This window comes from Lepidochelys olivacea (genome assembly GCF_965140295.1).
Source record: "Lepidochelys olivacea isolate rLepOli2 genome assembly, chromosome: 12".
Taxonomy (NCBI): domain Eukaryota; kingdom Metazoa; phylum Chordata; order Testudines; family Cheloniidae; genus Lepidochelys; species Lepidochelys olivacea.
In genome coordinates, this window is record NC_140422.1 from 22,636,279 (window position 1) to 22,745,900 (window position 109,622).

Here is a 109,622-nt window from a genome sequence, read left to right on the forward strand (position 1 = left end):
CAGGACTTCAGGTCTTGTGCAGGATAGGAATGTGAGTGACTCTAGCTCCGCTGAAGGAAAATCAAAACTTTTTCTCCCTTTCCCTCTCTCCTCCTTCACAGCTAGTCATAATAAGCTACTGAATTGCCCCTCCTGCTGTAATAATTACAAAGAAATAGAACAAACAAACAAAAAATTCTCTACTAATTGCTTTCCCATCCACTGCAGGAATTTTTAGTTCAAAGCACCAAAAAGCAAACAATTTGATACCCTGTATAACTGATTTTTGTTATATTATTACCTCCTGAATTTCTATAGAAATATTAATCTTTAAAAACTTGTAGCTCTTTCAGTCCCTGAAGAGCTGCCTGTTTGATAATCGGTATCTCAGATGGAATAATATCTAGTGCCAAATGTGTTCCACATTTGGCCCATGATAACTCCCAAATTAGGACATCTACACCAGCACTTTAAAGTGTTGCAACTTTCTCACTCAGGAGTTTGAAAAAATACCCCCCTCAGCGCTTCAAGTTTCAGTGCAGCATTGTAAGTGGCAGTGTAGACAGTGCTCTTGCCAAATTAGAGATCTCGATCAATCATGCATCATCACTTATGTTTTGTGTAGCACTGATTACACCACCACCAGGTGGAATGTGTCCATAATAGCCACTTTGAATTGGTATAAGTGCTACCTTATACCAGCTCAGGTGCGGGCTGGTATATTTATCAGCTTTCCATGCCTTATTAGATTTGGAGGGTAAGAAGCAGCTAGTAGCTGAGGGGCTGTTAGGAGCATAGCTACCAGCTGAGTTCTTCCTACCCTCCACTGGGTGCTGAGATATAGTATCCCCAACAGTCCAAAGATGGATGTGGAGTTCCTTGGCCAGAGCGGGCATAATGGGGTGTGTGTGTGTGTATATGAGGTGAATCATGCCCTATGGGAAGCCTGGCTGCCGGGAGAGTATATCAGGGAAGGGGTGTAAATGGCACTGGTAGCAGATATTGCAGTGTCAGCCAGTGATCCACATGTGGAAGTGAGGCTTGGGGAGAGCATTTCTAAAGTGGTATGGGAATCTAAAGGGGGGGGGGGGGCGATGCTGAAGGAGCCATAGCCTGGTGGGGACAGAGAGGTGACTCAGCCATCAAAATAAGGAAGTTTATTAGTTGAGCAGTTCTGAGGATGGAGACTGATTGCGACTTTGAGGCTTTACTCTAGTGGTTCTCAAACTTTTGTACTGGTGACCCCTTTCACATAGCAAGCCTCTGAGTGTGACCCCTCCTTATAAATTAAAAACACTTTTTATTTATTTAACACCATTATAAATACTGGAAACAAAGCAGGGTTTGGGGTGGAAGCTGACAGCTCATGACCACTGTTCCCTCTAAGCTGTGCGCATGTGTGCGCACAAACAGATCCTAAACCCCACGCACATGGCGAAACACTGTGAGCACAAAAATTTGCAGAAGCACAACAATTTGTACAGAAGAAATTTTTTGTGCACACAGCCTGTCAAAATTTAGAGGGAACATTGCTCATGACCCCCCATGTAAGAACCTTGTGACCCCCTGAGGGGTCCTGACCTCCAGCTTGAGAACCCCTCCTTTACTTCTATAAATTATAGGGGTAACTTCAACCACATGGGGTCTCCCTATGAATCCACCAAAGCCCTTCTGCAAGTGGGTGCAAGGTGCATTTCAGTCAGCTCAGGGACACTACAGACAACGATTTCTCTAGTGTCGGCATACCAAATTCGCTGGATATAGCCAGTCACAGACTGGCTGTATATTGGCCAGAAAAACGGATGCACGTAGCCAGCTGGCGGAGTGTAACCTGCACCCCTGTGGCGCTGAGAGGGCAGGCTCCGCCGGTACGGCGCAGCCACGATGCACCAGGCCCTGGGTGGAATCTATCAACACAACCAGCTCGTCGGGGCCTACGCGACGCCAGTGGCTGGGCGAGGAGCAGAGCCGGGCTGCTCTACCGAGGCTCGGGGAGAGTTTGAAGGGGAGGCAGCATGCCGGGCAGAAGGGGGAGGGCTAGGCCCGGTAACGCGCCCCTGGGCACTGCGGCGCCCATGGCCGTGACGACGCTCCGAGGGGTGAGATTCCCCCGGAGGTGGAGTCCCCGGCCGGCAGCCTGAGGTGGGGGATGTGGGAAGCTGGCCCCACCCGCTCACCCCTTACATTTCGCTCCGCCAGGTCCTGCTAGCACCTCCCCTCAGCGCCCGTTCCCCGCGCAATTCCCTCATCCCACCGGCTCTCGGCCGGCAGCCTGACAGGGCTCTCGGCAATGGATTGGCGGGGTCTCGGACCGGGGCGCATGCGCACTGTGTAGTAAGCGGCCCCGCCGGTCACCCCGCGCTGTTCCGCCACCCCCAGCCATGGCGGACGAGGAGCTGGAGGCGCTCCGCAAGCAGCGGCTGACTGAGCTGCAGGCTAAGCATGGGGTAAGGGGCTGGCACCGCTCGTGGACACCGACTATGAACTAGTTCCCCCTCCGCCTTGACAGCCCCCACCGCTACCTCCTCAGCTTCCCCCCATCCGGTCCAGACAGCCCCATTCAGCCTCCCTCCCCGGGGACCCGACAGCCCCCACCGCTCTCTCCTCAGCCTGCCTACACCCCACAGTCCTGGCAACTCCTCTCAGCCCACCGCTCCTCAGGGCCCTGACAGTCTCCCTGCTCGGGCCCAAAAGCTCCCCCGACACCTCTCTCCGGTCCCCTCCGCTAGCCCCGACAGCCCCCCCTTCACTGGGGCCCATGCACCGCTCAGCCTGCCCAGGGCCCGGACTAGGGTGACTTGCTGCCCCCTATTTGAAAGGAGGTCCCTTGACCATTTTAAACATTAAATTGAATGTTATGATAATTGCATGGTGTACACGAGGGAAGTAGAAAAGTACACTTGGGAGAAAAACACTAGATAGGCTAAGGGAAATGGTGTTTCCCTAAAATGACCTTTAAAATAAAGCGACCATTATTGTCATCTGACAAAGGTGGTCCCCTTAGCCCACCCATACACCCTGGGCCCAGACCACTCCCTCCACACCTTATCTGCCTCCCCAGGGACCAGACAGCTTCTCCAGACACCTGATGCCCAGTCCTTGTAACCCAGATGGCCTTTTTGCCAGCCTCCTCCTCTCCTTCAGGGCCCATGCGGCTCTCTGCCCTACCCCTCATCACTTCCAACAAACACCAGCAGCCCCCATTCCCCTATTCAGGCTCCAAGGACCTCGTCTGGGTAGTTTCCCCACCCTATTTCAACTCCTGTTCCCTTGGTCCTCCACCCAGTACCCAAGCAGTATCTGTCTCTTCTTTCACAACCACTAGACATGTTGCACGGTTCCCTTGGTTTTCTGAAAGGCCAGTCAGTGTTTTTCAGAACTGACGTATTGAATGAATTAAAAGAGTAAACAGAAGCAAACCTGCATTGCTAGAAGGGTTTTAAGAAACTGTGGAGTTATAGAATAACTTGTATATCATTGTCTTTGTGAAATACTTGGCAGGGGAATATAAATACCAAATTGGGTAATGGGATGGCCAAAGGAACTATTCATGTACAGTGTAACTAATGGAAATCTGCTTTGTACTTTAATCACATGTCTGATATGAAGTGTTTAGGGGTGGGACTCTTCTTCCCCTTCCATTAATCTGTGTTTAATAACTTCCTTTTAAGAAATTAATAGGCTGGGAAAAGAACTTGAAGAGATGTAACCTGTGAAATCACTTTCTTTGAATAAAACATTCTGTTAAAATAGAACAGGGCTATTCTATTGTGTACATAATTTTATTTTGAAAAATTGCAAACAAAATTGTTAAGTAGGAGAGAAGATAGACTTTTACAAATTGTTTAGAAAGCAACACTTTCAAAAGCCTTTCTAGACTGGTTACCACTGTTGCTGCTGCTTGTAGTTTGTTCATAGGTTGGGAGTTTTGAAGATTTCAACTTTAATTGCAAGCCTAATTTAGGGAGTTTGATGTCTGTAGCTATGATCTACGGCAGGCTGTTGGAAAGCTCACCCTTCTGCCTTCAAAGATCACAAAGCTGCCCCAAACCTGCAACTGCCTTTATCTGGGCGAATCCAGTTGCAGGATTAGGGTACAAGTTTGCTCCACCAGGACAAACAACCATGGATCACTCATCTGTTGGAGCAGGCACTTTACATTCTCAATGTCTAAACTATGGTAATTGTATTGTTGCAGGCTTGTCGGTCCCAGGATATTAGAATGACAAGGTGAGAGAGGTAATATTTTTTTTATTGGACCAACTTCTGTTGGTGAGAGAGACAAGTTTTTGAGCGACACAGAGCTCTTTCTCAGGTCTGGAAAAGGTACTCGGAGTACCACAGGTCTGGGAAAGAGTTCTGTTTAGCTCAAAATACTTGTATCTCTCACCAACAGAATTTGGTCCAGTAAAAGATATTCCCTCGCCCACCTTGCCTCTCTTAACCATGGTCAGGCAGATAATTTCGCTTTAGCCGGCTTATTTTAAATTCCAGTGAAATACTAAGATCTGACATCCTGCATGGAGTGTTTTCTAAAGGGATTGCTAAAGTTTTTATAAAAAGAAAAGGAGTACTTGTGGCACCTTAGAGACTAACCAATTTATTTGAGCATAAGCTTGGTCTGTGTGTATAAAAACATCTTCTGTATTTTCCACAGTATGCATCCAGTGAAGTGAACTGTAGCTCACGAAAGCTTATGCTCAAATAAATTGGTTAGTCTCTGAGGTGCCACAAGTACTCCTTTTCTTTTTGCAAATACAGACTAACACGGCTGTTACTCTGAAACCTAAAGTTTTTATGTAATTCTTGTCTTACAGGACCCTTCTGGTGATCCAACGCAACAAGAAACCAAACAGAGGTATGAATGTGAGCTGTTGATTTTAGGTAGCATATTCATAGTCAAATGGTTTTGAATTTCTATCAGTTCATGTTTTTAAACATTAATTGCAGTTCCTTGAAACACTAAACTGGGTTATTTTGTTACAGAACAGCCAGTAAATCAACTGCTAATAAGTCAAGGGGTTTTATCTTTGGCTCTTCACTTATGCAAAATTTGGGAGTTTTGCCACAGATGCTTGGAATTGGGCCCTGTCAAGGTTCCTCCCCCACTCTGAACTCTAGGGTACAGATGTGGGGACCTGCATGAAAACCCTCCTAAGCTTATCTTTACCAGCTTAGGTCAAAACTTCCCCAAGGTACAAAATATTACCCCCGTTATCCTTGGAATGGCCGCTACCACCACCAAACTAATACTGGTTACTGGGGAAGAGCTGTTTGGACGCGTCCTTCCCCCCAAAATACTTCCCAAAACCTTACACCCCACTTCCTGGACAAGGTTTGGTAAAAAGCCTCACCAATTTGCCTAGGTGACTACAGACCCAGACCCTTGGATCTTAAGAACAATGAACAATCCTCCCAACACTTGCACTCTCCCTTTCCTGGGAAATGTTGGATAAAAAGCCTCACCAATTTGCATAGGTGACCACAGACCCAAACCCTTGGATCTGAGAACAATGAAAAAACATTCAGTGTTTTACAAGAAGACTTTTAATAAAAAATAGAAGTAAATAGAAATAAAGAAATCCCCCCTGTAAAATCAGGATGGTAGATATCTTACAGGGTAATTAGATTCAAAAACATAGAGAACCCCTCTAGGCAAAACCTTAAGTTACAAAAAAGATACACAGACAGAAATAGTTATTCTATTCAGCACAATTCTTTTCTCAGCCATTTAAAGAAATCATAATCTAACACATACCTAGCTAGATTACTTACTAAAAGTTCTAAGACTCCATTCCTGTTCTGTCCCCAGCCAAGACGACTACAGACAGACACACAAACCCTTTGTTTCTCTCCCTCCTCCCAGCTTTTGAAAGTATCTTGTCTCCTCATTGGTCATTTTGGTCAGGTGCCAGCGAGGTTACCTTTAGCTTCTTAACCCTTTACAGGTGAGAGGAGCTTTCCCCTGGCCAGGAGGGATTTCAAAGGGGTTTACCCTTCCCTTTATATTTATGACACGCCCCCCAAATCTCAGCTAGGGTGAAACACTGGCTGGGATTTCTTCCTGGAGCTCTAGGAAAACAGAGTTAATAAGACACATGCATCTCTAAATATACTACCAAGTACATAAAGACTAACAATATTTTCCACATCTCAAGGACGATTTTAACCAGTTGATTCTGGGAAACTTTCACGGGAGAGTGCATCAGCCACTTTGTTAGAAGCTCCTGAGATGTGTTGGATGTCGAAATCAAAATCTTGGAGAGCTAAACTCCACCGAAGAAGTTTTCTGTTAGTTTCTTTGACGGTGTGAAGCCACTTTAGTGCAGCATGGTCGGTTTGCAGGTGGAAACGCCGTCCCCAAACATATGGGCGTAGCTTTTCCAGAGCGTAGACAATGGCATAACATTCTTTTTCAGTGACTGACCAGTTGCTTTCCCTCTCAGACAGTTTTTTGCTGAGAAACACTACAGGGTGGAATTCTTGATCAGGTCCTTTCTGCATTAAAACTGCTCCCACACCACGCTCGGATGCATCTGTGGTTACTAGGAACGGTTTGTCAAAGTCTGGGGCCCTTAGTACAGGGTCAGACATGAGTGTCGCTTTAAGCTTGTTAAAGGCCTTCTGACACTTTCCGGTCCACTGAACAGCATTTGGCTGTTTCTTTTTGGTTAGGTCTGTCAGTGGGGCAGCGATTTGGCTGTAGTGCGGTACAAATCGTCTGTAATAACCGGCCAAGCCTAAGAAGGATTGAACCTGTTTCTTTGACTTTGGGACAGGCCACTTTTGGATAGCATCCACTTTGGCCTGTAGGGGGCTGATAGTTCCTTGACCCACCTGGTGTCCAAGGTAAGTCACTCTGTTTAGGCCTATTTGACACTTCTTAGCCTTAACAGTTAGTCCTGCCTCCCTTATGCGCTCAAGGACTTTTTGTAGATGTTCCAGGTGGTCTGCCCAGGAATCCGAAAATATGGCCACATCGTCAAGGTAGGCGACTGCATATTCTCCTAATCCCGCTAGGAGCCCATCTACAAGTCTTTGGAAAGTGGCGGGTGCATTTCGCAGCCCGAAAGGGAGTACATTAAATTCATACAGCCCGAGATGTGTGATGAAGGCTGACCTTTCCTTGGCAGCTTCATCTAGCGGTACCTGCCAGTACCCCTTGGTTAAGTCCAAGGTAGAGATGAACTGGGCCCTTCCCAGTTTCTCTAATAGTTCATCTGTGCGTGGCATGGGATAGTTGTCTGGGCGAGTTACAGCATTTAGCTTACGGTAGTCCACGCAAAAACGTATTTCCCCATCTGGTTTGGGAACTAGAACCACTGGAGATGCCCATGCACTTTCAGAGGGGCGGATTACACCCATCTGTAACATATCCTGGATCTCCCGTTCTATAGCAGTTTTAGCTTGAGGAGACACCCGGTAAGGTTGGACCCTAATTGGGTGAGCATTACCTGTGTCAATGGAGTGGTATGCCCGTTCAGTCAGTCCTGGGGTGGCTGAGAACGTTGGCGCGTAGCTAGTGCACAGCTCCTGGATCTGCTGTCGCTGCATACGCCCAAGGGTCATGGAGAGGTTCACCTCTTCCACACCACCAGCACATTTCCCTTCGTAGTAGACACCTTCAGGCCACTCAGCGTCGTCTCCTCCCTGGGCTGTAAACTGACAAACCTTTAATTCTCTGGAATAAAAGGGCTTTAGAGAATTAATATGATACACCTTAGGCTTTCGGTTGGAGGTGGGGAATGCTATGAGATAATTAACAGCTCCCAGGCGCTCCTGGACCACGAATGGCCCTTCCCACGATGCTTCCATTTTATGGGCCTGGAGCGCCTTTAAGACCATGACCTGGTCTCCTACTTTGAAGGAACGCTCTCTGGCATGTTTATCATACCAGGCTTTTTGCTCTTTTTGAGCATCCTGTAAGTTTTCTCTAGCAAGGGCTAAAGAGGTTCGGAGGGTGTTTTGTAGGTTGGTTACAAAGTCCAGAATGTTAGTTCCTGGAGAAGGTGTAAATCCCTCCCATTGCTGCTTCACCAACTGCAATGGCCCCTTAACCTCACGGCCATATACAAGTTCAAATGGGGAAAACCCTAAACTGGGATGTGGTACAGCTCTGTAGGCAAAGAGCAACTGCTGCAATACTAGGTCCCAATCATTGGAGTGCTCATTTACGAATTTACGTATCATGGCCCCCAAAGTTCCATTAAACTTCTCCACCATGCCATTTGTTTGATGATGGTAAGGAGTGGCAACCAAGTGATTTACCCCATGAGCTTCCCAAAGGTTTTTCATAGTTCCTGCCAGGAAATTAGTCCCTGCATCTGTGAGGATGTCGGAGGGCCAACCTACCCTGGCAAAAATGTCTGCTAGTGCCTGGCACACACTTTTAGCCCTGGTGTTGCTTAGAGCTACTGCTTCCGGCCATCGGGTGGCAAAATCCATGAAAGTCAGTATGTACTGCTTTCCTCTGGGTGTCTTTTTCGGAAAAGGACCCAGAATATCCACAGCTACTCGCTGAAATGGAACTTCAATGATGGGGAGTGGCTGGAGAGGAGCTTTGACCTGGTCTTGGGGTTTTCCCACTCTTTGGCACACCTCACAAGACTGGACATAGGTAGAAACATCCTTGCCCATTCCCTCCCAGTGGAATGACCCCCCCAAACGGTCTTTGGTCCTGTTCACCCCAGCATGGCCACTAGGGTGATCATGGGCTAAGCTCAAGAGCTTGGCCCGGTATTTAGTTGGAACTACCAACTGTCTCTGAGGATGCCAGTCTTCCTGGTGTCCCCCAGAAAGAGTTTCCTTGTATAAAAGTCCTCTTTCTACAACAAACCTGGATCGATTAGAAGAGCTGAGAGGCGGTGGGTTGCTCCGTGCCGCCGTCCAAGCTCTCTGGAGGCTTTCATCTGCTTCTTGTTCGGTCTGGAACTGTTCCCTTGATGCTGGAGACATCAGTTCCTCATGGGATTGTGGACCTAGGCTTGGTCCCTCTGGAAGCGATATAGGGGATGGAGCTGTTTCTGTTGACTGTGAACCGCTCTCCGCTGGTGTACTATGTTGGGATTCAGGCTCCGGCTGAGCCTCTTGTGTAGGGTTATCGGCTGCTGCCAGTTCAGGTTCGGTGGGGCCCTCTGGTGTTGAGGTTGCAAGTACTGGATTCAGTGCTGACACGGGGTCTGGTGTTGGTTGTTTGGCTGGTTCCGGTTCTGGGACTGGTTCCGTCTGGGTCTCTGGGACTGGATCCACTACTGCTGTTGCAGACATTGGCCTGGGGTCCAGGTCCATCACCTCTGACTGGGTCCTGATAGAAGTTTCCGGAACAGAGCTAGGCCTCACGGCTTGTTTAGCCTGGTTGCGGGTGACCATTCCCACCCTCTTGGCCTGCTTCACATGATTGGCCAAGTCTTCCCCCAACAGCATGGGGATGGGATAATCATCATAGACTGCAAAAGTCCACATTCCTGACCAGCCCTTGTACTGGACAGGCAACTTGGCTGTAGGCAAATTGAAAGAGTTGGACTTGAAGGGTTGAATCGTCACTTGGATCTCTGGGTTGATTAAATTGGGGTCCACTAAGGAAGCATGGATAGCTGACACTTGTGCTCCGGTGTCCCTCCACGCGGTGACCTTCTTCCCACCCACACTCACAGTTTCCCTCCGCTCCAAGGGTATCTGGGAGGTATCTGGGCCTGTGGACCTCTGGTGTGATTCCGGTGCAATGAACTGTAATCTGTTGGGGTTCTTGGGGCAGTTGGCCTTTACATGCCCCAGCTCGTTACACTTAAAACATCGTCCAGCTGACGGGTCACTGGGGCGAGGAGGGTTGCTGGAGAATGGGGTGGTGGGACGATAAGGGGTCTGGAGGGTTCTTTGGGAGGTAGGTGGGGCTTTGGGCGGCCCCCGGTAATAGGGTGTGGTCTGGGGTGGTCCCTTCTGGTCTCCGCTCCAACTGCGACCAGTTTTCTTCTTCTCTGCCACCTCCACCCATCTGGCTCCAATCTCTCCTGCCTCAATTACAGTTTTGGGTTTCCCATCTAGGATGTATCTTTCTATTTCCTCAGGAACACCCTCTAAGAATTGTTCCATTTGCATTAGGAAGGGCAAATTTACTGGAGATTCAACACTTGCTCCTGATATCCAGGCATCCCAATGTTTTACAATGTGGTAGGCATGTTGGGTAAATGACATGTCTGGTTTCCACCTTAGGGCTCGGAACCTCCGACGAGACTGCTCAGGTGTTATCCCCATTCTGACTCTCGCCTTGGATTTAAACAGTTCATACTTGTTCATGTGTTCTTTAGGCATTTCAGCTGCCACCTCAGCTAAGGGTCCACTGAGCTGCGGCCTCAGCTCTACCATGTATTGGTCAGTAGAGATGTTGTACCCAAGGCAGGCCCTTTCGAAGTTTTCTAGGAAGGCCTCAGTATCATCACCTGCCTTGTAGGTGGGGAACTTTCTGGGATGGGAAGTGGTACCTGGAGAAGGATTGCTAGGGTTTGTTGGTATATTCTGCTGGGCCTTTATCCTCTCCATCTCCTCCACATGCTTCCTCTCTTTTTCCTTCTCCTCCTCCTTCAGCCGCATGAGTTCTATCTGTCTTTCATGTTCCCTTTGTTTTTCCTCAGCCTGAAATTTGGCTAATTCCAGCTGTAGTCGAGCTGAGGATTTGGCCATTCTAACCTCTCTGTTTTTAACTAACTTTACACCCGAGGTTTAGAAATAAACAAACAAAACTTGGCTGTAAAATTTTGCTGTGCTGGAATAGAATACCTATTCTCTGATAGTGATTGTCAGCCTACAGAAAAAGACAATTCCCTTGTCTCTGCTCTGGGCCCAAATTAAAGCAAAAAACCTCCAACTACTCGGAAAACTGCTTACCCAGCCCAAAGAAAAAAATTTCTTTTCAAACCTGTGCTCCTTGTAAAACAAAAAAAAAAATCAAAATCCTAAAAAAAAAACCCTGCCACTTTTGTCTCCAGGCAAATGGGTAGAGCACACACCCCCTATTTACTTTTAGGAAGAAAAGAAAAAAAAAACCTCTGGGTTGGAAGACTGTGAATTTCCCTGCAGGAGTTAAGTACCCTGCCTCCAGGCAAGAAAACCTGCAATTCACAAGATAATCCCCTTTTGTCTCTGCTTGGCCACAAAGCAGAGAGAAACCAAGCTGCTTTCAGTTTCAAAGCTGCCTTCTGGACTTCCTAAAAATTCCTTTTTAAAATCTGTATTTCTAGTTCAAAAAATCTCAACTGGATCTCAAAATGATTTCAGGTTAATCCCACCACTGTGCCACCATGTCAAGGTTCCTCCCCCACTCTGAACTCTAGGGTACAGATGTGGGGACCTGCATGAAAACCCTCCTAAGCTTATCTTTACCAGCTTAGGTCAAAACTTCCCCAAGGTACAAAATATTACCCCCGTTATCCTTGGAATGGCCGCTACCACCACCAAACTAATACTGGTTACTGGGGAAGAGCTGTTTGGACGCGTCCTTCCCCCCAAAATACTTCCCAAAACCTTACACCCCACTTCCTGGACAAGGTTTGGTAAAAAGCCTCACCAATTTGCCTAGGTGACTACAGACCCAGACCCTTGGATCTTAAGAACAATGAACAATCCTCCCAACACTTGCACTCCCCCTTTCCTGGGAAATGTTGGATAAAAAGCCTCACCAATTTGCATAGGTGACCACAGACCCAAACCCTTGGATCTGAGAACAATGAAAAAACATTCAGTGTTTTACAAGAAGACTTTTAATAAAAAATAGAAGTAAATAGAAATAAAGAAATCCCCCCTGTAAAATCAGGATGGTAGATATCTTACAGGGTAATTAGATTCAAAAACATAGAGAACCCCTCTAGGCAAAACCTTAAGTTACAAAAAAGATACACAGACAGAAATAGTTATTCTATTCAGCACAATTCTTTTCTCAGCCATTTAAAGAAATCATAATCTAACACATACCTAGCTAGATTACTTACTAAAAGTTCTAAGACTCCATTCCTGTTCTGTCCCCGGCCAAGACGACTACAGACAGACACACAAACCCTTTGTTTCTCTCCCTCCTCCCAGCTTTTGAAAGTATCTTGTCTCCTCATTGGTCATTTTGGTCAGGTGCCAGCGAGGTTACCTTTAGCTTCTTAACCCTTTACAGGTGAGAGGAGCTTTCCCCTGGCCAGGAGGGATTTCAAAGGGGTTTACCCTTCCCTTTATATTTATGACAGGCCCTAAATTATTTAGAACCTGTGCCTGTTAGTGGGAACTGGATCAAATCTTTAGTTTGATTTTGTCAGGCGTTGTGGCTTTTTGGGGTTTTTTGTTTTGTTTTTACAATCTCTAAAAACATTCTTTTCCTACACCTCAGATAAACATTAAATTTTCTTCATTTTTGTGTTAATCTGTCATACGTAGCATCTGTACCTTCTTGAATGATATGACGTTTAGTCCTTAAAAATAATTTGTTTTTTGTTTTGATAATACAAAGTATTCAGCAGACTTGGTCATCTTGCAAGATGCTATGTCTGATGCTTGAAACCATAGTTCTATTGTGTAACTGAATTTTCATTACAGGGAGGCAGAGATGAGAAATAGCATTTTAGCTCAAGTGCTCGATCAAGCAGCTCGTGCCAGATGTAAGCATCCATGTATTTTGCCATTAAATAAAAATTCTCATTTTTACTGTATTATGTCCCCCTAAATCAAGGCCTTAAATAGAATGCATAGGAGATAAATGCATTCTTTTATTTCATCTCTGATGATGGAAAAATAATAAGACTAATGCTGTGGATTTTCAAATCACTAATATTTTTTAAAAACTGATCATGAATACACACATGCTGAAAAGCAAATCCTCAGATGTGGTGGTTTATTCTAGTGGGAGCAGGAATTAGTGAATTTGTGCTTGTGAAAGGTGCCAAATTGATAGCCTGCTTAGTCTGAATTTCTCTGTTTATGGGGAGAGCATGTGAAAAGCATAGCAAGCAGAAGTGCCAACATCCCTATGTATCAGTGTATCTTAACCTTTATTTAGAGGGGCTCAGCTCTAGTAATGAGAGAATAAATCAGGGTCTCTGCCAAGACTGCATGCAAGGATGAGAGTTGTCATGAGGAGTTTTTGTGATACGGATGTTTGTTCATTAGTAAATTAAGGGTATATCTACAATACAAACCTAAGTCGACCTATGTTAGCTTAATTTACAGCCACCGCAGTAATTACTGTGGTGGTGCATGTCCACACTACCCTCCATGGGTTGGTGGTGCGTCCTCACCAGGAGTACTTCCACCAACCTAAGAGGGGGAGTGCAGAGAACTGAGAGCCCGGTATCTCAGCTTTGCTGGCAGCTCCCTGCCAGGAGCCTGGCTGCCCAACAGGCTCCTGGCAGGCTGCCCTCTCCCCCTTCTCCACTGGGGACAAGGCTGCCCGGATTCCAGCAGGTACCACTGGGGCTTCTCACCCTGGCTTCCATCTGGGAGCCGGGGAGCAGGTGGGCTATAGCTGCCTGACTTTCTTGCCATGAAATTGACAAGACAGCTGATGTAAGGGATGCAGTGTCTACACAAATACTGTCGCCCTAACTACACCAACATAAGCCTTACACCTCTCATGGAGGTGGACTTGTTATGTTGGTGTAGTAGGGCATTTACATTGGTGGGAGGAAGGCTGTAGAGTGTACACTGACAGAATTAGGTCAACATAAGCTGCTTTATGTTGACCTGTGTACTGTAGACTACCAACTTATTTGTATGCCAAAGATCATCTATATAAAGTGGTAACAAATTGGTCACAACTGATTTAATTTAGATTTGAACCAGTACCTAGGAGTGAAAGGCATTTTCGTCCATTGCCAATTTCCCATAACAAGATTTTAATTTGTATGTATTAAAAATGGAGGTGGTGCTTGGTAGAGGAATGTGGCCTTGTTATTGATCTGCAGCATTAAATTTAGTAGCAGGATGAAACACTGGTAAGTATGTAGGGTTGCCTTCTTGTAAATAGTAAGAGATTTGAACCCCTAACAAATTTTTAGAAGGAGCATAGTTGGAGAGTCTTGCAGTTTTGTATAAATTAAAACTATTCCCTTCAATTCATGGTTCTTTCATACCCTAGCATGAATTTAGGACTAAATTGTACAGTACCTTATTCACTTCTGTTGTATTGTAGTTGGAAGTAAAATACAAAAATGAACAGTGCCTATTTTTGTTGCAGTAAGCAATTTAGCACTTGTGAAGCCAGAAAAGGCAAAAGCTGTAGAAAATTACCTTATACAGATGGCAAGATTTGGACAGCTAGGTGGGAAGGTAAGTTAAATTTTTTATGTTACTCTAGCTCTTGTTTGTCTGGTCACTTTCAAACCAAGTGTTCCCAATGAAACAAATTGAGAAATTTAACACTGAAGTGTATAAAATTTTGTATTACATGTGACGGTGTGAGCTACAGCATGTATCTGAGTGATTCTCAAATCCTTAAACTGTGTGTGTGTATGTACATTTGTATGCAAACACTGTCCATACTTATTTAAAAACATTTATGATTTAGCTGTCTTTAACTGAAGTGCTTTTCTGGGGTGGAGAAGTGCAGTTTAATGCCCAGGAAGACAGTCAGCCTTGCAATTTAAAGCATTTGTTCTCCTTTGTGACATTGCCTCCACAGAGGCCACTGACTCAGCTGGGAATTCCAGAGTTGCAGGTACTGACAGCTAACCCACATTATACCAGCTTCCACAAAGACAGGGGCTACCTTAAGCTTCACCTCAAATGTGATAAAACTGTATTGTATTTTCATCTTAATCAATTTTGCTACCTGGGTGGCTTCCCAAAGTATCATAAGCATCCTGGGGAAGGGAAGTTTCTATACCCTGAATGTTAAGAGCTATTGGCTGTAAGTCTAAGTGAATAAGATCATGTAACTAGTCATTGAGAACTAGTGGACATTCTAGTGTCTCACCATCAGGGTTCACTCGTTTTGTTGGATGGTAGCCCCGTGAATCTACAGTGTGTTATCCAAAACATTTAGGGTTGGTACTTAGAATTCAATTCACAAATTACTGTTCTTTCAATAGTGCAGCAAGACCAAATGCTGATTTTTAGGAGGGCAGTGCTTCTCAGCCTGACTTCTGAGGGAAGCCTCTCCCCACTCCAGAAAGCAGCTTTAATTAAGGCTTCTGGAGGTAGATGGGAACTAAGGGACTACTAGAGGACACAGGACTTTTACACTCCCTGTAAATGAAACACAGGGCTTGAGGAAATTGCACTTAATCTATAACTGTCCAGGACCATGACTCCTGCAGCAGGGCTTTTTGAGGCAATAAAATCTGAAAACAAGTTACTGTGGATAAGTAGTCCTTAAAAATATCTGTCATTGGTACAGAAATGCTGCAAATTTCTGTGAGCCATATTGTAACTTGTTACAGGAATATCTTCTAGAGGCAGTAATATCGCATTGGTAATAGGGCTGTCAAGCGATTAAAAAAATTAATCATGATTTATTGCATGATTAACAACACTGTAAAACAATAATAGAATACCATTTATTTAAATATTTTTGGATGTTTTCTACATTTTCAAATATATTGATTTCGATTACAACACAGAATACAAAGTGTACAGTGCTCATTTTATATTTTTGATTACAAATATTTGCACTGTAAAAAACAAAAAAATAGTATTTTTCAATTCACCTAATACAAGTGCTGTAGTGCAATCTCTTTATCATGAAAGTTGAACTTACAAATGTAGAATTATATACAAATAAACTGCATTTAAAAATAATGTAAAATTTTATAGCCTACAAGTCCACTCAGTCCCACTTCTTGTTCAGCTAATCGCTCAGACAAACAAGTTTGTTTACATTTGCAGAAGATAATGCTGCCCGCTTCTTGTTTACAATGTCACCTGAAAGTGAGAACTGGCATTCACTAGGCATTGTTGTAGCCAACATCGCAAGATATTTACATGCTAGATGCGCTAAAGATTCATACGTCCCTTTACGCTTCAGTCACCGTTCCAGAGGACATGCGTCTATGCTGATGACAGGTTCTGCTTGGTAATTATCCAAACCAGTGCAGACTGATGCATGTTCTTTTTCATCATCTGCCTCAGATGCCACCAGGAGAAGGTGGTTTGGGTTCTGTAGTTTCCGCATCGGTGTGTTGCTCTTTTAAGACTTCTGAAAGCATGCTCCACACCTCATCCCTCACAGATTTTGGAAGGCACTTCAGATTTTTAAACCTTGGGTTGAAATTTAGAAATTTCACATTGGTACCTTCTTTGCATTTTGTCAGATTTGCAGTGAAAGTGTCACAACCCAATGGCCCCCTTCTCTCAGGGAGTCCCCTGGGGAGGCAGATCAACACTGTATATTGCTAACACTGTTGCAAGCATGGCAAAGCATTTTGGGGAGGGTCAAAGGTGTGCGAGTGGGGAGTGGAAGTTTTCTTTACAGGGTGTGAGAGGCCGAGAAGAAGAGAGCAGAGAACGAGTTAATTCAACACTTCAGCTAGCTCAATTCAAAGATAAGACACTGGCCCCATCCAGCCCAAGGTCGCAGCTCACAGCTGACGTTTGGCTGCGAGCTGAGAAAGATGGGGGCTTGAAAGTTGACGGGGCAGCTGTGAGAGAGAAAATCCAACTGCACAGACATGCACCTGCAAGACAGCAAGGCCAGCAAAGAAGAAAACAAAGCCCAGAGCTGCAGTCTGAAAACACAGACGAGGCAACAAGAGGGGGAGCTGAGCCAGGTGTCCCTGAAGCCGGGGTGTTTTGGGAAAGGGAAGGAGACCACAGAAAGCCGGTTTGGATTGACCCAAAGAGCACCAGGAACAGAGGTCGTGGAATGGAATACCCCCAAAGGAGCCCAGGACTTAAACCCCTCCTGAGAGCTGGAGTAATTTGGAGATTTGCAGCGGACTTTGGATGACCTGGGTCCAGGACAAGAACTCTGTCCACCCACCCCACCCCCCTTCTTCTTACGTTACACCCAGCCCTGGCCAGCTTCAGGTAGTACGTGTGTGAGTATGAATGTGGGTTAGGGCTTGGGGCACTAACGCTTTCTTTCTTCCTTCCTCTTTGTGACGTGGGGAGCACCCATCACTCTCTGCTGTTATTTTATCATTTTATCAATAAAACTTAGACATTTGGTGTGTTAGGTCATCTCCTCCCTTAAAGATCCTGCGGCCTCAGCCTGATCAACTGACGCTTCAGGAAGATTTGTAACAGAAATCTGTCACAAAAGTGTTCTTAAAACAAACAACATGTGCTGGGTCATCATCCAAGACTGCTATAACATGAAATATATGTCAGAAGGCTGGTAAAACAGAGCAGGAGACATATAATTCTCCCTTAAGGAGTTCAGTCAGTAATTTAATTAATTATTTTTTTACCTTGGAAGCATGTCCTCTGGAACAGTGCCGAAGCATGAAGAAGCATATGAATCTTTAGCGCATCTGGCATGTAAATATCTTGCAATGCCAGCTACAACAGTGCCATTTGAACGCCTGTTCTCACTTTCAGGTGACGTTGTAATTAAGAAGTGGGCAGCATTATCGCCCATAAATGTAAACAAACTTGTTTGTCTTAGCAATTGGCTGAACAAGAAGTAGGACTGAGTGGACTTGTTAGGCTTTAAAGTTTTACATTGTTATGTTTTTGAGTGCAGTTATGTAACAAAAAGAATCTACATTTATAAGTTCCACTTTCATGATAAAGAGATTGCACTACAGTACTTGTTTTAGGTGAATTGAAAAATACTATTTTGTTTATCACTTTTACAATGCAAATATTCGTAATAAAAATATAAAGTGAGCACTTTACACTTTGTATTCTGTGTTGTAATTGAAATCAATATATTTGAAAATGTAGAAAAACATCCCAAAATATTTAATACATTTCAGTTGTATTCTATTGTTTAACAGTGTGACTAAAACTGCGATTAATCTCAATTAGTTTTTTTAATCATTAATTTTTGAGTTAATTGTGTGTGTTAGCTGTGATTAATTGACAGCCCTAATTGGTAATCAGTCTCTTTAGCATGTGAGCCACATGCTAAACAGTATGTTACAGTCTCAATAGTCAATTGAACACCTCTGCAAGCACACAAATGGGGAAGGGGAAGCAAGAGAACAACTGTACTAGATTCAATTATTTGAGTCTAAGCCACTTCTCCAAATAGTTTGTGGCTTTTATTCTGCCTTTCTAGGTATCAGAACAAGGGTTGATAGAAATACTTGAAAAAGTGAGCCAGCAAACAGAAAAGAAAACAACAGTAAAGGTAAGGTTTTTTCCAAAGGCAGCGTAAACTTGATTCAAACCTCTTATCAGACAATGCAGAAAAATAAAAGGCTAGGGCCAACAATAGTTGCTGCACATATTCAATGCTATGGATACACTATTTGTATGTTTAAGCTATATAACTGCTTAAAATATATTTAGATTCTTAATTTTACATTTTTGTTAGAAAATAGTGTGTGCATTTATTTACTAGATCATTTTTACTCATGATTTGTCAGGTTACATTTGGATGAAAACTGGAATTCAATCAGTTGCACAAAAAAACATTTTCAGATTTTTTTTGTTAAATAAAACTACCTTAAATGCACAGACTAAATAAGTTTATTAAAACATGTTTTGCATTTAAAAGTGATTCTTTAAACAAAGGAAGTATCTGTAGTTTATAGCTGGCCAGCATGCCTTCAAGATTTTAGAACTGGTAGATCTTCTCATACCTCATTTTTATTCATAAATTGGAAAAGGAAAACTATCTTTCCTCCACTTTCGTCTCCTGGTTGGTTTCTCAACTTTGCATTAGCTAGTCATTGGATTGAGTTAGTGGAATAAACTGAAAGAAAATATTCTCTCTGCACCTGCAGAAGAGGCTACTGCTTTTAAAAGCAGATTCTGGATTTCAAACTGTGGTTCCACGTGCTTAGCCAGTGACCAGTTCAGATGATTGACTTCTTTAAATCTTTGGCAGCAAACATGTACTGCTTGAATTATTTTTGTAATGATTAATAGGTAAGTTTAGCCCTTAATGTAGGTTAATTTCAAATTTAATTTTACTAGAGTATTAAATTAAGTCTAATTTTGATTTATATCATAGAATTTTTTTTAATCACCCAGAATAGTACTAAAGTAACCAACAGAGTACTCAACTATGGAAGTAGCTTTTGACCACAGAAGGTGGACAGTATTTTAGTGCTAGCTATTTTTCCTATTGTCTTTGCCCTTGGTGATGCTCACTGTGAATCTGCATTACTTCTGCAGAAATAAGAGGTTCTGGAAAGTTGACAGGCTATTTAAACACTTAGATAAAGATTCCTTCTTCTAAATGTGTAGGGAGGCCAAAACTCAGCAGAACCATAATAATTCTGTAAGATCGTATTTCTGAAGCCTGAATTCCCTGTATTGGGGACTGTAGCCCTGTACCTTGGAGCTGAGTTTCAGGTGGAAGGTTTGTGGGCTTGGTTTGTAGGGCCATAGGTCCACTGGTCACAAATGTTTTTACAGGGAGCAATGAGCTGTAGTGGCTACAATTCTATAAGTTATTCACTGCCCTTTCTTCATCTTGCCATGCTGGGGAGGGAAGGATTCTAGATTCCATCCACACAGCACCCATGTGGACTACTAACTTGGATGAGCATTGAGAACTTTGCCCTTAGTGATTAACTTGAGTCTTCAATCTTTGAAGCTGGAAGGAGTTGCTGTAAACTGAATTTACTGTGTTTGTTTCTAGTTCAACAGAAGAAAAGTACTGGATTCTGATGAAGAGGATGATGATGATTAAATGCTACTGTAAGATTGCTTCACGGCCTGGAAAAAGGCAAAGAAAACATATGGTATAGGCAAATTGAAAGTTCTGACAAAACATTTATATGTATTTGCTTTCTGCATTCTTTTTTTGATAAAGGTCAATAAAGAACTCATGTTCTGTAAAACAAAATTTGAGAAGGGTTTTTATAGCTTAACTTTTTGTAGTAGTAGAGGCTTGCGTGGTATGAATTTTCTCACCACTTTCTTAGCATGAACTTTCCTTTGTCCCACTCAGCCTGTAAGCTATGCTATCAGCACCTGCCACTCCATAAATTATTGCTACCATAAGAGAGGTCTTGGGAGGGCAGTAAAAGTGTCTTACGTTGCAAACAGCGGTGGGAACTGCAAGAATGTCAACTCTCTCAATGTCACAACAGTTGATATCCTCTAGTTATCCAATACCTCACTGGTTCTCAAACTGGTGGAACCTTTTGTTGGAGTCTGCAGAATAGAACAGCTGATGAACCAGTTGGTGAGAAGAGGTGGTTCTTTGAGAGGACATCTTACCATGTAGTCTGCTGGATTAAATTGTACATAGCATGTAGTTTGATTGAACCAGTTCCTTCTGGAAACTGTCAAGTTGTCTCTCACTGGTGAGATGTCTCTGCAGAATGAGGTTAAAAAGTTGAGTAGAGTGGATATTCAGTTGTGGTTAAAACTTAATTGGATAACTAATGTAATAAACTCTATTCAGGTAGTTGGTAACACATGTTCTTCATTCTCCCATTTATTAAATGGTTGGAGTTTATTTTTGTCAAAAAAGGAAAGGCAACTGCTCTAAATTCCATGTGACTTGCATGCATAAAGTAAAACAGACCCTGTGTTGTCATCTTATTTGAATATAGTTTGAAAATTTGTGGTACAAATACTGTTACATCTTGTGTGATAAGATGGAAGTGAAAAGGGGAGAGAGATTTCACTACCAGAGAAGAACTGTTTTCTGCTGTCATTTAAGAGCAACAGTGTACACCATTCCAGCTGTAATGGTTTGGAACTGATTAAAATTTTGTTTAAAAAAGTATGAGCAGTACTGACTGTTTTTTCCATCTGTGTGAATATTGTAAAAACTTTGATTAGTACAGCTAGTGTTTGTCAATTTTGTATTTTTAACTTGCAGTCTACATTACCAACTTCCTTATTTAAAATGGCACTTAATTGTAGGCTATAGTTCTTAGCTTCCACAAAGGTGATACCTCTATGCAACTCTTCATGTTAATAATAACCCAAACATTTAATTTTAGTGCAGTGAGAAGTTAATAGAAAAGCCTGTTTTGTTAAAAAAAAATTTTGACTCCTTTCAGAGAGTAAACTGGCTTTTGCAGTAACGATGTTATTTTTGCGGATGATACTAAACTGGGAGGAGTGGTAGATACGCTGGAGGGGAGGGATAGGATACAGAAGGACCTAGACAAATTGGAGGATTGGGCCAAAAGAAATCTGATGAGGTTCAATAAGGATAAGTGCAGGGTCCTGCACTTAGGATGGAAGAATCCAATGCACCGCTACAGACTAGGGACCGAATGGCTAGGCAGCAGTTCTGCGGAAAAGGACCTAGGGGTGACAGTGGACGAGAAGCTGGATATGAGTCAGCAGTGTGCCCTTGTTGCCAAGAAGGCCAATGGCATTTTGGGATGTATAAGTAGGGGCATAGCGAGCAGATCGAGGGACGTGATCATTCCCCTCTGTTCGACATTGGTGAGGCCTCATCTGGAGTACTGTGTCCAGTTTTGGGCCCCACACTACAAGAAGGATGTGGATAAATTGGAGAGAGTCCAGCGAAGGGCAACAAAAATGATTAGGGGTCTGGAACACATGACTTATGAGGAGAGGCTGAGGGAGCTGGGATTGTTTAGCCTGCAGAAGAGAAGAATGAGGGGGGATTTGATAGCTGCTTTCAACTACCTGAAAGGGGGTTCCAAAGAGGATGGCTCTAGACTGTTCTCAATGGTAGCAGATGACAGAACGAGGAGTAATGGTCTCAAGTTGCAGTGGGGGAGGTTTAGATTGGATATTAGGAAAAACTTTTTCATTAAGAGGGTGATGAAACACTGGAATGCGTTACCTAGGGAGGTGGTAGAATCTCCTTCCTTAGAGGTTTTTAAGGTCAGGCTTGACAAAGCCCTGGCTGGGATGATTTAACTGGGAATTGGTCCTGCTTCGAGCGGGGGGTTGGACTAGATGACCTTCAGGGGTCCCTTCCAACCCTGATATTCTATGATTCTATGATGTCTACTTTTTCATTGTAAATAAGTCAAAGACGTGAAAACCCAGTACAATTTGAATCTCATATGATATCAGGGCTTTAGTCTGCAGTTGTGGGGTATACTGGTAAACTGTTAAAAGTGTTCTTTAAGTCTGCTCCCCATCTTTCTCAACATTAACCATCTCATTATTAAGGAAGGATCTTCCTTTTAGATAGGTTTAAGATGCTACTGAATTTACTTAAATTTAGTTTAAGCCATTTCCTTGCATCTCAGAAGAGTGATACTGCTTAGTATGGTGAGACCTTGTTAGATGTTTGGCTACATGTGTGTTTTCTCTGTGTGCTGTCCCAGCTCTGCGCAGACAGTTGGCACAGCAGATCTCGATCGCACTGCCCAATAACCACAGATCCGTTCGTAGCGAAGGAACTCACTCAGGTTTATTGTCACTGAAGCACGGTCCTAATGTCCTGCCTCAAAGGTTACGGGTACGCTAACAAATATATGGCTGTTGCAATGGACTAGCTCAGTTAATGGCAGGACTTTCCATTATCCCCATAGCCAGCCAAAGACACTCCCTCAGACTTCATTTTATACATCAATACAAACAAGTTACATATTGCTCCTCTAATGTGATTTGTTACTGCCCCCTGACATGGGTTGTTACCATCCATTACCTTGTACATGTTGATTTGATCAAAACATCTCTATCCATCATCCTGACCTTATCTTTAGGAGGGCTCAGTGTGCTCCTGTTAACTTTGCAGGGAGGTGTTTGTATCATACTTGGTATGAGGTGTTCTGGTACCATCCTTCTGGAATGTTTGCATGTGTGTTCTTGTGCCTAGCACTGCTTTAGGAATATTTATTTCTGCAATATCAGTCCTGTTCTTGCCAGATTCTGTGAGCAGGCCCTGCCTTTTGCTCACAACTTAACTTTGCTTCATAGCAGCAAATATTTGAATCATTTTGGGACTGAAGCAGTCATATTTCTCATATTGGGTTATAAATTAAGAGTGAGAGGTATCTGTTTCACACTTATCAAAGAGGAGAGTTATTATAGTGCAGACCTGTTCATTTCAGCTGAAAAAATAGGTGGGTTTTATATATAAAAAAAAAAAACCAGTGCCCTAAATGTCCTAGAACCTGCTTACTTGAAGAACTGCCCCTTCTCTGTGCCATGTGTGATCATAGTAACAGCAATGACCATCTTCAATATGAAGGAACTGCTGAGGTGATGACTTTAGAATTCACACATGCTGTTTCAGAGCAAGAGGAACTTGATCACATGCAGACCATACTGCAAATACATTGTTTTGAAGAGGTATTTGGGGAAGAGCTGTGGTGGGGAAGTCTTGGTTTGCTCGGTGTGATTTGCTGTATGTATTGCACTATATTAATGGATGGATGACCTAGAATTTAGCATAGGTGTCGTCTTGGTATTTAAAAAACTACACCCCAACCAATCAGTGGTTAGGCAGTTCTAGTCAAACATCAAAAACTTTGCTCAATGTGCCACGTCATTTTAGTGCCTCCCTGTTTTGATAACTGAAGCACTCTAGCAGTTTTGAACCATCCATCCATGTTACCCATGCTCAGGACTACTTACTATTGGAAGTATCGGAGATACTTTCACTTCTACAGGGGAGAGTTAAGATTACTGAAACTTTTGAGAAGGGAGGCAATCACAATAATAACCCAACAGACAAGGCTGAAAATGAAAAGTTAGACAGTGATTGGGAAATAGCTCAGACTCAGGCCAAATAAAAAAAAATTAATGCTGAAGCTTATTACAAATACTATTATGGGAGCTGTTTTATTAGTTGCATAGAAATAGATTTGAAGTATGAAGTATTTTGCAGTAAGTATTGTACCGTTTTGAAATTTTTGTTAGGAATTGCATCTAGTTTGCTACTAGCAAAATTTAAAAAGTTGTAACTAGTTAATTTCAGATCCACTTACATTTATCTTTAGTTTTTCCCCAAAAGGAGTAAAAGAGCAGTATTAGAGGTGTATTTTCCAAAGGAGAGGTTACAGAATAAACAACATGACAAATCTTGTTGCCAAGGCTAGTCCACATAATAGATTTATAATAAATACCTAATGAAATATACTTGGACTGTTTGAATATGCTGCATTATAAAATACCCATATTTTAATCTTAAATTTACAAATGATACCTTGCAGCATCTTCCAGCTAAACATGTCCAGGCACTCTATAGAAAATAAATTTGGCCACGAAACAACCCTATGTAAAATTAACCCAATTTTACAAAGAGTAACAATAAAGAATTTGCCATAGGTCACATTTAAAGTCTGTTTTGAGGACGAAAAGCACAATCCATGTCTCCTGCTGTAATTTAAGCATAAGATCATCCTTTTTCTCAAGTTGTTTATAACTAGAATGTATCGTATGGGGAAGAGAGGGAAGGACATACATAGAAGTCATCTAGAAAGAGGAAATATCCTGTTTAAATCCAACTGCTTCTGTAACTTTTTCCCTTTTATATGCAGGCCTTTATATTAGGTTAAAGAATAAAGCTCAAGGGGGGAAAAGCATGTTCATTTGTTCAGTGTGGGGAAGGGGAAGCCATCCAAACTTAATGTAACTATTCCAAAAGATCAATTAAACTATCCTTAGGCTTAAAGTAAAATAGTCAAACATTAAGCTACAACAACAAAAGTGAGACGAAAGTGCTAAAGGGGGTCAGTTTTTAAATGAGTAGTCAAAATTAAGAACAGTTTCAAGAATCATTACTTTTACTATTTTTCTTTTCCAACATTTGGCACAACTCCAAGGCAAGTTAGAATATTAAATGAACTCAAATTATTTAGAAAAATATACATGCAACCTTCAGCTGAGTGTTTTTTCAGTGGTGTGCACAGGCTGCACCTTGTACCTCTCTCATTAAAAATCTATTTGAAAACAATCACATGGGAAGTCCTCCAATTTCCCAGTGCCCTAAGCATGTTATCAATACCACTATACAAAATCAAAATGGTCTATATTACTATTTTATAAAAGAAACAATGTTAATTGGATGTGACCAGTGTAAACCAAAACTATCAAGAACCTGAATTGTGCTATTGAAGTCTTTTTCTGATTAATTCACACTTTAAAAAAAAATTTAAACTGAAAACATGTTAAGAAACAAGTTCCACATCTAAGCTTCCATCTAGTTATTTATGAGCATCCTTTAAAATGATCACCTTTAAAAATAGGATAACATGCAGCCAGTTTCTGCAAACTCTTACTTTTCCTACCAGATCACTTACCTAGTAGCTGTAGACTTCTGCCCATGTGCAGAGGTGTGAATGTGTGTGGTTTTGTCTGATTTGTTCCGGGGGAAAAGCCAACTGTGTGTGTGTTAAGCATGCTCGTTTCTGCACAGAAATGAATATTTTAATTGGGATCTGAACATTCTTCAGTCCAAAGCTGTTCTGTGTCGAGAGCATTTTACTTTATTCCATCCCCAGTATACATGATCCTACAGAGTCTATGCAGGTAAATGTCCCACTGAAATCAGTGGGCACTTTGTCTGAATAGGGACAGCAGGATACTGCCGTTCATCTCATTTAAAGGTCTTTACATCATGTTGTAGATTTTAAGGATTGTTTGCATAGCTAGTTGCAACATAGAAATTACACTAATTTCTAAAATGGTATTAAATAAACACTATACAGTGGTTCATGGCATTATAATAAAAATAGAGAATTTTGAATTCCTTCTGGCAATAAATATAATGTAACCAATTTAGGGACAAAAACTGAAAAGAAAAAATTAAATGCCTTTTAAAAAACAGGAGTGGGTAGCTAGAAAGTACCATATAGCCTTTTTCTCCTCTACTGTATAAGTAATTTCTTAATAAGTGCTTTGATAGTGGAATGGGAAACAGTCACTTCTTTCTGTCTAAATACTTGGACATTTCAATATGTCTCAGTTTCCTGAAATCAGTCACAAATTGGCTGGGGAGGGGGTCTCCACAATAGTCTTCAAAAGTGCAAGCCATACGGGAACATTCTGCCTCTGCTAAAGATTCATCTTTAGGATCTATTTTTGAAAGCACAGTTTCTAAGTTTCATTTAATTCTTTAATGCCCAGCAGGAGGATCTTGAAACTGGCACCACCTGCTTCTTTAGTTTTTGGCAGCAAATTTACACTTTCTTGTTAGTGTTTTGATAGCAAGTCACCAGAACAGTCTTTTGACAGTGAAATACTTGGATCTCTTGTGTTGGATAAATCACTGTCATCACTGACGTTCTCTGCTGAAAGTGCCACACTAACTGTATGTCTTCGGTGCATTAGTTTACTTCTAAGAGGAGCATCTATCACATCATCCTGTTTCACAGATTCACCACTGCTTTCTGCATCAATAATCTTAACTTTGCTCTGGTCCAACATCTGGTCAATAGGTTTTAACTTGGTCTTATCAAAGCTCTTAATAGCTAACTGTGGGAAGAAAGAAATGGTACATGTTAAAGGCACTGTATATTTCTCTGGCTATAAAAAGTCAAAAGACTACATTTTAAATATAAGCCTACAAATTCATTCCAAGGTCTACTTTTATTATACAGTATTATCAAAAAGTACTTAGGGCATATAGTCAAGGATTAAAAGTGCTTTACGAAGAAGCATAATCATTCTCCCCATTTTACATATGGAGAAACAAGTACAAAGATGTTAAGTAATTTGTCTAGGCTATACAAAGTCACCAGTAGAGCTGGGAATAAAACTCAAGCGGTCTCATTTTCAGTGCTCTGTCCACAGCACCTTTCTAAATCAAGGACTCAAGGACCTAAGCAACCACCATTTCTACCCTCCAAGACAATTGAGATCACCCAAATTGTCACTGGTCTCAGTTGAGACTTCAGGGTGTAACAGGGTCCTTGTCTGCCACAGTGTCTCTCTAGCTCTCCTCAAGGCCTCGCCCTTTTATTCACTGCATCTTTAACTATTTTAATTTCCCCTTTTCACACCTACTCCTTCCCATCTTGATTATTTTTTGCTTGGCAAAGGGGTGGTTCTCCCGGAACACTGGATACTTTACAGAAGTTAAAGTAACTAAAAATAAAATCCAGGTATATTAATGATAGATGTCTATAAATAAGAATAACTAAAAATAATCCTTATTACCAAAAGCTTTTCCTGAAACAAGATCTTCCAAAAATTTCAAAATGGGCATCTCCAAAATACAAACTACTGTAACAATTCAGAACTCAAAGCTTTAGTAAAATCAGTGCTTAACAGCCACACATGGCAGAAGTGATGTATTTCATTTTTACACATCAACTTTTTGGAAACCACCATCTTGGTATGACCTACTGCCTAATCCACAACCAAAAATCTGAAATCCCACTGTTAACTAAACCGTTGATGTATTATGGTTAGTATTGGTTAGAAGTAATAACGTATTGAGCATCTTCATTTGAAGATCTTGAAGTGCTTTACAAAGCCTCATAACTTTATGAAGCAGAAAAGCATTCTTCCATTTTACAGGTGGGGAATCAGAGGCAGCCTGATTAAGTGACTTGGCCAAAGTCACAAAAGAAATCTGGTAGAGCTGGGCATGGAATTCAGGAGTTCCAACACCCAGTTTGCTGCCTTAATTACTTGCAAAGAATCCCTCCCTAACAATGGGCACATTAGCTTATAATGTAAGAGCCATCTTGAATCTCAACACCAAGGTCTCCACCTCAATGGTCCCTTCTAGGATTCTTGCTCATCCTACTTAAAAAAACCCAATAATATCAACTTAATCTCCGCTTGACTACAGCTCTTTTCTCATATGCTCTGGCTCTCTAAGGTTTGATACATATATCCCAGATTGCTCTGGCCAGGACACAGACAACACACAGATGGAGCCTGCAATGAGTGACTAAACAGAAGAGATGTAAGGATTGACATGAGGACTCCGTAAGTGTAGAAGCAAATAAAACTGCTATACAAAGAACTCAAGCAAACATTTTCTCCTACCTGATGCAATAATTCGTCATCAAAATTAGGGACACTTTTATCTCTTGTTATTGTTCTCCGTAAATATTTTGATCTAAAAATATATTTTGAAAGGATTAGAACTAACTACAAAGCAAAATGCCTTTAGTTTCAGTCTTTCTGCAACATAATCTTGTGGATTCATCAGCCACAAGATGGCAACATTTCAATAACATACAAAGATCTGGTACCTGAATTGTGTGTTCATATTAAAAACAAAAACAGAAAAAAATCTACGAGTATTTTCTGTGGATAAACAACTATTGAGCATAGAATATAGTTTGGATTTTACTACAGACCACCTAACCAGGAAGACGAGGATGAAGATTTTTTTAAACAGCTAACAAAATCATCCAAAGCACAGAACTTGGTGCTGATGGGGGACTTCAATTACCCAAACATCTGGTGGGAAAATAACACAGCACGGCACAGATTAGAAACAATTTTTTATTTCAGAAGGTGCAGACAGCTACTAGGGGAGAGGCTGTTCTAGATTCGATTTTGACAAATAGGGAGGAATTGGTTGAGAATTTGAAAGTGGAAGGCAGCATGGGTGAAAGTGGTCATGAAATGATGGAGTTTATGATTCTAAGAAATGGTAGGAGAGAACAGCAAAATAAGGACAATGGAGTTCAAGAAGGCAGACTTCAGCAAACTCAGTGAGTTGGTAGGTAAGATCCCATGGGAAGCAAGTCTAAGGGGAAAAACAATAGAAGACAGTTGGCAGTTTTTCAAAGAGACTTTATTAAGGGCACAAGAGCCAACTATCCCACTGTATAGGAAAGATAGGAGGGATGGCAAGAGACCACCATGGCTTAACCAGGAGATCCTCAAAGATCTAAAAATCAAAAAAGAGTCCAACAAAAAGTGGAAACTAGGTCAAATTACAAAGGATGATATAAACAAACAAAACAAGTATATAGTACAAAATTAGAAAGGCCAAGGCACAAAATGAGATCAAACTAGCTAGAGACATAAAGGGTAATAAAAAAACATTCTACAAATACATTAGAAGCAAGAGGAAGACTCAGCGTAGGCCCATTACTCAATGACGGGGGAAATGACAGAGGTGCTTAATGACTTCTTTGTTTCAGATTTCATCAAGAAGGCTGGTGGTGACTGGAAGTATAATGTAGTGAATGCCAGTGAAAATGAGGTAGGATCAGAAGAGGCTAAAATAGAGGAAGAAGAAGTTTAAAATTATTTGGACAAATTAGACAAATTAGATGTCTTCAAGTCAGCAGGGCCTGATGAAATACATCCCAGAATACTCAAGGAGCTGACAGAGGAAATATCTGAGCCATTAGCGATTAATTTTGAAAAGTCATAGAAGATGGGAGAGATTCCAGAAGACTGGAAAAGGGCAAATATAGTGCCAATCTTTAAAAAGGGAAATAAGGACAACCCAGGGAATTACAGACCAGTCAGCTTAACTTCTGTACGCAGAAAGATAATGGAGCAAATTATTAAGCAATCAGTTTGCAAATACCTAGAAGACAATAAGTCAGCATCAATTCGTCAAAAACAAATCACATCAAACCAACCTGATAGCTTTCTTTGACAGGGTAACAAGCTTTGTGGATGGGGGGCGGGAAGTGGTAGATGGGGTATAGCTTGACTTTGGTAAAACTTTTGTTACTATCTCACATGACCTTCTCATAAACAAACTAGGGAAATGCAACCTAGATGAAGCTACTATAAGGTGGGTGCAAAACTGGTTGGAAAGCTGTTCCCAGAGAGGAGTTATCAGTGGATCACAATCATGCTGGAAGGGCATAACAGGTGGGGTCCTGCAGGGATCAATTCTGAATCTGGTTCTGTTCAATATCTTCATCAATGATTTAGATAATGGCATACGGAGTACACTTATAAAGTTTGCGGACGATACCAAGCTGAGAGGGGTTACAAGTGCTTTGGAGGATAGGATTATCATTCAAAATGGTCTGAAGTGAATAGGATGAAATTAAATAAGGACAAATGCAAAGTACTCCATTTAGGAAGGAACAATTAGTTGCACACATACAAAATGGGAAATTACTTCCGAAGAAGGAGTACTGCAGAAAGGGATCTGGGGGTCAAAGTGGACCATACCTAAATATGAGTCAACAATGTAACGCTGTTGCAAAAAAAGTGAACATGATTCTGGGATGTATTAGCAGGAGTGTTGTAAGCAAGACACAAGAAGTAATTCTTCCGCTCTACTCCGTGCTGATTAGGCCTCAACTGGAGTACCAGTTCTGGGCACCACATTTCAGAAAGGATGTGGACAAATTGGAGAAAGTCCAGAGAAGAGCATCAAAAATTATTAAAGGTCTAGAAAACATGACCTATGAGGCAAGGTTAAAAAAACTGGGTTTGTTTAGTCTGGAGAAGAGAAGACTGAGAGGGGACATAAGAACAGTTTTCAAGTATGTAAAAGGTGGTTACAAGAAGGAGAAAGAAAAAATGCTTTTCTTAACCTCTGAGGATAAGACAAGAAGCAATGGGCTTAAATTACAGCAAGGGAGGTTTAGGTTGGACATTAGGAAAAACTTCTTAACTGTCATGGTTAAGCACTAGAATAAATTGCCTAGGGAAGTTGTGGAGTCTCCATCATTGGAGATTTTTAAGAGCAGGTTAAACAAACACCTGTCAGGGACGGTCTAGATAATACTTAGTCCTGCCACGAGTGCAGGGGACAGGACTAGATGACTCTCGAGGACCCTTCCAGTCCTATGATTCTATGTATAAGAGCTTAAATACAAGTATCTGCAATTATTAAAAAAGTCATCATCATCATAGTTTTCAAGTATCTCAGTGAAGCAGTGCTTGGAGGATATTTTCAAAGCAGTCTAGATGATTTTGCCACACATTAAAATTAATGAGAAATGTGTAGTAAAATCCCTTAGACTGCTTTGAAAACACCAGCCAAAGCTTATCTGGAGTGTGATATATGCTTGGCCCATTTTCTTCTTTATTTAAAAAGTTATGTTTCTTACTTGTTGGGAAATGACGTCAGTGGTATTTCAAGGAGGTTTCTATGCTTACTTGTTAAACCTGTTGATTGATTGGACCAGCTGAAGTCGTCTGCTGATGGGATCATCTGCTGTCTCGGGTAGCTTAACATTTACTACAGGTTAAAAAAAACAAGAGGGGAGGATGGAGATGGGATGTGAGAAATTAAATTTCAATCATATTTTAGAATCAAGTTAGAACAGTTTTGAATAGAAAAGTGATATCTGCTGAACTTAATTTTTAAAATCACATTAAAAACTATAATAGAAGTCATCTGAACCAGTCACATTTTCTTCTTATTGGACGTTTTAAGCCATTTGAAGTTGCAAAAAGAAAGAAACAGCCCTGATCAGATGAGCATGACTGTCCCAGCTTCACAAGGGCATTTTGTTAAACTATGTAAAAATAGTTCTCAAGTTCAGGGACTTCAGTTCAAATGTTTCCAAGTCAGAATCACCACATAACTCCAGTGTTATTCAGATTTATTATGGCATGGCTATCTTACTGTTCTATAAAACTGCCACCATCATTCCTGAAAGTAGCATTTCTGCCTCTCGCATCAGGATACTTCTCTAATTCTCTTATTAAACTACAAAACTTTTATCATCTTTCTTAAAAAAAATTACATCAGAAAATGGCAATAATCATTTGTAAAAGCTCACCTAAATTTGCAGGTTGGCCAAAGTTTTTAAAGCAGTGACTCAACTTCATTTAATTATCAACATCATCATTCACAACACTAAGACCTACTGCCTGATCCACAACCAAAATCTGACAGGTTTCAGAGTAACAGCCGTGTTAGTCTGTCTTTGCAAAAAGAAAAGGAGTACTTGTGGCACCTTAGAGACTAACCAATTTATTCGAGCATGAGCTTTCGTGAACTACAGCTCACTTCATCGGATGCATACCGTGGAAACTGCAGTAGACATTATATACACACAGAGACCATGAAACAATACCCCCTCCCACCCCACTGTCCTGCTGGTAATAGCTTATCTAAAGCTTATCCAAAATCTGAAATACCTCTGTTAACTAAAGCCTTGATGTATTATGGTTAAACTGATCACATGTTAAGGGCCCAGAGGCTGCTCTTAGTATCACATTCTAGCTTCAAAAACCTGCTGTGGAGGTTGTGACCACTGCTACAGCAACAAACTTCCCAAGAGAGGCAGGCATGGGCATTGTGTACCGTGGATTCTAATTAGCTCCCAACATTAATTTAAACTACTACTAAAACTCTGATTTTTTAAAAATATATTTCTCATGAAAAGATGTGATTAGTTCTGTAGCAGAAAAAGCATTATAGTTTTGAAAATAGTAGCAACACTGAAAACCAAACTGCATTCATGCATTTGGACATCATTATAAATCAATTATTTTAAAATATACACATTATATTTTGATTCAACCTTATCAATGCCTGTCCAAAAGTGTCTGATGTCATAGTTATGGTAACAAAGATACATACATTTGTAGAGAGACTGAAAAACCAGTCCTCAAAAAATCAATACTGAAGTTTATCTATTAAATAAGTTAACTAATTTTGGTAGAAATAAGATTTTTTCCCCATAGTGAACATTTATTAAGCTGTTTGAAGCATAGGCAAGTAGGGCAAAACATCCATATGGGTACAAGCTAATTAGAAAGAATGCTGGACTTAGTCCGTCACTGTTCCTTAGGACAAAACAAACAAAAGGATATGTCTGACTCCAAACATCTGGGTGCTACTAAAAAAAGTAAAAATATAGTTCCATTCATCCTGGAGGAGGTTACAACATTACATTAAAAAGTTAACATATAAAAATAAATGAAGTTACGGGCTGTAATCATGGTTCTGAAAGGCTGAAGACTGAAAGGCACTTAGCTTCTCCAGGACTTCCTGGGTATGTCCACACTGCAGTTAAACACCCCCAGGTGGCCAGTGTCAGCTGACTTGAGCTTGGGCTAAGGACTGTTTAACTGTGGTATGGATGTCTGGGCTCAGACTTGAGCGCAGCTCTGGGATGCTCTCCTGTCGAAGGGTCCCCAAGCTTGGGCTCCAGCCAAGACTAAATGTCTACAACGTAATTGAACAGTCTCTTAGCCAGAGCCCGCAAGCCTGAGTCAGCTGACATGGGCCCGCTGTGGGTTTTAATTGCAGTGTAAACTTACCCCTGGATGCTAAGTTTGTAAAATACATAACGTATGTATGCATTAGGTAGGCAAGCAGTGTGTGCCTCAGTGTGTTGGTTTGGATTGCACCAGGTGTCAGGATATTTCAGACCCACAGGTTACCTTATGAACCTAGCAAAGCAAAAAAAACACTGCTTCCTGTAGCAGACAAAAACCACTGCGACCCCTGAGTTCAAATTCATGGAACATGTGTATTTCAGCATAGGTACAGAATGCTACTGCCCTGTTATCAACTGGGATGTAACAAGTCGAACTGGCTGCATGTACACAAACAAAAGCAGAGACTTAAGTCTTCCTTAAACCAGGTCCTGCCCTTTTCTGATGGTAAGCACGAATGCAAAATGTCACTTATCTTTCCTGTTGTATTGCTCCCCCTCATGCCAGCTCATCTGAGAAACTGCAGGTGGATTTTAAGGCAAGACTGGCACTTTGCCATAGCTTAGTGCAGAGTTAGTAGCACTGATTGTATTTGTTTCCAAACATGAGCAGCTAGTTAGCACAACTACAGAGAGTACTTCCTTCATTCAGTTTCCAAGGCAGCTTTTCAGTGTAAATCACTTTAAACTCGGATTCTGCCCATTTACTTGACTACTTGAACATATTTTTTTCAGATGAAATAGGTCTTCGGTGAAGGTAACGTAGATCCTAACTCTCTCTTCTTTCCACACAACTCTCTTAAAAAATTATCCTTACATATATTAAGAAAAGACCACAAAGCAAACACACAGGAATACTGAATTAACAAATTCTCTTCTCCCTCTGTATAAACACAAATGGACCTCTGTGTTTACAGATTCCATAATGTGTAAAAGGAACGGCCAACCTGAAATCTAGTCACAATTTTAAAAAGTAATCTAAAAGCAGTGTCAGGTACTACCCTCTCCTCAATTCCCCAGCAGCTGTGATGGTTTTACTGCCACATTTTCCCCACTGTTACATGTCTCTCTTCTGTTGGTGCGTGTGATGGAGACTCACAAGCAAAAAGAGAAAACTGACTACTCAGAAGAGACTATGAAAGTTACGCAAAGTAACATCAAATGCACAAGGTAAATTTAACAGCCAAATTACTTTCCCTCCTCCAATCTTTTTCAGTTACAGTAAATTTAGATGTTACTTGTAATAAATAGTACGTAATGCAGCTGACTGTTCCTTAAAGTTCCTTATGTATAAAATAAATACTAGAGAATATCTGATCTAGCACAAATTCATCCCCAAATCTCTTCTTTCTATTTATACTAATAAAAATGCGACACATACCTTTTTTCCTGATCTTGACAGTAACATGCTGCCCATAGTCTGTTTCTCCTTCCTCCGCTGATGATGGTGCACAGCTTGGTGCTGTTTGTAGCAACTTCATGATATTTGAATTCTTAATAACAAGAGTTTCAGTTTTCACCATTATTAAAACAAAGAAAACATCAGTATACATTAGGTTTCTAGTAGTCAATGCAGAATGAGCTGGTTAATCCTTTTCAGCCAAAATGACTGGAACAAACAGCATGATATACCCCTTTATAAATACAAACCTACAATTACATGAATATTTTAATCTAAAGTTTAAATGGAAGCAGAAATTCATCTAATGTTCCACAAGCTCTGCTATTCCAAACTGGTGAGCTAAAGGTTGTGTTCTCCACAGGTGGTCTACCATTAAAATATTGCCGATTTGGAAAAGATGAAAGTTACCAATTCTACAAATTGCTGTTTTAAACCAGGTAATTTATGGGTTGATCTAATTTATGAATAAATAATAGATGTAATAAGATCCAGGCAGCAGTGCACTTTAGGGCCACTATCACATACCTTAGGGGCTGTTATAGAGTACAAAGCTGAAAGCAGAGTGACTGTAATCACCCACGCAGTGCAATAATCCTGGGTAATTTAATATTGTGGAGCATTTATTGCTATTACTAAATGGGGAAGTTAGAGCTGTGCATTTAACTAAACATTATTTAGGTAGAATTCCCATCACTCATAGCCAATTAGAATATCCCAATATCTTCTTGATTTCTAAAGCATTACTAAAGCAATAACTAGGGGAGTAGCCATAGGAGATTCCCAGTGCTCTTCCCTCAGAGCATGACTATACACATGTGGCTATACCCATGTGGCTCAGAAAGAAGGCTGTTGCTGTTTTATATTTTAAAATATAATCTTTCTCCCATTTTCTTTAAAAAAAAAAAAAAAAAGTACAGTCACTTTAAATTTCCCTGACTTACTGAACACAGTGTGTTACAAGAGGTAGGCACTCCCCAGAGGGCAAACGGACAATAATTCAGGTAAGGGAAAGTGTGAGGAGGTTACTAGAGAAGATGAGACTAGTATAGGATGTATTCTTGGAAGAGAGGACACCAGGCAGGCAAGGAGTGGGGAACTGTTCCAAGCATAAGGTAGCAGTCTGAAAAAGGACAATAAAGGGAGTGGTAAGGAGGCTGGATTAGGAGGAGAGTAGGGAGTAAGCAAAGGCAATAGGCTGAAGCAAGAAGACTTGGAGGCAAGATCATGCATTACCTCTGAAGGGGAGCGTGAGAAGGGCTTGAGTTTGACATGGTAAGAAACAGCAAAAGGGAGTGAAGGGAAAATGTGGAGATAGCTGGAGTGAGGAATACAACTAGCAGTGGGACTGATATCAAATTGGAGGAGGAAAGAAGAAAATGGAGGGCTGGAAAAAATGGTTTCTGTAATCAAGATGAGAAATCAATCAGAGAATGAGCAAGGTTTGCATCAGAAGAGAGGGATGTATGGATGTGAAGAATGAGGGGGAGCTGTATTATTTTTGCATGAATTTTATATGTTCCCCAGTTTATTTGCTTGATATTAATTCTGTCTGACTACACAGAGTTAAATCAAAGGGGCTGTTAAGAAAAAAAAACAAGCAGGAAATGAAAAAAGAGATAGAAACCTCCTCAGAGAATACTAGGCGTCCTTAACAGAAAGTGAGGAGAGGGGGAAAGAGAGACACTATTGAATCAGGAAATGCCTACCTACCTGGTTCCTGATTTATTCCCCCAAGGCCAGAACCTAGGATCAAAGGGATACTAAACCATTAAAACCATCACCTAGACAGGAAGTCGGGGCTGGGCAGCAGCTGCTCAGGGGGAAACAGAGAGAGAGAAGCTTCAGCAGGGCTATGTTGCTCCCAGCACAGAAATGGATATAGTTGAGCTAAGTGGTGCTTACCAGAATTTGTAAGGCAAGTTTAGATTAGACCAGATTCATATAGACTTTTGGTGTTTTAACCCTTTTCTCTTTGCTTGTGAGGTTATGCACCTTTGGATGAATAAACAATATATTTGTTCTGAATAAGTTGTTTTGAGGTCACTGTAATTAGCCACTGGTCACAGACTCCCAAAGAAAAGTTTCTTGCAGGTGCCCAATACAGTTAGGCCAGTCATATTTACAGGCACTGTAACACAGGGCACTGCAAGCCAGAGATCCAAGGGGTTGGAACACAGTGAAGAGAAGGAAGCCAAGCCAGGCACCTAAGGGACAAGAGGGACTGCAAATGGGTCTAAAACAGAGGTGGGCAATCTACGGCCCACGGGACCCTCCTGCCCAGCCCCTGAGCTCCTGCCCCAGGAGACTAGCTCCCGGCCCCTCCCCCGCTGTCCCTCACCCCCGCAGCCGCAGCTCACTCCACCACCAGTGCAATGCTCTGTGAGCTCCTGGGGCAGCACAGCTGCAGAGCCCGGCCTGACCCGGTGCTCTGTGCTGCGCGGTGGCAGCAGGCCGTGGCCTGGCTCCAGCCAGGTGGCACGGCTGTAGCAATGCCAGCCCCCGGTGCTCCAGACCGTGCAGTAAGGGGGCACGGAGCAGGGGGGGTTGGATAGAGGGCTGGGGAGTTCGGGGCAGGGGTGTGGATAGGGGGCGGGGCGGGAACAGGAGGTTGAATGGGGGCAGGGGTCCCGGGGGGCAGTCAGGAAGGAGGGGGGGTTGGATGGGGCAGTGGGGGGCAGTCAGGGGACAGGGAGAAGGGGGTGGTTGGATGGGGCAGGGGTTCTAGGCGGGCAGTCAGGAATGAAGAGGAGGGTTTGGATGGGGTGGCGGGGGGCAGTTAGGGGCAGGAGTCCAGGGGCAGTCAGGGGACAGGGAGCGGGGGTGTGTGGATGGGGCAGGGGTCCCGGGGGGGCCGTCAGGGAATGGGGGGGTTGGATGGGGCAGGGGTCCCGGGGGGGTGCGGATAGGAGGTGGGGGCCAGGCCACGACCCCCGGCCCTCCATACTATTTCCAAAACCCAATGTGGCACTCAGGCCAAAAAGTTTGCCCGCCCCGGTCTAAAACATTGCTTTCCCTGACAATGGATTTTGGAAATATACGATAGTAGAAAAACAAACAAACAATCTGAAGAGCCCTTATTCCTTTGAACAATCTGCCTCACTATCATCTATGGTAGAAAGCATTCAGCTTCCCGCAATGGACTTCTTTCCTCCCCTTCTGCCAAGCAAGGATTCTCCTAAGGGAAGCAAAAGAATTCTAGTGCTCAACAATATGGTCCTTCAGACTGCCCTGACTCACCCAGCCATGAAGCACATCCTGTGATAATTTAAGTCAGAGAATTACTTGCTCTGCATATACTTAAAGCTTCCATCCTCTTTTACTAAAGAATGTTTTGTTTTGTCTTTTCCCTCCCTGATGGCATATTTTGCTGTAGATTTCAATAAGTAACCAATGGCAGTTTTTCATTAAGAGTTAACAGAGATGGTACCCCAATTCTATTTTGCTTTTACCAATATGTTTGCAACACAGTTCCTTGTGGTACATGCTGTTTTAGCCAGACAGTTCTACAGAAGCTACATGGAATTGAAAGAATTAAAATAAGGCCATTTCTAGTCCTCTGGAAACACAGTTAGAATGCTACTGAAGAACTCAAATGTGGCTGTTCAAACAGAAGGAAATTTTGTTTAGCTGGAAATTCTCAACAGACCTGTGATAAAACAAAACTGAAGGAGAAGGAGAGAAATGATATTGTAAGATGTTAATCAAAAACAAGATTTATCAAATGAGCACTAGAGCTTCATTGTGCTTCAGGATTTCCTGCCCTCACCTATCATTTTAAATTAACAATATTCCTGACAATCCTCGCTTATGTTTGGCTGGAAATGGTTATGTGACAAGCCTGTACAATTCCATTTTCCTCGTAAGAGATTAATACTGGAGTTTAGAACAAGCTAAAATGGGACAACTAATAGTAGATGTGGACTTTCTTCACCTACCAGCTCAGCACAGTCAAGAGGTGTACACTGTCTTTTGTTCCTAATGTGGTTCGAAGCACCATTCTGAAGTAACAGCTCTACCAAGACTTCATGTTTTCCTAACACAGCCTCATGCAGTGCTGTATTTCCCTTTCTGTTAGAAAGGTTGACTGAGGCCCCATGCTGGAAGAAAAAGTAAACATTTGAATTAAATGTTATAAGGAAAAAATAGCATCACACTACCTTTCTCCTTGTCTCCTGTAAAAAAGCACAGAGTACTACACCAAAACAATCCATTAGAAACCTTACAGCTACTTACAGAAAGTGTAGATTTCCACAGTGAGTTCAACAGCAATAAACACTACAACAGTGATCATTCTCCCCTTAATTTCATGAATCAACTCATCTCATTTTGCATATATCTGCTACATATCCCACTCAGGTTGGTGAGGCCTGAGAGAGATCTTTAAGAAGAAAATGCTTTTGGTATATTATCAGCTTTTGCTACCAGTTATCTGGAATTCTGATGACATACACCATTAGCAAAAAAGCTAGACACCAGGCACTAAGTTGTTAAATAATATATGTTACTTGCAATAACATTACAGAAGTATTTATCTAAACAAAACACCATAGTGGATGGAGTTAATGGGGGAGGGATACAAAACTGCTCTGAATTTTCCTTCCAGCAGTTTTAAAGGATAAATGCATTACTAGTATTAATACTAATGTTTTGTATTCAGTACTTGTAATATTAAAGGTTCCATCTTAAATATCACAAGAGGAAGGATATTTTGAACATAACCTTTTCTGTGAAGAAGTCTTACCTCTAACAACAAGGCAGCAATCTCATGTTGGCCATTCAAGCAAGCATAAATTAAGGGAGTATTTCCATGTACATCCTTTTTATTTTGTTTAGCATTGCAATCCACTAGACACTTTACTACCTATGGGAAGAGAGATTAAAATGCCAGTTTAAAATACTTTAACTTACCAGAATCATAGAGTTAAAATACCATTGTCATTACTGCATCACCATTAATGACACTTCTAATGGAATATATTTTCTGATACTGTAAATCAAGACTGAAGTGTTTCAGATACTCAGAACCAGTGGTTTAATTTAAGAGTCCCACTGATGCAAAGAACACTGGTTCAAACTAGGAAAAATTCAGAATCTGGATTCTTGAACCTTGTGTACCCCTTGCTCCATGTTCCTATATTGTGCCAACTTGTTGTAATGCCAATAAGGAGCATCTTATGCAGACAATCTAAAGGCTGCTTTGTTACCTATGCCCATCAGACTTACATGGGCCTGCATTTTCAAATGTGACTTGTGATTTTGGGTGCCCAGCACTTTTTGAAAACCAGGCTTGCTCAAAGTGGGGCTGCCAAAAATGGAGGCACCCAAATTTACCAGTCAACTTTGGGAAGTTAAGTTCATGGAGAACAAACACAGATAGATGGAAAAAGCAGTAATTTCAGTATAAATTTCCACTGGTCACAATAAGAAAGTTTAGTTATTTTAAGCACCTAATCTAGGAATGCTGCATGCAATTTACTTTCCTTTAAAATAAACAGGTTGGAGGAGATCTTTAAAGGATCCAATATAAATTTAACATTCAAAGAAAATCCAAACAATGAAAAGATTTTTCCTCTGTCTGAAGTCTGGATGCTTTGCTTGGTATCTGTCTGGATGACACAGCACTCACCATGGCTGACAAGCAGTAGAAGGATGCTTCTCTCCGGGTCAACTGCTGACCATCTGGCACAGTTTTCTACCTACTTTGTTTTAATATTTTGCTCCTTAGAGGTTAAAAAAAATTAATTTGAAACTTTCCCCACCAGTCCCATATAGTCAGTAAAATAAATAACCTGGTTCTGGAACATGTGAATTGTATGTGTGTGCACGCACACACACACGGCCAATGACCTTATAAAGGATGAATGCTCCACAGCAACGCCATCCTGGCATCCCTCATCCTAGCAGATTAGGGAGTTGTAGGATAATTGGCAGGTAAGTACTATACAGTCTAACACCAGAGAACTAACATTCATTGACCATTCATGGACATCTTTTCCTCCTTGTTTACATTTTCTTTAGTATTCTCTCTCTCTCTCTCTCTCTCAAGTTCTCTTCATTTTAATTCCATTGTACTGGCTTTTCCTCTCTTCTTTCCACACTCCAGAGAGAAAAGGAAGAAAAATATCAGATTTCTCATCCCCTTCTCCATTTCTGTCCTTTCCACCTGCTTTCTCACATCCAATATTTTCCCCTTCCATTTACTGTCTCCCCTACATCAGTCTCTTCAACCACTTTCTCTCCTCCCCACCACCTCAACTAGCTTATTTTTCTCCTTCAGTACTTTCCATGTCCGCAGCTGCGCCTGGAACCAAACAGGGAACTAAACACCATTCACAGAGCTTCAAGTGGCACGTCTCCCTGCTCTGACTGCATGATTAAAGAGCAGAAGAACGTAGCACTCCCCCGTAAGGACTCCAATGTGCGCATGCATATACACACACATATCCTTGAACTCTGAAGGGAGAGACTTTCTTCCTCTGTGAAGTTCTCAAAAGATACGGAACAAACCCTCTGAAAAGCCCAGGAGATGGACATGCCACAGGATGAAACAGATCCACCTGACTACAGTTTTCTGAAGGGTAGAAGGAAGTTTCAATCCCTGGATCAGCGTTACGCTAAAACTAAACTCAGGTGTGTACAACACTGACCACATTCCATCTAAAAATGCAGCAGCAAGTGCATATAAAAGGAACTCAATGACTTCACGTCCTCAGAGAAGAACGGAGCACAACACAAAGAAAAGAATGACCCAAAGTATATGAATACATAGCCATAAGGGAGACTAAGCCAGGCAATGTAATGGAGAGGGGATGAAATCCTGGGAAAATCTACTTAAAACAGCATCACTCCCAGTCTCAGCAAGGCTAATTTCACGAGGTCTGTTAGCAGAAATTCTGCTGCTAGCAGATAGCTATTAAATTAGTTTCTTTTTAAATCTTTAAACATGAGGCAGAAGTTTTTAAACATGGGTTGAAATCAGTCTAAAAATGAATAAAAATATGTATGAAAAGCCGGTTCACAAGACATTTATTATAACATGTTTGATATGAAATGGTTCAATTTGAGCCAACACTTACATTATACAGTAATTTCAGGCCATTAAGAAGGAGAAAGCCCATACATAAACAATTTCAGTACTGAGAGAGTGGTTACTGCAGCATGGGAGGCATCTTCTCTCTCTTTCTCAGGGGAATTTTCTGGATGGGAGGTTTTTTTAAAGACATAAAAACCTTTAACTTCCTTTTTGCTCTATGTCAGGCTTATCTTGACTATTTTCCAAAACCACTTAGTTATTTTGGAACATGAAATATTAGCTAACAGCACTACCTGATGCAAACTGCTTTGCTTGTTTGGCCACAAAGTTCAGACCACCAATAAGGAAGTTGTATTTTGTTTTGAAGTGAAAAGAATTCTTTCACATAAAAAATGTTTGACTGACCCATAGTTCATAGTGTGTGTTACTGGTGTATACTTTTTTCTAAGCATACGTATGATGAAGAGACCGCTAAAGGTGATATCCTGTAGTATATATTTCTTTTGTGGAGACTAGAACTATTACTCTGAAAGCTCAATTTGTCATTTTTGACACATCCATGCCAAAATACAATACAAAAAGCACACGGGAAACAATGTAAACAGTGACAATTCTTTGGGATACAGACCAGGGTCAAGGCCTTCTATTCCAGAACAAAACAAATCTATTCTAGTAAGTGATGTTGCAAATATACACTCTGGGCTGAGAATGTTATCAGTAATATTTCTGGAGGGCCAACCCTCACCCTTACTCCCCCACAACAGGACTGGATTCCTGCTGTGCTAGGTGTTGTACTAACACATATGAAGACACAATCCCTGCCCCAAGGAATTAATAATCTGATTAAATCAACTTGAACCACAAAAATGTACATGAAAACCACATTAAAAGCCTACTCCACAGCATAGGTATCAGAAAAGTGTCTGAGCTTGGGAGGCTAAAGTAATCACAAAACTAAAATCTTTTCAGTCTAAAAGCCCTCTTTAAATGGTTAATTTGGGAGAAGTCATTCTACCTTGTAATGAGAAGTGTCCAGCTGCCTATATATGGAAGCTTTAATAATTTTTAATACACCCAAATGTGCCTCACTTGAATGTAAAGATATTTCTCACTGTTAATACACTACACAAGATGAGTTGTAAGAAGTCAGTGTCAAAGTAGTTTGCAGATTGAAGAAATGTATGTAGCAGATTAGTGTAGCGGGCTAATGGGTTAGTTCTTTCACTCCAGAAGGCCTAATTTTCACTGCATGATGTTGACTGCTGCCAAGTGACAAGTCAAGACAGTCTCTTGGACCTGATTATGCTTCCAACCGAAGTGATGGCAAAACTCCCACGATCTCCAATAGAAGTAGGACTGGGGTCCCAGTGAGTTAATGAGAACCATCAAGGCCTCACCTATTTAGATCACAGATTCCCTTGAAATACCTTTAGTTTCTATGTTTGTATCATATAGAGAAGCTCACTAAGAGAATACAATGGATGCAGAGGACACATACATGCCTTTATGACAGACTGCCTGTAACCAAGTGTTTTGAAATTGTATATATATTCTGATATCTGAATGTGTGTGTTCACTAATATAAAGAAGATACACACACACTGGGAACTACTATTGATTTTCAGGAGTGTGGGGTGACCTCAGGTCTGTCAGGTTGTGCAGTAAAGCAGAGCTATAACCCACTTGCATTTGACTGCTGCAAAGTGACAATAGCTTGCCTTCCTGCAAGTCCCACCGCCATTTTGGATTCAGAAGGGAGTCCCTGAGGCACCATATCAAGTTTAACATTTAGGAGGAATACATTCATCCTGTGTCCCCTCTCCAAAACAACGGGCCAGACCCGTCTGGTCTAGTTTACTCACCTCACCCTTCAAAACAAAATCCTCAGGCTAGCCCAGCACAGTCCATGCTGAGGCTACTGAAAGAGGCTTTATCCCTTACCCAAGCAGACAGAGCGCCTCACTGTGCCCAGTCTGCTTCTTCAGCATAAAGCAGCACAAGGAACAATACTATGAAGTCCCCTTTATACTCTGGCCTCTGCTACCTTAACCAACCCTCCCACTTCCTGGAATGAAGAGAGGGGATAGGAATTTGTCCCCTTTCTTCCCCGTTCTAGTCTCCTCCCTCCAAGGACACACACTTACTCAGCTACCACCCACACCCCAATAAAATCTACCTGCTGTGCTTATAGCTATGAAGTGAACCAGTTACCTGAAAGTGACCTTTCTGACAAGCCAGATGAAGAGGTACAGCATGGTTAGTATTCTTTGCACTGATATTGGCACCGTGTTTCAACAAAAGGTAGACTAACTCAGGATGCCCATGCAGTGCAGCCACATGTAGTGGTGTAAAGCCATCCTGGTTTGTAACATTTACTCCAAGTCCATTAGCAGGGATTCTTGCAAGCTTCTGTTGGGAGAAAGAATAAAAACCACAGAAAACTGATCACAACACTTTCTACTCAGTAAAGAGCAGTTAAATACCTGCATAGTACATATGAAACAGGCAGACAGACATTACAAACACTATTGTCCAGGGAGTCTTATTTAAGACCTTCAGTGAGATACCTGGTAAAGCCAAGCAGTTGGGTGGCACTGGCATCAACAGCCCGAGCCAAGCCAAAAAAAACAAAAAACCCCACAGAGTCAGCCAATCAGATGGGAGCAAAAAAAGGCAAGTGGCACAGCAGGATAGTGCCCCCTGAAAACTGGCACCCGGGGAATTATCGCCCTGCTGCCCCACCCCTAGAACTGGCCCTGAGCACTGGTGACAGATAATTGTCTTATTTTTCCCTCCTTAAACAAGATAGGTTACTATAGAGAAATTTCACAAAAAGATTTTTATTATTAGCAGGGACTGAAAACTGCTCAGTTTGACAGGTGATTTAAGAGATCCAGACTTGCATTAGTTGTTAGCTCTAGTGGGATATAGTATGGTATGACTGGTAGGGGTTAATGTTACACCTCACATTTGTTTTACACACTTGATTATAGAACTGAACACAGTCTACATTCTTAGAGACAGATATTACTTAGTCTACTTCCCTTCTATGAGAAGGTCCAGTTTTTGAGGGCTACAACTACAGCTAAAATTAATTCCAGTCCTATGGAAACAATCCATGGCACAATATAGTGTATACTAATAATTGCTATAGTCTTTGGGAAATCACAAACTTTGAGGAAATGGAATTCTGCAGATCTGCTAAACTTTATTGATCTGCATTCGTATGACAGCCCTTTAGGAAACAGTACCCTGACTGAGACAGAACAATAGGAGGGACTATATGGCATGAATTCCTTGGAGGCCGTCTATGGAAAAAGTCACTTGAGATCCAACTGGGATGTGGCCTACAGACTACTTAGAGAATGTCCTGTTCTACTGCTCTCTCAGACTGCATGGAAGCCAAAGTTTCACAATGGTAGTGAACCTTTCCCATTCTTCCTTATTCCCAACTACAGTGTGTAGTTGCAAGATTACTTAACAAATGCCTTCTTATTTTTATTCAAGAGCCAGGTGGTCATTCCACAGTTACCAGTTAGCTAAACTAAAATGTCTCAAAGCCCTTGTTTCGGTAAGCAAGAGATTCCATCACTCAGTCACAATAATCATTTTTCCTTCTCAGTTGCAGATAATTAGCTTTCTATTTTCTTTAAATTATGAGCATTCCTTATTTCCACAAATGAGACCCAAAACATGTGTTCTAAGGAAACAGTTATTAGTATTTATGCATTCAATACTACTCCTCCTTAGGAGGCATGGCAGTGGCTTCCAAGAAGGAACATGATTAATCCCATATCATAGCCCATTTCTCTCTCTGCTATATGATAAATAATGGGTAAGGGAGACAACAATTCTCCATAATTTTATTTAGCTCTTTAGTTTTTTAGATACAGTTTGAATGAAAGATATGATAAACAATAAAGTGGTCTTATAAGTATTGTATTGATATTTATGAGGACAGGAAATTTCCTGCTAAGATATTACCAAAGAATAAAACGTTCCGTGAGCCGAGAGGGCAAGTTATCAAGGGCCTAGAGCAGATAAGGGGGTAAAGGAAACAACTGGGAGGCCTAGAGCAGAGTTGCTCTTTACCCTCAAGTTTACGAAGTTACTCAGAACTTACTGAAAACATGGACTACAAATCCTGGACCAAAACAATACAAAAAGGGGGTGAAGAAGAAAATCCAAAAATACAAGTTTTCCACTCCTCCATCAGAAATCAAAATGAGCTTCTGAACACTGATTCTCTATTCCAATCCTTTCCACAGCCTGATTATCAAGTACAGCAACTTCATCTCATAAGGTGATGAACTCTATTAAGATCTGTTTCAGAGTAACAGCCCTGTTAGTCCGTATTTGCAAAAAGAAAAGGAGTACTTGTGGCACCTTAGAGACTAACCAATTTATTTGAGCATGAGCTTTCGTGAGCTGTAGCTCACAAAAGCTCATGCTCAAATAAATTGGTTAGTCTCTAAGGTGCCACAAGTACTCCTTTTCTTATTAAGATCTGTGCACATTTATTACAGGACTCTTGTGAGCAGAGACGCAGCTGTGCAGAAGAATAGGAATATTATTTCCCTGGGCTAAAAAAACCTAACTACAGGAATGCAAAAGTTATTCTGTCTACAGAACAGAAAAAAATTCCAACCTTTTGTATTGGCTCACATTTTGAGCACTGGCATAATGGGTGACAAAGCTCTGGAGTTACTGTATCGTCAGCTTCGTCTGTTTCTTCTACATCTTCCTCCATCCATTCCAAAAGATAGCGAACCTGGCATAAAAAGGAAGTCCGACTTTATATTGCCCAAAATTTCTATCTCCTGATAATTAAAAACATGTACATGTTAATTTCACAAACACAGAATAAGTTAGAGAGCCTGAATGAGCCAACTCCCAACCTTGGCTTCCCTGCAGGCCAAATTAAAAAAAATTAATGTTACAGTTGACAAGGCAGCCAGCAGCAGTTCACCAAGTAACAATGAAGTAAATTATAAATGACTTCCTACTGCCTAATCAAGACTTCAGTGTTCACCTCTGCTTAAACCCTTTCAAATCCTTTTAGCTCGGACTGCAAAAGATTAGGCCAAAGTTTGTGCCAGTTCACGTCAACATGATTCTTTGTTCATCATCTGCTTTTAAAAGTATAGAAGTGACAAGGATGATGAAGTTTAACCAGCATACAAACTGTGCAGGTGCAATACATTTTCTCCTCATAGCTATAACTTCTCATGAGCTGGATGTACTTCCTAAGCCTGGAAGGGCGACCTAAGTTTGTGTCTAAATAATATGATTCCTTCATTTGTAAGACACATTTCCACTGAAGACAATCTACAGAGTAATGCTGCACATAGAGAATATTCACTGAACATTAGTGTTACATGTAGTTGTAAATAACAAAAACACCATTAAGTAGTTCTTTTTTGTTTTTATTTGTTTACAGAGAACCTCATTAACCCATTGTGGACCAATGAGATTTGGGGAATACCAAGTAATTGTATCTGTCTTAGGTACTTCGATCAAGCCCATTATTGTAGTATCCAACTTCCTCACAATCTTTTAATGTATTTATCCTCACAGCACCTGCGAGGAAGGGCAGTGCTATTATCCCCATTTTACAGATGGGGAACTGAAGCATGGAGAGATTAAGTAGCTTGCCCAAGGTCATACAGCTAGTCCATGGCCAAAGAGGGAATTAAATCCAGGTCTCCCAAATCCCAAGGTAGTGCCCCAAACAAATGGACAATTGTTCCTTTCCAGGTGTCAGGGCAGGGTTAAAGTGGTCAGAGCATCATGTTATCCTTGGCCTCACCCCAGCACTCAAGAACAGCCTGAAACAAGTAAGGGCACTTATTTGGTGCTGGTGCTCTTCCCCTCCAGCTGATGCATGGTGTAAGGGCTTCCAGGGCTCACGTAGCTCTTCTGGGGCTGCCACAGGAATGGAAAGGAACCTGTCCATTAGGATTATGCAGGATTATGGTAGCATGGAGAGTGCAAAGCTTTAATATGTGCCATCTTACTCCTCTCCTCTTAGGCAGCAGCATTTATAATAGAACAAATGCCTGTATGCTGCTCCAGCACTAAAAGCCCCTGCAGGAGCATGTGAAAATGGAGGTTACTGCCTTATTGCCTTAGAGGGGGAGAGTCTCTAACAGATCTGCCCTGTGCCTTCCAACGAGCAGTGGCATAGGGCAAAGACAGGGGGCAATGCCTCCCACCAATTGAAGACAGAAATAAGAGCATCTTTACTGGATTCCATAGCGGGGCTTGATGCTGCAGGAGTGCACAGGCAATGGATCTCCAAGCTGCTGCTGAAGCAGAAGGGAGAGGGGCAGCTTTTCTACAGGCTTCTTCCCTTTCACCCACTCAGTTCAATCCTGCAGGTGCCAGCAAGGTCTTCTCCTTACCCCCCAGGGTGGTTCAGCAAGCCACAAGAGCACAAACAGCCTGGCCTTGCCCCCAGGCAGAAGCAGCTGGAAGGAGCACCAGGAGCAACAATGAGGGACTTAAGCCTGTTTCAGGGTATTAAGTGCTGGGGGATAGAGATAGAAAAGGGATATGTTGTCCTCCCTGCCATCCCATGGAGAGTATGACTGCACCTGTATTCCCCTCCCTCTTCACAAGTGAGGTCTCACCTCTCTGAAATGCAGTAAACTGCAAAGCTGAGAACTTCTCTTGGGTAAGTATGCGGTTGCAGAAGAGCAGATTAGCGAGGTTTTACTGTCCAGTGTATCTGTGCATGTCCAGCAATAGCTAAAAAGGGCAGTGTTTTGTCACTGCAGCACCCTGACTGCAGGAAAACAATTTTCAGTACCCTAAATAGTTTCAGAATCTGCAAGGCTCTCACACTGCAGACCCTACTCTCCAACTCTGTAGTGTCACAGAGTAACATAATCACCATCACAAACATAAGCCCAGTGATGAGCTGCCAAAATCTTAACAACCGGTACCCTCCTTACCCCACAAGGAGGTTGTGGCCCGCCCCCGCCTCCCCGGGACTCCTGCCCCATCCAACCCCCAGCATTCCTTGATGCCCCCCACTCCAAGGATCTCTGTCCCATCCACCCTCCTCCCCCGTCCCCTGACTGTCCCCAGAACTGAGGTCTCGTGGGCCACCGTAGTGGGTGCCCACCCCGCCCTGCCCCTAAGAGCCAGAGGGACCTGCCAGGGTGCGAGGTGGGGAGTCCCAGCAATGCTTACCTGGGACAGCTCCAAGGAAGCATCCGGCAGGTCCCACTGGCTCCTAGGGGCGGGGGAACATAGCTTGGGGGGGAGCAGGGGGAGCAGCTGCTCCACCCCACTGATCACATCAAAAGTGATGCTTTAGGGTGCAGAGTACCCACCGGCAGCTCCCTGCCCTGTGCCCAGCCCCAGCTCACCTCCCAGCAAGAGCAAACCCTCTGTCCCAAGGTATTTGACAGTAAATAGAAAAACACTGAATGTTGATCATTCACCATTGTCTCTGGCCTGGCAGAGAGACATAACAAAACCTTGCTAACTCAGAGTGGATCCACATACATATAAGCTTTCCATGGCACAGTAATTTCATGAAACAATTTCGTAAAAACATCTCCGATTCAGAAGCAGTACAGACAAGACCCCTAAATCATCACAAGTGCCTCCATGACAAGACACTTCAGCAGCATTTTCGAAAATGGCCTCCTCTTATTACACATGGCTGAGTTTTTGAATGCCCAGCTTGAGACACGTGGGGCCTGATTTTCAGCATTGAGCAACCATAACTCCAACTGAAGTCAATGGGAACTGCAGGCATTCCACACCTTCGGGGAAAAAATTCAAACTCACAGGGGTCTGAAGTTGGGCATCCAAAATAAAAGGCCATTTGTAGAAATATGGGACTTAGCCTCTCTGTGTCTCAGGTTGCCCATTTGTAAGACAGGGCAACACTATTTACTCTATGTGAGCCTGAGAATAAACAGGATATAAGATGTCCCCAGCCCCAGGCAAGTGGGTATTACTATCCCATTTTACAGATTAAGAAATAGTCTCACAAAGTTAAAATGCCTAACCATAGGAGGCAGTAAGGACTAGACATAGCTCTAGCAATCAGCTAACCTGTATTCTAATCTTACTTCTGACAATGACTTGCTGGGTGACCTTGACCTAATCAATAAGGTCAGGTGTCTCTATGTGTAAATGTGGGTTTTACATGTTTACTTAACTAATGAGCGTACAGTATTACCAATGGTTCTTTCCTTTTCTTAATCAGCTAGTAGGTAAACTTATACCTACCATCTGACTGGTATAGAAGACACTAGAGAATCAACTACATACTATATATTATATTCAGACAGATGACTTATGATGCCATATCAACATATCTGTTAATCCTGGTATGTGTTACCCTATGGGAATTTTTAGAAAGATTCATTATGTACATACTGTACATAAACCCAGTATATCATATACTCTGTTACAGGGTTTCCACAATCTTCTGTTTTACGATGAGTATTAAAAAACTACAACAAAAACCCATGTATACCCCCAAATTTAGAGCTCTAATTTTTTTTAAATGTCAGCTGCTATTTTTCAGTAAAATATCTTCAAAAGTACCATAATTTTCAAGTATTTCAGAAGAAAAGAAGGAAATTGCTATAGTAGCTCAAATGTATCAAGACAGACAGTAAGTAATGCAAATTATAGGATATAAACGTTCATGTTCATATTGCTGTAGATGTCGACTCTTTATTGGAAGTGAAGTACAAAAGTCAAAATATACCCAAATTGTGTACTATTCAAACCCATTTTTACTCTGTACTTGCTAATGACATACTAATGCCAACTTAAATTTTTATTTATGGTCTCTGCTATTGCCAAAAACACTAAATAAGAAAAGCCAGACTTCCATCCTACAGTATATGCACATGCCCAAATATGTTATATATGTACTATGTATACACTGTGAACAGGGAGTGCTTAAAATCAGCAGGTTGAAACTTTCTGTTTATATTGATTTGGAGCTTTGATCCGTCTCTACTAAAGGTGCTGGCAACTTAGAGTTCAGGAAATATTTGTCAATTTCAAACTTTCATAATTGCTATAACATATGAAGGGAAACTGAGTTGTGAACGTTCTTGAAGTCTGAGCTCTTTGCACATGTGAAGTGGAGTAATGTGCACATTTTTAAAGTGTTGGCTTTAATTCACAAGGAAGAACAGTGTAAATAAATTACTCAGCATAAAAAAAAACAGAAGATGGAATATAACATAGAAAAAAACCCACAATATCCTAATAATGTGGCACCCAAAAGAACTCCAAAACCCATACGCCTTATTTATAGAGATGTAGACACAAACCTGTGGACAGCAAAAACAACGAGGATTCAGAAAACACAGAAGAAAGGAAAAGAGTAATACAGGAACAGTGACTTTGCCATATTTTCCTCTCACTGATACTGGAATAAATCTGAAGAAACTCTACTGAAGTCCACAGAGATACACCAGATCAAAACTAGCATAAGCAAAAGGAGAATCAGACACTGTTTTTTTCTGGGATTCACAAGTGTCCCAATTTCACCAGTGGTAAACAACTCTGAAATCTGGAGGCCTGCCACCTAGATTATAGTTTGGTGCTACAAAAATAATTGGATCAAAGCAGTTTCTAATATGCATTTATTTAGTGCCCTGAAAGTAGGTCTATCTGAGCTGGAAGACATTTCTTGCTTTGGGCTGGAGTGCTACTAAGCGCATTTGAGGAACTCTGTTCTAAATGAAGTAAGCATAGGATACATCAGCTTGGAGTTTGTTTTATTTTTAAAATCACAAGGGCACCAAATAAAAGAATAAAACTAAGATATTTCAAATCAATGAATAAAGAGGAGCATGTTTAAAAGAATTATATCCATAGTTTTCTCCTTTAACAGACAATATTTTATATTTGCTCAGATCTAAATTATTCTCTAGAGCACCAAGTAATTTCAAATTATTGACTTAAAAATATTGTTAGCTGAGTACTTTTGGAATGTGAAATGAATATTCACAGCAGCATAAGTCAATCAGCACTTGAGTCATATTTTTTTAAATGAAATTGACTATGCATTCCCCATGCAGTGTTATGTGTAAACAGCTTCCTCAACTTCAGCAGGATAGCTGGGAATTCAGTATTCTACATCAAGTCATTCTAAGAACTTACCATTTCCAGATCTCCATCAGCAACTGCTCTTAAGAGTTTTTCTATCTGTATATAAAATCAGAAAAGGGAATTTTACTTGCTTTGGTAATACTGGTATTAAACTGTACTCTGAAAATCCAGTGTCCTTTATTAACCTCCTAATCTTAATCTGAAGGATTACAGCTGGCCCATTTCAGATATGTTGATAAAGTTATAAAGGAAAACGTTATTAACTTATGAAATACAAAAGCTGTATAAGGCTATAGAGCCATTCAATGATTTTTGAATTGCACAGCAGAAGATAATCATCTAAATATAGAACACATATGGTGCATATGTAAATAAGATCATGCTAGTTAATACAGCAAATACATTTTTCAACCTCACCAGCAATTATGCGTGTACCTTTATTTAGGATCCAGCATTACAAAAGAAATAAAAGCTATTAAAGGCATGTAGCTCCCCATGGATGATGTTTTGGGCTCTTGCTAGGCTGGTAGTTGATGCCAAAGGGGTCCCTTTTTTTTTTCTTTTTTTAATAGTAGCTTGAGTCAAAACATGTTTTGCACTTCTACATCTGCATATTAGTGGTTTGTAGTAGTTGCAAGTTCTACTCTACTTCAGTGTTAAAATAAACATTGTCAAATTGGACCCAAAATCTAAATTTATTCTAAGTATGGAGTTTGCTTTTTTTTAAATAATTAAAACTTACTATGACATCACTGAAAAGGTATAAAAACATGCAGTATTTTTGCTGCACCTGCAAAAGCATGTTAAAAGGTCTCTGATGACCCAATATATCAGCATTTTAACAAATATTCATAGGACTGTGCTATCACCAGTGATACTAGTGTATAAAAAGATGTTTCAGCATAAGATATTGTGGCAGTTGACCTCATTTCTAAGTAATGGCAAGATTGACATTTCAGCTTCTATCTAGAAATTTCTACATTCCACATCACTGGTAGTATCTGAGCACATTCAAAAGACAGACAGACACATTCCTTTGCCAGATAGAAAGGGTATAACTGAGGGTGAACAAAACGTTTTCAATTTCCAAAGTTCCAAAGAACATTCTGCAATTAATGGAGAGGTCTGCTTTAAAATTATTCATTCAAGTATTTTTGAAGGCACATTAGCAGTCCTATGATGAACATGAAATAAATAAATTAATCAGTAAAAACAAGTCTCCTGTCCCTGTTATTAATACCAACTTAGATGATTAAAACTGAATTTACTTTTCAACATTACACTGCTTGGATCATGATGATAAACGTTTGAGATTTATGTTTTTTGTTTACATTTGTATTGCATTCAGCTTGGACAAAGAAACAGACTAATTGGTTTTCATGTTTTGGTTCTCATGCACTAGCTCAGTACTTCAGTGCTGGAGTTGCAAAAACCAAAAATCTTTTTTTTTGTAATTTAAAAAAAATTATGAATATATAATTATATATTCCAACAAATTTATTACAAAACCTACATTTTGGGCATAAACTACTTAATATCGCTAAATAATTTCTAGATGAAAATACATAATTTATTGTTTTCTGTCCCGTACAAAATTAAAGATGACTTCTAGTTTGGATAAACAGAACTGCTGCATAGGCCCAGATCCTGCAGTTGGACCTGCATGAGTGGACCAAATAAATGGGGGAGCAAGTGAATTCAATGGGATTCTATAGGGACTCAAGAATCTCCCAGTAAGGATCAAAATGTAGGACTAGGGTCTCAGTTCTTTCTCTGACTTATTTTGGAAGCTTTAGTCTTAGGTTTCTTTTCTCTACAAATAAAGTAAGAAAGAAAGAAATAGTTGGAGAGGAAAGTATTGTTTATTGGGATAATCTCTTTCTCCAGGCTTTTGGGGAGGAGATTGGAATAGGAGCCTTGAGGGCAAGGGACTCTGAGGCTAGAGTGGTTCATGGGTTCCACTCCCCTGGTTTTCATCCTGGTTTTGGGGAGGTTGCTAAAATTAATTTTGTTAGATTACCATATTTCTAATATATGGTAAAAGCAATCCAGGGATAGGCAATATATGTTTGTATAAATCTACAATAAAACAAATCAAATCAAATCAGGGAGGTCTGTACTTTCCATATCTCTTCCCAATTACTCTCACAAAAGCGAAAACCCTTGGCCCTCCTCCCAGGCCCCGCCTACTCCATACCCCCATCCCTCTGTTGCTCGGTCTCCCCACCCTCACTCACTCATTTTCACCAGGCTGGCTCAGGGAGTTGGGGTGTGAGAGAGGGTGAGGGCTCCGGCTGGGAATGTGGGCTCTGGGGTGGAGCCAGGGATGAGGGGTTTGGGGTGCAGGAGGGGGCTCTGGGGTGGAGCCGAGGGGTTCGGAGTATAGGAAGGGGCTCTGGACTGAGGGGGGAGTTGGAGTGTGGGAGGGGGTATGGGCTCTGAGCTGGGGGTGCAGGTTCCGAGGTGGGGCCAGAAATGAGGAGTTCAGGGTGCAGGAGGGGGCTCTAGGCTGAGACAGTGGGTTGGGATGCGAGCAGTGGTGAGGGCTCTGGCTGGGGGTGCGGGCTCTGCAGTGGGGTTCGGGATGAGGGGTTTAGGATGCAGGAGGGTGCTCTGGGCTGGGACTGAGGTTGTTTGGGAGATGGGAGGGGGATCAGGGCTGGGGCAGGGGGTTGGGGTGCGGGCTCTGTCTGGGGGTGCAGAGTCTGAGGTGGGGCTGGGGATGAGGGGTTTGGGATGTAGGAGGGTGCTCCAGGCTGGAACTAGGGGGTTTGGAGTGTATGAGAGAGCTCCAGGCTGGGACCAAGGGGTTCAGAGGACAGGAGGGGGATTAGGGCTGGGGCAGGGAGTTGGGGTACGGGAGGGTGGTGAGGGCTCTGGCTGGTGGTGGGGGCTCTGGGGTGGGGCTAGGGATGAAGGAGGGTGTTCCAGCTGGGACTGAGGAGTTCGGGGGGCGGAAGGGAGATCAGGGCTGGGGCAGGGGGTGGGCTCTGTCTGGGGGTGTGGGCTCTGGGATGTAGGAGGGTTCAGAGTGTGGGAGGGGCTCCAGGCTGGGGCAGAGGGTTGGGATGGGGGTGGGAGGGTGAGGGCTCCGGCTGGGGGTGTGGGCTCCAGGGATGAGGGGTTTGCGGTGCAGGAGGGTGCTCCGGGCTGGGACCGATGGGTTTGGGGGGGTGAGAGAGGGATCAGGGCTGGTGCAGGGGGTTGTGGCACGGGAGGGGATCAGGGGTGCAGGCTGCAGATGGCACTTACCTCAAGCAGCTCTCGGAAGCAGCAGCATGTCCCCCCTCCGGCTCCTACGCTGAGGCACAGCCAAGCAGCTCTGTGTGCTGCCCCGTCCGCAGGCTCTCCCCGCCCCCACAGCTCCCACTGGCCACAGTTCCTGGCCAATGGGAGCTTCAGAGTGGTGCTTGGGGTGGGGGCAGCATGCAGAGTCCCCTGGCTGTCCCTATGCATAGGAGCCAGAGGGGAGGACATGCTGCTGCTTCCGGGAGCTATAGGGAGCCTGGCTTAGCCCCGCTACACTGCCGACTGGACTATTAACAGTCAGGTCAGTGGTGCTGACCGGAACCGCCAGGGCCCCTTTTCAACCGGGCATTCCAGTCTAAAACCGGACACCTGGCAACCCTATTCCCAATCCACCAATCAGGTGCTGCTGTTTGGGAAATGGAACAGACTGCAACTTTACTATAGGAAATTGACACTTGAAAGCTCTAGAGATATTATGCCTATTGAAGCAGTGCAACTGCACAGGGCTCTTCTGGAAGCTCCCACACAACACAGTAGCCAACAGCAGTAGCCCACAGCATAGCTTGAATGCCTTAAGGCAGAGCTACATTAGCAAACTTTTCAACCATCATTCAATACCAGTGTGGCTCCACCATCTGTAGCAACTGTGGAAGTCAGAGTAGACAGGGCTCTGCCATTTTACCATCATATTGCCTAACACTGTAGGCTAGGGCAGTGGTTCTCAATCTTTCCAGACTACTGTACCCCTTTCAGGAGTCTGATTTGTCTTGAGTACCCCCAGTTTCACCTCATTTAAAAATTACTTGCTTAGAAAATCAGACATAAAAATACAAAAGTGTCACAACACACTGTTACTGAAAAATTGCTGACCTTCTCATTTTTACTATATAATTATAAAATAAATCGATTGGAATATAAATATTGTACTTATATTTCAGTGTGATACTCGAGCCTGTTTTTCACTTGTGAGTCTTGTCTGAATCCCAAGCCCTGGTGCCCAGGGCTGAAGCAGGTAACTTAACTTCACAGGTGGCTCCCATGGCATGGAGCCCCGGGCAATTGCCCTGCATGCCACCTCCTAATGTCGGCCCTGTACTTGTGACCCCCCCCAAAAAAATACATCCCATGACCACCCTGGGGGCTGCATCCCCCAGATTGAGAAACACTTATCTAGATGAGTTGAGTACCCCCTAGAAGATCTCTACGTACCCCTGGTTGAGAACCACTGGGCTAGGAGACTTACTATAGTGTAGAAAAGGCTTTTCTGTTCCTCCCTGCTCTCCATTTAGAATGCTATGCTTTGCCTTCACTCCCTTGGTGCCCTGGACCATATGCTGTAAAACGTCAATTGTCAAGGGAGGTTTACCACAATCTTGGGATTGTCACAGTCAGCAGGGATGTCCTGGGCATGTAGAAATGCGGCATCTACTCAAAGATGAAGAGGGACTTGGATGGGGACTTGTACATATTACTTTGCATATTGTTACATTAAACCTGTGTCCAACTCTGCCAGAGAGATCAAAACAAGGTCATGACTATTGTCAGAGTCTGATTTTATAGCTTACAGCCTTCCTGTAATAGAATGGGATAGTAGGCATACACAGCTCTGTGGTCAACTCTCTGTTAAAACACTCACATCCTTACGCATCCAAGAACTCACGGGAGTTTAACATCAGCAGCCTAGTCAGAGGAACATAGCCATTTGTTATGTAGCTTATGCATGATTCATGAATGGTTATAAAAAAGTCTGGCACCCCTCCAGGTTGTTCTCTCCTCAATGGAAGAACTGTACCTTCCTTTGCATGCAAGCTCACAAGATGCAGAATTCCACCTGACAAAGTCTGCTTCACTTCACCTACTTACTTGCTATATTGTTCCATTGCCAGAGGGCAAAGCAGTTATTGTAAGATCCTCAGGAGAGAAATTTCCTAAATTATTTGCCTATATCTTTACTAATGGTTCTTTTCCATGGTGCCAGTAAGTCATGGCAAGTCATTTGTGTAGAACACCAAATAGGTCTCTCCTTGCATTGAATTGTTTGGACAAATAGTTATTTAGCAGCCAGCAGCGTGGATGGATAAAGACTGCATTGACCCCTTAGCCCATGGTCTAACTCCTACAGTCTGTAGAGCCAATCCTGCCAGTCTCCTATTCCAGTGGCAATTCCCTACGTGGAGAATTTGCAGAATTAGACTCTGGTCTTCTTGCTTAGTGGGAGTAATAGCAGTGAGCCCATGTGAAACTTGGCTAACGGTAATGAACTAAAGTTGGATTACAGAAAAGCCATTAACCTCAACAGACTAAGGTATAAGCTGCTAGTAATCTTTTCTCCTGGTTTGAACTACAGACTCAGCCTATGGAGTGTGATAAGTTTGTCCCTTTAAGAAAAAACAAATCCTCAACCTGTTATTGGGTGAGATTTTGTGTGCATTATACCTTATTTATGGAGCAACATTACTGGGCTTGGCTCTGTACACACAGACATGGACCTGTTATAAGGATATTACAGTGTAAATTACACACTGGAAAAAGTGTACACACAAATAAACACAGTATACAAGAAGAGAGTGATAATACCACATTGTGAATTAACATTTTCAACTCAGGTTTCAGAGTAGCAGCCGTGTTAGTCTGTATTCGCAAAAAGAAAAGGAGTACTTGTGACACCTTAGAGACTAACAAATTTATTTGAGCATAAGCTTTCATGAGCTACAGCTCATTTCATCGATGAAGTGAGCTGGAGCTCACAAAAGCTTATGCTCAAATAAATTTGTTAGTCTCTAAGGTGCCACAAGTACTCCTTTTCTATTTTCAATTCATGCTCCTTCATGCTTTTTGGAGTTATTATCCAAGAGCCTCCTAGAATAAATATTTTGAGAAGAGATTTGAATGAAGAGAGGAGGGATGTACCTCTAAGCAAGAGGTAGTATGGAAGGAGACAAAGGTATTTAAGAGGGTGGCTTGAAAGGAACAGAGGAGTGGGAAGAGGAAGAAGAAATGAAACCTGAGAGGTAAGGGTGGAGTTGAGCAGGGCTTGGGAAGGGAAGATGAAAAGTATGGGTTTGAGGTGGAAGGTGAGAGGAAGTGAGTGTGGAAATTTAAATTGAGTGACCTGGCAAGAGTGGATTTTATCAGCCGCATTTTGGATATATTGGAACTGGACACGTGACATGCAGGCAGGGCAACAGATGAGATATATTCCTTACTATGTTCTGAAAATTTCTTCCTATGGTTTATTACAAAAGCTAGTTCTTTGCACTTCATCATGTTTCTTGTCAACTCCCCGCCTAGAATCTTCTCTTTTCTATTATTAATTTTAAAACATACCATACAATGTTATTTGATTCTGATGCTGAGTTTTATAGACAGAAAGGGAGACTGAATGCCCCCAGGAGCTTATGAACACACAGAGCACCCAGTTAACCACATTGTGATATTAACAGTTGCAAAGTACACTTTTAAAAAAAATACAGTTCCATCATTAACACTTCCTAAGAGTCAAGCAAAAATGTATGCTTAGATACCAAGGTGACAGCCAATACCTCGGAATAGCAGTGCTTCACCATCTGCTCTAACACCAGTAGTGTGCCTCCTCCACACCCAGATATATATATAGTGCCAGGTGTCTTAAGAGTTTTCCTCACACTTGGGGAATGAGTCTTTATTTGGCACATTTCTGATTCACGCACAAAGCAGCAGCTTGTTATTCACAGTATTCCAATCCAATGGGTGCTCCACTTGGTGCTCCTGTACAGAGAAGATTCCTGCGTAGTGCAACAGTACTGAAAGACCTCATTGTTTGTGGAGCCATCTCTGACTATTTACTTATGCTTAGTGAAGTGCTGAGAAAGTACAGTACATGATCTTTCTTTCCGTGGAATCCTTCTCAGAGCAGGAAAGTCATAGTGTGTTTAAAGGAGACAAGTGAGGATTTTTCCCTTTGGCTGAAGTGAAAAAACTTCCATTGCCCTTTTCTGGAGCTCTCCCTTAGTTTACTATCAGTGCAGGACTAGCTTATGCTTATTGCTTACTGTTAATTAGCTATCCCAGACAGCTATGTCTGGGGGAGTAATTTAAAATGACACTGTAGAATTGGCACTCAAGGCTACCTTTGCACAGCTAAATACCAAGCTTTTATTACTCTTACCTCTTTGTAATTATTTTTAACTTCTTGTCTGGTGTCTGCTGACGCTGATGACAAGCTAGAGACAGATGACCCTCTGCTGAAGGTGTCTGCTGAATGCTGAGGAGACCTAACTGGAGACTTTAATCAGATCAACAAAAACAAAACAAACAAGAGAGTTTACATCCTCATGTTAAATAGCTAAAATGTATGCAAAAGATTAGCAACTCACTCTGTTACCTCAGAAGCACTCTGTCCCCTTTCAAATGTTAGGTAGTTTAATTCCATCAATGATAAAATCTGCAGAAAAAATATTAATGAAGAGATACAATGCAACTCAATTTCAAGAGGAATTTACTGATGGAAACACAAATTAGCCAACCACTTAATATCAGCAAAAGAGATTATGATGAATCAGATTAAAGCAATAATTTGCAATGTTTACATTCCATACTAAAAAAAAACACTGCCATGCATTTTAAGATGTAAAATATGAGCTTCCTTTCTTGAAAGTGAATGAAAATTATTTTTAATTGTAAGAGTACATGCCCACATATCCCATTCACAACTAAGCTTCAAATACAGCTAAATCACTGTGGAAATGCATTTTAAAAACCTCCCTGCTAGCAGATTGGGAAGAATACCTTAGAATTTAATGCACACTGCAGGGAAGTCTCTTTCATCCGGTTTTGAATATCTGGGTTGGCTCCATTCTGCAGCAGGACTTCTATTATTCCTTGATAGCCCCAGCGAGCAGCTATATGGAGGGGAGTATCTCCTTTTTCGTTACCAGTATCTAGTCTACAAGAGTGTACATCATAATAGACTAAAGCTTTGACACACTGGAAAGAAAAGAAAAACCACCAATGAATTATATCACTGGTTCCCAATCCACATAACATGTGCAATCTGAACAGTAATGCTGGTTTTATTGCAGATCCTAGAATCTACTCCCTCGGGTAGGTTTTTTTATCAAATATATGTCAATTTTTAAAAGGCCATAATAAATAAACAATGAATAGAAGGGACCCAAACAACTAGATTTTCTAGCAGCTACACCAATGTAAATGGATACCTACATTAAACAAATACTATGATATAATAAAGTGCCAGTTTATGAATTAAAGAGTCATCCTCCAAAACTGTGTTTTATTTACTTTTTTAAATAAACAAATGTAATCCAAATTGGCATCACAATTTCATTGCATGCAGTAATCCTATCAGGATGTCTATTTAGTTTGTTACAAAACAATTACTTACATCCTCATGACCATAAGTGCAGGCTAAATGAAGTGGAGTATTGCCATTATTGTCTTGAACATCTGTACTTGCCTTATAGTGCAACAAGAGAAGCTTAACAGAAAAAGAAAGTCAATATCTAAGTAACAGAAAATTAATGGACAAACAATTGTTACTGCTGTAGCACCCTTTAGGTTTCTAGGATGATGAATTACTATAGTACAAATAGAACCACATCTCTTCTGCTTTAAACCAGTAAGTAAAGATGGTTGTCCTTGGCTTCATGCCACTATTTTGCTCCAGTTCTTGTCACACACTATTTAGAAACCACAGAATATATCTGCAGACTGACTCTAAATCATCCACTGTAGCTAGGTACTTCAGCACAGATAACATGTATATTCACTCAGTGTTCTAAGAGCGCTGTAAAGAAAAAGGCACAATGGGTTTAATTAAGTGCATCATTTCTCTCTCTGAATTTCTTAGTTTTGAACATATGAGTTGCTGTAATATTATATGAAACATTTGTTAAAAAATTCAAGTGTACAACAACTGACTGAACTGTATGATTAGTCTATTTTCAAAACAATGTTTAAAGCATTGTATTTACTTGACTGATCATAATAGCTCTTTTGCATCAATCCAGAGCAGAGATTCCACTATCCTATCAGTCTGTGCTAAACATTAGACATGAATTAAAAAACATATTGAAAAATACTATGCATACATAATGACTAACAACTGAGTTATTCAGAAATAAGCAAAGCCATACAAATCCCATTCTGAACTAATGGACTTACAAAAGGTAACTGGAGATAATAAGGCTACTTGGAGTTTTGGGAATGCAGAAAAGCATGTCACATTTGGCAAACCTCTCAAAATCTAGTTTTCAAACTAATTTAGAAAATGTTAAATAAAATTAAAAAAATAAAAAACTTGAACCAAGAGGACAGAGGTAACAAGAATTTATTCTCAACATGAGATCTTGCAGATCTGAGAAAATTTTGACATCTGGATTATAAACCTATAAAGTTTAGCATTTAATTAAAATGCTGAAAGGCCCTGAAGTGTGATAGCACACAGTTATAATGAAGCTTTTGCATCCCTGAACAATGGTATCAGTAGAGCAGCAATAGTGAGATTTGTTTTTTCTTCAACTTATATATGTATTAAAAAAATTCACTGGTTAATCCTTTCAGTGCTTACTGTAACGTTCTGATATCCTTTCTGACAGGCAAGATGAAGAGGTGTTGAACCATGGTAATCTGTAGCATTGACTACAGCTCCTTTGGAAACTAACAGGTCAATTAATGACGCTTGCCCTATGGAAAATATGTGGTCATTAAAACTGAGAAGTAAACATCTCACAGGAAAAGTTACTTTTCAAACTAAAATGTGAACTTCAAACCTTGACACTCTTCATTCTTGTGCACACTGCATATTCGCTTTCTTAGTACTTGCTCTTTGTAATGAACAGTCAAGTTACTACAGATTATTCAAGGGCACAGCTAAGAAAGGGGGGCCCCTAATCGCAACTAAACTGCAATTGTATCTTGATGGTGAACAGGGAATGGAAAGTAAACTGATGTCACACAAAGTGCTCTGCTATGTACTGTGCAAGTCAAAGGTAATATAAGCAAGAACAAATAAAAAAAAATCTCCAGAGTAGATTAATGTGTCTGCTTACAAGCCTGAGGTCAGGACCAGGACGCACATTCAAGGGGTGGGGAGGGATAGCGTATATCATGCCACATATACTCGGCTACAGGATGAATATAAGACTTCCTACATAATGCTGTCAGTTTGTAATAGGATATCTCCTTTCTGAGGATACCTCCTAATCTACCCATCTGGCTGAAAGAAATGCCAAGGAAAAACAAATAAGAAACCAAAAGAAAATGCAGACAAGAGCACCTGGACTGAAGGGAAAAATACAAGAGTTTCATTCTGGGTCAAGATTTCTGTTTGTCTATCCCACAAGTAAAATACAGTTCATCCAAAACTCATCACAGAATGTAAGTTGAAAAATAAGCTAATGTGTCCCCTCTTTCAAGGACTTAATGAAGAGTAAACAGAAGGTAAATATTACACAGTCATGGAAAGACAGCAATACTCACCATAAATAGCAGCTATATGAAGTGGTGTGTATCCCCTGTCGTCTCTGGAAAATGGAGTGACAATGGAAGGATCATTCATCTTCCTATAAAACAGGATAGTTTCCAAGAACATAAGTTAGCTGTATATCAGGTACTGGAGAAAATTTACACACGCACACACTCACTCACTCTACATAGTTTTTACACCTATTTAAGTTTTCAAACCTATTTACCCTCTATCATTTCTCATTAACAGATTATTCCATATGGGTTTTTTACTTAGCCAAAAGAAAAAAAAATCCAGACATCTATTCTTCTGACTGTGAAATCCAAATACAGAGAAGAGAGTCACTCTTTAACATGTCCAAAGGATGTCACACTATCTCCCCTATCTAGGTAACTGAGCTCCCAGCTTTTCAATACTTTCCTATTCAAATCTGCATGCATAATTCTGAGACACCTACAATGTCTTCTGTCCCTCTCAACCTAGATACATACACACATGTACAATGCTAAAATGCAGCCAATATCCCCTCCAACCAGAAGAATTTTCTGGACAAGGCACTGCACATTCCAGTATTGCCCTCATACTCTAAAGGAAACCCTAGAATGCGGACCTTTAGAAAGCTTTTCATATGGAGATGAAGAATCCTTACCCAGAAACCAGCTTCTCGCAGTTGTCACAGAAACAGAGTGGGTGGCACATTTTCTGTACAGTGTCTTTATCACTATCACCTTGACTTAGTAATTGTCCCACTTCCTCCTGGTTACCTGAAGCAATATACTACAAAAGGCCAAGAGGAGGAAGAATGAGGTATTGATGTGAAAAAGCTTAAAATAAAACCTACTTCATCCACTGAAGCAAAAAAACAAAGCAACCGATTATAAATGAAGCACTAGGAGAACTGGTGCAAGGCTGGATAGGGCTGCTGCACATAATCCTCAATGAGTTTTCAGTATAAATAGCCCTTAGATCTGATCTTGGTTTGCTTTTCATAAAAAAAAAATTAAAACAAAATTCACATTGTTTTAGACTCAGTTACAACAATGACCTCCCTCTGTTCAGACACATTATTACTTGCAGTCTCTAGCCATACATGTAAATATGTATAATTAAAAGCTCTGCTTTGTGTCTTTGCACAGGTAAAATTCTCTTTTTAGAATTACATTATGAGATTGATTAACAAAATATGTAGGAGATGGGAGGTGACTGCACTTTAGATTTTTTTTTCAGCAAAACTTCTTGGGTTTTAGGCACCAAAGTCTCTAGAGACTAACAGCCATTGGCATTGCAACTCTGTTTTAATGGGCCATTGACTATTACAGCAGCACTATTCCAACTCCATTTGTTTCTGTGCTAGAATCTGTAAGAATACATTGCCAACTTGCAGAAGCTTTGGCACAGAACTGCAATGCACTGATTATGCAGGCACCTCTTTATTGTCTAACATATGGCTTTTTTGGCACTCCCAAGCACAAGCAACATGGCGAAGTCATTACAAAGTGTGTGTTATAGTCTAGAAAACTGTATGTAAGAGATTGCACATATATAATGTTCTGCAATGCAGATTTTTCACCTTGAACAAGCAATCTATTGGGGTCGTGGACATCTGGGACAGCAAGTTCATTCTTTGTCTCAAGAACTTGTCACTAAACTTCTCAGATTCCTGAAAAGAAACAAGCCATGTCAATCAATAGTCCATATATTAGTAAAAAGAAAGTAGTTTTATAAAAAGTTATTTTTAAATATGCAATACATATATTTACCAGCTCTTAGCTTACGTAACAGGTTAAAGCCTAAAAGTTTGATTTAATACTTAAAATTCTGTATCAATGATTTTGTACATTTGTACAAGAGCATCCCCTGCCAGCTAACTGGACGTTAGTCCATAAAATAATTCCCCGGCACACCTTAGACATTTTAGTACTAAAACATCTGAGTTTCATTAACAAAATAAAAATATTTTTTTCTATCAGAAAAACCAAAGTAAAAGCAGCTTTTGAAGTGGCCAAATTGGTGAGAGATATGCCTCATATAAAACACAGACTAAAGGGGGTGTGCCAAAGAGTAAGATGGACCATCACAAAGCTACTGCCTAAAAACAGGCCCAGGGCAGATACTATCTGCTGCCAGCCATGTAGCAGAGTCAAGAAGCAGCCCCAGAATCAGAAAGCCCCTCAGCATCATGCTGGATTTGCCTGAAGGCTTCTCTACCTAACATGGACACAAAATCTGCCAAGTTAGCTCCTGTGATACTAGTTGAGATTAAATGGATTTGACAGAGACCCATTCTTCAGCACTTGAGATTAAATTTCAAAATAACAGTTCCTGTATTTGCATGTAACAAATACTCAACCAGTGCCCTGTGTGTGAAGGTTACAAGGCAGCATGTCAAACTGAAGCATTAGAAAAATCAATACAGAGCAAATGAACACAAGACCACTCAGGTTTCCTGGTGGTACTGGAATGTGGAGTTCAACAGCTTTTCTGGAAACTTGGATCCCTGAGGTTTTAATGTTAACACAGTAGGTGATCTTATGGAGAAAGCCTCTCAAAACCATTTATAAAGCCACCATCACCACTAGAACTACTCTTTTAAGAATTTAATAGAAACAGAAATCTGTTTGGTTCAGACTTGTGCTTCTAGATAATTTGGCTATAATTATGGTTTCTTTCAATAGTTAAATATGTTTGATATAGAGAAATTTTAGGATAGAAACTTGCAAAGGATTATGGGTACATGTGCTATTATACTATTTTTCCTAAACCTCACATGAGCTGTGCTCTCCTTACCGCAATTTCATCAGTCACTAAATTTACAATTGTAAGGTGAATAAAAGGAACTCAATTTGCTTGCACTTATATGAGCTGTTCTCTCCCAAAGGGTGTACAATCATAGAATATCAGGGTTGGAAGGGACCTCAGGAGGTCATCTTTATCAATCTTTAACATTGTTTGTTTTCTTCTTTGAATTTTCCACACAAAATTTTAAAGCACTAACTATTCTAAGAACTTGCTTGGCTTTGATCACTAGAAGCCCCTGTATTTAGTTATGCATGCTAAACCATGGAATAGTTTTTAAACTATGCATATGACTGACCTACAATGGAAAACTCAATACAGACATGTAAAAACTCAATACTGTGATGTGAGACTAGAGAACATGTATATCCTCTAAATTGGTTTGGTTTGTGTTTTAGTTACACACAGAAAAGACAGCAGGAGACTTCAACATTTTCAAACTTGGGTGCCTCGCATTCTGGTACCTAAATAGGTAGACAGGTTTTTCAGAGGTTTTGGTGATGTAGCACCTGCTGCTCTCACTGGATGAGTTGACAGGTAGGCGTCAAAATGTGGATTTTAGTGCCTAATAAGAGGCACCCAGGTTTGAAAATGTGGGCCTGAGTGTGTAGTGCAATTGATCAGAGATAGTTTTAATACTGTGAGTAATCACAATCTATGGAATTAATGAACACCAGAAATCCCAGGCAAGTAGTTCAGCACTATTTCCCCCTCCCCCAAATGATGGCAGTCCTCATGCTCCGGAGCACAAGCTTGTCACATATGAAATATCAGGAAAGATTTTGCCCTGTTACATAACTGGCACATATTCCTACATGGGAATAAAGAGAAATAATGAATGGGTAACCTTCTGAAACAGTATTGTCCATTCCTACAAGCAAGATAATTAATTGAAACGATAAATTGCACGTTCTGGTTGAGCTACTATGTTCCACACTTAAGTGAGTGAGAATGAGTGTTTCATTTGTTTGTGAGTAGAGCATGGTCTACTCCAAATGGATTGTTTTGGTTAGAATACTCCAGATAATTACCAAAACATTGCTTGTGTTGCAGTAGGACAAGATAGATTGCATTCCCAGAAATTAGAGAACTTTTAAGCCCATATCATCTCTTATCTACACGACAAGAGAGACAGTGAAATATATTAGAACCTGCCTTCAACCCCTGCCAAAATCCTCAGACAATAACTGAGTCCAGGACAGTAAATACCTCCATTTCCATCAGTGCTGATATGGGTCACTAATTAGAGGGGATATTTATTATAATGAACACCACTTTAGGCCTTCTGAGGATGTGCAGAACTCTCGGATGGTTGAGGACATGTACTGTCTATGTATTTCAGTGCAAAAGTCTTCTCTTCCCAATTCCACCCCCCTACACACACAGGGCAGGTGTTACGTTCAGAATCTCTGAACTAGAACTTGGTACATTCTGGCCCATTAAATGAAAGCCCTTCATTACTGCCCCCCTGCCAGTGGGGCATAATATTTATGAAGCCCAACTATCCACAGGTACAAATTCCAAGAGGGGCCCTCATAACTCACATGCTCCTCCACTCCCTATCCATTTTACCACCCATACAATAGGTCCATCTAGATATGGGCTTGCTTTTCAACTCCTCTCCCCCCCGTGCCTCAATCGCTTCGAGTTTTCTCCACTGTGCCTCTGGCCTTTTCTCATTTGCTTTTTCAAAGTGCTAAGACACATATGCTGTCAACAGGCCCGTCCTGCTGCCTACTATTGCCTTAGATAGGCTGATTCCTCCCTATGTGTTTTGCCCACAGTTGGGTGCTCTAGAGACTGGTGGCGGGAAGGGCGAACGAGCAGGCTGACTGCTAGCAGCTCTTTCAGAAGCTATCTGTCCCCACTGCAGGCAGCATCAGAAGTGGTCACAGCAGAACTAGAGATTCAGCACCTTTCCTTACCATTTAACTCCTGTTTCCCCCCCACCAGTACTGGACACCTTGGAACGGAGTGAAGGATTCAGCAGGATCCTATGGCAAGCAAAGAGCCTGAAACTTGGCCTAGTGACTAGTGTCTGAGCCAGAAAACTGAAGACCCATTGATTTATTCTTTGCAGGGGCAGAACTAAATAGGAAATTAGGGATCAACATGCAAATTTGTTCAGGACTGGTGAGAGCAGCAGAGACTACATTACTACCCTGAGTTTTTACCTTTTTCTGTATACACCACCTTCCTCCCACCCCACCCTTCCCTCTGGGAATTTTGCTCTTTCCTGTTCAGCAGCTGCTGGGTGCTTTGTGCTAGTTCCTGGCTCTACTCCTCACTGCCCATGGCTCATAGTGCACTGTCTAGAAACAGTGCCAGTTCTCAGATCCCTTTTTATTGGGGTAAACCAGAAAATTCAGACTGGCCAGGTACCCAACAGAGGAGGAGAGGGAGTGCTGGTGAAGAGTGGCCCCAATTTCACTTCCCCCACCCCATGTGGGTCCTGTCATTTTCAGGCTTCCCATCTTTCTTAGAATAAACGTTATTGCTACTCCCCCCCAAGCCACAGTGCTGCAGCTGCTAAAGGAGCACTGTAGTATTCCCTGGTTTGCACATCCCTAGAAATGGCACTAATTATGGGGCCACCATGGAGTCCCAGCTTTCAATCCCCTCTGACAGTAGGAGGATGAGGGCTCCTGCTGCAGGCTTCCCACACAGACAAGGAAGGGAGGCGGGGGAGAATGAGATTCCCTAGATGCCTGAAGCTGATCTTGTTGCTCCCTGGTGTTGCAGGCTTTCCTTAGAAGTCAACATAGGACCATTCACCAGCTAGGTAACAATGGAAATTGGATGTAGGAAGGAAGCCCAGAGGAAGAGAAAAACTAGGAACCACCAGCACATTCAGAGTCTGCGCTGTCCTCAGTCATTTGAAAGGCTTATGAACCCTCCAGGATGGAATCACTACTCTGCATATACTCTGGCTAGAGAGATTTCAAATGCAACAAGCTGGTACCAGGGAGATACTCTGAGGCACTGCTCAGGTTGCTGGTTCTCTTACTTGGAACTTTGGAAGAATCAGTGTTCATTCTCAGAACAGACATCTAAGATTGGCAGCACTGTCAGAAAATTGGAACAACCTTTAATATATAGTGAGATCTCCTGTAATGTAAAGAATTGCTCTATTCAGTTGTGAAGACAGATGGTACCAGACTTAGAGGAAGGCAATTTTTATTCTTTTTTAATGAGCAACTTGTTTGATATAAAACTAATTTTGTGTTTTGAAAAAGACCACAATCCACCACACACAGTTTTTTTACTGGCATCTTCAAAACAACGCGTTTTTTTTTTACTGGCATCTTTGTAAAACAGCACGTGAACTAAGGGAATTTAAAAATGTTAATATTTCTGGACTGAGAGTGAGCTGGAACTATTGCTATTCATACATTACTGAGAATTACAAGAATTTTGATGGCTGAAATTAAAAAGGAAAAATTGCAAACTTTGTTTTTAACATTAACACTTTATTATGTTTTCTTAACAGGATTCAATATAGCAATATAAACAAGAGATACTAAATACAAAAGGTCATATTCTTTTCTAAATGTTCAATAGTTCAGAGTGCCACAGATTTGTGAAAAGAGCACCACAGAAAAGCAAAATCACGTACTACCATAAAAGTATTTCTTTAAATAAAATTTTGAGGTTACTCTAAGAGGTTTTGCTTTGTTAAGATTGTGCCGTGGAATTGTCACACCCCAAACCCTGTACATTGAGCCAATCAGTCAAGCCACGGTAATCCAGATTCCAGTGCTATGCAGTTGACAGACTGAGACTTGTTGAATTCTCTGGTCCCATGTTCACATCCTTTCGTTTCCAGGTCACACGGGGAACACCTATTTTTGCAAGAGCAGAAACTCTAGAGTGTTTTGAGAGCTTAACCAAAACAGATCACAAAACAGAGTAAACAGACTACAGAACACTTTTTGAAAGCTTTAAAGTTTAAAAGGACTTTAAGAAGAAAAAACCAAACCCTAGGTAGGTGTCTTTTTAGGCTCTCCTCACTTGGCACAAGAAACAAGCGTGATCTAAATTCAGGACCTAGTCTGTTTTCCACATGTAAGAGGCCGGCTCCATACCCTAAATAAGCCACAGGGGCTCTCCTTTGACCATGGCAGCTTTTAAAGTCACATCAGCACTATCCCTTGATTGGCCTGGAGGGACTGCAGCTGATTGACAGAAGGCATGCTCACCCACCATGAAATTAATCCCCTGCATCTGCAGCATTTCTGACCCCCTGCTAGGTTAGAGACCCAAGAGCAAACCTGGGCTTCAAACTCTGGTGTCCAGCACCACAGAGCTTTGTGTTACCACTGGGCTATCATGCTGATGCCACAGAGTTATTTGCATTGCATAAATCATTTGTTAAATGTCATCAGTTTCACAAGAGGGAAATCCAAAGCCAGTGCCCACTATTTGGGAAGTATAAATGGAATACATTTAGAAGCTGCACTAGGTGGTCAAGGCTTGCTGAATAATTCTGTTTTGATCTATAGTACAATCTTTTTTCCACTCCCACTGCTATGATGTAGGTTTGAGCCGGGTTATTAAAATAAACATTAAAGAAAAAGGCTGCACCACATTCTAAGAGAAAGCATGGCACTGAGCTCTAGAATACTGTATTGAGGTTAAAGCTATAATGCTATTGAATAAGACAACTGGATACAGATAAAAATTTCTAGCATTTTATAAAAAGTTACTAAAAACCATTTTGTGATCCTGTCATTTTAGCTTGTTTCCTTAGTAGATATTTTAAGAATGCAGTTTTAAAAATCAAGTTTTGTATAGTGTTGTTGTACAACCAGCCACAGCAGTTCATTATGTTGTATGCTTCAGGCTACATGACATCTTGCTAAGTACTGTGCAATGTGTAAGTGTGATATTTTCACCCAGCATATTCCACTTTGACAGACAACCATTTGCCTATAGTTAAATTTGATTACTGAGTACACATTCCTTTTCATGTCTTGTGGATTCACTACATCTAACTGTTACCAGTTACAAAATGCCATTCATTTTCAGGACCCAAAACTCTCGATGATAATGCTTCATCAGAAACAGATAAATTAACAATTGATCTTCCATTCTATCCTCAGATTACTGAAAGCCTTTGATCCACATAACAGGCTAGAGTAAGAATTTGGAATTAGATGGCACCTTTAACATGCTATGTGTCCCAACTTGCTTTATAAGCAACTAGGGGATGGTAAGGTAGTCCAGTGATTTGTCAGGTAAAGCAGATGTTACGTGCTCACCAGTGAAATTCACATTTCCCTCATCCACACTTGAGAAAGACCATTAGCTAGGACACCAGCTCACTACTCTTTTCGAAGAACTGTAGTGGTATCTTTTGCCTCCCTCCTGGCTGTGCAGGTATAAGATGGAGACCCTGGGTTTGAGATTTTTCCCCCAAAGGATGGAACCTCGCTCTCCTAAGTAGCCTGTTGTTGGATCACCATTAAGTGTTTGAGGCCAAACTTCATTGAGAAACTGAACATAACCACTGGCCTGGAAGACAGAATGCTTTCTGCTGAATTGTATTACACCAGCACAGACAGAGATGCACAGATTCATTGCAAGACTGGAGACATGGAAATCCCAAGGTCTGACAACTGGCTGACACTTCCTTCTTTTTTCTAATGTGGAAGCTGATGTTACTCAGCTTCCTCCTCCCCACCTCTGTTGGTAAAAGAAGAAAAATACCTACCTCTAAAAAGGTATTAGAAGGAGCACTTAATACTTGTAAGATGCTAAATATGGTCATAAAATTATCTTACTGTTGGTCTGTCGGAGAGGTTTCCTTGTCGGATATATTCTATAGCAGCCTCAGCAGAGGTCAGGCAGTATCCCAGTTCATCCTTTGCTGAACTGCAAAACCTGAAGTTTTTGATGTAACTCAAATTTGCCATCCTAAAGTAAAGAAAAAACACTAATCCTTAAGGATTCATGAAGGTGTGGGGTAGAGGGGCTTATTTTTAATATTGCTGTTCAGTCTACTCAGAGAGGGGAAAGAAGTGGATGGAACTAGAAGTCAGTTCACATTCTCTCATCACAAGGAGCTAGCAGCCATATTTACAGACCCCTGAGCTTGTTCTGAGCCCTAGGAAGGAAGGCAAAGGAAACTTATGCCAAGAACCCCATGAGGGATGTGACCCACAATGAGAATCTCTAATATTTCACTTCCTTTTCATATAAAACTACATTATGTTTTGGGTTATTTTAGTATTTGTTTGAAACGGAGAAGGGGAGAATGGAAAAGGCTGAACCAATTGTCCAGCAAGGGGAGAGAAGATCTTACATACAGAATGACCTTAAACTGCTGGATGAAAGAATGAAGAGTTATGCAAAATATGGATACATTTAGCATTCAGTATGGACACACCTTCCAGGATTGTGAGGCGGTGCTAAATTCTATGGTACTTGAAAACATAAGCACTTCATTAATTTTAGATGCCTTTTTTACAAAGGAAAAAAAAACCTGTTAAAAGCCACATCCAAGATTGCAATGCTAATGCAACTGTTACATTGCAAGTACATCTAAATGCATGATTCATGCCTTTATGGATACTGGAATTCGACATTAATAGTATGTTAGATATTATCAGTAAATAGTTAAGTTAATTTCAGCAACATTCTAGTTACATTATCCCTCAGGACATTGATTAATCTCCAGGTGTTCCACACCTTTGAATGTCAAGTTCCCCAGGAGCTAAACTGGGAATTGAGGATTGGTTCCTGGCTGCTTTGAGACAGACGAAGTCAGGAATTTTGGTATGAAATAGGTCACATCAAGAAGTCCGGAAGGGGAAAAAAACAAGCAGCATTTAATGTGTGATGCAAGAGCTATAAAAAGGAGAGGGAATGGAAGCAAGGTTTACAGCTCTTTCCCTAGGGACCAGAGATAAGCAAAGTTCCTTTTTATTGCTGAGTGTTAAAGATTCCTTCAAACCTATTTAAGAATTTTTTTTAAAAAGTAGTTTATAACAAACAGCAAGCTTGTCTTGTAGAGCTAGCTGTTTCTAGAAGCATCTATATTTATTTATGCAGCAACATTATGTACAAGTTACAGATCTGTTTGTACAGTAAAAAAAAAGAAAGTTACATACCAGTTAGGAATCTCCGTTTTTACAAGCAGATACAGCAAAACGGAGAGAAGATCATCTGCACACATGGTCTCCATGTTAACTGAAGGAAATAAGAGTTTATAATAGGAAAACCTTTAACATAAGCTACAATAGGCCAAAGACAAGAGCCAGGACTGAATGCAGATTTTAATAATTAAACTTTTTGAAACTCATTTCAGATAGAAAGGTTACTTATTCAGTATTTTCTACAGATATACTCAACAGGACCCACCCAACAGACCATGCACCCTCTAGATGACCCAAGTAGGCCAGCCTATTCAAGAAGTGTCAACCTATGGTAGAGTGCAAAAATACCCCAGGAGTCACCTCTGCCAAACGCTTCCCTCACAATAAGTAAAGGAGTTTCTACGACTCTAGGGCTTAAATAATTACTCCCCCCAAAACCACGCATAGCCCTACAACGGACAGCCTCACAGCCAATGAGCCTTCCTTTAAAATATTCAAATAATAAATAACTGTGATGGGGAGGAGAGGAGAGGCATGGACTGTGGAGAACTACTGCCCCCTTTTCACTTGGGGAGTTACTTACTTCAGTCCCATTAAACAGTTTGGTGTGACTATACCAATACTCAATATCTGACTTCAAGAGGGTCAGGTTTCATTTGAGGGAACTTAATTTTACATCTTCAATGAATTAACAAAAGGTATCATGCAATAATGGGAATAAACATTTATCTTCCACGATTGTTCCACAGTTTTATTCTATTTAAGTTTTGTAAAGAAAGTCTCAATCAACTTAACATCCTTTGGGTGTCAGTGTATTTACAAGATTATGATGGATGGCAAGGCAAATGTCAGAGTGTTGTAGCAACTCAACAGCGCTACAATGAATCACTCAACTCCTTGAAGAAAAATATTCTTCTGCATCAGAAAGAAATCAACATTAGGCTTTTTCTCTGCTGAGGTATCAATGCAAGACAAGTATTTCCCACCCACAATAACTATTACAGGATGTTTATGCCCAAGGTAAGTATACTACTTCAAGGGTCTGTTTTGCCTAGGGTGACCAGATAGCAAGTGTGAAAAAAATATCGGGACAGGGGATGGGGGCGGGTAATAGGCACCTACATAAAAGACAAAGCCCCAAATATCAGGACTGTCCTGATTTTTATAGGGACATCTGGTCACCCTAGTTTTACCTGTTGTACTTAATATTCTGCAAGCCAGACCCTTAGTATTCTGTTTGAACACGAATTCTTCCATATATATAAAAATAATGCATATAAAGTTATAGTGTATGTAAAGTACTTTCAAGATGAAAAGTGCCACATATTAAAATTAAATTACCAGTTCATTGCTTTGAATACCAACCTCTTTGGCTAGGAGACTGCATAATAATTTCCACCACTTTTCGAAGACAGATCAGCTTCTGTTGTGGGGAGGTACATTTATTCAGCTGACCCAATTCTCGCTTTGCACGTGGAATATTAAAGCTATAAAATATTTTTGAAAGATAAAAGCCTTAGTATACAACCCAGATTTATGAGCTGTACTAATTAAGTATGCTTGTGCAATTGTTCAAATTTCAGGCAATAACATGAATTAAAGCCCAAAAGGGTGTGCACACTTCTGCACACCCATGGAATCAGGGAGATCTGCATGTTTGAACAAAAGGTGGGACTTCTTGTTCCAAATGTTGTTAAGCACATAGGCGCCGACTCCATGGGTGCTCCAAGGCTGGAGCACCCACAGAAAAGAAAAAAAAGTGGGTACTCAGCACCTGCCAGCAGCCCCCCAATCAGCTCCTCCCCCAGCACCTCCCCCTCCCTCCAGCCCTCCCACCCGCTGGCAGCCCTGCCGATTAGTGCCTCCTGGTGATCAGCTGTTCAGCAGCATGCAGGAGGCACTGGGGGCAGGAAGAGGAGGAGCGACAGGGGTGGGGCACAGCAGAGATCGAGCACCCCTGGCACATTAGAAAGCCGACGCCTCTGAAAGCAAAATTAAAAAATGGAGAGAAGTTTTAAGATACTGGAAGCAATGAGGAATTAAGACAACATCAATGAGGCAGCTAACCCAAGCTTGCGCCCTCAAACCCTTTACTTTTTTATCTTTTGGAGAAGTGAGAACATTGCAGGGGCTAGTACAGAAAGAAATGGACTTCCCTCCCCTGGAGCAGTGAGCAGATTTGGGGGAGAGCTGCTTTTTGCCTGACCTGAGACCTACTTAACTTTAATCCATTCCTGATGGAGTCATTTAGAAGCCCCTCATCATGCAACTCTCACCTGAATTCAGGCTTAACTCCAATATCTTTTTGCTGGAGATCTTGGAGGCTTCTTGTAATTTTGTTAAAGGCTGCATCCTAAGCAGTGAATAAAACAACATTTTTAGACAAACTTTTGTACAGCTTCTATCAGTCTTGCATGGATTAATTATATTAAGGAAAAAAACAAAAAAAAAACAAACCCACACAATCTTACCTCACTTGCCTCAATAGTTCCCACATATTTAAAGATCAGATCATAAATATCATGATGCACATACATCTGGGGAACAAACACCAGAGTTTAGGAAGGAAAAGGAAAGAAGAGATAAAAATAACTCATTGATGTTTTTGCCCAGCCTCAGAAACTTACTTCAACTGCTTGTTTCATCAGATTCATCTGATGTTCCTGCTTTGCAAGCATCCTCTGAAAGATATGGGAATTTATGCACTGAGTTAAACACATTGTCTAAACAATAGGCAGCTATTTTCACAGTACAGATTTACTGAAGTAATGCTTACCAAGTGAGAATCCCTCAATAAATGCTGGAGGCATTTGGTGTAAAGCGCATTAACAGAATCCTAAAAAATCAAGACATGAGATTTTTAAAAAGTCACTATGTTACTTAAATATGAGCAATGCAATGCTAGAACTCAGACAAATCCTGATTATCTTATTCAGGCAAGTAGTCCCATTCAATTAGTAGGACTTACTGAAGTGCGGAGACAAGCAGGATTTGATTTTTTTTTTATTATGAAAAAAAAATAAAGCAAACTACCATAATCCTTTATGACTAAATACCCCACATTTTCACAATTCTATTTACAAAATATTTTGTTACATGGAAAGCTTTAATAAAATAAATTCAAATAGTGAATTACCTAGATACACACATTTAGGTCAAAATTCTAGGTTATCAAAGGTTAAAAATGAGATACTGACTATGTAATGTCGTAGGCTTTTTCTTTCATGTTCTTTAAAAGTCCTATGGAAAGATGCAATGTGTTTGTCAAATCTTTCAGAATGTCTTCCCAAAAAATCTTTCACATCCTCAATGTTTTTCAGGGAATAAGAATTTGATGGGGTTTTAAATTCTTCTGTAATGAAAGCTAGCAGTTAGTGCACCACAAAACATCCAGGTTCTTTTTCCATCTCTATTGCAGATCCCATTTATCTAGGCAACTTAACCACCACCTACAGCCAAAGCAAGCTCTGACATAAGCAAGCTCAGCTCTCATTCCCTCCAAACCAGACCTTTAACCTTGCAGTTTTCTACTGCTCTTCTGAAGGTGCAGTAAATAACCGGACCAAAAAAAAAAACCCAACAAAACAAAAACCCAGCACTCCTTTATAAAGAGAAGTTATTTTCAGAAGCCAGATTAAGGTTTATGGTTTGATTCCATACAGGACTAACTCAGACTCATTTCAACTTATTGTTCAAATCCAGTTTTCACACTTCCCTCCTAGTTATTAATTCACTTTCCCTAATGTCAGTTTCATTTATAGAGTTTACCAGACCCTCTGCAAGACAAAATGTCAAAGTAAACTATATTTAGTCTTTTAGGGACAGCATTAGAAGTTTCAGTTTTGCTTTTAAATTTTATTTTACCTTTTGTGAGCAGCGACGACTTGCCAAAATTCTGCAAAAGACTACATATACTGCTTTAAAGCAGTTACTCGGGCAATATCTCCCTAATCTCACCTACAGTATCTCCAACCCAGAGCAGGAAAGTGTTGTTACTCAGATCCATGTCAAATGCAGCCAGTTTAAGAAGCAAGAATTAAAAATTCTAATACTAAAGTCAGACATCACCAAAAGAAAAGCTGCTACAAAAAATAGTTAGACAACTTTTAAAGACGGCAACTGATCACATCATAAAGTTTACCCTAACCTCAAGATCTCAGTAGAAAGGGGCAACACCATTAATAAGTGATACAAGTACTAGTTTTAAACAGAGTCAAGACAAACTGCCAGATAATGACCTACCTGAAATTCTAATTCCATGTTGCATTAAAAACAAGCATTTCACAGAGCTGACTTTTAATTTAAATTCAGGCCATTTAAAAATATAATTTTATTAAGTCTTTGCTATATAAACCTTGGCCAGTATTTTTTTTTAAAGTCTGCCTCTTTCCTACCTATACTATCAACAGCGATAGCATGCCAACTAAAAAAAATCCTGAGTTTTCAATCCAAAGTACTGCTTTGTAAGACAAACCTAAAATTATACTGAACCCTATAAAAATAGAGGACTGCCTTGTTGCACACCAAAGCAGACCCACTGTTCGTATTTTCCCAGCATTTCTGTACGCACCTAAGATTTCAGATTCTTCCAGGGGATGAGCTATACACAATAAGCTAAAACTTTCTTCTTTTTCATTGTAGAATGTTTCCTCAAAGAGAACAGGTACTGAGAGATGATGATTAAAACCAGTTCCTAAAATAATCAAATTTCTCTGGATAAAGATTTCCTGAAATTAAAAAGAAGTCATAATATTGAGCAGAAAAACAGAAAGTTGACAATTGTAATACATAGTTCTGTATACTAGGAAAAGAAGGGGGTATCCTTGTAAGACCAAAAAAAAACCACCATTAAAAAAGTCTTTTGGGGGGAGGGGGGTCAGAGACCCTTTCATATTCTCGTTGCTTCAACAAGTCAGTGCTGCAGGGAGTGATTTTATTTTTTAAATCCACATTCATAATCTTGGATGATCTTGTGTCTCCCCTCCGTCCCCAGTTTGTTCTCCACTGCATCATTTGTTGAAAGAAAATTCTTAATCTTGAACAAATGTGTCTGAAGTTGGTAGGTGCCCAAGTTTTTAAGTTACTCTACTTGAGACACCTTAAAAGGGCTCAATTTTCAGAAAATGCCAAGTACCCATCTTCTGATAAGTCATGGCCCTTTAAAAGGTGCCTTGAGTTGGGCACCCAAAAATCACTAGCCATGTTTATTTAATAATTAAAACATCATGTTTTTCCACATTCACCCTTAGCATTTTTTTTTAAAAGAACTTTTGAAATGCTTTAGGTGCACTGAAACTTGTTTTATGGGCATTACGGACAAAGAACATGCATTTAAACAAGAATTCTGAACTTCTTTATTTCAAACTGCATTGGAAAAAACAATGCCATGCTAACGGATACTAGCACACTATATGGCAGGACTCCTCATTTATAGCAATTAGCATGACTATCCTTTTTAATACATCTTTTACTTTGTAACATTAAATCACAAGAATACACAAACTGAGTCAGAAACAGAGTGAGGTGACAGCAATTTATAACTTAAGAAAAAAAGTCTGAGACACTGTGCCATCCTCTTCTGGATAAACATCCCCCTGACTGTCTGTACAAGCACAGAGTACAAGCACAGAACTCAACCCAAACATGCAAACAAACTTAAACGAAACATGCAAAGTTCTCATGGACAGAACAGACAGTCCATCTGAGTTTGTCCTACTAATTAGCTCTATGAATAAATACAAATACTTTGCACAAATGCAGTGATGTTAATTTGAAGCTGTATCTCCATTTCCCCTTCTGTAAAATGAGTTTGGAAGTAGCAGAATCAGGAACAGAGACCAGACCTCCAGTTACTTGCTCTAATCATCAGATAGTACTGTCTCAAACACTGCCTACCCTGGGATCACTTGAAATTTGGTTTCTCCCCTTTCCCTCTTGTCTATCATGTTCCCAGGCAGGACCCCTCCACCAGATCTGTATTAACAAAGGAATACCTTTCCATTTAAGGTCTGAAATTTTTCTTCCACTGATTTTAGAACATAGGAATCAAATTGGCAGGTAGAGAGACTGCTGCTTGAAAGGCTCCCTTTGCACGGTACTAATATCTGGAGAAAGAATAAAATCAGTCAATCGCATGCCTTTGTAGGAGGAAATTCAGTGTGCCATCTGCTTCCAAATCAAACAACCTTTGTTCTCTGTGTTCCTCATCAAGCACTCTTCATATCAGACTTGTAACAACGTTTGACAGTGCGTGTCTACAATTTACTTATCTTTTTAAAGGAACAGAGCCCGTAACCAAGATTCCCGCTCAACATCTCAGATCACACACACACACACACACCTTTTCTAATTAGCTGCAAGAGATAGAATCTATGCTCTGATCATCTCCTAAGTATAGCAAGCTGGGGACAATCAGAGCACGCTGTACCCAAAAGGAAAGGCAAAAAGCAACACCTCTAGCAAGACCCCCAGTCGTATATAGAGCTTATATTGCTGACATTTTTACACTAAATTAAAAACCAAGACTAAGCAGCTTAAAGTGTTCATTAAGGTATTTTCCTAGACCAAGTGAAAGACCACCAGAAAAGGAACAAAACATGCATAGTGGGACCTCCTCCCATTAACAGGTTAGTGGAGCCTTTAAAGCAGTGGTTCTCAGACAGGGTTCTGGGGAGGCCACAAGCAGGTTTCACGGTCTGCCAAAATAAACTGAAGAGCTGGGCTGGCATTAGATTAGCTGGGGCCCAGGGCAGAAAGCCAAAGCAATTTAGCTTTGTGGGGTCCCCTGTGGTGTGGGGCTCTAGGCAATTTCCCTGGTTGCTATCCTGAACCCTGGCCCTGGTTTTTAATCTACTGGATACGCAGAAAAACAAACAGGTATAGCACACGTGGGCCATGGAGTTTTTGTAGCATGTTTGGGGGGGGGAGGGGCCCTCAGAGAGAAAAAGGTTGAGAAACCCTGCTGGAGAGTGAATTATGGAATCAACAGGTGAACATTAATAGTACTGAACTATACAATCATTTGAAATGAAGTACAGTCTGTTTTCAGCTTGCGTGAGCATTTAGTGCTCATGGAAGGTGCCAGATTGATGTTCCTGGGAGCAGTCAATCCAGCACCAGACTCTTCATTCACAGGATACAGCACGGTGATATTGCCAAGCTTCCCTCCCGCAGGCTGCCCAGTCATTGTGCCTCAACCCTGACCTGGAAGAAAACATTTTAAAAACTAGCCTCTTATCCATCACCTTGCTAATTCAATCTTCTACATCTCTGCCAGTTTGTACTCTCTGCGGTGGATTCATGATGCAAACATACATACAGTGCCGGTGCTTACCCCGAAGCAGGAATATTCCCCCCCTCCCAATCCCCAATACTAAAACAGGCATGTTCTTACAATTAAAAAAGTGAATGGGAGGCCCTCTTGAGCTGCTTAAGGCCCTAAGCAATTGCTTAGTCTGCTTATGCCTAACGCTGGCTCTACAAACATAATTACTGGGAGTGGACTGAGGCCACTAAACCGAAGCATGGTGAAATGTTAAGAACTGTGACTTGCAGTTGCTATTATCCTCACCAGGATTTGAGCTGTCTGAAAAGGTTTTAAAAAGGAAGAAAAGTCTGCCCCCTTTGCAATCAATCACAGTACAGGGGTTGACTGGAGAGCGATCTTCTGTCCATTTGGCAGGTCTTCACTAGACCCGCTAAATTGACTGCCGGTGGATCGATCTCAGCCTGGATTTGGGCTGTAGTGTAGCCTTAGCGAACTCTTCCTACACAACACTGATATCTACCCTTCCCTACCTCCCACCCCCGCTGCCAACCACCTCAACAGCAACAAGGAAGTTATATATCCTCACCTCCAAATGTGCTTAGCTACTGCAACTCAGATGAGTCAGTCAAACACTAAGAAGCCAATTTACTCAGTCATACAGAGAAGGAAAGAAAAAAGAAGAATTCAGTATTTCAACAACTACTTCAAACAGCTAGACTTTAAAACAGAAGTAGCACAGCAGGATTCTGAACAGCCCTAGAACTAAAAGTTGAAAAGAAGAATTCAGAGAAGAATAGGAAGTGGGGCTGTAACTACCTCTAAGAGCTAGTCTGCACAGCTCTTAAAGCAAAGCCTTTCACAAATCTAATACTCCTTTCTAAAACATTTTCACTCTTCTCTGTCTGTATCAGCTATGCATTTAGAAAAATGCCACACACAATGGAGGGACAACTTAAAAACACTGGGATCACACCAGTTTCTACATTTAAAAGCAGCACTTCAACAAACTAGCTAAATGCTGTTATTTTAGTGAGCAATTCAGGGCATCTAATTGAAATTAACAAGCATCTCACTTGGCATTACCTCCTGAAAACTAAATGCTAATCTAGCACAGGCCAATACTTCTCTCCAGTAGAACAGTTATACTAATGAGGTAGCAGTACCATTCTTTCTTGCATTCCCAAGTCACCGCCATTTGGATGCTTGCCACACAAAAGGTCAAAACCACCAGAGAGCGAGGAAAGGTAGTCTTAAAAGGAACCAGAGCAAATGGCATATTAGCTCATATATACAAATTTGCCTTCCTACCATTAAAACTACCTGGTGAGTATTTTGAGCCCCTATTCTTCCATCAAGAAACTAATTTAAACTGGTAATATACATGCCTAGTTTTCAAATAAAAGATATTGTCACAAAGTACAACATTGTCTATTCCTGCTGTTCTCTGGAACAGGAGAAATTGTAATTTTTTGCACTAACTAAAACCCTTTCAGTATTTAAAGATACTTTTTACAGAAGCACTTCTACTCTTCAGATAAGAGCACTCTCTGGAAATATTAACACTGCTCACAGAAAAAAAAAATGCTTTTATTCTGGAGGCACAAAAAGCAATACCATTAGCAGCAGCAGAATCACCTCCATAAAGAGATCAGACCTAAGATGAACAAAGCAGCAGCAGGTACCATGAATCTTGACAAGTGTAAGTTCTGCAAATATTTACATTTCTAACAGCATCACTACAGTTTCAGACATTCACAAAGCACTCTAATGGGACTCTAAACAATGTCCACTTCTCTACATTCCTTTGGCATGCAATTTAAAATAAATAAAGCATACCCTATTGCCTCTTATTTATTTCTTAACAAGCAGAAGATATTACTGAATTAAAAGTATGGTAAATTTTAAAAGGAAAAAAAGTGCTTTTTCATTTTGTGCTGCCAACATTTAAAAGTTTAAATGGAGCAGTTTATAGAAACTTAACAGGCACAGTGTCAAAACAACATTTTACAGTTAAAGCCTGTTCCAACAATTCTGTCCAATGTCCTTCTACACTAGTCGTAAAAAAATGGATACTGCACAGGCCCACTTGTGTATGTAGACAGGGTTAGAGTTTAAATTATTAATACTGATTTAGGACACAGCCTGTGTAAAAATCAGATTTCTGCCTCTCCCCCAAATTCCACCAAAAAAACAGTTGTAAGAACTTATTGTTTTCACATGCAACATTTCCCCTCAAATCCCCTGAAAGTGGCAACCCCAATATTTCAGTTTTCTTGCTCCATGTATTCCACATACTGCAGGTCACTTCCACACATGTTCAACAAATAGTTAAGTTTCTGAACTCTGAATACCGCTCACAGCAGAAATGATTTGACACTTACATTTTAAAAAAAAAAAAAAAGTAGGAAAAAAAGCTATCAGGGCTCTCTAAGATTAAGATAAATAGGCTGACTAATTTTTCCCATGCCATTGCTAATGGATGATCCAAAAGCCCAAAAATAAGTGAGGTTATTTAACCGAATAAAACACTTTCGTAGGCTTTGCAATTAGAGCTCATCCTCTAAGATTCTATGTAGCTAATAAAAATAGAAACCAAGATCATTTAGAAATATTGTCCAGATTGCTGTAGAAAGCAGTAAAATTATTAGCCTTGCAAGCAAGGATTACTCAAACTGTGTTTATGCTAGGATGTTTCCCCTACCTGGGAACTAGCACAGACAGAGGCCCAGGAACCAGTGGTTAGTTCCCCTCTCACCCTCAAATTAAGTGCTGTTTTGTCTAGACCTGCTTTAAAGAGAGTATAAACACCAAAGCACTTAAAACACCTTCAGCTGCTGGTGCTTCATTTACATTAGCACTCATCATCAATGGAACTGCATCATTGTTAGCAACACTTGGAAGTTCTAAAGAAAAACCCTAGCACTGACAAGGCTATGCAGAAACTACTGAGCAAATACATTTGCATCCTAGGGCTAGGCACTTGAAAAATAAACAATATACAGCTTATATAGCATCCTCCATAGGAGTCATAGGTCACCACCTCTCATCTAATTTTATTAACACTTTAAAAGCAGGAATAAATTGGGTTTTTCTTAATTGATGTTTTAATGCCAGACCAGATTTGGGCATACTGATTTACAATATAAAAACATAATTGCAAAAATGCTTCAGTTCCCAGTCTCTTAAGGTCATAATTATGACAAACAGTACTAGATATACAAGTTATTCAGACCAGCAAGGAAAACAAGACTTGATAAGAAGATGGATCTTTATTTATCGGAACTCCAGTATAGACAGCCTTTCAGTAGTGCAGTCAACAGCCACCTGGAGTCTATAAAACTGAACACAAACAATTGTGGCATGATATTCATAGCCTCATGTCACATAAAATAAAGTAGCTTGTTGGTCAAAAGACCATTATTTTCTTCCCTTACAAGCCAGGAACTTCAATATGTTCATGAACACAAGAGTGCCAATCCCATATTTTTAAAAAAAAAAAAAAAAAAAGCATTTATATTTTGGGTCTTGCTATGAACCATCATTGTAAGAATCCCCCTAGAGGATGGAAGCCCATATATTTCATCTACTACCTCATGCATTCCCTCATGTATATATTAAAAGAAAAAGAATATAATATACTTTATGTATCTCAGTTTTGATCTAGTTTGTTGGCTCTCTCTCACCCCTTCCTAAACTTCAGTGAGAATCTGAGAGATTTTATTGCTTCTGTACGTAGTCAGTCAATTTAAAACAAGCTCTTTACTTACAATACCATGGAATTCTGCAACTTTCCTGCAAAGGTCAGGACGACGTTTCTGAATAGCCAAATAAAAAGGATTTTTCAAGAGATCTTCATCATACATAGCCATATGGATGTCAGAGATTCCAAAGGTATTTTCTAGAAGAGATACAAGTGTTAATATTACAGAAGTTAAAAACAGATATTTTATTGTTTAGTTTTCATATTTAGATGCAACAACATTTGGGAATATAGAAGATGATTTTTTGTATGCTTCCTTTCATGTTTTAGAAGTATAATAAACTCCCCTCCTTGTCTCACATCAAGATACAAAATATGTTGAGCTAACTTTAATATAGAGTGACTGATACAGAACCATGGAACTTCAGGCAAAATTAGTCTTCATAACCGAACATTTCCTATTACTATTATCCCTCCCCAGTTCTTCCAACTGTTTACGCCCACGTGTGTGTTAAGTTAGACTTTATGCTACTGGGACAGAGACCATCTCGTCTCATAAAATCTGACCACTACCTGTTTGGGGCCTGAATGCTGCTATAATTATAAATAGATGATTTCAAACAACCCAATCTAATCAATTTCAAGAAAAATTATAAAGAGTTACTGCAGTATGCTGTCCGGAAAAAAAAAAAAAAAAAACCACATTAACCTTTAAAACATTCATTACTACAGTAAACTTGTGTACCAAAAACAAACCCTGCTAAGATAACACAACCACTTTTACCATTATTCTTTGTACATATTATAATCTGTCTGGTTATGTGATGCTGACATTCTTGTTTATTTTAGAAACATGGACATACACACAGGCAACATGAGTATTCTGTACACAGACACCAATGTAAATTGCACAATACACAGGTATTTCCATTACACTATCCTCAGCTATCAAGGGGGAAAGTCAATTAAGGAAAACAATTTCCATTATATGAAATAGTGCATCTATTATGAACCAATCAAATATTAAAATGAGGCACACAACCAAGAAGTTCTGGATACAGTTGTCTATGTGAGTGTTTCTCAAGCTTTTTGATACCAATGACCAGCTTGCTGCCTTTCCTAAACTGTCAGGGAAATCTCAGGAACCCGCATGGGTCCATGGACTGGTTGTTGAGAAACACTGGTGTATGTCATCTCTTTTAGAAATTAGCCAAAAACTAATTCCTACTTTCAAGCCTGCCTTTCTCCCTATGAATATGGACTAAGGGTGCTCTGAGACAGCCACCACTAACAATTATTACAACTAATTTAGTGTCCCATTCTACCACACTTACTTTACCTCCAGAAGTAATCCCATTGATTCAAGATGGAAGAATTAGGCCCAGAGAGTCTAAAAACATATTTCACCTGATCCGTCATTAATACATTTGTGAACCAATCCTAATGAATTCAGGTTTTAAAACATTCAGTTTGTCTATGAGCTCATGTCTGATGGAAGAAGTCTGAAATACAGTATGCTTTTGGTAAAAATAAAAAGGTCCTTATTATAAAACTGAACTAAATGCATGAAATAAAATTCTTGGTTTCTAAAGCTGCAAAAACCCCATGCGAGTTATGGCTTCCTAGGTTCTAATTCTCAACAGAAGTTCTACAGTACACGTTTCACAAACATGAGGTTCAGTGACTCATAATGGGATGCCTCTGGAATGACTTCAGAATTTTTACTTTACTTAGAAGATGGAAAGGAGGTCAGTCAAGATTACAAGTGCCTGGGACATAAATTCCTAATGTATTAGATTCTTCCAATCTATTCCTCCCCCCACCCCCCACTACCCTTTATCCTTTACACAGAACTACTACTGTAGCAGAGGAAACTATGCTACAAGATACCCTTTTATCAATGCTCTCAACCAAAACTTGCATTCAATAGTACACGCAAAAAGAAAAAGGAGTACTTGTGGCACCTTAGAGACTAACCAATTTATTTGAGCATAAGCTTTCGTGAGCTACAGCTCACTTCATCGGATGCATACTGGGGAAACTGCAGAAGACATTATATACACAGAGACCATGAAACAATACCAGCAGGAGAGTGGGGTGAGAGGAGGTAATAGCTCATCCAAACTGACCACTCTCTTTACAATGTGTATGATAATCAAGGTGGGCCATTTCCAGCACAAATCCAGGTTCTCTCACCCTCCGCCCCCCCCCCCCACACACACACACACAAACTCACTCTCCTGCTGGTAATAGCCCATCCAAAGTGACCACGTGTGGGGGGGGGGGGGGGAGGCGCGGAGGGTGAGAAAACCTGGATTTGTGCTGGAAATGGCCCAACTTGATTATCATACACATTGTAAGGAGAGTGATCACTTTAGATAAGCTATTACCAGCAGGAGAGTGGGGTGGGAGGAGGTATTGTTTCATGGTCTCTGTGTATATAATGTCTTCTGCAGTTTCCACAGTATGCATCCGATGGAGTGAGCTGTAGCTCACGAAAGCTTATGCTCAAATAAATTGGTTAGTCTCTAAGGTGCCACAAGTACTCCTTTTCTTTTTGCGAATACAGACTAGCACAGCTGTTACTCTGAAACCATTCAATAGTATGTCGTCTTGGCAAGTCTACACAATCCCCTTTGCAGAAGGTAACAGAAGTTTGTAATGGGATCCCCAAGTTCAAAAGAGGCTAGACTTAAGACCAATAGTTCACTCAAAAGAGGAACTCAACTTGGAATCTGGGCGCTATCCACAATATTTAAAAAATATTTTTGTTTTAGAGGAGCTTTCCTAACTTTAGCACATTAATTTCCCTAAAAATATAAGGGTCATTCACTCACCCTTTTCAATTTGACAGAGGTCATTTGGGGAAATGCATTTAGATGCATTAGACAAACATCAGGACAGTTTGAAGAGCTCTACCCATCTACAACTGATCAGATATCTTTAGAAACTGTTCCAGCTGTTTCTATCACTGTTCACAAGGCCACAGAGAAAAATAGCAACATGACCCATGATAAAATTTAAGTTATTATGGCCAGAGCTTTCGAGTTTTGCAAACTGTCAGAGCATCTAACATGACAGTTACATTAGTCCTGTCACCGCATTCCCTCCAATTGTTCATTACACATTTGTTTCTCCCTGTCTCAAGTTAGAATGTAAGCTCTTTGGTGCAGAGACAATATCTTACGTGTTTGTACAGTCTGACTGGCGCTTATAAGCACTACTGGTTATAACAGGGTAGGTCAGAGGCACTCTATAAAGAGGAAGTCTATTTTACCACCTATTTTGGAATCAGTTTTTCCTATTTCCAATAAAAAAGTAGTACATAGTCATGAAAAAAAATTTCTAGTACAGTACTGTATACACCATGAAGCAAAAACACAATGGCACTATTCACTTAGTGTAGGAGGATAAAGGGTAAGGTATTTATTCTAATTATTTCTATATGTACAGCATACAACAGGTCACTTATTGCTCCAGGTACTCTTTCAAGAGCCTTTAGATTTGAATTCTGCTATCCCAATGTATCTGCCCTCTTTCTCCCCCATCAAACATTTTCTTCATTACATGCAGTTGCAGTTTTAACATATTGTGTTTTAATAAAATGCTAGATATTCTCTCATACTTTCACACTGTTCATATTAGTGAGCTGTGAAATATTCCCCCTCTGCATTTCTTGGTTGTATGCCATGCTGGCAGAAGGGCAACGCCTCTTTCCTTGAGGCTCCCTTGGGTCCAGGAAGTGCATGTAACAGAAAGATGTGAGTTTCCAAAACAGATAGTGTAACTGGAGGCTAAGAGGCAGCTACACGATGCATCAGATGTAGCCTTATGATCCTATACCAGACTGAGAGCTCCCCCTATTCTAGGAAGAGTTAGTAGTGCAGCCTATAGCGAAGGCTGCCTGATACTTTGCATTGCAAGACCCCCTTTTCAGTTGCTTATAACTTTGCCAAAGGATAACCACTCATGGCTGAATTTTTCAATACTGGGTATCTGCCTTGGGCTGAACTCCTTCAAAAAGCTTCAGCTAAAATAGTTCAGCTGTTCCCAAAAATTAGATTAGGGAAACGATTCTTTTTTTTTTTTTTTAAATGGCCTACAGCTGTTCCATGGAAAAGTTCTAGCAGCTCCATGGTTCAGACCACAGACTTGAAAACTGGTGTAGAATTGGAGGTCAGCTCTTGCATCAGGGATGTGCCTTTTGCCCAGAAAAAATTTACCCAAAGGCTAATAGCCTGGCCAGTCTCAGTTCATACATATTCAGCAGAAAATTATTAGAGTTGGGCAGCTAAATTCTCTGAAGACTTTGCCTGCACTGAGCATGCTTCAACAGCTCACCAGGATTTTCCCTGCAATTGCTTCTCCCATTACTACAGGCTAGGGCCCTGGAACAGAGCAGAGACATGTTCTCTCCTGTGCTCTCAAGGCTCCCCCGGCTGGCACCCAGGAGACAAAGAAAAGGAAGCCACCTGACTCAAATGCCACCTGGTGCATTCCCAGAGTACTATCAATCCTGTGCACTGAATGAGGCAGGGGTCCTGTGGGGAAAAAAGGTAGTATGAGATCATGTAATTAGAAATGATAACATAATGCATATACAGGAGTAGTCTGAATTAAGGTTACATATGCAATCTTAATTCAGGTATTTCCTAAATTTGTAGTGCTTAACTTTGCAACCTTAACATTCATTTAATGTAGTTTTTGGTGTGTTATTTACTATTAAGATAGGATCATTATAGTTTACCTGGGCTAGAACCCGCTTCTCTGATCTTGAGAAGTCTTACTCATGTAAATAATTCAAATGTCTGATCTTAAAGCTGGAGTTACTCATGGGAGTAATGTTTGCCAAGACTATCATGTGGGGTTTTGCATGGACAGGATTAAAGGAGAAGAGATTCACATATATGGCTCAATCCAGAGAGTCAGATTTAAATTTATCCCAGCAGCAGCAATATTAAGATACGTACAAAACTAAAAAAGTTATCCTGATTTTAGCTCTCATATAAAAACGGTTTCTTGTCTAAAGATTCAAACTAAAAAAGTTACACGGATCTCAGCAGGAAACTAATTTGTGTCTATATTCTAAGATCATGTATTTCCCAATGTACGCTATTTTAACATTTGGCATGCCAGGAACTATTCTCATTCATAAATAGCTGAACTGTTTAATCATATGCTACTGCTAAACGATATTTCACAAGCTACAGAAAAACTCCAAGAGCATTAATATGTTAAGTCAAGAAGCTAGAACACAGGGTTTAAGTTTCCTATACCACAAAGGCTGGGAAAGAGAAAATAAAAATTGGGAACACAAAGTGTCCTTCAGTCAGTCACAGTTTTTACTTAACTATATTTTCAGAAAGGTTACAGAAAAAGTTCAACTTCCTTTCTACCATAGATCCATGGAACAGAGTTTCAGATTTCTATCTGGAAGAGAAGACTGAAAAAAAGCTTTAGTTGTCCCTTTAACCATGTGAAAAAGCTGATCAGAAACACAAGAGGGAGGTGTGCATGAGAAACCACACCATCTCCAACCATCATATCCCAACTCATGGGCAAAATACAGAATTTAATTTATGAATATAGATAAGCTTAGATAAATGTGCTGTTTGTAATCCACTGCCTGGACCTAAAAAGAACATAATACAAATCCAAGACAGACCAGAGTGATTTAAAATCATTTTGATTTGACAGATGGTCACAGGAAGAGAGTTCAGTGTGGTGATCTTACTTCAGTTCCCAGCACATCAGATTACACATCACAAATAACTAGCTCTAAACCGCTTAGTGGCAGCAGTATAGACTCGTTTGCCATCGGTCAAGCAGACTTCTGAGCATGGTTCAGTGTGATCTAGAGCACCAACAAAATGAAATGACAAAGATGAACAAATCCACATTCAAAAATAAAAACCAGTTAAAACACTTCTGTAATTAAGATAGCAGATGTATACTGTGCCTTAATAAAGGAGTACAAAACCCACAATATACCTTGGACTTCAGAATAGAATTTATCCTCTGCATGACACCCCCAAACAATATCATCATGGTTGAGAATTTAAACTTTGAATATCTTATCACATTAACAGTTTCCACAATTATAACTCAGTCCCTTTGAGCTTGAACAGTGTTATATTGCTGCACAGGGGGTTAAATACTTGCAACATGGCCAAATGACAGTTGCTCTAGGAGCCACAATTCTAAATTTCCTTCCCCTCAGTATCTCCTTCCTCCCTTTAGCCCAGTTTCTGTGGGTTGGAGTCCTCAGCTATTAAGTGATATTTTGGTATTTGATTTTAAAGAAAAAAAATAAAGGAAAAGGATGAGTTAATACATTGAAATATTTATTACAACATGTGGAGATCAAGAGATTTGAATGTGTCTGTACGGAATTCAGTACATAAAATGTAACGTGGAAGAAAAAGGTGGAACGGACTGCCTGTGCAGTTTTTTTTTTTTTAAACCAGAAACTGGGAAAGACATTTTTTCTCATTAAAGGGAAAGTTTTTAAAAGTTTTCATTTGAGTTCTCTGAGACATGGTAATCATGGAGTCCTATGACAACCTTTTGGATTCACTTATCAGAGCAGTACTGCACTTCAATACTAGTGTTTCTACCATTTTTTCACTAAGACAAACAGTTCCACCACAGTTCATTTTTACTCACTAAAACATTTAGTGATATTTCAGGCAATACTGGCCTTTTAAAGCTACATAATACAATGTGTACCAGAATAACTAACCTGTACACTTGTCACTGCAGTAGCTTCAGACTTGGCTGCTACTTTGCTTTGTGATAAACAAAATCAAGAATATTTTCATGCCACTGTTCAAAACACTTGCACAGTAGTTACAGCCGAGACAGGTGGAGAACTAATCAAAATATGTTCTTGGTTGTTATTTGAAGGAAACTGGTCTAATATTAGCACAGGTCTGAATAATGGCTGAGGCTTTTTGAGTTGTGTACCAATTTTTTTTTCTATTTTCAAAGTTTTCAAGCTATCTCTAGATGAAAAACAAAAAACACAACCCCTCCTCTGAAAAAACCCACCCTTATATTGTCCCAAATGTTAGATGATGGTACTCAACTTTTGAGTTTACACCAAATGTTGGTACATCTGAGCCAAGGTTTGTTATATATCATATAAAACAGAATTAACAAAGGTTTTCAATGATTCAATTATTGAATCATCATAGGACAGGGGGGCACCCATTGATAAACTAAGGGTATGGGATTTAGCAAGTAATTCTCTATAATGTCTTTCAAGAACTACATTTTCCAAACACATTTGCAAGAGTACTCTGCCCTAAAAAAAAAAAAAGTATCAATATTTGTCTTTGGATTTTAAGAATTTTCTACCTGTCATTTGACAATTCCTATAACAAAACTGTGGCTGAATCTGCAGTAGAGGTACCATCTGCGATGTGGTATTGGAAAACATGTTCACCAACTTAAGCAGGTATTCCAGAGAAGAATGCTGTTCTTATTCTTCCATGTAATAATACATGTAAAGATCTGTGGTCAAGAAGTATCTGACTACAGGTATTATCTATTGCTGCCTCTAGGTGTAAATAATTAGTCAGAAGCTCCTAAAACATTATGTTTCCTCTTGACAAAGACAATACTTCAACCAGTTAACTTGCCTGAAACTAGATGGGAGACTTTCTAATTTAAAGGTCTGATGCACTGAAATAAGTAACTTATTATTACTGAAGTGCATCAGACTTTTACATGTAACCCTTTCAATAAGTATAAAGGGATGCATAATTTGGATAGTCATAAGCTTATCACCATCAAGTCACATAAGACTTTGGATCCAGAGCTAGGGCTTATCCTTTTTCCTGACTAGGACCATTATGCAATTACAAATCTTTGCTTACACGTTGAAGGGAGCTGTAGCTCACGAAAGCTTATGCTCAAATAAATTGGTTAGTCTCTAAGGTGCCACAAGTACCCCTTTTCTTTTTGCGAATACAGACTAACACGGCTGTTAATCTGAAACCTGCTTACACATAGTTCAAGTTCACCTAGCGTCATTGCATTCCCATGCAAGATCCCACATACTTTGGCTCAACCTTCCTAGGTTAGCATTGCCTTGAAACGGGGAGGCAGCTACTTAATTGATCTTGGGCCTTCCATGACAAATTTCAAGAAAGTTTCTGAAGCTAGATACCACTTAGAACATATGGTATTTTTTGTTCCACTATGATGGTATGTGTTACATTCTCATATCCCCATAAAGAATGAAAAAAGAGAAAATGTATCTATTTCAAGTCACTTAATTCAGCAAGCCATCTGGCTGTTCCTTAAACCAGGGGTGAATGAGGTGTGGAGACTGTGGCAATTAAGTTTTCTGGCACTCCTCGTTGATAAATATGTACTCTATGTTGCAAAACAGCATAAGTTACTGTACAGTGTAGTGGTCAGTACTCACTGTTACCATTTAAGTGAGTCTAGAGCACCCATTACCAAAGTATATAGCTACCAAGAAAATTTTAAAATTATAATATAATCAGCACAGTATGAAATATTCACTACTCACCACTAAAAACTATTAAATTAGTATTTCTACAATATATTTTCAAAGCAGTCAATTCACAATATTTTACTAATTTGTAACAAGTGTTCAAGTTTGTCACATTAACTTACTGCTAATTTGCATATACAGTTATAAAAAGCCCAAGCACAAATCCTCTCTTGACTCAACATCTATACTTGCTACAAAGCTTCCTAAACAGTTCACACTCACTTAAGTGAGCTCAAAGAGAGAAACACAACCTTTTACTCTACATACTGTATCAGAAGCTTTGGAAGGAAGCAAAATGAGTTGATACGAACCAACGAGTCTGAGTCACCTTCTGCATTCTTTTAAAAAAAAAAAAATCTAAGATAGTATTATGATTAAAGCTGCGGAAAAGTATCAGTTCTCCTAGCCTGATAGAAACAGTATTTACTCATGGAAAAAAAAGTTTGTACTGTCTGAGAAATAATCAGCAACAACTATTAACGCAAGTGGGACCACAAGAAAAACCAATAACCCTGTGTGTAACTCAAAGACCCTTAACCCCGTGTTTACGCTGCATGCAGTTTAATCCCAACATAATGTAATGTTTCCCCCCCAAATTAATTCAAAAATATATTTGGAGCTCTTTCCCCACCCCATGGGACAATCAGAAATGTGACTTAATTAGCTCTCTGGAAGTCTCCAGTTTGGACAGAAACCTATAGTTTGGATCGGATATCAACAACAGAGTTGCAGTGTCAACATTTAAGACGGTGAACGTTGCTATACCGGAGAAACAATTACAACAATCCCATCCAGAGTCCAGCACTGTGTTGAGGGTGGAAAAAGAATTTGCATACTTCCCTTCTGAAACACGTTCACTCTCTGAAAACACACACTCTCTTTGCAACGGTGTCTCCCTTGAAGCGTATAAAAATGAAGCCAACCGAAGCTCTGTGTACAAGCCCCACATGCCTGCATTACGCTGTAACTTAACTCCCACAGAGAAGCAACAGCACTGCCAGGACACAGAGATCTGGAACAAAACATACTTCCCGCTCCCCCTCCATCCCATCTCTTACGCTGGGGTAGCAGAGGAGGATGGAAGGTGGTTTTCGAAGCTTGAGTTCACAGGCCTTGGTAGGAAGACAATTTAAAATGAAAACCATGTGACAGCGGCAAACCCTGTTTTCAGTCACCCCCACTATTAAGGATGAGCTGGGGGCACCGCAAGGACAGCTACAGCCCCCGAAAGTGCTACCCTCTGCCACAGGAAACGTCTCGGTCAGTGCTGACAAGGCCAGGAGAAGGGGCCCCACTTGCCCAGCAGCCCCCAAAGTCATACACTCCCTCCGGGGGGGGGAAGTCCCCCCAGCCCGATTTAGAAAATAGGGAGTCAACAGACACCAGAAAATTTACTTACTTACAAAGGTAACATTGTCTCACTTCCTCCCCAGACACAGAGCACCACTAGCGGTCCAGCCCAGCTCCCCCCCTAACTGCTGTGCATTTCAACCAAGCCCTACCAGGATCCGAGCGGGCGGCGCACCACAGCACCCCAGCTACGCCAAGCCAATGAGCCCCGGCTTCTCCCGCGACGGAGGTAGCGTCCACTCAATCAGCAGCCTGCGAAGGCGGAGCCTAGGCACGCCGAGAAGCAGGGCGGCTGTATTTCGCTGGAAAGAGAAACCGCGGCGCTACTTCCTGCTCGGCACCACGTGACTCCTCCAGGTGCTCCAGCTGTGCAGTATTTAATGTCAACAGCTGAGGCGCCAGGTTGGTATTGGGCAGGCGAGTTTTCAGGCGCTACAGACCGGCCTCTGGTCATCTGGCACACATGGTGGCAGCACTCGGGCTTTAATTAAAGGCTGTCTTGTTTTTAGCTCTGTTTTTAATTCATTCCTGCCGATTCGGCTTGGTGCATTTAAAAACAACGTGCATCTGATTTTCTCGTACTGGAGCCGCCTGCAGGAAACCGCAGCTGTTCTCCATCTCGCTGTATCTGGAGTAGGGACTGGGGCAGTCCTCCCTCGGATGCTGAATACTGTGCGCAAAGCGATGCCACTCACTCCCCAAACTCCTCTCCCGCTTGCATGGACCGTAGGAGGATTTGGAGCCGTGTGAGCGGTCGGAAGGGACTAGATCTAAGTATTTGCATGCGGGATCCGAGCTCCGCGATTACCATGCGTGTTGGTGACATCTGGCGCTGGCAGCTCCCTGGATCCAATAGAGGGTAATCTGAACTGAGCCGCGGGAGGTAGACCAGCGGGGACACCAGTTCACCCAGCGAGCAGCCCGCCAGTTGGAGCCCGCTGGCTGGGGCACTGGTCTGCAGCCTGCCTGAGCCATGGTGAAGGAGGAATGCAAAGCGCTGCTCGATGCGCTCAGCAAGGTGACTGCTTGCTATCGGCACATGGTGCTGACCATCGGGGGCACCTCGGACTCGCAGAACCTGCGGGAGGAGCTCAAGAAGACTCGGCAGAAAGCCCAGGAGCTGGCGGTGGCTAACAGGAACAAGCTCACCGCCGTCTTGAAGGACAAGACGGTGAGTAAGGAGGATAAGACTGAATTCGAGAGGCTCTGGGTGATCTTCTCCACTTGCATGGAGATCCTGGAGATTGACATGAAGAGAGCCCTGGAGCTGGGCCAGGAGTTCCCCCTAAACGTTCCCAAAAAGCACCTGATCCAGACGGGCATGAGCGGGGGAACCTCTGGGGTGGCCGCCAGGGCTATGAGCGTCCAGAACATGAAATACGAGGCTGAACACAACATAGATGTAGTGGATTTGAAAGACCTGGAGAACGAGATCAACCAAGTAGGAGAGATGATGTACGAGATGGAGATGAAGGTGAATGTCCCCCAATGGACAGTAGAGGCTAAGCAGGACCCTGGGGCTGAACTCAAATCCACCATTAGCTTGGGCGCCTCCTCCATTGGCATGATCTCCGTGGAGGAAAACAAATCCTTCTGCGATATCAGCAAAGTTCTAGCTGGGATCATTTTCTCCGCGGTGCTCATTATCGCTATTGTCTTGGCGGTGTGTGTGGTAAAACTCTCATAGGCTGGCTTAGTGTTTCTGCAAGACAGAACCACTTTCTCTCTCACAAGTATTTCATGCAGTATGGACCGCTTCAGGATGGGTCACTTGGAAGAGCTGACAATTTAATATCTTGCGTATAAAACAAATCTGGATGGCATACAATCTGATCATGCGTGGAGCATCTGGATGTATGTGGTTTTGGTTTGTTTGAAAGCTCTAAAGGTACGGATCAGCCTACAATATAGGATGACTTTTTGCTGGTTTTGTAATGGTTAACTGTGTGCAAAGTATCAGGGTATTATCACTACAGGCTATAGCAGGGATTTGTCTGCTATTAATAGATGACTGTTCTCAGTAGCCTGAAATTATTCTTTAATAGGCTCTGATGTTCATTGCTGGTCCATGTTTACAAAGTAGTTGAGAATTGCACAGGATTTGGGGTCTAAGGTGGATGTCTGTGGCAAAACTAATGGACACGTGTGTGAGTTTTCCTCTCAAACACAGGATATTCTGTCCAGAAGAAAAAATAGAAAATCCCAGTAAGAAGATTAAACAACCTCTATTTTATCTTAATTCTTGGAGAGTGTGCAACATTTGATACCAAATGCACTGTTTGTACAGTCCCTAATTGCACTTTTTGGCAGGGTACACATTAATAATCACTAAAGGCAATAAAAATCTTCAAAGTAGATGGAGAGTATCTTCTGTAGAACAGCTTTCACAGAGAGATATTAACAGGCTCCATCCCTCCCTTTTATACATCTCCTTTTATTTTCCCCAGCAGAAAAGCTGATTCTTGCTACTTGTCCAAATTCTTCTTTCCATGCAAGTGGTTGGACTTCACATCAGCTGCAAAATTAAATATTTATCCAAAATTAGAAGTAGTAATTTCTAAAACGGGTTGTGGCAAACTAACAAAATCATGTAAAGTGAAAACCGATGCTCTAGCTTGTCTGCCTCAGGTTCTGTAGCACAAATAGAGGTCTAATCTCATGTTGACCTCTTACTGTTAATGAGATCTATATCTGCAGGAATCCAGAGGAAACTAGAACTGCAGGGCTCAATCCTGTTGTTTTTATTTGCCTGATTAGTCCAATTGAAATGACTGGAAATGCAAAATTGGGCCTATAGTTGATATCTTTAATCGGATGCCTGTGCAGTTTTGTAAGAACAGAGCATAAAGCCTAACTTTGACATTTTGTTCTTGTTTGATTGTTTGCATGTAGACAGTTTAAACTCTTTTCCCTCCCCCAATAAAACTGTGAGTACTGACACAACACTGACTTTGAAGAGAATTTCTGTGATCTCTTGCATAAAAATGCATGTATTCATTTTTTAAATATACAAATTATGTACATCTGTTCTGATTAAAGTAGACTTGCTCCTATGCACACAGATTCTTGAGGAGGTATACAATGTCAGGGGCATAGATTGTACTGTTCAGGCAAATATAAAGACAAGGCACTGCTTTATAGGGTGATAAATTAGTGACTCCTCTGAATTGAGCATAAAGGACGCATTACTAAAATTCACCATGAAATTTGTTGACAAGAAGTTACTGGGCATATGCAGTATTAGTGTGTATGCGTGTTTTAAACAAAATCATGTTAGCTTTCTTAATAAAACAGTTTTGTGATTCAAAAGATGGCAAACATATTTAAAATATTATTATTAACCATGTTTATTACAGTTATGCCTAAGGGCCAATCAAGAGTGACTCCCCCATTATATATAGGTACCATACAAACACAGAGCAGTAGACGGTTCCTGCCCTGAAAAGCTTACAATCTAAATAGACAAGATTGGAGGAAGATGCTCTTCTGAGGTGAAGAGACTGAGGGAGGAGTGGGGAGCAGGAAGGTTGGAGCAAACAGCCAAGCAACACAGGAGAGATAAAGCATGGTCAAAACTGTAGAAAGTTCTCCAATGGACCAAAAATCCCTGCTTTGGTTGCTTCTGCCCTTATTGACTGGAGTTTCTGGTTGGCTACTCCACAGTTTTCTCCTCGTGCCCCCAGAGTTTACCCTTTAAAAGTGAAGACGAGTAAAGTTAGATTTTTGGAGCGCAAATAAAAGCTCTTGTATGTCATATTTCAACCTATACATTGTTGTAGCCACGTCGGTCCTAGGATATCAGAGAGACAAGGCAGGTGAGTTAATATAGTTTATTGGTTTCAGAGTAGCAGCCATGTTAGTCTGTATTTGCAAAAAGAAAAGGAGTACTTGTGGCACCTTAGAGACTAACAAATTTATTTGAGCATAAGCTTTCGTGAGCTACAGCAGTGTATAAAGCCTCACGAAAGCTTACGCTCAAATAAATTTGTTAGTCTCTAAGGTGCCACAAGTACTCCTTTTCTTTTTATAGTTTATTGGACCAACTTCTGTTGGTGAGAGAGAGAAGCTGACACAGAGCTCTTCAGTCTGGGAAGTATCCTCAGAGTATCACAGCTAAATATAAGGTGGAACAGAATGTTTAACACATATTTCAAGAGACCATTCATGTTTAAGTGGTCAGTTAACACTAAGTGGAAACACTAATCCATGCTACTACAGTCTGAATTTAAGGCCATATATTGATCTTCCTCAGCATGTGGAATTCTCATAGATGCTAATGTGAATTTTGCATATGGTCCAGCCCAGGCTAAGTCTTTATGTGTTGTGAGGATTCATAGCAAGGCTGTAGATTTTTAACCAATACAGTTCACTTATTTTACTGGGGTAATATCGTATGTGATTATTAATCTGACTGCTTAATGGTCACAAACAGATTATTTTGAGAAGAGAGAGAAAGTTTGTATTTTTGGTGCTATTGTTCCAGTCTGCCTAGATGGAGACTTGCTGAAACTGCTGTGCATTGACTTACAAGTGAAGGGCTTATATAAGGGCTTGACAACTTTTCTAAAAATACACACGCACACAAAAAATTGCAGGAAAACCTTAATACTATAGATTTGGATTGCTACCACCAATCACTAGATATTCATGTTCACTGTTTGCACTCTCCCATCATTCAGTTTACAAGGAACTGAATAAGAGCTAGGACCTTATCCTGTTTTCCTTGCACACCTTTTACTCCTATTGTGCTCAATTAACTTTGGTAGGAGTTTTGGTTGTCCAAGGAATGCAGTTTTGGTATCCGGTGGATAATAAATGATTAATTGTCTTGAAGTCCTGAACTGTGTAGACTGTCTGTATTCAGTTAGTTGTATAAGTGTTTTAACAGTAAACGATTTGACATTTTCAAAAATGAGCCTCAGGTTAATGAGTTGTAAATCTGTAGTGTATACAAGACACATGCACTCAGCTACTCAAATCTTTATTTCTGTGAGTAGCCCTTATTCATGTAAGTAGCTCCTCTTACTTCAGTGTGATTACTCCCATAAATAAGCCTTTGCAGGACTGGACCCCTTATCGTTCCAAAAAATTAAACTTTTCTATCTCAGCGTAAACTGCAGATTTACACATCATTAACTTGTCCATGTCTCAACAACATCAGTATTGTCAATTGAGCATACATTAAGGTATGTGATATTAAAAGATAATCAGAAGTCTGAGAGCAGGATTGGCACCACCTAATTGGCTAATACCCTACCATTAATCTCCTAAAAATACCTAGTACAACTGTATGTACAACGTGACCTAGTTCAGGGAAACTTACATGCATAAAATCCAAATGGTAATAAACAAAAACCCTTTGTGCAAGTCTGCATCAAGGAGCAGATCCTAGTCTCATCAAATAATCCAAAATTTTGCCTTAGATTTAAATGGGAGCAAGAGCATTCCCCCAACCAAGTAAATATTTTGCACTTTGATTCTTACTGCTATTAGAAAGCTTTTTGTGTCATGTTAGAATATCTTATTATAAATAGAAACTTTACAAATAAGAATATGGGGAGAATGTTATAACATCCCAATGAGCAACCTGAAAGACATTAACTAGCAATTACAATTTATTTATCCATCGAATACCTTTTTAAAAAAGCTGAATTAAACAATGAAATTTGGTTTCTTGTGAAACAAATTAATTCTTTTGTTCTGAAAATTCTGTTCAGTTTACAGATTTTCATGCTAGGAATGAACTTTATAATTGCAGTTTGAAGGGATTGAGAAGAATATTTTTGCAAATAACAATTATTAAAATCAAGCTTTATAATATTGTACATGTTCAATGTGTGACAAAAATAAAAATATTTTGACTATGATGCTAACCTGGGACCAAAATGTTATTCTGTGTATTCAGCAAGAAATTAAGCAATGTGCATTTTTTTCATACTATCAGATTTTATTTCAAAATAATTGTCTTATCAATATTGCATAGCCATTTTAATATGAGTCTGTGAAATATTAAAATCTTAGAGTTGAATGAACTTGCATCATTCCATCCTGTACATGGTGGAATGACATTTTCTATACTTGCAGTAAAACTTGCTAATGTCACTATTATTTCTTCCATTTAAAATAAAGTATGTTCTGTTAACTAACTGGTTCACTTGCAGCAGTAATTAAATAAAAAAAAACTTTAAAAATATGTCTATTGACAATTAGCTCAATAAACCAGATGATTCTATTTCATTCTAAATCATCTGACTGATATACCAAACTCTCAGATACAAACACCATAATTCTACATTCCTATTAAAGAAAAAACAAGTACCTTCTGACTACTATTCCAAAATTAGGAGCCTAAATACCTTTGTGGATCTGGGCCCTGGTCCCTAACCCCATTAGTACAGCATTGTCTCCTGCAGTACATTATATACTAATACTTTGCCCACTCTAGTTTCATTGATTTCAATGGAAGTAAGGAGCCTAAATACCATTAGAGTCTGCACCTCGGTGATATAATAAATCTTTTCTATCTCTAATGTCTGGGACCCAAATTCTGTGGTCTTGAGTCAAGCAAAGGTCCTATTGACTACAATAGAAGTTTTGCTCGATTGAAGGACCACAAAATATGGGCCATTGGCTCTCATAATAACAGTGGAAGCTAACCTGTTTCTGTGAAATGTTGCAATTGTTAAACTTGACAAAATTAATTCTGGAATTGTTCCCCATCCATAAAGTTAAGCGCATGGGTAAGTCTGCAGGATCTGGGCCTTAGTTCATAAACTACCTGAACACCAGACTAATTGGTAATGCTCATGTTCTAAACTGACAGCACAATGTGAATCTCATGGCATCATGAATATGAGGTAGGATTAAAGTCTCAGTATTTAATATACAGAACTATGTAAAAATATTTTCTAATATGAATTAAATTATTCAAAGTAACAATACTGAACAAATTGCATGATGTCAAAGCAGCATTGGGATTTAAAAATAAAACACAAGTTCCCATTTTTGTAACCTGAAAGATTGATTATAGCCTTTTAAAAAAAATTATATTGAGGAATGATCATATATACAGAAATGTTTAAATGTTTTTGATGCTTCTGATCAATATATTTACTCTTCACAGATTTTCATTATGTAAAAAGTCTTTCAGGAATACTATTGGATTATAGTTCTCTAAATGCTTTCTCTCAATATGATTATGTTAGTCTTTTAATGCAGGCTGAGTCTGTGCAGAATAGTAGGTCTACATGTGAACAGTCATTTGCTGTTGTAAGCATATAGTAAAAGGGGGCTTAATGAAGAAATTATTATTTGTTATATCTGATGTACTTGAATAACAATGGAAAGATCTTACCCCTGGTCTACACTAGGACTTTAGGTCGAATTTAGCAGCATTAAATCGATGTAAACCTGCACCTGTCCACACAATGAAGCCCTTTATTTCGACTTAAAGGGCTCTTAAAATCGATTTCCTTACTCCACCCCTGACAAGTGGATTAGCGCTTAAATCGGCCTTGCCGGCTCGAATTTGGGGTACTGTGGACACAATTCAACGGTATTGGCCTCTAGGAGCTATCCCAGAGTGCTCCATTGTGACCGCTCTGGACAGCACTCTCAACTCAGATGCACTGGCCAGGTAGACAGGAAAAGAACCGCGAACTTTTGAATCTTATTTCCTGTTTGGCCAGCGTGGCAAGCTGCAGGTGACCATGCAGAGCTCATCAGCAGAGGTGACTATGATGGAGTCCCAGAATCGCAAAAGAGCTCCAGCATGGACCGAACGGGAGGTACGGGATCTGATCGCTGTATGGGGAGAGGAATCCGTGCTATCAGAACTCCATTCCAGTTTTCGAAATGCCAAAACCTTTGTCAAAATCTCCCAGGGCATGAAGGACAGAGGCCATAACAGGGACCCGAAGCAGTGCCGTGTGAAACTGAAGGAGCTGAGGCAAGCCTACCAGAAAACCAGAGAGGCGAACGGCCGCTCTGGGTCAGAGCCCCAAACATGCCGCTTCTATGATGAGCTGCATGCCATTTTAGGGGGTTCAGCCACCACTACCCCAGCCGTGTTGTTTGACTCCTTCAATGGAGGTGGAGGCAATACGGAAGCAGGTTTTGGGGACAAAGAAGATGAGGAGGAGGAGGAGGTTGTAGATAGCTCACAGCAAGCAAGCGGAGAAACCGGTTTTCCCGACAGCCAGGAACTGTTTCTCACCCTGGACCTGGAGCCAGTACCCCCCGAACCCACCCAAGGCTGCCTCCTGGACCCAGCAGGCGGAGAAGGGACCTCCGGTGAGTGTACCTTTTAAAATACTATACATGGTTTAAAAGCAAGCATGTGAAAGGATTACTTTGCCCTGGCATTCGCGGCTCTCCTGGATGTACTCCCAAAGCCTTTGCAAAAGGTTTCTGGGGAGGGCAGCCTTATTGCGTCCTTCATGGTAGGACACTTTACCACTCCAGGCCAGTAACACGTACTCGGGAATCATTGTACAACAAAGCATTGCAGTGTATGTTTGCTGGCGTTCAAACAACATCCGTTCTTTATCTCTCTGTGTTATCCTCAGGAGAGTGAGATATAATTCATGGTCACCTGGTTGAAATAGAGTGTTTTTCTTCAGGGGACAATCAGAGGAGCCCATTCCTGCTGGGCTGTTTGCCTGTGGCTAAACAGAAATGTTCCCCGCTGTTAGCCACAGGGAGGGGGGAGGGTTGAGGGGGTAGCCACGCAGTGGGGGGAGGCAAAATGCGACCTTGTAACGAAAGCACATGTGCTATGTATGTAATGTTAAAAGCAAGGTTTACCCTGAAAGAGTGTAGCCACTGTTTTATAAAATGTCTTTTTAAATACCGCTGTCCCTTTTTTTTTCTCCACCAGCTGCATGTGTTTCAATGATCACAGGATCTTCTCCTTCTCAGAGGCTAGTGAAGCTTAGAAAGAAAAAAAAACGTACTCGAGATGAAATGTTCTCCGAGCTCATGCTGTCCTCCCACGCTGACAGAGCACAGACGAATGCATGAAGGCAAATAATGTCAGAGTGCAGGAAAGCACAAAATGACCGGGAGGAAAGGTGGCGGGCTGAAGAGAGTGAGTGGCGGGCTGAAGAGAGTAAGTGGCGGGCTGAAGACAGGGCTGAAGCTCAAATGTGGCGGCAGCGTGATGAGAGGAGGCAGGATTCAATGCTGAGGCTGCTGGAGGACCAAACCAGTATGCTCCAGTGTATGGTTGAGCTGCAGCAAAGGCAGCTGGAGCACAGACTGCCACTACAGCCCCTGTGTAACCAACCGCCCTCCTCCCCAAGTTCCATAGCCTCCACACCCAGACGCCCAAGAACGCGGTGGGGGGGCCACTGGCCAACCAGCCTCTCCGCCACAGAGGATTGCCCCAAAAAAAGAAGGCTGTCATTCAATAAATTTTAAAGTTGTAAACTTTTAAAGTGCTGTGTGGCATTTTCCTTCCCTCCTCCACCACCCCTCCTGGGCTACCTTGGTAGTCATCCCCCTATTTGTGTGATGAATGAATAAAGAATGCATGAATGTGAAGCAACAATGACTTTATTGCCTCTGCAAGCGGTGATCGAAGGGAAGAGGGGAGGGTGGTTAGCTTACAGGGAAGTAGAGTGAACCAAGGGGCAGGGGGTTTCATCATGGAGAAACAAACAGAACTTTCACACCGTAGCCTGGCCAGTCATGAAACTGGTTTTCAAAGCTTCTCTGATGCGTACCGCGCCCTCCTGTGCTCTTCTAACCGCCCTGGTGTCTGGCTGCGCGTAACCAGCAGCCAGGCGATTTGCCTCAACCTCCCACCCCGCCATAAACGTCTCCCCCTTACTCTCACAGATATTGTGGAGCACACAGCAAGCAGTAATAACAGTGGGAATATTGGTTTCGCTGAGGTCTAAGCGAGTCAGTAAACTGCGCCAGCGCGCCTTTAAACGTCCAAATGCACATTCTACCACCATTCTGCACTTGCTCAGCCTGTAGTTGAACAGCTCCTGACTACTGTCCAGGCTGCCTGTGTACGGCTTCATGAGCCATGGCATTAAGGGGTAGGCTGGGTCCCCAAGGATACATATAGGCATTTCAACATCCCTAACAGTTATTTTCTGGTCTGGGAATAAAGTCCCTTCCTGCAGCTTTTGAAACAGCCCAGAGTTCCTGAAGATGCGAGCGTCATGTACCTTTCCCGGCCATCCCACGTTGATGTTGGTGAAACGTCCCTTGTGATCCACCAGAGCTTGCAGCACTATTGAAAAGTACCCCTTGCGGTTTATGTACTCGGCAGCTTGGTGCTCCGGTGCCAAAATAGGGATATGGGTTCTGTCTATGGCCCCACCACAGTTAGGGAATCCCATTGCAGCAAAGCCATCCACTATGACCTACACATTTCCCAGGGTCACTACCCTTGATATCAGCAGATCTTTGATTGTGTGGGCTACTTGCATCACAGCAGCCCCCACAGTAGATTTGCCCACTCCAAATTGATTCCCAACTGACCGGTAGCTGTCTGGCGTTGCAAGCTTCCACAGGGCTATCGCCACTCGCTTCTCAACTGTGAGGGCTGCTCTCATCTTGGTATTCATGCGCCTCAGGGCAGGGGAAAGCAAGTCACAAAGTTCCATGAAAGTGCCCTTACGCATGCGAAAGTTTCGCAGCCACTGGGAATCATCCCAGAGCTGCAACACTATGCGGTCCCACCAGTCTGTGCTTGTTTCCCGAGCCCAGAATCGGCGTTCCACAGCATGAACCTGCCCCATTAGCACCATGATGCATGCATTGACAGGGCCCATGCTTTCAGAGAAATCTGTGTCCATGTCCTGATCACTCACGTGACCGCGCTGACGTCGCCTCCTCGCCCGGTATCGCTTTGCCAGGTTCTGGTGCTGCATATACTGCTGGATAATGCGTGTGGTGTTTAATGTGTTCCTAATTGCCAAAGTGAGCTGAGCGGCCTCCATGCTTGCCTTGGTATGGCGTCCGCACAGAAAAAAGGCGCGGAACGATTGTCTGCCGTTGCTCTGACGGAGGGAGGGGCGACTGATGACACGGCTTACAGGGTTGGCTTCAGGGAGCTAAAATCAACAAAGGGGATGGCTTTACATCAAGGAGTATTCAGGTAGGACTTCACGGAGGGTTCCAATAAGAAATGGTGCACCTAAGTTATTGTTCTTATTGGAACAAGGAGGTTAGCCTGGCCTCTGATTGATACATGGCTAGATTTACCTCGCTGCACCTTCTCTGTGAGTGACTGCAGTGTGACCTAGAGGAATGAGTCCCCTAGACAGGGGAGGGGGGGAAGCAAATGAGTACAAAACAAATCTGGTCTATTTCTTGTTTTGATCCACTCCATCTATCTTTTACATCTTTGGCTGGCAGCAGACGGTGCAGAAGGACTGCATGCCATCCACATCTCATGGCTGCTCGGCAGAAGATGGTACAGTACGACTGCTAGCCATCCTCATCTCTTGCCTGCCCGGCAGAAGATGGTACAGTACGACTGCTAGCAATCAGTATCGCCTGCCTACTCACCACAAGATGGTTCAATAGGACTGACTGCAGGACTAAAGAGAATGACCTGGTCAAATCACTCCAAATTTAGTCCCTGCGCCCATGTCTGCCCAGGCGCTCCCAGCCGACGTGGCCAGGAACACCTCGGACACGACGAGGACAGCTACCAGTCGTACTGCACCGTCTGCTGCCAGAAGGCAATGGGTTGCTGCTACTGTGTAGCAATGCCGTACCGCGTCTGCCAGCACCCAGGAGACATACGGTGACGGTTACCTGAGAGGGCTCCATGCTTGCCGTGGTATGGTGTCTGCACAGGTAACTCAGGAAAAAAGGTGCAAAACGATTGTCTGCCCTTGCTTTCACGGAGGGAGGGAGGAAAGGGGGGCCTGACAATATGTACCCAGAACCACCCGCGACAATGTTTTAGCCCCATCAGGCATTGGGATCTCAACCCAGAATTCCAATGGGCAGCGGAGACTGCGGGAACTGTGGGATAGCTATCTACAGTGCAACGTTCCGGAAGTCGACTCTAGCCTCGGTACTGTGGAAGAACTCCGCCGAGTTAATGCACTTAATGCACTTAGAGCATTTTCTGTGGGGACACACACACTCAAATATATAAAACCGATTTCTAAAAAACTGACTTCTATAAATTCGACCTTATTCCGTAGTGTAGACATACCCTTACTGACAGCTCATTCACCTGTGCACGTTGGGGAGGTAGGAAAACGGTATGTGGGCAAATATGTACTTTAATAATTTTATGACAGTAAAGTATGACTCCTTGCAATATGGTTATGCTATTATATAGTTTTAAACAGGTGAAGATAAATTACATCTTGTTAAAGTCCTAAAAGAAAAATAATAAAAATGAATTGGATAATGAAAGTGATTACAATTTTAAACTTTAAAATGCTGCATTTCAGAATGAGTTACTTTGGATTAATCATGTGGCATATCAGTCCATACTTGACCAAAGTTAAAGGATAGTTCAAAATATATTTTGCAGTTTTCTGAAAGGAAAAGAATGTAAGTGCTGAATTCTCAAGCTATTTTATTCTACATCTAGATCAGATGATTGGGCATGGCTTCAATATATAATCTATCTGCTGAACAAGTAAAAAATCATATCAAGGAGTCTTGGAATTATGCCAGTGCTGAACCCTAGGTATCCAAAAAGAAGTCTTGTATCATTCTCCAGTCCAAGATGTGGCATCTAAAATGCAACACAACACTGATGATAACAACATTGCCTGAATCCATGTATTACTTTGCATTAGATTCAACTGTCTTGCATATTATATACACACACAGAGCTCTGTTTAATATCTTGTAAAATGTAGGTATGGTTTGTTGAGAAAATAAATGGAGCAATGACACATTTCCAAAGAGTAATGTGAGCTATTCTTAGTTAGTGCTTACACATTGGTTCAAGTATATGTGATTTGGAGCTCTGTATTTTTACCTTTTTTTTGTTTTATTTTGTTTTTGGGGTATGTTATTTGATAACTTGCATTTTCAGTTTAAAATATTCAATCTAGGGGAAAGGATGTACCAACCGCCTTAAATCTGTATGTATGAATTGTATATATCCTGGCTCTTGCCTATTCCTTCATAACAAGAGATATACTATCAGACGTAAAGGGTCTGCATCTTCTCTCACATTACTATAAATCAGGAGCAAATCCATTGAGCTCAGTGGAGTGACATCAGTATAAAATTGGCATCAATTAAAGGAGAATCAGGCCCATAGTGTTTATGCTGGTATTGTTAGCTCTATCAGCTGGATACAACATTTGCTTGATTTGCCTAATGAGCCTTTTAGGGGGTGGGCACAAATCAGCACTGAGCAAAATGAGCATAGTTAAGTTAGTTACATTTGTATAATACTTAACATAGTTTACAATTTGGCTGCAAAAAATTACTTGTGGCTAAAACCTGCTGCAATATAAACAGTTCAAACCAGAAGCAAAATAATAAAATAAAATAAAACACATACATACACCCCTCTCTTCAATTATCTTCAAAAATTAGGAGAGTGTAATGGGTGTTCCTACAATTCAAAAAACAGCTTCTTTCAAACTGCAAGTTTAAAAGCTATTAGACTGGATTTAGTTTGCTCACACAATACAAATAAAAGTCAGATTTATTTTAAGATATTTCACAATATTTTTCCCAAACAAAAATTTCAGATTCAGAATAAACGTTTTGTAAAACTTGAAAACAGATTTTGTTCCATGTCTATTCTTATACCTATCACTGTACTGAGTGCCTAAGTGAATATGAAAGCTATTCAAGCTGTATGTGTACTAAATTATATTCCAGCTAAATTAAAGCAGATCACAAAACTAGGGAATGTTCTGTATCTTACCAGCACTCCTGCACGTTACACCTTTGTGAAAGTTTGTGAGGTAAATACTTCTCACTGTACTGAATGTCTTTGAAAACATTTATTTCAAATGGATATTTCTCAGTCTGTTGCTTGTGGGTTCTCACAGAAGCCTGTGAAGGTGGTGTCTTGCCTGCCTATTGTTAACTATATCTTGTATTCAGAGTAGCAGCCATGTTAGTCTGTATCCGCAAAAAGAAAGGGAGAACTTGTGGCACTGTATTCAATATTAAACGTAATGCTATGATTCTAGAAGTTATATCACCCTTTGCCTGCCAAGTCCATTTCTGGTGTGACAGCACTGAATTCAGGGGCTTTCATCAGTGATGAATTTGCCCGAGGGAATATATTCCCATGCATGATAATGAAACAGTCTCCCAAAGATGTGCTGAAGAAAAACACAGTGAAGAGTTTTTCTGTATAACATCTAATGATCGGACTTAGTAGACATGAGCAAAACCTCTTATTAAATGCAAAAAACTAAATTAAGGAAAATATAAACACAGATAGCCTCAGCACTACAAAATTCATAGCTGGACATTAAGCTTAACACTACAAAATTCATAGCTGGACAGTAAGCTTAGATTACAAAGTATGGAAAGATCTCCTGTAATATAGCTGAACACCTCTGACCAAACTCAGACCTAGTCTAGGACTAACCTACAAAGTTTTGTGGGCATAGCTATGTCAGTCAGAGATGTGGGAAAAAAAAATACACCATCTAGCTAGGCCAGCAAGACCCTCAGTGTAGACATAGCTATGCTGACAGAAGAGTGCTTCAGTCAGCATAGCTACTATAAGTTAGGGAGGTGGTATAACTATGCTGACAGAAAAACTCCTTCTGTTGGCACTCAACATAAGCTAGGACTACACTAGGAATGTACGCCAGTATAGCTACACTGGTAAAGCTATACCACAAAGCCTTTGTACTGTAGACAACAAAAGTTCTACTGTAATTATATGAAAATCACATGGAAGTCTGAGACAAATTAAGTGGTGATGAAATGGAGGTGTTACATTTGGTTTGACTCACAAAAGTACTGTAACTTGCAATGATTTTGTATTCAGTGCGTGTACAACAGTAATATAATTTGCACACCAATGGAGTAGAAAGGGGTGTAGCAGGAAAAAGCAAGACTTGGCATGTAAGATGAAGATGATGGGTAGGTTAATGATCTGATGTTAAAAAAGACAGAAAGCCAGCGTACAGTCTTTCCTATACCCTTAATTTATTTTTTGCCAGGAACTGATCTAATATTCTTCATCAGTCTGATAGGCAATAATTGAACTTGGAAAAAACTGCTGATATGGTTTCTGCATTCCTGAGCCATGATCAGACTGAAGATCCCCAATCAGTACAGTATTGTTGCGATGTTTCAGTTGATATAATTGTACACTGCCCCCGAATGTATAATTTTCAATGTGCTGCACTGTTTTGTATTGAAAATGCATTACCACATTCTAGAAGTTGGCTGGGGGCAGATGCACAGAGACAATCGGATCTGTTGGCACCTATGAAGGCATAGAAGGCAGTCTGAGATTGTGATGTAGGCATGTTTCTGCTAAAATGACCAGTAATGAAATAGTTAACAAGGAAGCCCGGGTTATTTCCACCACTGATCTTGAAATCAGCAAGAAGTAGTTCATCCTTTACACAGTGTGGAACTGGGACATGAGCAGTAACATGACACAAATATTAGAAGAGACTCCATGACTTGGGGAGGTCCTTTGCAGCAAGGAATTTGGCAATATTTTCTAAACTAGCTCTGCCACACTGTGTCCCCTAAAAATAAGGCATATTTCATTAATCACTAGAGGGGTGGGTGCCATCTATTAAACAGGCTGTGTGTTCTGCAGAGGTCTGCTATCCAGTTACAGATCTGGAGTGACCCTATTTAGCTTCCAAGATCTGACAATATCACAGCCTGAGGTTGAAGATCTCTTTGTCTACTTATTAAACATAGTGGGCAACACAATGTGTATACATAATCCTGATTAAATAGGTTGGGGCTTGGGGCTAGAGCTGAGTGGAAAACAGTGATAATTTTCAAGATTTCAAAACATTTTCCAGTTATGAATTAGGATGAAATGTCAAAAATTGCCAAAATTTTCATGAACCAAAATTTAAAAAAAAGGTTCTGGTCAATTGAAACATTATGTTTCAATAATTTCAAAACATTGTTTCAACTTTTATTTTAAAAATATTATAAATTAATTTAATTTTTTAAATAAAATTGTTTCAAACAAAACCAGATTTTTTCATTTAAAAATGCCAAATTGGAAAGTTATGACAATTTTTAATTTCTAATTTTTGTTGCAATAAATATATTGAAAGGAGAAATTAATTGAAACTGACCCTTTCCTGCAAAATGTTTCAGTTGTATGAACTAGCAGTTTCTGATAAAAAAAAGTTTCATCAAAACATTTCTGATGATCTCTAGCCTGGTACTACCTCTGATTTCCAGCCTGACCCTGGCTCCTCCTTACTGAACCTGGCTCTAGCGATTCTTCCAACTCCTGCTAACTACCACCCTTGAGCACTAGGCCAAACTGCCTATGCCCCGGTCCCTTACACATATCCTAATACAATGCTTGTATATCTGGGATGCAGACAATGCAGGAAAATGTTTAAATCCAAACAAACAAAGTTTCTGGTAGCTGTTTTCTTTAATTAACAAAAAATACCCAGTTTTGTAAAATCTTCTTTTTCACAAAACCTAAAAC

The 109,622-nt window shown here is 40.9% G+C and overlaps 3 protein-coding genes across 5 annotated transcripts; 2 read left to right on the forward strand and 1 right to left on the reverse strand.

Annotated features, from left to right (window-relative positions):
* Positions 1-2,273: 2,273 nt before the first annotated feature.
* On the forward strand, positions 2,274-19,912 carry PDCD5 (programmed cell death 5). Its single transcript, XM_084644686.1, has 6 exons — positions 2,274-2,426; positions 4,797-4,837; positions 12,550-12,611; positions 14,186-14,277; positions 18,173-18,244; positions 19,706-19,912. Exons 1-6 carry the CDS (start codon positions 2,361-2,363, stop codon positions 19,754-19,756), a joined length of 384 nt encoding a protein of 127 aa, XP_084500812.1. The 5' UTR covers positions 2,274-2,360; the 3' UTR covers positions 19,757-19,912.
* Positions 19,913-24,720: 4,808 nt separating this feature from the next.
* Positions 24,721-93,237, reverse strand: ANKRD27 (ankyrin repeat domain 27). 3 transcript variants are annotated; one of them, XM_084645033.1, is made up of 29 exons: positions 93,154-93,237; positions 83,192-83,322; positions 78,151-78,261; positions 76,728-76,884; positions 75,355-75,509; positions 74,934-74,993; positions 74,785-74,838; positions 74,629-74,694; positions 74,434-74,510; positions 73,523-73,644; positions 72,173-72,251; positions 70,844-70,976; positions 63,835-63,924; positions 62,914-63,041; positions 62,279-62,361; positions 61,368-61,483; positions 60,183-60,275; positions 59,567-59,764; positions 59,163-59,222; positions 58,947-59,063; positions 51,602-51,646; positions 46,101-46,223; positions 43,664-43,861; positions 39,161-39,280; positions 38,355-38,516; positions 34,399-34,510; positions 31,003-31,084; positions 27,958-28,030; positions 24,721-26,433 (listed from the first exon to the last, which is right to left on the reverse strand). In XM_084645033.1, exons 2-29 carry the CDS (start codon positions 83,291-83,293, stop codon positions 26,152-26,154), a joined length of 3,198 nt encoding a protein of 1,065 aa, XP_084501159.1. In that variant the 5' UTR covers positions 83,294-83,322; positions 93,154-93,237; the 3' UTR covers positions 24,721-26,151. The 3 variants fall into 3 exon arrangements, with proteins under 3 accessions (XP_084501159.1, XP_084501157.1, XP_084501158.1); XM_084645031.1 differs by having other exon boundaries at positions 93,051-93,160; XM_084645032.1 differs by lacking the exon at positions 93,154-93,237 and adding an exon at positions 93,055-93,142.
* A 160-nt stretch (positions 93,238-93,397) lies between these two features.
* On the forward strand, positions 93,398-95,927 carry RGS9BP (regulator of G protein signaling 9 binding protein). Its single transcript, XM_084644934.1, has one exon. It carries the CDS (start codon positions 93,975-93,977, stop codon positions 94,686-94,688), a length of 714 nt encoding a protein of 237 aa, XP_084501060.1. The 5' UTR covers positions 93,398-93,974; the 3' UTR covers positions 94,689-95,927.
* The last annotated feature ends 13,695 nt before the right edge of the window (positions 95,928-109,622 follow it).

Coding starts and splice junctions, on each gene's coding strand:
- RGS9BP (XM_084644934.1), top strand. CDS start 93,975: ATGGTGAAGGAGGAATGCAAAGCGCTGCTCGATGCGCTCAGCAAGGTG.
- ANKRD27 (XM_084645033.1), bottom strand. CDS start 83,293: ATGGCTATGTATGATGAAGATCTCTTGAAAAATCCTTTTTATTTGGCT. Junction 75,510..76,727: donor GGAAGAATCTGAAATCTTAG/GTGCGTACAGAA, acceptor CTTTCATTACAG/AAGAATTTAAAACCCCATCA. Junction 62,362..62,913: donor TGCGAGAAGCTGGTTTCTGG/GTAAGGATTCTT, acceptor CCTGTTTTATAG/GAAGATGAATGATCCTTCCA.
- PDCD5 (XM_084644686.1), top strand. CDS start 2,361: ATGGCGGACGAGGAGCTGGAGGCGCTCCGCAAGCAGCGGCTGACTGAG. Junction 14,278..18,172: donor TTGGACAGCTAGGTGGGAAG/GTAAGTTAAATT, acceptor CTGCCTTTCTAG/GTATCAGAACAAGGGTTGAT. Junction 18,245..19,705: donor AAAAGAAAACAACAGTAAAG/GTAAGGTTTTTT, acceptor GTTTGTTTCTAG/TTCAACAGAAGAAAAGTACT.